Genomic DNA, 142,404 nt, shown 5'->3' on the forward strand with positions numbered 1-142,404 from the left:
GGATGATGGACTACAAATCACAAACCACTGGCTATTTTTGGCCAATTTTTTCCTAAAAAAAAAGGGAACACACCTGAGAAGCAAGGCTTGTAAGGGTTTCACCAAGGCTCCACCCTTACATAAGCTGTGTTGTAATAGAAGCATTATTATCCATGCTTATACATAGTATTCCCGCTTTATATAGTTTTGATCCCATCTCTTCTCTTCTCCCCCAAGCTGGTCTTCCCCTTCTTCCTTCTTTCATCGGCCGATCTCAGAAATTCACATTCTTTTTATAGACTTCAGGCCTTTGGCCCTCCGTCCCTCCGTTCCTTCCAGTGAGGGTTCACAGAACCCTTACAAGGCTATAGCTTTGTCTACTCAGAATTATCTTTGAGAGGTTCTGTTTTTTTTAAATAGAGGTTGAGTTTAAAAAATGTGAAAATCAGGCCAATTTCTCAAAGTGCTCAGGCCGCGCGGCCGACTTTTGGCGTAAGCCTCTCCTACGGAGAGTCCCTTCGGGACCCCCGTTCGGGAGGCTTTGTTAAGCTTGCACTCTCTCACTCACCCCATTCTTTCCTCACCGGGCTCTGATCTTCTCATCGCACCTGACCGCAGAACATCTTTTTAGATTTAAAGCATCACAATTTGAGCCGTGTTATCTCTGACTTAGTTCAAATCAGATCCATTGTCTTTATAAGCTACATGCCATGCAAAAATGCTGAGGAAATTTCAACTGAAGTCCAAAAACATCCCCCTAAACATTTATTTCACAGTCCATAGAGTTAAAAGCAAACAAAATCTAACTTTCTAATAAGTCAGTAAGATTTAACACCTCTGATTTATCTCTATTACTGCATATATATTTTATCCAAATAAAATTCCATACAAACAGACACAAAAAATTGAGAATATAATAGACATCCAAAAAATATTTATATTGCTAACAACTTCTGATTCCATCATTTAAGTCAAAGTCTGTTCATTTCTATTTGGATTATTTTATTTCCTATCTGTGCCAAAAGCATCTGGAAAACCAGACATAAATCAGGATTTTTATTTCATAAAGAAATATCCAAATGGAGGAAATAGCAGGTAAGGGTTTATTGGCTTGTTGTTATGAGGATTGGCTCTGATTCTTTGATTTGTCTCTATGGACCGGCAGGATTCACAAGGTTTGTAGATTCTCATGGGGAGGCAAGTTACCAATGTCATTACTGTCATGGCCGTAGAATGAAATCTGTCACGCAGCACTTGAACTCAGCTGCACACCTGAATGCTGTCAGGCAGAATGTTCTTTTGAGCCAATTACATCTCAGGGAGCTGACAAAAGCAAACACAAGTCCTGTGGCACAGCGGGGGCCTTCAGATATGGATTTGGACCATACCTGGCCAGCTCAATATTCTTTTGATACTGAACTCCACTTCCCCCAGGTGATCCAGCCTGAGTATGTCATCAAAGATGATGATGATGTAGGATTCGGCTCAGATTCATCTGGGGGGCATGAGGCCCCATCAGAGTATTCAGATGAATTTCTCTCTTGGGACATGTTTGGAGAATCAATAATTGAACAACGTGAAGAGGCCATAAATCTTGCAAAAGCACAAGACACACGTCAAGCAGGTGGTGCACCAAAGGTCAATTGGGATCCATTCAACAGTGAGGAAGTAAGACCTACTACTTGAGATTGTGTTTCTATCATTTGACTCATGATATTTCTGCATCTTACTTTCCAGGATTTGATAGCATGCCTCATTATGTGATATTTGCACACTCTTATGTCACGTGTAACATACCTCCAACTTAGGATTATCCTAAAAATGAAGAAATTAGCTCTGCCATATTGGGATGCTGTACGTAATTCAAGAGAAAGAATAAGAAAGCTCCTGAACTTTGTCAATAAGGAATCTATCAGTGTGTGGGATAATAAGATATTCCACATTAGTGTCAAAGGAATCTTGTCTAATGTAGTTAATTCTTTGACTGTAGAAGCAATGAGTATTGAGCTGATTTCATTTTATTCCTTTTCATAGGAATTGCTGAATCCATATGTGAATGGGCATCTTGAATTTTATCCCCATAACCCATGTGGCGATCCAATTGACAGCCTTTGTCAAAGCTTCAAATGGAGAGAAGATCTACCGCGTGACATCTGGGTGCAAATGGTGCACATTGAATCAAAGCATTTTTACATATATGAACCCACACAGCTGAAATCAGGTGAAGTGGTGATTCCCACCTTTTTTTACAAGGCCAAGGGGAAGTTGTATGCAAAATGCTATTCACCAGAATTTATGCCACATGAAACTGGAGATGCATTTGATATCATCATACCAGCGGATATTAAATTCACTGAAACCCACCACCAGCGGGTTGTTGATATCATTAATTTTGACAAGGTTTATTCAGAAATCTCAGAAATTCCCATGGGAGATGGCACATACATTACAATAAAAATTGGTGATAATCTTTATGGTGAGTGCATCATTCATTATATACAACAAGTGTGATTTGGTAATTTGACAAATATTGTGTTCATAGAAGAAGATAACAGTGGAAAAAGAATCCAAATTGAACTCCCCAACCCTTGGCGGAAAAAGGCCGAAAACTGCATCATCCGACATGTACCACTTACACTCTATGCAGACGACACATCTGGTAATTGCTCCAAACAATGGAACAAACATATATCATATTATTTCACTTTGTCAGGACTACATCCACACTGGTCAAATCAGGAGTACAATTGTCAATTCGTGGCAACCTCCAATGTAGCAAGTTGCTTGGAGTTGGCAGATCCAATTATTGAGGAAATTAAGTAATTTTGTGAGCCTGAGTCTCTTATGTGACAACAGGACACAAGAAAAAAGGGGGACACTGATTGAATTTCTTGGGATAAAGAAATACAAGCAGTGGAGAGAAGAGAAATAGAAGAGTGAAACTGAGAAGAGTGAAACTTGATCTGTTTTAATTATGATTTAATATGGGCCAAGCTCTACCTGGAAAAGTAGGCTGCCAACTGTGCTAGAGATGCAACAGTCTCCACTCACACCAAGGAAACGGTGGTGGGATTCAGAAGTAGGATGACTACTCTGCTCTGGTTTTAAAGGTCTTAACAAGAGATAACCTGTGAATCTTTTGATGCAGAAGAGAGAAACAGAAGCAGGGAGAGAGCAGTCAAGAGCAACAGAGCTTCCTCTGAGATAAACAAGGTCAGTAGAAGAGGGTACTTACTGTCAATATCCTGTGGTGATACTGGGAGTGAAGTGGCCTCTGGTTAGTGATCCTGGATGTCTCTGGGGTATGGTTTTGGTGTGCTGAAGTCTGTAGATCCTCCTCAGGCAGTGGGGGATCCTGACTTCGAAAATTTTCAGATTTTGCTTACATAATTACATATGTACAAGTGGTTGGAGCGCCTGGTAGCGCTGCCACGTCACAACTGCGCATGCGCGCCATAACTCAAGAACTCAGGGAAGGAGTAGGGTTACAAAGAAGTGGTAAGTTGTAACTAGGGATGAAATTGCATGGGAAAACAGAATATGAAGTCAAAACAAGGTTATCTCTTAAGATGAAAAAGATATGAAGTAATTCATATGTAAAAAGGTAGAAAAGGCAGCTTTTAGGTCAGCTGTGTTGACTCTAAGGCTGACAAAGTTGTTCATTATTTTTCCATTTAAAAATCATGATCAGCATCATGTTGACACTTGTGGAATTACTTATTATTCCTTCCAGTGATATGAGCATCAATGGCCATTTTGCTTATGATAGCATACTGAATCAGAGGGTACTAATTATGAGTTTTGTACTAGTAGCGCTTGGGAACTCTCCAATGCATGCAGAAATGACCAGTACACCCATGCCTGCAAATGCCAATATTCCTTGCTGTATGTGTCAACTTTTGGTGGTAAGGAAGGAGGATAAGTCACTCGTGGCTTATGTGAAAGATTTTTTCCGATTGACCACAGGGGGACATGTGGTAAGTAGTTCAGTAAATTCATTTTTAGTATGCATGGATGTGACCTGACAATCACCTTCAAGCCCACCCCTCCACGAAAGTGGGAAGAAACCATATCATCCATAAAGAAATGTTGGAAAGAATCCAAAGATGAAGCAAAGACCGCATATGATGACAAAACCAAAGCAAAAGGTCTTAAGGACAACATAAATGTGAAATTTGTTGAGAGGTACCACCAGAGACATAAGCCAGGTCAAAAGGAAGAGATAGAAGCCATAGAGAAAAGTGCCCAGACAGGCTGTATAATCGTTTCTACACTTTGAAGGGTGAGCCTCTCTGATGAAAATTTACATCTGTTTGATACTGATAGCCTACAAATTTGGAACAGGATTTGATGGATGTAAAGATACGCCTGTAGAGATCCTGCATGTATTACAGCTTGGAATCATTCGATACCTTCTGCGTGACTTCATGGAAGGCCTTGGGGAGGCAGACAGACGGAAATTGGAGGGAAAATGGGAGTCTTTCAACAAAGGCGCACTAAATATTCCTTCTTTGAGGGGGGTGTTTATTAGAGATGGCACTTGGGTACCCGTTTGCGGGTACCCGGCACCCGCCAGCAGGTACCCGTAACACCCGCTCAGCACCCGCCGGCGGGTGCGGGTGTTCAGTTTTTGGGCAGGAAAAAAACGGGTACCCATCCGGGTACCCGCCCATCTTGGTGGGCCAGATGGATCGGAGGGATCTCTCCACTTGAAGAGGTGGGAGGTGTACATACCACCTCAAGCGGAGCAATCCCTCCGCCCAGAGGTGTGTACACCTCCTCAACCGGAGCAATCCCTCCGCCCAGAGGTGTGTACACCTCCTCAACCGGAGCAATCCCTCCGCCCAGAGGTGTGTACACCTCCTCAACCGGAGCGATCCCTCCGCCCAGAGGTGTGTACACCTCCTCAACCGGAGGGACTCCTTGACCGGAGGAGTCCCTCCGATCAAAGAGCTTGTGCACCTCTTTGACTGGAGGGATCCCTCTGGTCAAGGAGGTACTATACCCCCGGGACTCCGGGAGGAATCCCCGGGTCAGCGAGTATACTGATGACCAGGAGGATTCATCGATGGCTGGGAGGACTTCCTCCCGGTCATCAATATAATCAATGGCTGGGAGGACTTCCTCCCGGTCATCAATATAATCGATGGCTGGAAGGACTTCCTCCCGGTCATCGATAAATAATCAATGGCTGGGAGGACTCCCTCCCGGTCATCGATATAATTGATGGCGGACTTCCTCCCGGTCATCGATATAATTGATGGCTGGGAGGACTTCCTCCCGGTCATCAATATACTTGCTGCGATGACCGGGAGGAAGTCCTGCCTCCCGGTCATCAATATAATTGATGGCTGGGAGGACTCCCTCCCAGTCATCGACATAATCATTGGCTCGATGGCTGGGAGGACTCCCTCCCAGTCATCGATATAATCAATGGCTCAATGGCTGGGAGGACTCCCTCCCTGCCATCGCGATGAGCTTGCTGACTGTGGTAATCCCTCCCGGTCAGCCAGTGTTTGTATTGCTGACCGGGAGGGATTCCTCACCGGCAGTGAGTATATCAGAGCGGGTACCCGCCCCTGCACCCGGCACCCACCAGCAGGTACCCGGTATACCCGCCAAGCACACGCCGGCGGGTGCCGGGTGCGGGTGCGGGTGTTGAGATTTTGCAAAATTTCAGGCGGGTACCCGCACCCGCGGTGGATACCCAGGTGCAAGAGGCCATCTCTAGTGTTTATGGTCACCCACTACAAGAGTTTCATTGGAAAGCATATGAAGATTGTGATTCAAGCTGCCCCGTTTGTCTTCTTTCCATTTGTGAACAGGCAGCAAAGGGATATATGGATGTCGTTGTGTTACCTGTGTACATATGTATACCAAACAAAAATCAACAACATGGAAACATACATTGAAGATCTGCAACATCATATTGATATATTCCTGTATCATATCATGAGAATGAATGCACAGTGGGTCAATAAAGCTAAATTTCATATGCTCCTCCATCTTCCCAAATCAGTCAGGCGGTTTGGTCCACCTAGCTTGTTTTCATCTGAGAAATTTGAATCATACAATGGAATAATGAGGAATGCTTCAATTCATTCCAACCGTCAAGCCCCAGGGAGGGACATAGCAAACACCTTCTCAAATTATCAAGCAATGAGGCTCATACTGTGAGCCCCCTCCCAAGGTGTCACACACATATCACAAGATACAGATCTGGACCCATATAGTCCTGACTCCTCCTCACCTACCTAGCTCTGCAGAGATACTGATCTCTCATTGCTAGCTCTTCCCTTTTGAAATAAATATCACAGTTGGGCACTAGAAATCCTTGAGACAAGTTTCTCAGCGCCATCTTCCGTCTTTAGTGAAGAGTCCAAACGGGACTCTTACACATACTGTCCGGTGTTTTGCTCTATAATTATGTCAAGAGGTATTATTTCCGACCTTCAAAGGAGATCACTCATATATTCAAATTCAATAAAGAGGTACAAAAACTCATGGGGATTGAACTTTCAGAACCCATAAGGATCCAATATTGTACAATGAAGCAGTGCCTCAAAATGAAGTGGCTATTCCAAGTTTCCTTTATGAGAATTTCCCAGAAATAAAGTGGAAAAGGGTAACAAGTATCAAAACTGGAGAGCATGATATAGTCCAGACAGGCATTTTTGTATTGGTAAGTATGAAATTTGTAGTATGAAGATGACCAACATATACTTATCAATCCAATGGCACATGTAGATACGCAGGCCCAAGAAATATCCAATTGTTGGATCTGTGATTTCAATTTGGCAAGCAGAACATTCATCGAGTACCTTTTTTGTAGAAGTCCACTCTTACAAATCATCTGGAGTCCATGCTTTTTATCAAATGCGGGAATACCAGGCCACAAATACATATCTCTATGTCAGAGCTGTGGTGAGTCAACCGATTTGTGTGGCATTCAAATCACATATATATTCTACAAATCTGACCGAGAATTTGTGTGAAAGGATGTAATTTGTTGTCTCAATTTCCAGCATAACTGCAATGACGCCGGGTGCCAGGTAGTTCATGAGAAAACAGACAGAGTAGGTAGGCAAGAAGGCCAAACCTCCAAGTATAATTTCAAGCATGACCACAGCCAAAATCATAGTTATATACTTAACTAGAGGCCAAGGCGGCTGCGCCGCTGCAGATCCTAGAAGACCAGTGGTAAATGTTCATGTGTTCACTTTAGAATAAAATTAGGGATGCAAATGCAACAACAATAACACAAAGTTCTCATGGTCAACTCAAGTATTTTCTTTAGAAGTTGATGAAGCACATTGAGCTGTAACCTTCACTGTGAAAAAAAACTCAAGAAATTGGTGTCAGTTGACATGCGATAACTTTGATATTACTTTGATTTGAACCTGGGTTCTTCCCTGTTCATTCCATGAGTCTTCCAGACTAGATATTTTCCATGTTCATTCCATCATTAACAGATGTAGTGCATGCACCTATGAATGGGTTATGCTTGCATGAAAGGGGTATTTCCACATGAAAGGAATAACATCAAAATTGTATTCACACATGAAAGGGATATGTACGCATGAAAGGGGAATGTGAAAAGGTGTATTTACACATAAAACGGATATTTTCACATGATGAAAGGGGTATGTGCACATGTAAGGGGTATTCATGAAAGGGATATGTATACATCAACGGGGTATGTGAAAATGAAAGGGTTACGTACACATCATGAAAGGGGTTTGTACACATCAAAGGGGCATGTAAGAATGAAAGAGGTATTTATGCATGATGAAAGGGGTGCATGCACAGGAAAGGGGTGTGCACATGAAAGGGATATATACACATGAAATGGGTATTTGCACACAAAAGGGATAGGTGCACATGAAAGCGGTATGTGATGAAAGGGGTACGTGCACATGTAAGGGGTATTCATGAAAGGGATATGTATACATCAAAGGGTTATGTGAAACAAAGGGTTACATACACATGATAAAAGGAGTTTGTACACATCAAAGGGGCATGTGAAAATGAAAGAGTTATGCATGCATGATGAAAGGGGTGCATGCACAGCAAAGGTGTGAATATGAAAGGGGTGTGCACATGAAAGGGATATATACACATGAAATGGGTATTTGCACACAAAAGGGATATGTGCACATGAAATCAGTATGTGCACTTGAAAGGGGTAGGGGGACATGAAAGGGGGATTGCACAGGTCTCAACTGAGTATCTTGAAACCTGTGCTAAGTTTTTTGTAGTTCAGAACTAGCTTGCATAAATTAGGCAATGTGCAAAGATTGCAGGGTAGAAGAAAATTGGCATTCATGGGTATGATCCTTGTTCTAATTGAGGATTAACTTGAACATGCTGGATGTCAACTGACAGCAGTTTCTTGAGTTTTTTTCATAGTGCTTTGAGGTTATTTGAGCACACTATCCTGTTGGTATTTGGTTAATTTCTAATTTCAAAATATTGAAAAAGAAATTGAAGGCAAAACAACTACCAAATAAGTAGTGCACTCCAACAGAAAACACTCCAATGCCATGGACACTTTTCATTTTCCAGCTTGGGCTGTCTGAGCTTTACCTTTTCCAGTCAATCAGGCTTTGTGTATAAGTGAAATATGAATTTAATTGATGATCAAAGTTATTAACATTTTCTCAAGGAATATCATGCAAATTAGGCTCTATTTCCTCAACTTTATTGATGAAGATTGGGTGAGCAGTATTGGAGCTTATAGTTATAGTTAGTTTGCATTGCAACATGATCCTGAATTTGTTTTTGTTGTGAGTGAAGCAGCTCATGTGAAATTGGGCTAATAGGACACATGTGGTCTTCATTTCTTTATTCATTTGGGTCTCGTATGGCACAAACAAAGATTGTAGTAATATAGCAAACAAATAAATGGATAAAATCCACACATTAATTGTAATACCAAACAGGCAGTTACACAAACAGAGATAAGATATGAGTACCTGGGAAACATGAAAGAAGCTGGTACAACAGGCAGATGGTGAGAACCAGGATCTCACACAAGATTGGGCCACTTTCTCACTGATTGAAATTTGTGAATCAGGATGATCCAGATGACTGGTGCGCTTGGGAAAGTGAGGCATGTTGGGAGGAGCGTTGGTAGACTCATTGTTGTCGGCGCTGGTTCTTTGGCAGGACCGCTTGTTTGTTGAAGAGAACTGAGAAGGCTGAGAGTTGTTGGAGTGATGTGACGCAGGGAAGCAGGAAAGTTGGATTGAGAATGACGACGGGGTTTTGTAGCCTACTGTTGATCCTACATAGGGCTTGAGATGGCTAGGGATAGCCAGCGAGGTGCATGTAATTGGTATTATTTAGATGCGAGTCCCAGACATTCATTTTTTTACCATCCCTTTGCAAAAAGAATTGAACCGGTCAAATTGAGAGCGATGATATGGTGAGAAGGTTGGATATGCTCCCAAAGGATTTGGCAGCGGGAGCTGGGGCGTCACCAGTGTCGGCGGCAGCTATGCGGGGAATAGAGACATGAATTAGTAAGATTGTGGCTGTCTCTCAAGAGCTACTAAAAATCTCTTCCACACTGATCCCAATCAGTTGTGGCCTCAGCAATAGTCCAGTCTCAACCAAGGGTTAGACGCAGCGGCAGCAATACCGGCAACAGCTCCGGAGACTTCCCAGTCCACAGCACGGGCAATGTTAACGTACGAGGTTTCTCGGATGGCTTGGGCATTGATCCGGAATTCAATGTTGAAGATTAAGTGTCCTTGAAGAATTGGGTGATGTAGTTGGTAAAGTTACCAGCTGTAATTTCCAAATACATGGTTTCAACAAGCCGCAGTCTGAGGGAGAGAAGTCCGAAGGATACTGACCAGTGAAACAACCGCAAATCGCCTTGGCATCGATGTTTACAGCTAATTTCAGAACAACCCCCTCATGAGATTGAGCAGACTGGGGCGAGCGACTTAACTGCGCAAGCTGTGGTATTTGCATTGTTGGAGCTGAGATCTGAGTGTGTGTGTAGCTGTCCATACAAAATTTAGTCGAGATGGTGATATTACCCAGCCCGACGGCTGGGTCAAAAGTTGCTACGGCTAGATATTGTAATACATATCATTTGGAACGGATGGCTTGGGTCAGCAGGCTTCGGAGTAGAGGAAGAAATCAATGATTTACTCAGAAAATCAGAGTCTACATGACCTGTAATAGGGGTATCAGTGTCCGTCCGTTCTGGTAAATGCTGACATGAAGCAATTTGACAGTCAGTGTCACTTCGAGTAGACACAATGAGGGTCCTTGCAATGGCTCCTAGGGAAACCTGATTTAGGTGTAAGTGTAAAGCAGAATTGGCTACGCAGGGGTCCGCGTGCGTCGAAGGCAGCGGCTGTTAAGGCGACGGGATGACTCATGGAAAAATAGCATGATAGGGCCGCGGCTTGTGGTGCGTGTAGGTGAGGCCAAGTAGCGTGGAGGCGAGAGTATACAGGTGTCTTGTGTCCAAGTTGTTAATAGCTGGCGCGGTCGCTGTGGAATTGGTTACGGTTACGGTGCCACGCCGTGGGTTTTTCGGGATGGAAATGAAAGTTCTGGCCTGAGGAAGTTGAGGGTTTGAGTCGAGCTGTGGTGTAGCCAAGGCGCAAGAGCTTAAAAGGCGGATAGGCTGCTGATTTATGTTTCCCCAGGCAATTTGAGATGCTGCACTTGCAGCTATCAGTTGTCCTCAACCCCTCCGCTGTTGCACGTGCGCAGTCTGAGGGGCAAAGAGTGGGCCCCCCACGGGTCTGCAGCCTTTGCTGCAGGCTGGGCCCTTCACGTCCATCACTTTCGACCCGTGCGCTTGACGCGGGCTGGGTGTTGCGCCTGGGGGCACGGCTTTGCCGATGTTGGAAGGCTGGTTGAGAATTATTTAGAGTGCTTTGTAATTTTTTTTGATTTGCATTGTTTGAGGAAAAGTTAAAATTTTTATATTGTTTTTTTGTACAACAAAACCCTTGATTTTTTTTCTTATTTTGTGTATTTACAGGGGGAACCCTTGATTTTTTTTTTTGAGGATTCTGCCAAAACTGTGTCTTTAATAAACTTGGATGCATGTTCATTAAGATCAATGATATACCACAGGAATGAATCCAGGTTGTCATTTCCACGAGTTACAGCAGATGAATGGGAAGATGCCACCAGAAGAGGCATGGAAACGTGGAACAATAAACCTTATCAGCCAAACACAAAAACCAAAAACCCAGCCCAAAAAAAGGGGAACCCCTTGTTAAATGGACAGGTCCCTCAGACAACCTCAAAAACACCCTCCCAAAAAGATTTGACGTCTCTCATAAGTCATCAGAATTTTCAACCTCAGATGAACACATCTTATTCAGTAGCAGCCCCTCAAACCAACAATTTGTTCAGAATCCTAGTAAATCACAGATAAAGATTAATGCCAGTATTCAAGGGCTCCAAGCTCCCCCCGCGCCACTCATTCACAGTGGGCATGATTCACATTATCCAGGTAGTCAGATGCAGCACAGCCTACTAGGAAACTACTCTCAAAATGCACCACTCCACACTCAAAAAAGAATGGGTGCAAGCATTCCAAATTCTCCTGGTTTTAATGAATCATATTCTCCCCAAACAATTATGCAGCATTATCAAAATGCACCACTCCACACTCAAAAAAGAATGAGCGTTGAAAATTATCCTGGTTTAAATGGATCATATTCCCCCCAATCAATTATGCATATGCAGTGTATCCCTTCAAACTTAGGCACACAGTACAGCCAATCAGAAACTGCTAAGAGAAGAAAAAGCATCTCTGATTCAGTATCTGTGTTGAATCCAATATCCATCAACCATCATTCTTTGTACAATCCATTACGTGGTCCAATCTCCAAGTCCATTGACCCCAGACTATCAGAGGTATTAACACCCAAAACTTTCTCAAATCAGCTAGTTAAAGGAGAGGAAGCAAACCAAGGAAATAATAAAATATTCAATTCCTCAACATCAACACCCAAGACTTTCTCAAGTCATAGAACACTTTCAGACTCTTTTCATTTAGGACCAAAACTTCATCCACCTGATATGAGAGATGACTACATATGGGAAATTCCAACCCCAATCCAGCCGTGGGTGAAACAAATTTTTAATGTTAAAGGAGATGGGCACTGTGGATTCAGGTCTGTAGCATTCCTTTTGGGAAGAGGAGAAGAAGACTATATGAACATATGGCATGAGCTATCAGAAGAGTTGAAGAACAGGAGAGTCTTTTACCAAAAATCCAACCCTTTCTACACTGTTGAAGAACATTTAAAGATTTTGACTGCGCCGTCTCCTGAACCATGTGGAGTGGAATATTGGATGACAATGCCAGGAATGGGAAAAATTATTTCAAATACATATCAGACCCCAGTTTGTTTCTATTTGCCATATGAAAGTACATCATTTTTCCCGGACTTTGTTATACCAAATGACAATCAGCCAATTACATTTGCTTTGATTCCATCAAAGGCACATTTTGTTGCTATCACATTTGTAGATAAGGATCATTTACTAGTCCCAACACCAGCTGGATATGTGGGAGAGACAATTTCAGAAGCACAATTAGCCTGGCGGCAAAAATATCAACACTGTATGGCTAAGCACACCCTAGTGTGCAAAGATGGGGGAGCTTTTGAAAAGACCAACAACACTGTGAAGAAGGAATATGATAGAGTGGTGGCAAAACGTGAAATTTTACATGGTAGAGTGGTAGAACAACGTGAATATTTGAAACAATTGCAGAAAAAGAAATGAATGCAATGCCTGATACAGTAAGCAATCAAGACTGTGTAGTTGATTTCTTAGTTAGTCTTATTGTTTGATCTATAATTATCAAATAGGAGCAGAGTAGCCTAATAAGATAACCAAACAGTTGACAGGTGATTTTATGAAAAAGTATATGCTTGTTTTGAGAAAATATGATGTGAATCTTATAATAACAATGTTTGGAGTCCATCTGCCACATCAGTTCAGAGTGCCTCCTCCCCAGCTTAGAGTTCCTCCTCCCCAGCTTAGAGTGCCTCCTCCCCAGCTTAGAGTGCCTTTGCCACAGCTTAGAGTGCCTCTGCCACAGCTTAAATTTGACCTCAATTGGACACTCACTAGCAGTTTTAGTTCAATATATATAAATATATATATTACTGAGTAGTTGAAATACACGGCGGGGGTGCTTCCTGGCCCGCGCGTTTGTGGAGACAACGGGATCACCGGCTCTGTGAAATCCACGTGGATTTCACTGCACCCCCCGTCGTCTCCACCCTCCCGTGGAAAATGCGTGGAGACGACGGGCTTTCCCGTTGTCTCCACCCTCCTGGGATTTCCACGTCATTCCGATGGGGAAAATGACGAGGATTCCACGGCTGCCCCTGGGATCCTGGTGGAAACTGTCCCCGTGAGTTCCTCGTCATTCTCAACGACAAGGAACCCACGGATGCCCTTGCATTGCCGGTGTTAGGGTTATTTCAGTGATATTGGCTGGGTTGTGTGCGTCTTGAAGACAATCAACGGCTCCCAAGGGAAGCGACGACTTGGCCCCGCCACCCCGCCCTTCCTCACGGCCCCCGGAGGTGGGCACAGCCGGGTGGCTCGCTTCAATGCATTTCATCCGGCGTTGGCGAGGCGCTCAAGAAGGCGCTGCCCGATAGCGACATGGGCGGCCGGACCCAAGGCTTCGTCGCTAACGTGTGTTTCTCTCTCACTCTCTTTTCTCCTGCGCCCCCAAACCACTGATCCACCATCACCCCACCGCCGTGTAGCGGCGGCTCTTGTTGTCCGCCTCAGACGCCTTCGGACGGGTCATGTACTCGTACAAGGACGTCAGCGAGCTGGCTGGCTACACCGCCCGGGTCTCCGAGCTCTTCGACACCATGAAAAGCATCAAGCGAGGCCAGTACGAGAAACACAAAGTCGGCTCCGCCAACACCGACGACTCCCAGCAAAGTCCGTCTTTCCACGACCCTTTCGGCTGACACACACTGACAACTATCCGGGGGGTTTGTCTTGTAGTGCTTCAGCAGCGCTGACAGGTGGTGGAGTCGGAGGACGAGATCATCTTTGATTGGGTGCCGATCATCTCGCCCAACGGAGACGTGCTAGTGAAAAGTCTGAGTTTCCATGTGAAGCCGGGGGTGAGAGAGTTTGTTTGCGGAAAAGTGAGGGATGGGGTAGAGAGAGAAGCTGACACTTGGAATGCTGCAGCAACACCTGTTGATAGTGGGCCCGAACGGGTGCGGGAAGTCGTCGCTGTTCCGGATCCTGGGCGGATTATGGCCGGTGTATGGGGGCGTGGTGACGAAGCCTGCGGCCTCGGAGTTCACCTACATCCCCCAGCGCCCGTACCTCTCCCTGGGCACCCTGCGCGACCAGCTCATCTATCCCGACTCGCGCGCAGACATGGCCGCCCGCGGCGTCTCCGACGACGACCTCCTCCGCATCCTCGCCATCGTCAACTTGGACACCATCGTCCAGCGCGAGGGCGGCTGGGACGTTGTCCGGGAATGGCGAGATGCACTCAGCGGCGGCGATAAGCAGCGGCTCGCCATCTGCAGACTCTACTACCATTCCCACAAGGTACTCCTTCCCTCTATTCCCGATGGCATGGGTTGCTTACTCTGCCCCACTCACATGTTGTTGTTAGTATGCTGTTCTCGACGAATGCACGTCCGCGGTCACGCTCGATGTGGAGAAGATCATGTATGAACACGCCACCTCGCTCGGGATCACTCTGCTGACGGTGTCGCACCGTCCGTCGCTGTGGAAGTACCACAAGTTGGCCCCCTCTTCCCCCTCCCCTCCACCCGCCTCTCCGCTCATCTGTTTTTGCTTGGTAGGTATATCTTGCAGTACGACGGTGAGGGCGGGTAATGCTTCACCCAGCTGGACGCGGAGAAGCAGCTGGCCCTGCAGGAAGGAAAACAGATTGGTTCTGTCCCTACCCCGATGCCAGTCGATGATGGGGGTGTGTGTGCTGTGGACAGGCGTTGGAGCAGAAGCTGTTGGAGGTGCCCAAGCTGATGGCCCGGCTGGAGCAGCTTGAGGAGACCCGGCTCAAGAACCTCGAGGGCCCATTGAGCATAAGAAAAACACACAACTTCCTGTCGATCAGGAATCAACATTGCTTATTGATCCTTTTTTCCTTCAACGAAACTTTCTTTATTTCTTGCTTCTCTTTGTGATTTGTTTTTTTTTTATATATCAATCCCTTTTTTTATGTTTTTACAATGATATGCAATGCAGCTGTGGTACCCTGGTGGTACCACATTCTGCAATATTATCCGTGTTTTTGATCCGCTCTGCCCCCACGGAAAGCTGAGGTGCGTGGGTATCACGGCGAATTCACGGGGAGTCCACGGTTGAAGGACCCGTGATCCACCCGTGGGCCCGACCTTCACGTCGGGATCACAGGGAATCCACGGGGATTCCACGCGGAGCCAAAAGCTGACGTGGAATCCACGGGTGAACCCGTGATTCCCTGGACCAGGAGCCGCTGGTCCGACCTTGCGCGCGGCTACCACGTGGAGTCCTCGTGGATTCCGCGTGATTTCCCCGTGGATGGACTCCCCGGGTGTAGAGACACAAGTAATCTAAGAGCCAGTGTAGAGTATAGAAAGGATAAAAGTGGAAAATAAAAGCTTTGAAACAATTATTTTGAGCGGCGGGGTTTTGGTGTCGGTGGAGGAGGATAGTTGGGTGTTCGGGCCCGCTGTCTGAGGGCGCTGTTTGAATCCCTGACGGCATCCGCATCATCCTTGACTCGGATTGGCCGTTTTTCTGGACCCTGACGAACAGTTTGTATTCAATACCAATTGATATCTTTCCATTGGTCGATCTGGTCAAAGCGGGGGTGGTGATGGTGGCTGGGTCTGCAGGATGACACACACACAAGTCTCGCCTCTCACGGCTCGAAAGGTTCGACGTGGAACCCACGAACGCCATGGAATTGTTCCCATTGGCTCCACCGGGCATCCAAGCAACGGCCGTGGATTCCCCATCTGTGGGAACCACGAGGATGCGCTGTTTTACACAGTTGTTGGCTCCACCGTGATTCTATCACAAGGAGATCCCAGGAGGGTGCAGTTGTTGGCTCCACCGTGATTCTATCACGAGGAGATCCCAGGAGGGTGGAGCCGACTGGATATCACATCGTCACCACCCATTTTTGACGGGGTGGTGATGGCGACGTGGGGCGCAGTGAATTCCACGCGGTTTTCACGGAACCGGTGTCACGCGTCGTATCCACAATCTCGCTCGCCAGGAAGTACCCCCGGCGTGTAGGGCCCTCCGAAGTGGGGGACTTTTTGTGAGATTAGGAAAAACTGAGAGTATTTTGATTTCTTGTTAGAGCATGGACGTGATTAAGGAGGAAGAAACACAAGGCAATTTGAGTGCTCTTACCTAAGAGCAAGGGTAATGGTGCTAGATGGATGTGAGAGAATTACGAGACACAAGTGAAAGTAGTCGAGGATGTGAGGGCAGTCAATGACTTTTGTTAAAGTGGTGGAAGTAAATTTTAAGAGAGTAATAAGCGGCAAGAGAGATAGCAACAAGTAGCTCAAGAATGAAATCAAGAATTAAGGCACACAAGATTGTGTTGAAGTTTTTATGTAAGGATCAAAGTTTTAAAGGTGATCAAGAGTAGAAAGGACGGTAGGAAGATTGTAAGCGCGAGTCTGTTGATGAAAAAGATAAGCAAGGTGCTTGGAGCGGTGAAGCTTGGAAATGAGAAGGATGGGGATTGAGAGTTAGTTTTCTGCGAAGCAATGACTCTCTTTTATAGGCACGAGTCGCTGTACTGACTAGCTCATAGCCCGACCAATTGGGCATCCCTTCTTGCTGAGGCAATCAGGGTTCAGGAAGATTTTGCGCCTCACCTGACCGGAAATGACCTATGAACACTGCATATAGCCAGTGAATGACTGGACTCGCGCATGCATGCGAGGCCAGTCGTCAAGTGAGCATGCGCGCTAAATTTTTCAAACCCCGCTCATTTCGACCCCGCTCCGACCCCGCTCGACTTACACATGTCTTCAAAAATTACAAGTCGCACCATCTCTTGCCACACCGCCCGTCCACTCCAAACCTGGCTTGACACTCCAAGCCCAGCACCAGTCGCGATCCATCCGGCAGTTCGCGACTGAACTCAGACTTGCCAACCTTGCGATCTTCAACCCTTCAACAGCGTACTGCATCCACCGGCGTTTTGTTACGACTCTCGCCGCTTGTGCCTGCTCGTCAATACCGCCGCCTGGAGAACACGTGTCCACAAACTTGATTCATTCGTGCATTGGTATGTCTTACGTCCCCGCCCTTTCTTTACTGATCTCTCAACTAGGACTCTCATTGCTTGTGTCTGCTCATTAAGACCACCACCATCGCCGTTGCCGAGAGAAGACTTGACCAGAAGTCTGATTTGCTCTACTTCAAACGCACCTTTTTTCATTGGTATGTCTTGCTCTTCTCTGCCTCTCTCACCTGCCCCTTCCCCTTCCCCGCCCGCTCCCCCTTTTTTGGTGTGTAACCCCACCCCTCCCTTATTAACCTTTCAATCAACATACCATCCAACTACAGCTCATCCATACCCAACCCGTTGCAGTCTAAAAAATCAAGTTTCTTTCCGGCCGCGAACCCCTCATACCCGCCAGATTTATCAACTCAAACAGTATGCAATCACAATCAGCTCAGTATTATCAAGGACAGCCTGGCCTGCAGCCGGCTCACCTCTCTGACCAAGGAGCCCAACCCAATCAAATCCCATCAGTAGCATATAACCCGCCAACCAATCACCAGGGGAAATATGTTCCCACTCCCCAGGGAGTGCCACACCGTAACTTTTTTCCATAACTGTGCTGGAGCCCTTTAGCAAGTATAGGTTAAAGAATATTGATATAGTTGTGGAAATCAACCAGAAGTGGTCTGGAACTCATCTGGAAAGTCTTCTCATTACACAGAAAAATTTATTCAGAACTGATGCACAACATACCTTGAAGCCATCCAGAAGAGATCAATAAGTACCTCACAATTGAACTTGAACTAATCTGGTAATCCTTTAAAACTAATGTTGAAAATTCCCCCAGAACTCAAGGGAAGCTCAGTTGTAACTCAACTGGAACATATCAAAGATGTTTCCTAGAAGCAGAATTGAAATCATACGGAATTTTGTTTATTGCACCAGTTTACCATGGCATATATTCACTGAAAAGGATGTATTTTTTTCTTGCATTTCAGCAAGCCAGCCATCAATTTTCTCCTAGAAATAGTGAACCTTAATGCTTTTTGATTAAGAGTGCCAACTAAACAATATAATTTTGCTTAAGTACAAATTCTTCATGAAATGCAAGCCATTGTTCATGGCATTGCCACGTGATCAAGTTTTTGATCATTCCATTTTCTTGTTACATGGCCATTGATGCTCAGATTTCTGCATCAATAAACTCTGGTGAAAAAAGTGCCAAAAAGGCCAGATTGAAATTGATTACAGCTCTGAATGGCTTAAATAACGCCCAATCAAACTCCACGGTTAATATTTTGTCTCCAGGATTATAATGGCAGCATAAAATACAGCCAAGGAAGTGGGGGAGTTGTTTGGATTGTTTGTGAATTGTTATTTCATCCTCAATTGCAAAATGCAGTGAAAAATGCTTGTAATGTCTCAAATTGAACAAGGGAGAGAAAGTCACAAAACTCATACATCAGTGAGCAAATTTCATCTCAACTTGAACCAATCCAAAGCTGCTTTACTGTTACAAAAGCTTAAGCACACTACATGAGCACTTTGACTATTTTCAGTGTGCTATGATTCTGTCAGGAAAGAAACTCAACTGGTTACGCATGGACACTTACAATTCCACATTTATCCCAACTGTTTGTTTGTTGCAAATTGAATTCTTCAATTGTTGAAATGCAGTATAACAAATTGATGTAGATCAATGCAATTTTTGGCCCAATCAAGAGGGATACTTGAATTTATTGAATATAGATCACTTCAAGAAATGGGGATGATGAAAATTTTGAAAATTAACAAACATAAACAACAATGTGGGAAAGCATAACTAATTGTAAAAACATTTGGAAAACAACTAGTTCTTTTGTTTCTTGGGAGGAGCGTTTGCATTATCAATTTGATTCTGCAAACCACCAATGTCTAATTTTTTTTTGTATAGGCCATTGATATAGGCAGTAATCGCATGAGCCATCCTTCTGTTTATCTGACAGGAAAATCCAAGCCTGGTATACATGCCAGAGGGCAAACATCCAGGCAGAGTTTGATGGTGATAGTCTTGGGATCTGAATACACAGAGCGTCACACCAAGAGTTTTGTTCAAGTCTATACAGACTTGAAAATCGCGAAACGAGAACTGACCAACCTCCATATCAAACAAATCATCCGCCGAGACTTGAGGATTATCTGGGTTTCTGGGGTTGAAGATCGGAATCCAACCAACAAGTGTCCAGTCGTTCACATCATTGTCGGTGTGCAGAATATTGTAAAAGTCAAACATCGTGAATGTCAGGAAAGAGGAGAAGTTGGCCGATGTGTAGGGTTCGCCATACTCTGTGTGATTCATAGAGGGGTATTGATTGGTGATCAGGAGTTCTCGATTAGCTTCGTATACACCAGGTGCGAAGCTTCTCAATTTGTCGGAGATCCACTGTCCAGCTTCAAGGAGGCGAGCTTTCTGGTCCTCCGGGTCGAATTTGAGAAGTTTCATTTGCTTGCGCAAAAACTCGACAGAACAGAACCGTCCAAAATGTTCAGTGTTCTTTGAACATTTCCGCCAGCCATCGCCCCATAAAGATCCATGACGTTGGGGCCCGTTGGTGTTGATTTCGGCAACATAGTCAATCCGGCTTAGAAGATGCAGGACGAATTTCTCCCAACCTTTGTATTCGCTGGCCGCCATCGTGTCAAACGGATACCAAGCTGCCATGCAGAAGGGAGGGAGGTTGTTTGGTGCAACAATGCAAACACCATGCGTCAGGGAGACGTATTCTTCCCGGATGGTTTTGTCGGACGTAATCTCTTCTTCAGGGCATGGATCAAATTGACGAGAGGGTGGCACAGTGCGGTGGTGGATATTTGTGTGCTGGCCGGGGGTACAAATCAGCGCTTCTCTTTTTGCCTTGTCTCGAGCAAATCGCTTAGCATCCTTGCCCATTTGCAAACGTTTACCAGGGCTACATGATCAAAATCACCGTTAAAATCAGCAATGAAACCCGGGACAATTCAATGTAGCAGTCAGATCAGCAATGATTCTCGTCTAAATGAGGTTGAGCATCTGCTGTGAGAATCGTATACCTGAGAAGGTGTGGTGTACTTGGGAGTAGCCGTGGCACGGATGATGTGCACGCCGACAGCACTACTCCTTCGTAACACCAACACCTCCCAGGTCCAACCGTTTCCCCAAGAATCAGTGCATTGCAGAATTAGCCGTGGCACGGATGATATGCACGCCTACTGCACTAATTCTGCGCAACACCAATTTTGGGGAAAGCAGAAAGAAGGAGCTGTGATGAAAGGTTAACTTATGGTGGATCGTTCGTGGGGTACAGTTCAAGTGGCAGCACCACGATGGTATCGCGAAGAGCACCAAATACTAGCTGGGAATCTGACGATGTGGACAAACGGGATGTTTGGGAGCAGTCGAGGGTGTGGTATAGCAAAGGAGTAAGGGGCAGGCCAGGAGTCGTTGCGCTGCCACCAAGGACATAGATCGTTTTGTCCCATGCAGCTGTCAGTTGCGCAATCTTCAAAATATCCGCGCTTCCTTCCAAAGCAACCTCGTACCACAAATAACCTACATATGAGAAAAAAATGATATTCAGATGTGGGGCAGGGAAAAGTGGGACCGATAAAGGAGGAGAGCAACTTACTCAGGAGGTCCAAGGCCCAAACGTTGCGGAGGCTAGTGTTTTCGCCATCTACACCGCCGAATACAAACATTCTCTCGCCAAGTCGGAGTGCCGAATGATTTTGGCGTGGAGGGGGAAGAGATCCTGAACAAGAAATAGCCTTCCAGCTCTTGTGAGAAAAATCGTACTTCCATGTGTCATTGAAGACGTTGCGGCCACTGGAACCTCCGAAAACGAGCCACGCGCGATCATACACAATAGCTGAATGTCCTGTCCGCGCTGCTGGGTTACAAGGGGATGAAATCTCCTCCCACAGCACGTTGGAGGTCACTGGAGGGGATCATTTTAGAACAGAGAGATAATTGTCAGCTACAAGTTATCATAGGCCAGAAAGAGAGATGGACTTACGATGGTCTAAGTCTATTCTCCACAGGCTGTCATGAACCAGGCGATTCATGTCCGTGCCAGCGTAGATGTAGAAAAAGCCTTCGAATATTGCTGCTGTCGATCCAAACCTGGCAGCTGGACAGGCTCCTGAGACCCTGTAGCGACTCCAGGAGCTGGTTGATAGTGAGAGGGAATAGAGCTGCGTATCTTGCTCAGCACGATCGGTATTGGTGATGCCAGCCCAGATAAATAGATGACCGTCTGCTGCGGCTAAGAGGGGATCGGATCGAGGAGTGGGGGCAGGACCTCGTGTGGCAACTACTTTAGCAGTCAAGTTTGGCTTTGAGGCGTCTGGATCGAAGCTGAAAGAGTACAGATCGCCTTGAAGGATGCCATCAAACGATCCGCCGAAGGAGAAGAGTATTGGGGGATCGATCAGTGGAAAATAGACCGTTGAGCCGCATCGGGTCCGAGGCAGAGGGGGCTGTAGAGGAAACGATCTCGACATGATCTTTTGCCGGGTGGGATAGGAGTATACAAGGTAATTGTGCGACCAACGATCGGTGAAGCTGAGTGAGAGTGGAGCTGGGGCTTCGAGTCCACTTGGTCTAGATGAGCATGCTGTAATGGGGGAGATCGAGCGATTCGGGGGATCCTGCAGTGCGATCTATCGAGGAAACAATGGTTTGCTTGCAGGTGAGCTTTCCTGTTCAATAGCTGCTTCGTTTCTCTGCATCATGCAAGAGGTGATGGAACAGATGGTTGGATAGGACTTCAGCGCTGTGGGGGTGTGATCTGTGCTGGAGGATAAGATATACATGAGGAAAAGCTTACCATTGCAGCAGAACGATCACCAAGGCAGCTATCTTCTGTTCGCTCCATCAACAGTACGCCTGAGGTAAAGTCTAAGACTAGCTGAGCAATCACTAGCTTCAGTCAATTGAAGAGGCAGCGAAAGAGAAGAGTGAACAGTTTTTAGCGAGATCGATGGGTATGTACGAGGTTGCTTACAAATGGCTACAGGTGATAATGAGCGTTCAAAGAGCGGGCTCGTGAGTCTTTCGGCTGGAGGGATTCTTCAAGAGATCGTTTGATTGTGAGGTTGCTGAGCCGGACACAGGCAGAAGAGGCTTTCGCTATCGGAAGGAGGATCGTGATGAGCAGCCGAGCATTTCAAATGATGGGCGCGCGAGGGGCAAGTTGTGACGTACATAAGCGATCACATTTCGAGGGCACAAATCGCACGAGTGTCTGCAAGAACTCTACATGATGAAAATGGACCAGCACTGATCATGTCAAATCAATAATAATAAACAACGGTCAAGAGGTTTGCAATAACAATACAAGCCCATGTCTGATGTCATTATGTGTAGTCAAATGTCAGTATGGGCCAATTCCACTTGGGAGAAAGAAGAGACGTGCTGCAGTAGGGGGGAAATATTTGAAAGGACATTGAGCGGTACAAATATGAAGCTGTCAAGATGTACATCGATCAATAGATTTCAAATCAATCAATGAGAAGTTGAAAGTTTGTGATGTGAAAGTTCATGACGTGTTCAGGCAGCACTTTTAGTAATGTAGCTGCAGTTTCATATTGAGGTAAAAATGCATGGGAGGAGGGTATATGCTGAAGCTGGACAATCTGGACCTAAACTGATGGCTGCAATGTCATGTGTAAAAGTAAAACCTGTGACCTGATTTTTGGAAATCTCTGTCATGAGAGAAAGACAAATGTTGTGGTTGATGTGACCAATCTTCCTCTATTTATTGGGGAAAATTGGATCCAGAGTTTACTGGCAGCAAAATGAAGCTTGGAGATCTTTCAAGAAGCTGTAAATACGCCTGAAAAGATGTTTCAAATCAGAGATTAATTTGGAATATTTTAAATCACAGTGAGTCGAATGGGAGAATTAATACTCTCTGGATATTTTCCATTTTTTGGGGAAAAGAATTATTGGATCTGTATTCAGAATAGTAAATCAGATTTCCCCTCTCATAACAAAGTGGTAGCATGTGTAGGTATTTATTCCATAAATTAAGTCTGGACATGTCTGCTGCTCGACATAATCAGGGATAGTGAAAACAAAAAACATCCCCCTCATGTACGCGCGTACATGATGGGGACATCGAAAGATGGAACAAGAGGACAGTCTGTAACTTGAGATCAGATCCAACTGTTGATGATCTACAACCATCTTTCTTTGGTCAAATTCAACGGGGAGTAATGGGAGGGGGTGAGTTTTGTGGGATTTAGCTGAGATGATCGGAGTTGTCAAAGTGGACCAACACAATGGTGACTTGTAAATGCATCAGGTGTAATAAAAGCAATGGCCGTTGCCTGCCAGGATCAACTTTACACACGGCCATCCAAGTTGCATCTTGCCGTGCCAGCACAACCATTGATGGAGTTTCTTGCCCACCAGTTCTAATTTGTAGTTTTCATGTATAACAAGATATACACTGCTCAAAACTTTGGTCAATTACTTCTTAGACACAACCATTCTGCATAGAAGTCATGGTAATATGATGAAGTTTAACGGTCTCCTGTGTCATCTACTGAAGTATTTTGAAGGCTAGGATTTATGCACAAAAATTGAGAATTTATAACACGTAAATCTGTGTGAGACACCCAGACTGGAGATCATTCTGCAATTATCCACCACACAAATTCCCTTTCCTGGAACTCTGGTCCTCACAAAAAATCAGGCTTTCCCCACTATAACATCCCAAAACATTAATGGGGTTCCACACACATTCTGGATTGCTATGTATCCACACGGGGTGGACGAGATGGAATGGGGAAAATACATGTAGGGGAAGAGTGGCTATCAATTGTAACCATTTAACACTTGAAAACCAATCAAATCATGGCTTTGTCCTGCTATAAATACTAGCTGAATTGATTTTTGTCATTTCCTTACTATTCAGACCTGTGTAGCAGGAAAAGAATTACTGATGCCGTATCAATTTCCATAGCCAATCAGCCCTCACTAATGTGCTTTGTGGTTGATCTGCAACTGAATGACTGGACCTGGCCATTTTAAATCAAGGAGACCAGTTGCAGTAAAGGGATCAATTGTCCCAGGAGAATGTACCGGCATCTTAACTATCCAGACATATCTCAAATTATGAAGTGATGATCTCCAAAAACAGGTGCCAGTCGGCCCCAGGATACTCACTGGTCTAATATTTCATGAGGTCTGTAATATCAACAAACTACCCAGGAATACAGGACACAACTACAAACTCCCGCAGAGTCCTGATTGGCATGTTAGATTAGACTCACACCCCCACTGCTGATAAGATTCTGATGTTGCTTTGTGATTTGGTGGTCATCCAGATGTAAATGAATAAGTCTTTATGCTCAATTGTCTTGCCTGCGGCAATAATCCCAAGGAACGCCTCCCATAACAATTGTTTGTCAATTGAGGATAGTTGGGGCCTCCAGGCCAGGGAATCACGTCATATGAATGTTGAATGGCTATTTGTAAAGGAAAATCAACAGGACAAGAGAAACAGTTTATTGGCAAAGAAACATAGGATATTGTATTTCTGTAACTCCCTGAGGGCCGAATGAGGGCTTTTTTTGTAGCTGTGTCTTGCATTTAGAGAAATGGTTCTCTGCAAGTTTAGGCATCAGGAAATTTGATTGAGATGGGCTTTTGGTAATGGGTTGCGGAAGTATCAATTTTAGCACATAGTATTGCACTGAAATTTGAAGTCCTTGTCCCAGGATATTTGGGTGATGGAAGGGGGATTTTGGGTGGAGGCGTACCACAATGTACGCGCGTACATGACAGTGCACACTGCACACTGCATGGTACATGTCGATGAAACTGACATGCAGGGTAATCATACAAACATGTGATGTAGCATCCAAATATACCAGTTGAAGTCAAAGTGTAACAAAGGGTATATAACACACAAAGACAAACAAATCCAAACCTAGATGGCCGCAGTTGAGAATAAACGTTGCAGGAATTTTCAAATTGCTGCAACTGATGATGTAGAACAAAGAGACTGGCTGACTTGTACATTTCAAAACTAATACGTAGCATCCTTTATTCCTGGAATGGGATAACGCAGGGAAGTAAAGAGAATAACCCTTTTGCCTTTGTGGGTGGAAATTTGACACCAAATTCTTTTGCTGTCCGTCACCTTTGGAGGCAGGGGATGGCCGAATAAAAGAAAAGCTTCAATGCTGGTTGGGTCTTCCTTGTCCCATCCCACCCTCAAACTCTAGAATTGCCAGTCAGAACTCAACCTACCTTATATCAAAACAACTAAACAATCATAATGATTGAGGTTGCTGCTAATTTATTTCTTGCAAATACATGTAGTATCCAAGTTGTTGGAGAAGAAATACGCCTGAGCTCTCCTATTGCATCATATCAGCTCCCGCCATTGTACACCAGCTATCAACGATATAATGTTGTGCTCAAATCGTCTGATCCTGCTATTCCTGCAAACTTCTACAATAGTCTTGCCCAAATCTTCCTTTGCGGAAAATTAACTTTGTGTCCGATGTCAAACCAACCAACTATTACTGTAGAGAACCATCATTGGTACATTCACCATGGTCAACTTCCCAACCTGTATCAATACGAAAACGCCCAGGTCTTTGGGATGGCTCGAGTTGTAAAGGTCCACTGGCATCCAATTCACGAGAGGGTCTCTCATCTCAAAGTTGTTGATCAAACGATGAAACAGGTATGGGATTTACCTCTGGACCAGAATGTTGATTTAGAAGTTAGATAATGCCCCATGATCTTGGCTTGAGTCTGTTCTGTGAACTTGCTGATCGTCCCTGTCTGCAGTCAAAATCCGGTCGAATCAATTTGTGTTCACTCAATTCGGAGGCGCTCAAAAACTTTCAAGACCTTAAAAACGGAGATTCTATTAGGTTTGGCGGAAGTGCAGCTCAAGTGCCCAGTGTCCGCTATGGATTGCTTTCTGTTGGTGTATGTATCCCGCCATCTAATCAAGACGGTCTTCTTCCACAAGCAGGGGCTGATTGGCTGTCTGGGTATCATTGATTTTAGGCTGAGTGTGTGGTGAAACTTATTTGATCAGAGGTAACTGGATACTGCTTGAGGAGCAATCCAAAAAAGAGATACAAACTGGAAGCCAAAGATTGGAAGGCACCCCGAACCACAAGAAGGAAATCCAACAAGAAAGTTCACCACCGCCGAACCTGAGGATTACCATTTGCTTTCATTTTGCTCACTTATGACTACTCTACCCCATGCTTTAACCAACAGATAAACCAACACAACAATACATTTGAAAGAATTTGCCTCAGACGTATGACAAAAAATTGCCGTAGAGACATTCAAGGAATGCCACTATGCTTACTGAGGCTTGGCTGAGCAATACATGGGGTGTGAAGGGAATTTGCACCGTGTGTGAATGTGTTACACACTCCACTGTTTGAATGCAAACTACAACATCCCTTGTAAGAGATAATCGGGGAAACCCCATGTTGAAAGAAGACATCTTGATGTCAAGATGGAATTTAGAGAGAATCACAATCAGAACAAATACTTTCAAAAGAATCATGTGTGGCTAGGAACAACGGTTGATTACAGCCTCAGTGTCTGGGAAGTTGAATTCTGATATTTGTCAAAAATCAAATCACTGAAGGAATAAATAAAATTGAGAGTATGAGTAAAATACCATCAGACAGAGATAAAATTTACCGTATGTATATGTACAAGCTTCAAGAATTTAACTATCTTCTATTTGACGAGAAGCATGGGGAATAAGGAATGGCGAAGTGGGCTGGCATTCTGCCCAATGGCTGAGAAAATCAAGAGTGATGGCCTCAGCAATCTCATGGCGAGTTGGGGTCTTCTCCATGTGGGAGATTTTGTTGGGCAGGCGGAAGACAGGCGCAAATATTTGAACAATATATGCTGAGAGGTTTTTCCAGATGGGTTCTTCGGGTGTGTGAGATGAGGTTGAGTATTGCTTAACCACTGCCATTGCCTGGGTGAATTCCATGCAATCAGAGACAACAGCATGGCGGTGGTTCTTGGACGCTAGAAAAAGACCGCAAACACCACCAAGGATGAAAAATATCAAAGGCTGGTAGTTTTGTCAACGCTGGTATGACTGGAGTTTGCGAGTCGATTCATCCCGAAGCTTGGCCAATTCTGTTGATTCTGGGTTAATCTGGGTGAGAGCATTGGATGATTTACGAGTAGCAGCGCGGGTCCGTTTATTGGCTTTTTTCTGGACTTCCGTCTGTGGTGGCTCGCTGAGTGCATGCGTTTGGAAGATGACGTATGCTGAGAGAACGTCAAGAATGAGATTTAAGAACTCATGGAGAACATCAGAAGAGTGAGATCTCTGAGGGATTTGAGCATCCAAATTGGGATCTTCTTCGACAGACTCAAAGGTGGAGTTGCGATTTTTGATGGCCTCGATGTATTGAAGTACTTGCACACCTTGTATGATTTGATCGTTACTCTCGTGGGTGGTTGGGACGGGTGGCTTGTACAAATTATCGGCCATGATCTCAACAGATGCTGCAACAAGCTTGGCCCACTCAGCAATCGAGGATTCGGTAGGGTGTGCGAGTCAATAGAGGAAACGAACTAGGGTTGATTCTGAATGTGGTGTCTTGGCAGCGGTAGAGATGAAAGCTTGGGGCGGAAGGGATTTGTCTTTGTTTCCAAATGTGGCTAGCAGGGGGAAGTCAATGATGTCCGGACAGTACCACTGTTCATTGTGTGATGGTGATAAGAAGCTGTTGGCTAAAGAGAGGGCAGTAATAACCTAATTGTTAGTTATTCTGTGTTTGGCAGGAGTGATAAAAATCTAAGAATCAACACTTACCGAGGGAGCTGATTGTTTTAATCCAGGATGCATATGAGCATGCCGTGCGTTGAAAGTGGAATTCAGGTTTTGGAGGAGCCGAAGTTCGCATGGAATGTACGCGAAATTGAACAAGAGAGGTGAGGGAAGCCCAGGTCGTTTGGTACCTCTGCCAAGATGGTTTCGATCCCTCAAAATCTTGGTGAATATGAACAACTTTGATTCACACATCGACAGACTTGAGGATTGTCAGTGGACGAACAGGCACCTGACGAGCCAGATCGGAACGGTTTTCCGTCGATGTTCCACCAGAGGTTGGATTTGGTTGTCCTGAAGAGGTATCTGGACCACTGGCGGGAGGTGGAGCATCTGAATTCTTTGGCAAAGGTTTGGGTGCTCCTGTCGGTTCCTGTCGGGATGGGTCGACAGCAGCTGCTGAATTATTGTTCGAGACGCCTGGTTGTCCATTGATGGTCTCAGTGGCAGCTGATGGGTGGAACTCAGGTGCAATCGGATTTTCTTGATTATCAGTAGCCGAGTGCTGATCCATAGTTGGGACTTGTGATTGGCCGAGTGGAGTGGGCGAAGCCTGTGCAGGATTAGTGGAGGTGTCCTGTGATCTGTGAGGCTCGGAAGTATTGATGGTCGGAACAGGTGCCTTGAGTGAGCCCACTGAGGTCTCAATGGTCGGATTTTTTGTGAGAGCATTTTGCGCAATGGGATTCTGAGGTTGGGCTGATGCAGTCAGCGGATTTGCTGGCTTTGAGGGGTTAGACTCTGTTGTGTTTGTCGCATTCTTGGCCAACAGGTCCACTGGCCGAGACAAGCCAGCTTTCTTTGCTCGTTTCTTGGGAGGCTTGCTAGATCCAGTTGAAATTCGCGGTGAGGTGGAGCTGGGTTTAACTGGTTCAATCTTGATGGCTTCCTCATTGGGAATTTCTCCGGTTTCCTCCCAGGCTTGGAAAAAGATTCAGGTATAAATGCAATGCAGCCTTGGAATGGGATAGAGGAATCTTAAAAACCACTGGACTCACTGCGTTTTGTGCTGGTAATGGTATTAGCAAGGACATCGACTAGATTTTTCCAGCTTCGAGGGAGCTTGAGGTTTCTGAGGCCTTGTGCAGCTTGTTCAGCAACTTGAATCGTCTTTCCGAACTCCTCTGCTGTTATTTGCTGGATTTCATTATCGAGGATGGGTTCAGTCGGATTAAGAGGAAGAGGACCACCGGGATCACTTTTGCTAATAGCAAACTCCTCAAAAGTTGGTGCTGGTAAGGTCTGGGATGGAAAGTTGGCTTCGAGCACCTGACGACCTAGAGGAAGATGTCCAAGGTGAGAAACAGGCTGGAGGTCATCATCAGAATCATTCAATTAACATACTTGGTGGGGGAGTAGAAGGGTCTGATGGGATGGGTGGTTGCACAGATGTTGATTCCTGGGGAGGGCGTGGCGCAATACTAGAATCCATCTCTGCCTTGTTAAGAGTAAGTGATATGGCCGGTAGAATTTCGGGATGTTGTTGAGAATGAAGAGAAATAATTGGTTGGTGAGTGAGGGGTGGGATAAAAGTACGGAGGGAAAGCAGCCTCTTATATATTGACGAGTTTTGTTCCAGAATGATCCCCTTGTGAATTTTTTTTTCGCTCAGCCTTTGTCCACCCACAATCCACCTTTGTCAAGAGATTAGCTGACAGATCTGTTTGGTATAATTGAAATCAAACAAAGCATGATTTTAGCTTTGAAAATAGATTCATCATGCTGTAATCTGTAGAGTTTGTCATCTCCCAATGCACGGTTTGTGTAGCAGCTCATTTGTAGGCTTGAATTATGTCCATGATTTAGGCATCAGCACGCTTTGATCTCAAAATACATTGTTTGAAAATGCTAGTTGGATGATCCACAGATCTCCTCAGATCTGGCATGATGATCATAATCACAGCATGATGAACAAAAAAAAAAGGAATTTGAATGAGGCAGGTCCATCCTTCTGCACAAGTCAACTTGAAAGCTTTCTGAATTATGTGCAAACTGATGTACGCGCGTACATTCCAGTGGACATCAGAGACAGTTCAGGTCAAGTTGCCTGGTCCAATTGAATGAGTATACGGGAAGCCATCTCAGTTGATGACAGCTGTGAGCAGGATCAGAGCCCCCCCATGTACGCGCGTACATTAGAGGGACATCTCAGGATAAAACTCAGTGGTCCATCTCTGATGTGTAATTGACAAACAAGTGAACCCACGGTTAGAGTATACTTTGGTACACGTAAGTCTGGAGAACACAACAGTGGCAGAAACATGAAAAATTTCGAGGCACATCAATAGGCAAATTGATATGAGAACACATGAGACAATGGCATAAAGCTAATCAACATTCATCCTCCCTCCCGCAGCCCCAGTTGAACCTTCTGCAGGAGCACCACTTGCACCAACACCGCTAGATTTGTCTTCTAATCTCCGTTTGTTTTTGTTACGAGGTTGGGGTTCAGTGGCTGAAGATGTACCTGTCGCTGAACATCGTGTTTTCAGATTCTGGCTGATCTCCGGTAGGCCCATTGGTTTGACCTGGGAGACGGTCTCTTGCTCGAAAGGACTGAGGAGTTGCCACCAAGCATTGGCATAGCAATCACGCGGCAAACCTCGTGGGATACCCCTTACCCCCTTGAACGTCTTGATTCTGGTTCCTGAGCGTCCATAGATTTGCTGATTTGTTTCAATGGTCTTGTGGTGATTGGCCTGGGCTTGTACCATGTTGTCAAGGCAGTGAAGTACATAGGTGAGATCGCTGCTACGCCAATTGGGCGAAAGGGATAACGGTAACGTGTTCTGATCGCCATCTTCAATATCGGAGCCACAGTCCTTGTTTTCCACGACATGGGCCAGTAAGATATTCTCTTTCATGACTTTATCGAGCATTTTGCACCTGTTTTCTCTTATCTTTAACATATTTAAATACATGTATACATCCTATCAGAGTGAGTCTTGCAGGGAACGGAGAAGTTGAGAGAATAGACAAACTTTCTTCCTCCATTGTTGGTATTGTGCCTTTGTAGCTTTCTCGTCTTTCAATTTCTTGTAATTGTCCCCGCTTATGTTTTTCGAATCTCTAATCTCCCGGCATTTGGTATTGAACCATCGTTGTATTATTGCTTGCGCCTGAGAAGCTTCTTGATTGGTTAAGGGCATCGATCGGCGGATCCATTCAATGGATTTGGTTGCCAAAGTGTCCACTACAGCTGAGTTCCAGGGCAAATTGGCACCAAGCTGGGTATCCCAGTCAAAAGTGAGTCTTGAGATACCGGCCAATGCAAGAGACCTCTCCACATCCGCCTTGGTTTGAGAGTTGATTGCTTGGCCCTTATGTTGGCCATTCAGGACGGCAGGAGTAAACGGTGGGGACTGGATGTTCTTTCGGATTTCTTTTTCTGCCTGAGAGACAAAGTATTCGATCTCCGCGGGAGTCTTTGCCTTGAGCAGCAGGCGTAATCAATCCAGTTGCTTTTTTATTTCGACTGTTCTTCTTTCCACCCAGTACTGTGCCTTTATTTTGGAAGGGCTCGGAGATGCTGGATAATCGTGAGGCTGAGTCGGATTACCCAGGAAGAACTTGATGAAGCTTTGGATACTCCGAGAGAGTTTATCGCAATGTTCCGCCAGAGCCGTTTTTCCCGCAATTCCCCTCAATCGTTTCTCCGCGCGATGTTGGTCCTCCTCCGCCTCCGCCTCCTCCCTTGCCCGCCTAGCGTTTTCCACCACAAACTTGGGTTCCAGTCGAGATTTTTCCGGCAGTGGCTGGTTTTGTGGGAGTGAAGAGCTTCCCCCTACAGAATTTAAACCTCTCTCAGCACGGGAATTAAAATGGTGAAAAGTATCCACTGACCATCAGGACCGGTTTCCATTGCAGGAGCGTTCCCATCCGCTTGGATTTTTGGAATAAATCCATCTACAACAGCCGAAATCCAACACTCATCTGGACCCAGCGCGTCAGGGGTATCTCCTTGGTTTCCATTCCCAGAAAAGCTTGGTTCATCCGGGGCTGAAGGCATCGGGCCAGATTTCTTAAGAATATCAGAAGAAGTTCACGAATGCAAAGGCAGATAACAGAAGTGTTGCCGTATAGAATGTGAAGTTGTTGTTATTTAGTAATTTGACAAAAGTTGGTGGTTTATGATACGCAAATGGTTCAAGGAACAGGTGAATTCAAGATGGATCGAGGTGTAAGCAGGACAAAGATTTTAGGGAAATCTTGCGCAATTTGGGCAGGCTTCAATTTGTCGCTCACAACAGGGAGAACACATATATAGAGATGTGGTAAATCAAAAACAGTGTGCCTGTCGCTAAGAGATAAACAATGATCCCCTTTGTACTATGCCTAAAAATTGTTGCATATGCCCTCCCATCCCTTCATATGTAAAGAAAACCCAAATAAAACATCAGGAAGACATACACCAGCACGTTTTAATGGTAGTTGTTGAGACTTACAGCTGTCCCCAATCCCACAGCACTTATTGTTTGTATTTCAAAACCAAATGTTGAGATCAGATTTAGAAGAATTGCAACATGTCCAATGACCCTTTCACTGTCAATTACCTCATTCAGGTCATGATCGGATTTCACTAAGCGGCAGTTGAGATCTGGGTAATCCTTGTATGGATCTTCCTCCCGTCCTACTTCCTTGAATGGTTTCACGATCAACCAAGTTTTCCCAGCTGTTTGTTCCGATTGGAACATTTGCTCCACTTCACCAAATCGTTGGTCCTTCCCTAGGTAGAACTCGACCAAGGAATTTGCTGGATGATGATCTTTAGTTGTGAATGTCTTGCCGTTGAGTTTGATGTATTCAACAAGATCAACTGTTGAGTTAAGTGGGGGTACACCTGCATGTTGACCAAGCTTCCCCCTTGAACCTTCCTTGCCAGCCACCGCCCGCTTCCATTTTGACATCAGAGTTCTGTTCAACTGAGTTGATTTCTTCTTATTGTTGTCCTCCAACGCGCGGTTGTGTTTTGAAGTGTGGTCTTTCAGAACTAACTGGAATGTTGAGTTGATATGCCATTCCTTCATCAATGTCTTCGGGATATCATCTAAATACAATACATATGTCACATTCTCAGTAATTAAATCCTCACAATGGCAATAATTACGCACAAATAAGCATGTGACTAACCGATGTGATGGTTTGTTGGCATCCTCTGCAACATTCCATTAACTCATTCCTGTGCCCAAGCCGCTGTCGATTGAGGTGGGCCAAATCGGCGGATAACTTCAGAGTAATGCTGTGTCAGATGTAGATTCGGCTTGCTTGGTGCTTCTGGCCAGCCTTTTTGAAGACACTTTCGATAATCCAAGATTAAACTGTCAAGCTCATCGAGATCTTGAAGTTTGATCTTTGGGAGAGTCAGGAAGTGAGAAATTTTGGATAGCAAGGTAGTTGATTCTAGGAGTGAGAATATCCTTATTTTGCTTTCCTCAGTTGCGCAATCCTTGTATGCTGTGGTCCAAAGAGGAATCAAGGCAATGGGATAGTAAATCTTGTAAAGTATCAGCCATTCTGCTGCTTTCAAAGATCCGTGGGTAGCCAATCCCAAGTTGCGTGGCACCCGATCAATCCAAGAGGGTACAATTGTATGCAAGATAGTCCGCCGTACTATGTCCAGCTCCTCTGGCAAGAGTTTTGGTTGGTTGAAATCCGGAATTGGTGATGCAGCAGCTCTGCGAGCTCTATGTCGAGGACGAGTGGCAGTGTGATCACTTCCACTCTCATCTGCAGAATCGGTGGTTACCTCCTCATTTGCGTCACAGAGCGCCTTCTTCCGCATCCGCAGGCTGTAGGAATGGGCAGATGTCCCGGCAGATGACCCATCTGAGGTTGCACCAGCGCCACTGCATGTTCTGCTTTGACCAAGATCTAGCTTTGTTGTGGCTGGTGTTTGCTTGGCTTTGGCTGCACGGGCTCGCTTGTTTGGTTTTTCCGAGGTCTGATTTGATTCTTCGACATCGTCTAATTTCCGCTTGCCCTTGTTGGTGGAGTTAGGGACACAATCTGTTGCAAACGGAGGATCGGTATATGACTTGTTGTTCTGCCATTCCGCATCCTTCTCTTGAATATCCTTAAGTTTGGATGCGACTGATGGCAAGGACATGAAGCGCATCGTGTGATCTTTCAAGTCACCCAAAATCAAGGCATGCATCAATTCAATCGAGCAGAATTCTATTGGCCTCCAGTATGGTAGCTCATTGAGCACACTCCATCTTGCGCCATGTTCCTTCACAAACTTCTTACGTTCAGTTGCATTTTCTAGTTGAAGCCAAAGTTTTGCATGTTTTTCGTGCTCTTCATTCGTCCGCCGGGTAAACTTTGTGGTGTCCGTTTCCTCAATGTCATGCTTGCTCAACATACAAAAAGAGCAAAACCTAATTGAGGCGTGACTTCCAAATCCAGCAACCTTCCGGAGAGCAGGAAGATCTGCGATCAGCGGAAAGATCACAGCCCGTATAGTTCTTCCTTGAGCATGAGAAGCAGTGGATTCAAAGAAGACTCCATCCCAAAATTCTTTCAATTCATTCACCAACGGTTGTAAGAGATGGTTGACTTTGTCTAGACTGGGTTCGTTGGGCCCAGGGATAATTCCAAAAAGGAATATGTTTTCCTGCTTGTAGCGCTGATTTGGAGGAAGGTTCAAGCAGATCAAGACAATGGCTCCAACAGAGTTATGCTTCCCCAGATTCGAAGTTCCTTTGGCATTGAACCAGTCAAGATATAGGCTGAACACAAGATTTCCAGAATTCTGGGTAAATATCCCAGTTCCATCGTTTGAGTTGGGGAATTCGCGCCAGATTTGACCATGCCACACATCTTCCATGTCGTGGTTTGGTTCCCATCTAGTTTTGGGCAGGCTGGAGTCTAGCAAGGCCTCGAAAGAATTCTGAGAAAGCCGCTGTTTCAACCATGACTTGAGAGTTAAGTATGAGTATGTCCGAATTGGTTTTGATACTTGCTGTTTATCGAGTTTGAAGAGGGCTTGATCACATTTGGGTACGATTTCTTGCAACTTAGCCCACTTACAATACCCCTGATATTGGGAAAAGAAGGACTGGGTGCATGTGATTGGAGGATTTTTGTCTCCTTTTATCAGAGGGTAGAGTGCAAAACATTTTTGGCAACATATTTGCGTTGTCAGATCTGGTACAAGGCCAAGTCGATGAAAAACCACATCTCAAGTTTTGGGAATCTGTTGGATCATTGCTTTAGCATCAATAATTCGTTCTTCAGTGCTCCACAGCTCTGCCAGGAATGAGATGTTCTGCCTTGCCGACTCCAGGAAAGATGCAGACCCATCTTTGCTCAGTTTGTCTTTTAAGACAGATTGGGCCATCTGAATCATGACCTGTGTGCAAAACTGCTCCTCCAAAAGTGGGATCTTCCTCGTGTTGTTTTCGAGAGGATTAGAGGTGGAGGCAGTCAGACCAGTCTGGGTCAAACTTGGATTAGCTCAAGATCTAACTATGATATTATAGCAGATGTTGTTGAAACTGCAACTTCCCAGGTTTCCATTTCTCTCCATGTCACACATCTTTCACTCATTTCTCCTCCCTCCAGATGAATATGCATGTTCACCTTCTGCCCACAACTTGTCCCCCAGTTGTGATAGTTTATAAACTTTGCTTTACAGAAGAAATAAACTCATCAGTCCTCTGCGCACTTTTCCCTGAGACCCAGTGAGTCTCTTGTAGTGAGGAGCTTTTTTCCTCCTCACAGCTAGCAGCTAGGCCCCTTTTCTGGGTCTCTTGTTTTTCCTCCCTCGCCCCAAGCTTTTTTCCTTGGGCCGCATTTCCTCCTCCCTCCGACTCGGAGGCCATAGCTTCAACAGATGTGATTCAACTCACCCGGATGGGATTAGAGCCCATTGGGCCTGCCTCCGGATGATTTGGCCCTTCCTTCTGGAGTTGCATAGTTGCTTTCTTCTGATGCAATTGATAGTCTTTCCGTCCCAATACCCTCCCAGGAACAATTCCACCACCGTCTTCTGCATGCTGCATGGTATTGCACCCATAGAATTCACAATGGCAAACAAGATTGGGTGTTTTAGGCATGTTGCGACTAGAGTTTGTTTCAATTGGAGTAGGTTGAGGATGAGTGATTTCAGAGGTCTTCTAGATATCAGATAGGAAACCACGAAGAAATTTACATTCATACATAAGCTGCGAAAAGCTGGTTGATGCAAGCTTTATATCATTGCTACTCAGATACCAAGATTGACTTTTTTCATGCTCATTTTGAGGAAAGAGTTACGTACATGGCACCCAAGAGTTGCATGTGCATATCTTGACACACCACCTGACCAAAGAATCTGCAAGCCATGAAGTTGATGTGATGTGCTAAGATCATGCATGAGTGCAAGTCATTTAGATAGCAAGATGAGCATATGTACATATCATGTGCTTCAGTAGATGCTCATGAGGAGCTGGCCAAGATCGGGCTTCATCTCACCACGCGCTGCTTCCTCATTGAACTGGATTTACATTTTTCAGTTGGATTGAATCTAAAGTTCCAATGCCCGTTATAACCCCGCAACCATCACGCCTTCAGATTCTGTTTCGGAGGAGACTGCATCAACTGAATCAACATATTTGCGTTGTTTTAGCCTTTTATAAAATTTTACATTATAAAAAGTGTGTGGTATCCATGGGCCACAATTCTTGCAATCACATCCTCCCCCATTACAAAAATTATTAATTGTCAGAGGACCTCTCTTGTCTCAATCAAGCATCTCATCAGCCAATGGAACCTTTTTGTGCTATTCTATCTCCAATACAAATTGTTTGGCTCAAAGACATGCAGACCAAGATTGATGAATCACTCAAGATTTTTGAGCCAGATTCTCATGAAGAACAACAATTGAACATTAGCAACACCAAAGAACGGGAACATGAGGCTTGGCGTTGGTATATTTTGTGTGATGGCAAAGTCAGAGCGGGCGCACAAGATATGCGTATTCCTGAATGGGCAATCCCAAATGTCAAAGCCATATGGGATGCTAAAAGGAACCGTCTTGGAAAAGGTATTTGGCTTGAAGTTTTTCTTCTATTTTTCTGTTGAGCTGATTTATGAATTCACATTCGACAAGGACCATTGATGTTTTCCACCCCAGATACCACGCCAGGGGGCTTGGTGGGCCCGGCAGCAGGCCAGCATCCTTAGGATCATCAATGGTAAAAGATTGAATATAATGTGATCGTGAGTTATTAGAGCAAAAGATAACTGCTAACTTCCTGTAACTAACTGTTTGTTATATCAACAGTTAGCTGCATCATCTCCCTGTGGATCCTAAACTACTGCTCCATTTGTTCCTGACTGTATTCTTTGCTACCTCTGTCTGGATGTATAGTAATTCTTTGGTTTGCTCTGCTCCAGATTCAAGTGAAAGATTCAGGATCCCCATCTATCTCATGTCTGTGGTTGTGCATGGTCATGAGATGGCTTGTGTCCCCAACACGTTAGACAAATCTCTGCTTTACGTGGCTGTGTCTCTGTTTTTGAATCTACTTCAGCTAGCGTTCAATTTTTTATGTATTGAGGTTGTTTGGAGATATTAGATTATGCTTTGCGGTGATCAGATTTTGCCGGCAAAGTTATTTTGCTTTGGCTTAACACTCAGAAAAGGCATTGAATTTGCTGGATGTTGCATGGGATTAAAGAATATGTGGCATTGGCGCTTGCTCCCGAGCAAGAAATATCAATGGTTGGGGCTCATGTACGATCAGACATTTCATGTGTTTGGTGTCACTGTCATGTTCGCGCGTACATGGGCGGGAATCTGCAGCAAGATAAAATGATGATCATACATTTTTTCACGGCCAATCGGCCCAAATATTCAGATTGTAATACCAAGTTTGGAACCAGCAATGCATTTGCCCAAAGTCACCCACATGTACGCGCATACATGAGAGGGAAACTCAATTGACCAAATAAAAACCCCTTTCACGAACTGAGAGCCAAACTACGTTCTGCATGAGCCAAGGTCCTTTGTAAATTACATAAAACCCCAATCGCCTTTCATTCACAATAATAATCTGTCTCTCCCCTAACCATGACACCACATGATTTGTGTAACATATAATCTGGACCTCGTCTGGTGTTCCCCCTCCTGACTCTGCTCTTTTTTCCTGTGGTTCCTTTACTTCAGAATGTCGTTATCCCAGTCTCATTTTTCTGATGGCAAACCACCAGTTGGTGCTGCAAAAGTTAATCTTGCCTACTCAACAATCCTACCCAATTCCAATTCATCATTTGCTCGTTGTATCGCTGCCTTCACACGAGCTCTCCTAGACATAGAATACGACCGCAAGAAAACCCCTTCGGAGTCATGGAGGCTCCCTCCCTCTGCCCACAATTTCCATATTGGCTCTAACCTTCCAGACTCCATTCTCATACAGCCTATTGATCCCATTCCTGTTGGTTCACCATTACCCACCTCACAGAAGATATCCCCAATCTTTCGAATCCTATTTGTCCAAGACCTCTCAAAATCCCATTTTCCTGGTGTTACTTTTTGCTGGTCTCATCCATGGGATTCTCACTGGAACCAACTTTTCGCAAAATTTATCCTAAAACATTGGAGGAATGCCTATGCAGCTGGAAAATTTACTCCGTTTTTCATGGATCCGGTTGAAGCCTCAAACACATCCTTCCAGCTGGGCGTACTCCACCGATGGTTTCTTGGAAGGCAGAAAGGATTACGATTGGGTCAGTTTTCAGAACAGCGCAAATCCAAGAAGAAAAAATCCAAATGTAAATCCAAAGTACGAATGCAGGTATGCCACATTCTTGCTTTTCTCCTGCCTGCCATGTGGGCTAAGCTCTTTAATAACTTCAGATCTCGCAACATCGTCAAGAAACGCTCTCTACACTCCCATTGAGCCCTAACACAAAATCTCTATTTGATAACATCAAGGCTACCTCTGAAACTGAGATCAATCCCCCTCGCGCTCTGTTCAAAATTCCTTTGCTCTGGAGGTCAGAAGAGTTTTCGAAATTTGCGCAAGAATTGGATCAGATTTTTATTCAGAAGAAGACCAGCACAAAAGGACGCCAATTTGTACACAATTTTGTCTTGGAGGCTCGCAGGCAGACTTCAATCACATCTCCTCCAGCTGGCTTCAAGGAAGTTCCTTGTAATCTTCCGTTGAACTGCTACTCATTGGAATACTTGGTGACGCTTTCGGAGTCCCAGAGGAATCTTCTAAATCCACAAGCGCCCATCAACATATCAGGATTGTTAACAGTCGGATAAGGCTCTCCCTCCAGAGTAAGTATTTTCACCAACCTCTTAACCTATCATATTGTTCATGAGTAGCTGAGCACATTCATATTGCTCATTTCCCCCCGATGGTACACTAAGCCTATTATATTTACGACCCATTCTTAATTCAGTAAGTGCAAACATGAAATTATAAAGAAATCACGCACACTGCAAGCTCTCCCTTCCTTTTCTGTACCTGATATATGTTCATTTCCAGACTTCCTTTTAGATAGTATCGATAAACATGAACTGGATGAACCTGTCCCAAACGGTAAAGTTGATCAACAGCTTGGACTTCTGCTGCAGGGTTCCAACCCGGTGTGTGAATCATGTATCATTATTAGGTTTCTCCTCTCCCCCTGTAACAAAATCAAGATGGCTTACCATCATATATACATTCTGAGCGCAACGCAAATCAATGCCCACCCCGGCAGCTTGGATTGAGGCCAAGAGAACATTGCACTGTTTGTCGGTTCGAAACTGTTTGAGGTTTTCATCACGCTTTCTGATGGTCTGGTCCCCAGTGAGCCATGTCAATCTGATACCATTCTCCTGTAGTGCTCGCTCAATACTATCAGGTTGAATCAGAATCAACACATATATCATTTCCATGATCAAAATGACAAATAACTTACATCCCCAGAAAGCCAGTGAAACTGGAAAATACCACTGCCTTTGTCCTCTCAATCCCTTGAACCCCACTCAAGAAGATCTTCAGGTTCTCGACTAGGTGGACAATCTTTCCTGAATCCTGCCATCGCCATTTTGGTTGATGCTGTATCTCTGACCGTGCAAATAATGGATGGTTGCAAAATTGACAAAGCATTGTCAACTGTCTGAAAAACTCTGAAGAATCCCATTGTTCCCCCGCAGTTCGTAGCCTCCCAAAAAGCTCGATAAACGTCTGGTGCAGATATTTTGAAATCTCCTCCCACTCCGAGCTGATTTTGACAAGTATAAATTTCTCCACTTTCTCGGGAAGATTCAACAAGACGTCATTTGTTCTTCTCAAGCAAACAGAATCCATGAGTCGATTTAAGGTCTTGATTGCCTCTTGCGCACCCACGTTCATTCGAGGGACCAGACAGCTCCTCCAGATCCACTCTTGGTCCCATGGATGTATTTTCAACAGGGTAATCAAGCTTTGCAAGTCGGTCAATCGGTTTTGGACAGGTGTTCCTGTCAAGCAAAGAACAAACTGGCACTGAAGATTTTGAATGCTCTGGGTCCGGTTTGTCGCTGCATTCCTTATCAAGCTATCATCATAAAAATGAATCAGCACCATGTATGCCAATTTTCCAGATCATTCAATTCACTTACTGGGCTTCGTCCAATACTATCCTGAACCAGAACAGATCTAGAGCTCCAATGTTGTGCTGGTTGGGGTGTTTCTTGTTACCACTCGTTCCAATCATTTCGTAAGTTGTCAAAATCAGCATTGTCGACTGCAGGTCTTCTCTAGAAAGGCTCTTCCGATTGTCTCCATGGAAAACCTTGTAAGGGATTGCGTGATCTCTGAAATGGAGATCAATTTCGTTTTTCCAATTTGAAAGGGTTGCAAGAGGGCAGATGACTAGTGTAGCTGCAGATCGTTTGTTGGGATCAGCTTGTTGGAAACTTCTTCCGTTGTTACTTGTTGCCAGAATAAATGCAAGGGTTGTCAATGTCTTTCCTAATCCCATATCATCAGCTAGTATTGATCCCTGAGACCTGTTGTCATTCCGTTCCTCCGCGCTAGAATTCGAATCTTCTTCAAAGTAACTGCGAAGCCAGGCATTGTCATGGTGGTACCACAAGGATTCTGGCTTGTTGTTCTGAGCATCTTCATTCTTGAGGAGGAACTTTAGGGCAGATATCTGATGGGGTTTCATGTTTGTCTTGCACTTTTGAAGCGATGTTGAAATCCAAGCAGGTAGTCTGGAGTTGTAGTCTCTAGTGGTTTCAGACGTGAAGTGAGGAATTGAAAAGAAAACATCTGGGCTATAGTTCCAGATTGGGCTGAGTTCCACTTCGGCAGCTGCAAAGGCTAGTTGAATTTGAGATATGTTTTCGGAGCGACCGAAAACACAGCCCCTCAGCTGAGGCTGTATACAATTCTTCGTCACAAGAAAGGCACGCAACTTGACAAGGGCTACATCATTAGGAGAGATCTCTTGTTCATTGGGTGGAGTTGAACAGCTAGAAACTGGCCCTAATAATGGACCGAGATATTCACTCTGCTTTTGACTGAGATCTCCAAAACAATTATGTGGTGCACAGTATATGTGAACTAGGTGTCGGCCTCGTTGAAGAAAAGCTACCTGAGGGACATCACAAGGCAGGGTTACAGTTCTAGTGGAAGTTAAGGAGATGATAAACTGGCCAAGACAGAAGGTTGAAGACATTTTGGCGAAAGGGATGGGTAATTTTCTTTTTTTTCGTGTTGTGAAAATGGGAACTGAGAAAGATAGGGGGACAGTGTGTTCCTTTTGAAACGTTCTAGCAATGATCCACTGGGGTTATTACTGGCCATGATGATATCCAAAAATCTAGCCTGAGTTTGTTTGGCACTAACATTTGGGCTCCTCAGCTCTGAGATTTGGGTTAGGGTGTTGCAAATGGCTACTTGATGACAAGAGCATGCAGGTTGACCTCAACATATCATTGACATGAGATCATCTCCCCTGTGCCCTTCTTGAATATTCAATCTTTATGTAATCTCACAGGCAAGGATATTGGTAATCATTGTTTGTGCCTTTTAAATTCTACAGTGTAACATCCAATATGTGTGATATAGTTGTTTTGGATTCATGTCACATTCGCAACTGCAAAATATAACATTTCCCCAAAAGCATACGTACCTCACATGAATGAAACATGCAGTGAAGTTCATCTTGCATACCCATCTAGCATAACTTTCCAATATAACACAGCCTTGGAAGAAGTCACATTCATCGTGCCTGTCTGTCACAGTGGAATGGGTTTTGAAGTGGAGCACAGCAATCTTTTTCACCAGGGCAGGTCACAATGAAAATCTTTTCTGGAGTTATGATTGAGTTGATCTGGTGTTCCACACAAATTCAACTGGATTTACCGGTGAAATGTAGTTGATTAATGTCTCAATGTATAATCAGTTGACCTCAATTTACCCACAGGAAATCAAAGAGTTCTACATAGAATTGTATTAAATCCCAATAGTTTTATGGCTGACTTGAGACCCAAAACAACCTCATTTTTTAACCTTACTGACGCATCAATTGTGAATCACTTCTGAATGAGGTTCAAATCATATCTGAATCACTTATGACCAAGTTCACAATCACGTAGGGATAAGTTACTATTCCCATCCGGCTGACATCCGACCAAAACTCACATAAAATTCAGCGGTGGCACTCCCTGGGGAGTGGGAACATATCTCCCCTGGTGAATGATTTACAACGTCACACCCTCGACCGCTTCCCATACCATGCTCCCCATCAAAACTTCACCAATATTCCAGGATCTCAGCCTCGAAAATACCAGCCGAACTATCTGCTTGCTCCCAGATCTCAGCCTCAAGAATACGACACTCATGCTGAAACCACACTTAATCGCTACAGCAATTCTCAACTGAATTATAGTTCGAATCATTTGCCAAATCATAGTACAACTACTCCAGCCGCGTTTTATCAAAGCCATCGTCCGACTCCTCAAGGATTTTCAAATTACAACCATTCTAGAACTGCGAATCTTGGTCCAAATCATGGCGCAACCTCTTCGGTACCAATGAATGAAAGCCATCATCCCACTCCTCAAGCGTTTTCAGATCAGAACAATCCCAGAGCTCCCAACCTGAGGCTAGAAACAGCTGACTCGGTATCGGTACCCTTGCCTGATTTGTTTCAATCTTCAGATCTTGGAAGTCGTAACCCGCCCCGCTCTCTGCCTGCTCGTCTTCCGACCCCCAACATTGACCCAGCTCCCGTGATTCCTACCTCCGTGGAACCTGACACAGCCATCAAGAAAGCAAAGTACCCACTGACTCCTCCGGATATGATGGAAATGTTTGCCAAGAAAACATTGAAGGAGCTTCGCGATCTTCAACACACGCATATCGCTTACCGCAGGCTGAATCAAGCCATCAAGCTCGAAGCTCAGAAGCTTTACTTCGACTATCAACACAAGCAGCACTTGCTATCTCTCAAGTATCGTCGCCCGTTCCGATTGCTAACCAAGTACCTTGGTCAGCGCCGAACCCGTCAAAAAAAAACCAACTGGCATAAATTCCAGCAAACCAACCCGTCAGCGCAAGACGCTTTACACAACAGTAAGCCAAATTCTCTTGAGTTTCTCGCTGCTCTCTTTTGAAGTTGGCACCAACAATGTTTTTAATCAATTTTTCAGCCGAGGTAAATATTGGTCAGCGCAACAAGCAAGTGTCCGTAATTTACAAGCAGTCCAATCTCAATGCTTCTTGCGGCGATGTTGTGGAATCCAATGTGAACACTGGTGACGATCCTGTTTCTTCCAAAGACAACATTTTTGACAAGAAACCCAAATCGAGCGCAAAGATTCAAGCCGAGATTAAGGCGTGGGCTGCAGGGGTCCAACTAAAAGTAAGCAGCAGCTGTTTTCAAGAAGTTCTATTGTTAAAAAATGTTTCTTTTGTTGTATAGCTAAAGGAGCTTAGCGACCTCTGTGGAGTCGAAGGCTTCCTTGTACTTGCCGGACAAGATCACCGCAAACCTTTCTTTTTTCAAGGTGGCAGCATGCACGGCGATACATTCTTGCGAGCTCTTATTGATGAAGGCGATCCTATGCGCGAGTTTGCTATTTGGACCGCTGGCACAAAGAAAGTGAACAAGAAGCGAAAGGCTACAGCTAAATCTCCTGCATCTTTCCCAAGTGATGGATGTATTGGTCAACCTGTCTGGAAAAAGCTCAAAGTTTCAGCCTTTGAGAATCAAGATGTCTGTCAGGGTTTGTTTTTTCCTCTACAGAATCAATGAAATTGCACTCGGTTTCCTATTCTGACCCATCTTGGTTTGATTGTGTAGCTGATCTGCGTTCCAACCAGAAATACATAGCCACCGAGTTCGGTAAAATGTATAGTAAGTGTTTTGTTTTTTACATAGCTGGGATATCGCTTCTTGGCTCTGATAGATAACAATACTTCTCCACCTTCTACCTTAGCGGAAATTCAAAAAAATAGCACCAAAAAGGACACACGTGGCTGGCCCGGGACTGATACCGCTTCTCGACTTGCGGTCTTCAATCACAAACTTGTTGTAAAAGAAAACAACATCGGCCTCTCAGCGGAACACATCGAGAATGTCCCAGTCAAGAAAATCAACCTTGAAACATGCTGGTTGATCCTCCGTGGACTCAAGAACAACTGGATCGAGTTGGTCGAACATCATTTTGATGTATGTCGAAAAAAAAGTAGTGCACCTAAACGCAAGGGCACTAAGATTTCTGCCACTCCTCATTCGGATTTTTTTGAAGATGAGTTTGACAATGATCATGACAATCATGGTGAAGATGAAGAACAGGGCACTGATGATGAGGATGGTGCGGATCATGAGGAGGACGAGGAGGACGAGGATGATGAGGATGACAAGGATGACGAGGAAGACGAGGAAGATGAGGATGACGAGGATGATGATGAATAAGCCTGATAACAACTTCATTTGTTTTTCCGCTCTGCTCAAAAAACCTGTTTTTCTCTATCTATCTTCCGCAAAAATATTTTTGTGCATAAATGAAGACAGAAAATAGTCTGGTGAAATTTTGCCTTGTATTTTTTTGCGAAGGAGTGTGTATCTTTGAAGTTTGCTTGCAAACAGACTGGGACTTCAAAGCTCACCATGTCTGTCTGTGTGTGTGGCTTTGAGCTTCACTGTGTGAATTTACGCGCAGACAGAAACAGCACAAAGGAGTGTTGTGTGTGACTTCAAAGTTCACCATTCCACAAAGGAGTCAAACACACTGCAACTTCCAAATTCACCTCATGTGCAAACAGACACGGCAAAATTCAAACACAAACAAACTGTTTCAATCTTTCCTTTTTAATTTGTTTGACTAACATGGAAAAATTCAAAAATGTAAACAAACACTTTCCAAGCTTGCCTTTTCCATTTGCACACAAACAGATCAAGAAGACTTTTTACGCACAAACAGATACAGCAAACGCTGACCACACTTTTTAGGAATGGATACCTTCTAACAGACAATGAACAGGAGTGTGTGCCTTTAAATGTGGCTGTGAATTTTAGTTTGTTCAGGAACCAGATCTATGAATATCAGTAGGAAATCCTTGAGCAAATATGACAGAAGCTACAATGTTAAACCTCTGAAATTTGAAGTCCATAATATGGAAGATGATTTGTTAGGCCACGTTTGTTGGCAGCATCATCATTACGCATGAAATAATTGTGGCATGTCCCTCTGCATCATGTAAAATACTTATTTTTGGCCCAATCTTTTGAAACTAAATTGTCAAGCCTTATGACGGCTTACTTCCAAAATATTATCCTAAAAAGATGTGCTTTACCATATGTAATGTAGTGTGTTTTTAACATTACAATGTGTAATATTATGCTTCCAAACACGGCCCTAGTTTCTGAATTTATATTTTACTCACTCTGATTTTATCTTTATCAATTTATACCTTCTGGAAACATATTTAGAATTATTCATAGTCAGTCCAACCTAGCCCAATTGGAGAAGGCCTGTTAGCTTACACAGTAGCTTTTGTTGTTGAAAGGCATGGAAAGAAGAATTGTGGAAGTGTGCAAAAAATGTTGAATTTGATATTTTTTTATAATTTGAATCCATCTGAAAGCAATTGTTATGATTGCTGGTATTTTTCAAAAACAATGCACATATTCTAGCAGGCACAAGTCAGTTTGAGTATACCCCACACATTCTGATGCTTCCAAATGATCTCAGATTTCCCCAAAAGTGTTATGGAAAAATCTGCCATGCTTTGGAACCAGGGAAAAAGATTGAGTATTACTGAAATTAGAAATGCCTAGTGAGATATGTGTATATTTCAAACACACACATATTCCAGCAGGCACAAGTCAGTTTGAATATAACCCACGCATTTTGATGGCTCCAAATGATCCCAACTTTTTACATAAGTGCTATGAAACAATCTTCCCGGCTTTGGAACCAAGGAAAAAGATTGAGCATTACTGAAATTAGAAATGCCTAGTGAAATATGTACTGTAAACCCATTGCTAGGCACTTCTAGCCATACACAATTCATTTCACTTGCACTGAATATTTTTCCTTTGTTCCAAAGCATGATAGATTTTTTCATAGCACTTATGGAAAAAGTTGAGATCATTTGGAACCATCAAAATGTGTGGGGTATACTCAAAATGACTTGTGCCTGCTGGAATATGTGTGGGTGTTTGAAATATACACATATTTCACTAGGTATGTCTAAATTTGGTATTGCTCAATCATTTTCCTTGGTTCCAAAGCATGGCAGATTTTTCATAAAAAGCAAAGTGTTTCTATCTTTGGTGATTTCAATGTAATTTATTTATTTATCCTTTCTATTTATTCCAGATGATTGATCACCAGAAAGAAAAAAATAATCAATCCAATGGAGGACTTCGTGCCAGTTTAGAAAGCTAGCTATTTTCCATTTATATTTTGTATTTTTTGGCATAGCAACGGCTTCTGCACCACTTTGTAAATAGAAAATAGAAATAGGAAATAGTATTTAGCCAGTCTTTTCAATTGGCACGAAGTCCTCCAATTAATATGTCTGTGCAGCTGTGGGCCTTACGCAGTTGATTAGTTAATATGTTCACGCCTCTTGAATTTTTAATAAACTTCCTCTACCTCAGTGCCTCAAAATCTGACGTTTTCTATTCCTTGATGCCGCCCAGAAAAAAACAAAATAACCTATATCAGTTCTGTGAGAATTCCAGTCTAGGCAAGCGGCGTCGAACTCATAAATTGAGTGAGACGTTGGGAGCTACATCAGCTGCGGAATCTGGTAAGCAAATGTGAACCTTTTCCGCAGTCCAAAGCCTGTGCAGCAGTGTCGTGAAACTGAATTCATCTTGTTGATGTAAGCAGATCCAACACTCGCCAGCAAGATTAGCCACGTGGAAATTCCCGGCCAAAAACCACTGCTCGAAAGAATCTCAGCCAGCGCCGAAGGTAAGCAGCTGAGTTCTGACGAGAAGTTGGTCAGACAGATGCTAACGCTCTGTCTTGTAATGTTCCTAGACGAAATAGTCAAAGACGACCAGACCGTCCGCACCGATACCGCTCTAAGAGCTGGAAGACCTATCGGTAAGTGTGTCGTGTTAGTAGGGCAAGCGCAAACTAAAGGCAACAGCTGATGCAACTGTACCTGGAAACAGATAACGTTGCTAAACTGCTTCGCCGTTTCGCCGACGCCAAGTGAGGATCATCCTAGGTCAAAAGACCGCAGCGAATCCAACTCAGGATTCTTCTTTATTTTCTATACTTCTTCTCAACCTAGTAGAGAGCGGCTCTATTCCTGCTCTTAGGTACATTTCCTCACTCTGAATTGTCTCTTTCTTCTATGGAACTCAGTGTAGATAGTTGCATAGTCTAATCAGAATAAATCTTAGTTCTTTGCATTTTTTCAGATTTACAGTCTCGAGCTTCGAAAGCAACCTCAGAATCCAAAGAACAGGAGCAGGAATACACTATGGCCAATTACGATAGCGACTCCAGTGACTCGTCAATCGGTGGAAAGCCAACGATGAAAGTTCCGAAATTCACAGGAGAGAACTTCGAAATCTGGGAGAAAAAGATCAGAATGGTACTTGCAGAATTTAACTTGGAGAATTTCATCGATAATCCACCGTTGCCGGACATGTCTCGGAGGGCTAAAGCAAAATCACAGAAAGCTGCCAACCTTCTATGCGCTAACCTCACGGACGGCGTGTTCAACACAATCGTCAAGAAGGACAACTCGAAAAATCCCTACGAGTTGTGGCAAATGTTTAAATCCGTTTATGCATCTGACTCAATTTTGGCAAGCTACGAAGTCTGGGCGCGTTGGGAAGACACGCAGTTCAACGACGACATGGCGGCGTACATCAGCGGAATCGAAGAATGCCTAGCCAAATTCGACTCACTCGGCATGGTTGTTCCGAACTTTGTAATATGCTGTAGCATAATCAGCAGGATCACGAAGAAAAGACCATTCTTAATGCAGAGTCTCTTCGGCGATCTGAATTCCCTGGGCAAGCCAAAGCACGTCATCAATTGGCTTCGAGAGGTCGGACGTTTTGAACGAACCAACAAGCGAAAAGCTACGGAAGCACCCTCAACAAGTGCCTCTTCAACGGCTTTAATGGCGGACTCCGGGACAAAGAAGAGGCTAACTTACACGCCGATCACCTGCCCTGGAAAGAAGCATAATCCGGAGGCGAATCATACTGAGGACAACTGCTGGACGCTGCATCCCGAGAAATACCAGCAACATCTTGAAAAACAGAAGGAGCGAAAGGAGCAAGGAAAGAAAAAGGGATCCTCTTACCATACAACGGTGGAGAAGGAAAGTCAATCGATGCCCTCTGAAAATATACGTCCCTCGTTCAGCTACCTTTCCTCTACGAGTGGTTCAGCAGGCCAAACCACCATCCTCGACTCCGGAGCGAGCAACCATATGCTCACCTCTTTGGGTTACTTCAAGCAAACTAGCCGAGTCTCCATCGACATAGTGACTGGCAGTGGATCTGGCGAACTGGTTGCGACTGCTAAAGGTGATGCCACTCTGCCACTAGAAAACGGCGGCTTCTTAACGTTGCGTGATGCACTCTATGTGCCACATCTCACCAGAAATCTAGTATCGCTGGTGCAGCTCATGAAGTCAAAAGCGCTCATACAACTAGGCGCCGAAGGTTTCGCGGTCAAGATCGATGATGGTCAAGCGTTTGGTGTTGACACCTCCAACGATCTACTCGAAATCAAGGGGGTGATGAATCCGTGCAATCTTGCCACAAGTTTAATTACAACAACAGCGCAACCCCCATCGGATTTTGTCAAATGGCACAATCGGTTAGGCCATGCATGCGCGTCAAGAATTGCAGTGGCTGTGCCAAATAATCTCGACCTAACAAAGACGCACGCGTGTGACGCCTGTATGCTGGGGAAAATCTCACGGCAACCCTGTACAAGCCACTTCAAGAACATATCTGGACCTTTGAAAGTCGTCCATGGGGATCCTGTCGGTCCAATCTCGCCTTCGACAAATGGAGGAGCGCGTTACTTTCTCACGCTGGTGGATCAATTCACGGGATATATTCACACCACCATTCTAAAAGAGAAGAGTCAAGCAGCGGAAGCGGTTAACAACTTCAAAACGCTGTTTGAACGACAGACTGGCGTCAAGATGAAGAAACTCATAACGGACGGAGGCGGAGAATTCTGCAATAATCTTTTAGGAGATTTGCTGAGAGAGGCGGGGATCCAGCACAATTTCTTGCCACTGTACACCCCGCAAAACAACGGACTGGCAGAAAGGGCGAACAGGACGATAATCAAGATGACTAGATGTATGATACTTCAATCAAACCTGGCCCCAGAGTGGTGGGCGGAAGCGGTGAAAACAGCAACTGCAACCACCAACTGTCTCCCGTCACTGTCAAAAAGCAAAAAGTCTCCAGTGGAATTACTCTTCAAGATCGCACCGAACATGAGCTTTTTCAGACCGTTTGGGTGCCGTGTGTGGATTGTCAAACCAAAACAACACAGGATGGAGAAGTTCGGGCCGATTTCCTGGGAAGGTGTCTTAATCGGGTACGAAAATGACTACTTGTTGTATAAAGTTTGTCGGCTTGAGGACAAACAGATCTTGACGGTTAAACACGCCCATTTTGATGAGCAAACTTTCCCGGAATGTGCAGCGCTGAGAAGGAGTGTTGTCCACTCGACTGACGATCGACTCCCGGTATTTAACGGAAAAGCAGATATGCCCTATCAAGCAGAAGAAGAGATCAACGAAGTTGAAAGCGTGGATGATCGTGAAGAACAAGAAAGCTCTGAGTTCGAAGACATCCTAACCAATCTGCGGGCAGCAAGTCAAAGGACTGGACTCGATGATGGAGGCAACTCACAAGAAGACTCTGGTGCAAGTATGCCGGCGAAGGCGATTATTGGAGCAATAGATCAACGTAACATTGTTGAAGGAAAACGGGAACGAAAACAAGCGCTCACGGTGTCCATCTCTATTGAACCCAAGAATCACAAACAGGCGATGTCCTGTGCCGAAAATCTAAGCTGGAAGGAAGCCAAGTTGAAGGAAATCGCCAACATGAACAAGCACAAAGTCTGGGTAGTGAGGATGCGAGTTGAGACTGATGATCCGATACCGTCGACTTGGGCGTATTGCAAGAAACTTGGTTCAGAAAACCAAGTCATTGAGTTCAAAGCACGAATTTGTGCGCAGGGCTTCAAGCAAACCCATGGGCTCAACTTCGAAGCCAAATACGCTCCAACGGGCAAACCTGCCTCTCTTCGGTACTTGCTCTCCTTTGCGATAAACAACGGCTTGAAAATCCACCAGCTCGACGTGCGGAGTGCTTTTCTGACATGCCCGCTCGAAGACAAGGTCACATTGCTGCCTCCACCGGGGCTGGACTGCCCAGCCAACTCAGTCTTGGAGTTAAAGAAAGCAATCTACGGACTTAAGCAGGCCCCGCTGGTCTGGTACAAGCGCCTCTCCTCGTACCTATTCACCCTAGGATTCCAGGCGGCGATCTCCGACCCGTGCGTGTTCTGGCGCACAGAAAAATCTGGCAAGCCAGCCACCTGGATTTTTGCACACGTGGACGACCTTGTGATCATCAGCGACAAACCTGAAGTCTTTCGAGAGGAAATGGAAAAGGAATTTGAGATCAAGTATATGGGTCAGGCCGAATTTCTGCTTGGGATGAACATAGACCGGTTCGACAACGGGCTTCAAATAAATCAAACTCAGTACATTGATCGAAAACTGAAGGAGTTTGGCCTGGAAGAGCTGCATCCAGCATCGTGTCCCTTGAATCCTTGGGAATATCTAAAGAAAGCTACTCAAGCCGAAATCAAAGCGTTTCAGGAGACGGGAGTCAATTACCGCGCGCTGGTTGGATCACTCAATTATCTCAGCATCTTAACCCGGCCAGACATTGCGTACGCTGTAAGCACACTGTCGCAATACCTAGAATCACCCGGAATGAAGCACTATCATGCGGCGATGCAAGTTTTTCAATACCTAAAGGGCACCAAAGAAATCGGGCTGACGTATGTGAAGCAAGAAGATGTGGCTGTTCAAGCTTTCGTTGATTCCGATTGGGGAAACTGTCCCGACACAAGAAGATCTACCACTGGCTACGTAGTGCAATCAGGAAGCCATTTGATAAACTGGAAATCTACAAAGCAAACCACAGTTTCCTTGTCGACAACTGAAGCAGAATATAAGGCTTTCTCGGATCTTGGACGGGATTTAGCATGGATAGCAAATTTAGCCGATGAAACTCTGATCTCCCCAGGCCTCAAGAACATCAAAGTCTACATTGATAACAGAGGCGCGCTGGATCTAGCCAAAAGTGAAACATCGCAAAACGGTTTCCGGACGAAACATATGTCAATCAGATTGCATTTCGTAAGGGAGCTGATAGCCGTCAACCTGATCAAATTTCTATACGTGAAGACCACCGAGAACTCAGCGGATTTCTTGACCAAACCTACCGGGAGGACAACCATCAAGAAGTCTCTCCTCAAACTGGCGGTCATTCAGGTCTCCGAGGCTGCTTCGCATCTTGCGACTCGAAGCACGGGAGGCTGTGAGAATTCCAGTCTAGGCAAGCGGCGTCGAACTCATAAATTGAGTGAGATGTCGGGAGCTACATCAGCTGCGGAATCTGGTAAGCAAATGCAAACCTTTTCCGCAGTCCAAAGCCTGTGCAGCAGTGTCGTGAAACTGAATTCATCTTGTTGATGTAAGCAGATCCGACACTCGCCAGCAAGATTAGCCACGTGGAAATTCCCGGCCAAAAACCACTGCTCGAAAGAATCTCAGCCAGCGCCGAAGGTAAGCAGCTGAGTTCTGACGAGAAGTTGGTCAGACAGATGCTAACGCTCTGTCTTGTAATGTTCCTAGACGAAATAGTCAAAGACGACCAGACCGTCCGCACCGATACCGCTCTAAGAGCTGGAAGACCTATCGGTAAGTGTGTCGTGTTAGTAGGGCAAGCGCAAACTAAAGGCAACAGCTGATGCAACTGTACCTGGAAACAGATAACGTTGCTAAACTGCTTCGCCGTTTCGCCGACGCCAAGTGAGGATCATCCTAGGTCAAAAGACCGCAGCGAATCCAACTCAGGATTCTTCTTTATTTTCTATACTTCTTCTCAACCTAGTAGAGAGCGGCTCTATTCCTGCTCTTAGGTACATTTCCTCACTCTGAATTGTCTCTTTCTTCTATGGAACTCAGTGTAGATAGTTGCATAGTCTAATCAGAATAAATCTTAGTTCTTTGCATTTTTTCAAGTTCCATTACCGCTCTCAACTCCCATCAACTGAAACCCGCTCCGAAAGGAAAGCTCGATTGGCATGCCAGGAAAGGACGAGGGCCGAAGTCGGGAAGCACTTGAGGCGCAACCACGAGAGAACACAAAATAACAACAAAATCACTGAAGACCCAACTCCTTTCAATAACGAAACCTATGTACACGATCAACTTGGATTTTCCGAAGAAGCCGTCTGGGAAGATACTGGCGAAATAATGAACAAAGAAGATGCTGATTCGCTTGCTCGCCTACAATCCCTACATGAACAGCTCATTCAGCAGCAAAAACATCGGAATTGGAATGAAGTAATGGGGGCAATGTTCCCAGTATATCTCCACCTGAAAAAAAAAAACGGCCAATTGGACCCTTCCCTGCGTGTTCAATAATTTCTCATCGACTGTTTGCAACTGCACACCTGATAGATACACGAGTCGTGAGGTGGACTTAGTTGACATAATGGGTAGGGACTTATCAACTTGGATTGTTGTCTTGTGATTTGCAAACTTGTAACTGACTATTTGATTTAAACCTAGGCCAAAAGAGAGTCAACTTTATGTTTTGCTCTTGTACACCTGATCCAGTACACTTGCTCGCGAATGGATATTTATCTTCGACTCCCGTTTTTCCTCAAACGGCTTTCTCAGTACGATTACTCAATTTCTACGACCTGCTATGGAACATCTGCAATGCGCATGTGACACCCTTTTGTAAGGTACTACAAAGATGGAACGAATCTATTTCAATGAGGCTATCTCCCAAAAACTCAACCAGGGTAAGCTCAACAATTTTTAAAACCTGTCTTTTCATCTTGTCTTACACATTTTATATATTTTCTAGCCTCGTGACCTTCGGCGCAATTTAGTGGCTTCTATTGATGCTTATTGAACTCTGAAGGGTATGCAACGCACTCTCGTGCAATTGGTGACATCAACAACCAAACAAGAAGTATTGGCCCAGCGATCCTGTCCTGCTTGTTTTGGTGTTGCACTTCCGACAAAAAATCCTACCGAATCATCCAACAGCAACACCAATTTCAACTGCAAGAATAACTCCGATAACAACACCGAGGACAACAAAATCTTTATTTGCCTCAATGGCAATTTCCAGCACCGCCACCATGAACGTGCTTCGAAAAACTATGTGGAAATGAAAAACAAAACTCTATTCATCACAGCCGACGAGATTGAATCGTCCAACGTGGAGATACGTGAAGCCGAACTAGCTAAGAGGGTATCAAAAAAGGCGGTAAGAGATTCGATCCCCACTCTACTTAAAAATGAAAGTCACTGAAAGCAATCTTTTTTCTGTTAATCAGAAAGATCGCTGCACAGAACAGCATAAGGCTGCCGATGATCGCCGAAATGCAAGCTCTTGGAAGGGCTGCGACGACACTGGGCTATTTGGTTGCTGCTGCCGCCACGACTCAACAATTTACTTCTGCAATATTCACAAGACAGGTGAAGGAAGGGCTCTTCCTATGTCAACCATCAAACGATTATTCAACGAAATCAATCCTGACGTCAAGCTAGGGGTCTTATACGATATCGGCTGCACGCTCCCGAAGTTTTTTGACACGCGGGGTCTCTTAAACAATCACCTCACCAGAATGACCTTTGCAACTGCTGTGTTCCACTCGTATGTTCACGATTGGCCCTGTCAGCTGCAGTACAACCCTCGGTACAATAAAGGATGGGGTTTGACTGATGGGGAGGGCATGGAGCGCCGTTGGTCTTCTCTCAGCCCTCTTGTTGGTCCCCTCCGTTACGCAATGAGGAATCATCGCACTGGTTCTATCAACCACCGAAGTATTTTTGAAAACATACTTGGAATAGAAAATCTAGGTACTTATTTGATGTTTTGCTTTATTTTGTACATTATTTCTTTGACACAGAAGGTATTATTCTCAATGTCTTGATTATTTTTGTTCACCAGTTGCAACATTGAAGAGAAAAACAGTTCACGCTATTGCGACCAAGGTGGAATCACAAATCAGTCTCCAAAGCTTGCTGCGGGCTCAAAACTGTCATGAGCCTGGGCAATACTTCACTGTGGACTTCTTTTGGGCACAATGGCAAGAGCAGCGGGACTTCGAAATCAACAGAAATCAAGAAGACCGTCTGAAAAAGGAAGAACAAGCACAGTTTTTTGAAAGGGGAGAAGCCCTGAAAAGTCTGGCGTAAGGGGTGGTTCATATTCTGTGATGTGATTCCGTGAGAGCTGATTTTTCTACTTCATACATAAATCTTATTCTTAGCGAATCCTTTTTTGCTGAGTTGGCAAGTCCTAAAGCCAGATCCAATACAGCACATGTGCTGAGCATGCTGGAGCAGATGAAAAATCTTCGGGTGAAACAAGATGAACAAGCGGAAAAACTTGGGTCATACTTTGCTCCTGGGGCGGAACCTGATTGTGAGTGTTGCTTCTTGCCCGTTGAATGATTGTTCATTTTTTCATCACATTTCTCTTGTAGCCGAACAAGAAAGAAGGCTTGGCTTGCTTTGGAGTGCAAAAAGTGCTCTCTACAAATGCGCCGTACAAATTCAAGGAGAGATGCAACCGCTATACGATTCGAGGTCCCGTAGAGAGCGACTTGGTACGGTGTTAAAAGAAAAGATCTTCGAAGCATTGGCTCGCCAAAAGAAGCCTGTAGCCAACATTTTGAAGACCTTTTGCGATCGCCGCACAGATTACCTGAAGAATCACGCACCCGATCAGCTGAATCTACCCGAAAACAAGGAAATCACCTACCAAGATTTTATCAAGCTGCGACTAGATGATCCGTTTTGGAACGATGCGTACATGTGCTGGTCGAGAGACCCATGGGCTGTGGATCCTACTGTACGATCTGGAATTCATGCTGTTCTCCGATTGGATCGCACCAACGAAGAAATCATACAGCTGACAAACGAGTTGAGACGATGCTTGTCATGGGGAATCCATTTTCGCAATCAGCTCAAACTTCACATTGACCAATGTGTATTTGGTTAGTAATACAATTTATTGTTTTGCATTGATTTTTTGGTTGTTAAACCCAGCTTAGCTAACTCGATACTTGTTTGAAAACTACAACCAAGACACTGCTGATGGGCATCTCAACGCCTCCTTGGAATATTCATTCGGTCAAATCTCGTATCAAACAAGAAAGATTCTAAGTGACGAATTAGAATCAGCCCAGAATGAGCACGAGGATTTGCTTCTAGCCTGGCAGCCGGTCGTTGAAGATATCCTTGCCTTAGGTGTGATGCCTCGTAGTACATTGCCGGCCGAGTGGTTCGCTTTGGTAGAATTCCTGAAGAGGAATAAACCATTCAACACAGGAGCGGGAGTCAATATCGATCTACTCTTGGAAAGGACTGTGCTCGATGGTCAAGACTCAGACGGAGAGTCTCAGAATGACGATGTGGATTTAGGCACTAGCGGTACGGAGCATTGTCCCCCAGAAGAGGATGATGGTTAAATCTCTGGAAGTGGAAAACCGGGTGGAAGTGTTGACAATCAAACTACCAGTCAATAGAATCATTTTCCACACCGTCTCTTTGATTGTTTCATATTTCCCTTTCAACATTATACTGCGTTGTTACTCATTTCTCTTGTGTCATATCTTTAAATGTCACATACATATTTTACTTCAACACATGTGTAAAATTAGTGTCCCTGCAAAACATGATCTTGTTTGTCATGGTTCATACAAAAAAAAACAAATTGAGACATACGGCACAATCCTACAAAATTGACAAGCTGGTAAACGAAGGGCTAGATTAGGAGGGAGGAAGCGTTGAGCGTGTAGATTAAGTTTTCTGAGTGTGTGTAGATTAAGTTTTCTGAGTGTGTAGTGCACCGCTTTGGACTTATCAGTTGAGGAGTCACAATTTCGATGACTTGGGGTGATGAGAGGGCTCTTTACTATGTTCGCGAAGTGAGGGTTGATGAGTAACTCCAGGCTTGGAGTGTCAAGCTAGGTTTGGAGTGGACGGGCGGTGTGGCAAGAGATGGTGCGACTTGTAATTTTCGAAGACATGTGTAAGTCGAGCGGGGTCGGAGCGGGGTCGAAACGAGCGGGGTTTGAAAAATTTAGCGCGCATGCTCACTTGACGACTGGCCTCGCATGCATGCGCGAGTCCAGTCATTCACTGGCTATATGCAGTGTTCATAGGTCCCGGAAATCAGGGTTAGTGGCTGAAACATCGCTCGCCAAAGCTGCGGTAAAGGTTTGTAACGATTTACATGGTTAGTTTTGGGACGAGGCTGGTTTCATATTCTTGCAACAGCACGGGTCCATCCAAAAGAAAACTTACAAGCTAAGAAACGTTCCGCGTTCCGTTTCATAACCTGACACTTTTATGTTAAGTTAAAGACATCTGCACATGGCGCACACCGGCTTCTCCAACTAGCCTGTGGCTTCGGGCCGCCATCTCCCCCGATCGGCCTTATGGTATTGAAAACTTTTCGAATCGGCTTTGAAAAACGGATTTCCATGTCCTGCAAGCTCGGTCGGTGTAGAAGGTACACCACGGGTGCAGGTGGATTTTTTCGTTGTACGTGCATAAACAGTGTTGCTTTTCTGAAATCAACCATCCTCATTTGATTTTGGAACGGGTTGGGAGGGGTTGATGGCCGTACGCGGACATTTGCACACGGCGCACAGTGATCCCTGCTCCGGCCGAGCTGTGGCTTCGGGTCCCGGGCCGATTGAAAATCTGTCCTGAAGTGCTGCACGTGGTGTCCACGGGTCCAGGGGAACTTTCTGCCATGTACACAAATCCATTTTCGAAGCGGATTTGACATATGTATAGGGTGAGGATTTTCGCACCCAAGGCTCGACTGCTTGGAGGAGCTCCCTCTCGAGACTCGTCATGACTGTGTAAGCGACACGAGAAGTCGCGTTAGACGGAGACCCTGTCAGACTGATTTGAAATATTAATATGAGCCTCGTGGTGCTTGTGAAGGGTTGATAAAGGAAGGAAGTTACGAGCGCTCTCATGATCGATCCCAATCTGTTTTAAAAGCAGCCTGGGTTCATACCTTATTCATCATCCGCACTTTTCACAGTGAGAATCACCCACAAGAACCTTTGCGGACTCGCTTCCCCTCACTTTCTTTACAACCACTCGGTAACACTGTTTATCCATCACATTCCTTCTAAAGGCACTTGGTCCGTTTAAACGTTCTCATCCAACGGGCGTAGGATTGTATATTGCAACTTGTAAACAGAAGCTTATAAATCGACAAGATTGAAGATCCTGCTGCCCAATCTTGCCAATATCGTGAGCCAATTCTTATTCTTCATGTTTGTTTCGATCTGGACCCACTTCGACTGAGCTTTCTTCGTGTACCCACAGGAACATGGTCAAATTCTGGGCGATCAGTAACCCACTGGCTATCCTCTACCTCATCTTCGCGCGCCTTCAATTCACCCGAGGGACTGTTCTCGATCAACCACTAACCCAAAAGGCAGCATGTTACGGCTCCTGCCCCGGACGAGGTCAGCCGTATACCAGTCGAGATTGCAAACCCATCTTGGGCTGCCGCGGTTAGCCGGTATCGATCAAGATTTCGACAACTGGATCGGCATTGTGCGATCCCCTCCAAAATACTACGCTGGATAACTTTGGCTTTTCTAGTGCATAATCTTCACCCTACTTGGATCTGCTCATTAATACCACTCTTTCTAATAAACCACATATCTCGCATGATTTCTCTGCGTAGGACTATCTTCTTATCATCTAAGCTATACATAGTATGGAGGCTCCGAGTCACCTCGCTGGGTAAAATTTGTTAATAGTTGTAAACAATCCTTTTCAAAAATACCGCGTCGAATGAATTCACCCTTTTAGTATATAAATCTCAACTTACTTGGATCTGCCCAATAATAACACTCCTTCCTATCAACCACAAATTTTGTATGATTCATCCCCTTATGGCCATGATCTTGCTGTCGTAGCTGTAGCATGGAAGCTCTCTTATTTTGCTCAGAAACACCGTGTCAAATGGTTCCGGCTTTCTTGGCATATAATTTTCAACCTATTTGACTTGATTCAATGATAACACTCGTCCCAATCAGCTTAATTTTTGTATGATCACCATGATCTTATCATGTGAGCTGCACTTGTAGTATGGAGGTTCACAACCACGCAGACCATAGCACGGTGGTATTCGACGCGTTTTTTGGGCCCGTCGAATACTGATTTGTTGAATATCCGAGTATTCGGAGATATTCAACGGAAAAACCTCCAAAATACATTAAAAACACCAAAAAATTAGATTTTTTGTGTTTTTGACTTCTTTTGGCTCATTTATGGCCCATACATTTTTGAGGAGGTCATCCTTCAAATATATCATGGTGCCAAAGACACTTACAATATTGCTGGAGGCATATCTCATAATGGCGGACGCACTTTTCATAGTGGCGGACGCACTTTTCATAGTGGCGGACGCACTTTTCATAGTGGCGGACGCACTTTTCATAGTGGCGGACGCACTTTTCATAGTGGCGGACGCACTTTTCATAGTGGCGGACGCACTTTTCATAGTGGCGGACACACTTTTGATAGTGGCGGACGCGGCTTAGCGCGCACTCTTTTGCGCCCTGCGTGCTTAGCGTTAGCGCAATTGCGCATATCTATGCTAATGCTACGCTAAAAGCTAAAATAGCTTTGCGCCCTGTGCGCGTAGCGTCAGCGCAGATGCGCGCAATTGCGCTAACACCACGCTAAAAAATAGCGCATTTGCGCTGCGCTACGCTACGCTAACAGCTATGGTTAGCGTAGCTGACCCACTGTTGGGCCATTTCAAACTCATCTGGGGCCTTTGGGCCCCAGGAAAGCTTGCATTGGCCCTCTACGCGCCCTTTTGAGCCATTATTCGAATTTATTCGAATATTCGAGCTTAAATTTGCCCAGGCATTATTCAATTCGAATCGAATACGAATACGAATACTCGAATCAATTCGATTCGATGTGCTATGGTCTGCAACCACGTTCCAAAACAACCGGCCATCAACAACTGCGAACTTAACCCAAGTCCCTCGCTGCTGCGGGCGTCTGGTCTTGCGAAGCAAGCCTCCGATAGCCCTCGGCAGGAGGGACTTGCGTGCTATCACCCCCTTTTGCAGAGCCTAGAATCTGAGTTTGGCTGGGTGGTTTCTTCAAACCAACACAGTTTCTTGCACTCACAACATTAAACCTTAACATTTGGCTTGGCACAAAGCCTTGCATCTTGCGCATCATCCCACACAATCTAAGCTAAGTTACACCCCTTCTTCAAGGTTAAAAAAATCAAACCTTGGAGTTTACTGAAGTCGAGTAACAGAAGGTAACAGAGAAGATCCGTGCTCACACGGATATACATACACTTTTTTTTTCGACTTACAGTCAAGCCTCTGAGCCCTCAATCGCCCACCTGACCGGTCCGCATATTCCCCCCTTGAAGGATCGTTCCCGCGCGCGCGGGGGACATCCTTGCAGGGTGTGTTACACCGAACCAGCGGCATGCCAAACTTGCCAAACATGGCAGTTTAGCTGCTATTTACAGTTGATCGACTTCGCACAAGTCGATCGACTTCGTTCCTCTTGTCAACTTTTTTTCATATCCCCCCCAGGACCTAACCCAGGACCTAACCTAAGGGCTGGTTGGGGTGGTTGAGAGGTGGGATGTTGTTGGATTCCGACTTCGTCGAAATCCAAACTTCAAGTCGCGCGAGGTATGGCAGCCAAACTGCCATGTTTGGCAAGTTTGGCATGTCGCTGCTCTCGTGTAAAATACCCTTGAAGGATGTCTCCCGCGCGCGCGGGAACAATCCTTCAAGGAGGGAATATGCCAACTACTCAGGTGCGATCGCCGGCACAGACCCGCCATCAAGACCGCATAGCCCTCTGTGTCAAACTCAGGTCAGAAACAAGTGAACAAAAAAAAAAATATATACGGTTGTAAAATTCTATGTAAATTCTTTTGTTACGCACTACTTTTCACACAGATCTCTTCAAAGAACAAACTACAATTGTACGGATCTTATGATAGGTTACTTTACAGTTGTTGTAACAACATATCAGAACGGTTCACATAAATTCTTTCTTTACAAATATTTACTTTCATTATAAATACAACAAAGAGTTATGATGTTTTTCCTTTTTCTCAAGAGTATGGAGGTACTGGCCCGCCAATTTTGCCAGAAGAATTTAATTTCCGCCCCTGGACTGCCAAGTTGGCCAGTTTTCTGCCAAAGTTTCCAAAGTTGTGGTGCTGAACCGCCATCCATGCCAAGGAACTTCGGAAACAGACCCCTCCCCATGTAGAGCACCGCAGCGGTGCCCGGGCTGTGAGCCCGGACCGGTACATCTGTCTTGACAGGCAACCGGAGGGACATATACCCCTCTCAATGACCGATAGGACATCGGTCAGTGAGGTGTATACCTCAATGGCCGATATAACACCGGCCAGTGAGGTGTACACCTCAAAGACCAATACGACATCAGTCAGTGAGGTGTGTGTGTGTACCTCAAAGACCAATATGATACCGGTCAGCAAGGTACCTCAATGACTGTTGTTGTAGCTGGATGACTGGTGTCATGGCAGTAATCAAGGCATGTATCTTGATGACTGGCATTATATGACCAATATTGATTGGGCTGGTCAGTGAGGTGTATACCTCAGGCTCAATGACCAATACGATATTGGACATTGAGGTGTGTACCTCAATGACTGGGACTGTACCAGTCAAGGAGGTGTGTACCTCACTTTTTATCAAGTATTGATGACCGGAATAATACCGGTCATCAGGAATATATGTCCCTCCGGTTGCCTGTCGAGACAGATGTACCGGTTCGGGCTCACAGCCCGGGGACCGCTGCGGTAATCTACCCGGGGAGGGCTCTGTTTCCGAAGTCCCCTGGCATGGATGGTGCAAGGGTGAAAGCGCTGCGCTTCAAAAAGCGCAGCGCAGCGGTTTTGGTGGCCGCTGCGCTGCGCTGAAAGTAGCGGCCCCGCCCGCTGCGCTACCGCTTTTTGGGTCTGGCAAGAAGCGGGGACCCGCTACTTTCAGCGGTAGCGCAGCGGAACCATCGCTGCGCTACCGCTTTTTGACCTGGCCGCGTAGCGCTCCCCCGCTGCCAGCCAAAAAAGCGCAGCGCAGCTGGTTGGGTAGCCGCTGCGCGGCGCTGAAAGGAGCGGCCCCGTCCGCTGCGCTACCGCTTTTTGGGTCGGGGAAAAAGCGGGCCCCCGCTATTTTTAGCGGTAGCGCAGCGGGACTGGCGCTGCGCTACCGCTTTTTTGGGCTGACCGCGCAGCGGTTCCCCGCTGCGCTGCGCTGAAAGACCACTTTTTTGTAGCGCAGTGCAGCGTTTCAGCCTTGGATGGTGGTTCAGTGCCACAACTTTGGCAAGTTTGGCAGAAAACAGGCCAATTTGGCAGTTCAGGGGCGGAAATTCAACTTTTCTGGCAATATTGGCGGGCCAGTACCTCCATACAAGAGACTTATTTTGTTTTTATTGTTTATCATCTCAAAAACCTTTAAAAGTTATAAAATCAAAGTTTTAGTTTTGTCCAAAAGCCATAAAGTTTGGCGTGTTCTTTACACTCTGGATGACCGGTAAAGACCGGTCATCGAGAGGGATATGTACAACGCCCTGGATGACCGGTACAGACCGGTCAGCATTCTCCGTGCGCCAGAAAGGGGAGGTACGGTATAAGTAGGGCTGTCGGAGGCTCGCTTCGCGAGTCCCAAGCCCGCAGCAGCGAGTGACTTTACATAAGTATATGAGTATGCATATGCAATACATGTGGTGCGCACCGGGGACCACTTGACATGGCTTGGATTCTTGAACTTCCCTCATCTATGGCCAACCTCGGCGACGATGGCCAAGAAGAAATCGAGTCTCAGCCAGGCATTACAGAACGCACAACTCCAACAGCAAAGAGCCCTCAAACTAGCCGCAAAGAAACTAACACAGCAGCAAAAGCAGCCGAAACATCTTAGCTCGCAGAGCAAGATCAAACCGTCCGACCCAAGTCAGCCTGTCAAGCAAAACATAATCCCCAAGACGACACAGTCGAAAGCCCAGAAAACTAAGAATTGTGATAAGGCGAAAAAACTAACCGTTTCCCGTCTCCACGAAACCCAAGACGCGGATTCTCGAACCACACAGTCACAGATCAAAATTGCGGAGATCACCAGGAATGACAGTCAACTCCAGCCTACGCAGCCTTCAGAGGTGTCGCTTTCCTCAAAGAATTCTTTCCAATCAGTAAGCCACGACCTCGAAACGCTCGCTTCCGATTCAACATCGGCCAATGCGGAAGACGAACCACATCCTGTATCGCGGGAAGAACGGTCAAATAAAACTCAGACGAGACCGCATCTCACGATGGTCAATAAAGATGATCAAGTCTTGTTGGTTGGTGAAGGTTTGTTTATTTAAATCGATTTTATGGATCTTGGAAAAAACCGACAGAAAAACTTACATGATATCGAATGAGGCTACAGGAAATTTCTCGTTCACCGTGCTACTTCTAGTCGAATATTCACACCCCGGAAGACTGATTACAGCGTCAACAATAGACAGTAAGGAGACGGTACTGAAAAAATATCCAGACTCGGAAAGCATATTGGAGCTACTAGAACAAAACAAAGTGACGATTCTGTTCGAACTAGATGGATGCAAATTGAATGAAGATAAGAGGATCAAGAGATCGAAAATCAAGTTCGATAAAGTAATTTTCAATTTCCCCCATGTCGGTGGCTCCGAACCAGATCAAGATCGCAACGTCCGAGCCAATCAGATATTGATTTTGAGGTTCTTGAGATCAGTTTCCACCCTGTTGTTTCAGCCTGAGGGCGTGGTATTTGGCCAAGATCAAGATAGGAAGAAGAAACGTTCCAAAACTTCAACTAAGGCCAGCAAGAAACTCAAGTCTCATCAAAAACGACCAAATCATTCGTCCGCCTACGACTCGGATGATTCAGGCCGGATTCACAGTGATCAGGAATCGGGTGCCGAGCCGGATCTCCACGTCCGAAAACCTGGGACAGTTCTGATCACGGCTGGAACTTGCCCCCCTTATTCATTTTGGGATGTACCGTAAGTTACAGCATGAAGTTTAGATAACAGCACAGCATTTACTGCATCAGATGAATATGAGCTGACATTCTTCACACACCCTGGCGCATCCCATTCCATATACTCCCTCGCCAAAATAAAGTGCGCTTGCTAAGAATGGAAACACTTTAGCCCATACAATCCTTTATCCAACCCATCCCAATTTGAAACAGAAAGGAGAACAGCCGGTCTACAAGCTCATCCGCTCATTCAACTTTGAGAAATCGATCGACTCAACTGGATCAACAACTTACCAACATCGTCAGACCAACGGGTTCAAAAACACTCAGAAAGAGACCAGACCTGCCAATGCTAGGACCTGGGAATTCGAACTTCTGAGGGCTTGATTGTTCTCAATGCATACATATGTAGTTGTAAAGACTCTTCTGAAGCTTGATTTTGGAGACGGTTGCCGAGTCACACTATTAGAGCATGCAACACAAAAGCTTCACAGTCGGCTGTAGCTGAAGTGCTGCTTTGCAGTCCTCGCCTGGCATGCCCGTCAGTGTGAGTCCTCTTCGATAAGAAAAACTCGCAGAGGTCGCGTTGGATGAACCAAGTGTCCCAGTTGATTGGAAACGGAGTGCTTTCAGCCACATAATTAGCCTTTCAGCCAAGGCCTCAAAGTTCATCATCCACAGTCAGGCTATCTTTTTTTGGCGGTGTGGTTACATTGCATCCTTATCAATGCATTGCGTGAAGATTGATCGCACTATTCTTTTTTAGATTTGTCTGGGGTCTCGGTTTCTTTGCCCATTGTTCCATTTCATTGCGGCATTGTATTTTCAAGAGGAAAAAGGCTATGGGATGATGTCCTTTTGGCACAGTTCCTTCCCTGCCCGTCTCGCAGACGGAAACACTTGATGAAGCTAGCCGTTTGTCACATGCAAAATGCTGAAATAAATTTACCCAGTTAAGCATCCCTTTCACTCAACAGTTGTTTGGGCTGAGTCAGAGTAGTCTCATCTGAAATCCAAGGGATATATACGACAGTTCTCTTGCTTTAAAGACCTGATGTCTTACGAAAAAGGCGCTGATTGAGCGCCCAATAATTGTTTGCTTTACAATTCCCAAAATGTTCTTGACTACCCTAAAACCTTTTTCGTGAAAGAAAGTAATTGTCCTGAATCAGACCATAGCGATAAGCGCCTACAGATACATGTCATGATTACGTCTCAAGTCCATCTAGTCTCTTCATCGCCCGCTTCCCCTTGAGAGTTTTTGCGCGATGCTAAAAATTTGTTACATCCGATACCTGACACAACGCTCGACTATCTGGTGGAAGCTGCATTTGTGCTAGGACATCCGGTTGCAAAACGACGACTCCGGCAAATCCTGCTCCGAGATGCCAACCCAGATGACAATGGAAGAACCAAACACCTGGGTTATATGCTTGCACTCTCACTGTCCATTAAGCGTCAATCAGTCCAACCAGTTCTTTTTTTAAGCGAGACAATATAAAAAAATCCTGATCACTCACAAACATTGTACGTGTTTCCCGGGAGCACATGTCTATCAAATCCACCAACAAAACATGGACCATCAATATGCTTCCGACCTATATTTCATCCCAATTTTTCCACAACAAGCTTACACGTCTCTGCAAACTGGTGTCTCTGTGTTATACTGTATATTAGACGCATTGAAGTCATTCAAGGCACCTGTACCTCTGGCAACAAGGCAAGTCTGGATATGAATAAAAATGCATCAGATCATCAATCATGTAGGAGGAAAATATATTTGATGCTCTAGGAATCACTGACATCCACTCCATCTGATCCCGGATGGGGGTTCAAAGTGAATTCACACACAAATGTAAGCAAGAATCTTTCCAATTTCAACTCCTTGAATCTCACTCACGAAGATGAAATGGGTGTTCGCGTGTTGGATCCAAATTATTAATCACAATATCCCAAACGCCGGGGGTTGGCAAGGTTTCATGGGCTACTTCCGAGGCATTCAGCCAGCCTTGACCGCCTTGCAACTTGTGGTGAAGGAGAGGTCTTTGGAGTCGTGCTTTGTGCGATAAAACCAAGTGCTGTCAGCGTTAGAGCCCCAAAACAGATAGGCTTTCTGATCGATCATCACTCACCAATGTAAGTTGTGTTGTCTACAAAGAACCGTCCGAGTACTCTTCGCTCTGAAGCTGTGACTTGGTCAGCAACTACAATCGTCCCGAAACTGACATTGAAAAAGACCTTTTCAAATGAAAAAAACACCGTCAAAATGGTGTTCTTCTTTTGATCTTTTCACGCCGAAACGCTATGAAGAGGGCTTGAATCATGATCCGACTTACCCTTCCCACGATGTCTGTCATGGGTGGTGGCTTTACCCTGGGAACCAGTGCTGAGCTGTCGACGTCGTAACATGTCCCCACCGAACTAGAAGGCCAATCTGAACTCCTTGGTAGTGGAAGTGAAGCCCCGGATAGACTCTTTTGATTGGTCACTCGAATAACTGCCATAGCTGTGTTCCCTGATGGGGTATCCAACCCCGGAGCAACTGTTTGTGCCAGAGGGAAAGAAGCATAAATTTAGGCTCACTGCCCTTCATCCAAAAACTGGTTCGAACGACAGGTAGATAGATTGTGGGTGTAGAATCAAACGTATACTCACTCCACGCAACTAGAGATAGGTTAAAATGTACCAATATCGAAGGTAAGATTCCCAATTGATCACAGTTTTTGCGGCAGAACTGCAGAAAAAAACTTACGACAATCGGTATCGATAGCGGCTCTCAAGTAGAAGGCATCGCCCTCTTGGTCGTTCGCGGTGTTGAGGACAAGGCTGTATCTGCGTTCCAACCACGCAAACCTCAGATAATTAACCACCGAGAGAGTTCAAGAATCAAACAACCACTAACCTCTCTCCTCCGTGAATTTGAACACGGTCCATATGAAAGCGGTTTTGGACCGGGGTCGCATCGGCTTCAATGATGTCCAAGGGATGATTATCAACCGATATCCTGAAGAGCGCATGTGAACTTGACTGGATAAACCGGAGTCTCGTCTTGGAATTCGGTTTGACTAGGAGCTCCAATGGCTGAGAACGGGTTTGGCATTGTGCCCCAGGTGCGTATCTTTGGCAATCAAAATATCCAACCCCATTTAAAATCGCTGTATTCCGTAATTGTAGCCATGTTCAATTAACCCCACTGTTGTTTTCACAGGAGAAAATCTTGAAGAAATTTTTTACCTGAATTGGGTGATGGAGCAGCAAAACTTCCATTGTATCCTCTTGTGGACAGTTGCTCACCCAGGATGAATGTGCTCGTACTGATGAGTTTGTTTTTAAAACCATTTCGAGTAGCCGCCTCATCAATCGAAGAGTCTTCCAAGCTTTTGAGATTATTTAAACTTAAGGGCTAAAAATAACTCACTCATGGTACCAATCGCTACAAACAGCGGATCAACATTTATCAGTTTCCCGTTCTTAGAAAGGGACGCGATGGTCAATCTTACCTGACGACGACGATCATCTCTTCATCGAAATCTCTGCCCCGGACCAATGGATCACGGGTGCTGTGCACTATGAGAGGGCCTACAATCCCATCTGCTTTCAGATTGCGTGTGTGAGCCTTTTGAATGGGGAAATTTGGTAGTTTGCATTAGTATACCCCGGCGGTCTGTTTCGACTTTGTGATCAAGCGCCTTACATGATACCCTATTTTTATTAACGAAGAAATCCGGTCAAATTTCCTGTCAAATTTTGCAACTTGGAAATCCGGCTTGTATTGAAAGAGACTTACAAAATGTACCAAATTGCCCATCGATCTTGAACGAATATTGGAACGAGACGCCAGGTGGAATTGGGCATTCTGTCACTCCTGAAACAGAAGAAATCCTTACAACTTACATGAGTACTCCGAGTGCTGACCAACTACTTAATCAGTTGACGGTTTTAGAGATAAGCCTCACCGGAAACACCATCCATCTTGGAATCCCATGGAAACATCGAAAATCAGTCTATTTTTCCGGATTACTTGGCTCTTCAGTAAGAAGAGAGCACAAACCCAAGGAGTTCCCTTTTGATGTATGCCTGCCAAAATCAATACCGCTTCAGTTTTCTATACTGATTCCATTTTTTTGGTAATAAGCAGGAGAGATGGGTCATGCCTCATGTATACTTACCATGCCAATGTATAGACACTGGGTAGTTCATGCGGTTCACCAACAAAACATTGATTGTATCACCCTGGAATAATGCTCATCATATATTTTTGCAATCTTCAAAACAAATTCTTTGGTGAAAGAAAATACGAACCTCGTTTGCCTGGAATGGGATGGAATGTATTAGTTCCGAATGGATAAGGCACAACATAAATTTCCAAGCCCTAGTTGATAAGACCTACCTCGATGAGAGGACCAGGATACTGGCCATTGATTACCAACATGCTCCTGATGGACATTTGAAAACATTCAGTAACTGTCTCAACAATTCGCAATCAGGCAAACAAGATCATGATGCACCTCAAAAATCCATCGGGAGCACCGGTTTGGTTACTGTACCAACAAAAAAGAATTGCAAATCGAGGATGTTGGAATTTATTCCATATCAGCCACAAAAATAACAAGATAATGATTTCTTTCTCCTTACGTTACAACAAATGTGTAATTAAGGATACGTGGTTTGTTGGTGATAACGTGATTTGCACTGAGCACCAACTCAGGCGAGTTGAATCTGATTTGGGTTTTGCTGGAATAGATATCCTCGCCTCCGAATTGATGCTGCGTTCCATCTGGGGTGATCTCTGAGTTTGATTTGTTACTTGCAGCAGAGTAACCTGAAACCGATGTTGTCGATTCAAAGCTGTGCCGGTCTACGCCGCGAGACGCGCCGGATGGAGTACTATTCAGCAATAAAAGAATGTGAAAAATCAGAATCCTAAGCATCATTAATCTGAAAATGTTAACGAAGGGTATTGTTGTCGATAGAAAATGACAGCTTAAAATTTGGCTGGGGGTATGTTGGTGAGCTTAGGAAATTGAAACACAGGGTTGCTAGATAAAATAACCAGTGGGCTGGCAGTGGCCATCGAATCACTTGTGTGCCAAATTCCTTTGATTACGACTTGGTTTCAACGAAGCATAACGTTGATAAGGTATCTTACCCCGGGCTGATCAAGAAACGCATTGCAGTGTGCCGTCGATTACCTTGGCGACCTTCTGCCTGTGTTCTCCCGAGATAAACTTTTTGTTCCATCCTCGGGGAAGCTGTTTGACCCACATTCCTGGTACTATTAAAACTAGGGGCGAGGGGAATTTGTGCGAGCTGTTATCGCTGCTATCAATGCCCATCTAGCATAGCGACACTTAAACTTGAAAATGCGTTTCTTCGCTCAAACTCTTAACGTGTGTAGCAACCGATGAATCAGTCACACCGATGATTGCTTTCATGATTCGGGGCTCACAACGGGTCATCTCACCCGAGACCATGTATGAGAGGATTCTGGACGGTGCAGCAACGAGAGATTCCAGGAGATTTTCACTTGACCGGAATCGATAACACCATCGTGACCGAATGAAGGGAAGATCTAAGGAGATCCCGGCTGCGTGATGAAGAAAACCACAGAACTCTTAAAAGGCAAGCTGAAGAGGAATTTTATCGCACAACAAACCATTCCTTCTAAAAATCAAGAACGACTTTTTCCAGCGCTTCCTACAGTAAATTTTTTAGAAATCGAAATTGTTGCTAGCAATATTTTCGCGGGTCATTGCTTTTTAACTCAAGTATTTTCGAATCATGTATTTCATTGCTTTTGCGGTTTTTATTGCTACCCTTAACGCTTTTAAAGTTGCAGGAGACCCTCTAAAACTCACCAAAAGAGCTGGTTACCCCCGTGGTGCAGTAAGACCAATGCAATGCCCAACAGGTGACACTCAACTTTCATGTGTCATGACTGATCAGTCTTGGCCAACAGCGGATTTCCAATGCGGGGTGAGTCTCATGACCAAAAGGCTACTATTGACGAGGTTAATGAATGTCTCTTTTTGGCGTTTTTCCAATCAGACCGAAGCGATTCGTCAAAATGTAATGAAAACGATGCAGCATGGAATAATGGCCCAAACCACTCCAGATGTGAAAGAGGCTAACCCACCAGGTGATATAAGCCCAACTTGTAAAAACAAAGATGTATTTAAATACAAGCATCGTGCGTCAAGATTCTTTTTTAAAGATTATTACTCGATATTAAACTTAGGCTAACTAAGTCTTTCTTGCCAAACTGGTCCTATTTCCATTCTTCTAGTTGCTATCACTGTTCTTTACCGTTTAGAAACTCAGTGCACATGCCAAAACGGTGCTGATCTCACCTGCAGTAATGGAGTAGGATGCAATTCTTCAAAGTAAGTGGAATTTCTGATCTCTAGATATTATGAAACACCAGCTCAAATTTTATTATCCTTTGAAATCAATCCGCCGCGTATCACACAGGATCATTTTTTGTGGTGTTTCAGCTGGCAGTTCTACCTGCACTGGGCATGCATGAGCATGCAATTGCATGCAATGGTATGACATTTTCCTTGGACAAAGAGCCAGAATTACAGCCCTTTGGCCACCTTGGTTGTTTTTCAATATATGATAGTGATAGATAGTTTTTTTCAATTTTAATTTCACATTTCAAAACAGATTGTATGGGCAGTGAAACTATTGAAGCAGGATAAGCAAATGTTGATTGATTTTTTTTTGGCATTTCACTGTATTTTAACCCAGAAGAGATGCCACCCACTGCTCAGTGCTCACCTGACCTAGAATTAGATATTTTCTGTACTGTGGCTCTTCTACAATAAGAATTATCACAAACTAAAGCACTTTGCACTTCAAAGTTTTTTTTTCTGCATCCACCAACTAGTTTTCTGAAAAATGAAAAACAAATTGAGTATGTATATAGGCTATAGCTGTCTATTTTGGAAATATCATGTTTTTTTTTTGTGAGTATTGGAAAAACGACTCCCAAACATTGGGAAAACAACTCCCATTTCTGGATTTACATCGCCGGGACCGGCTTTGGGAGTTGTTTTTCCCAAATATTCTTTGTGGGAGTCGTCCTTACAATGAAAAGGAAGTTTTTGGCCACCTCTTTAGGAGTCGTCCGCGGGCACTGTAACCTCTGTATAACATTTTTACGCAACATGTAACCCAGGCACCACAACCCCTGTACAACGGTGAAACCACTGCGCTGCAAACAACGCAGCGGTTTTTTGGAGCGCTGCACTGCACTGAAAATCAGCGGGAAAAGCGCTGCGCTAAACGCTGATTATTTTCATCGGAAAAATCTATACATATCAGCGCCGCTAAATCAGCGGAAAACCCGCTGAAAACAGCATCAGCGCAGTGGAAAAACCGTTGAATGACCACTGACCGCTTTTTCAGCGTCAGCGCACTGATTTTGTGGTAACTCATCATGGTCATAAAGACCAGGTGAGGTCCAATGGGGGGAAAACGGGTGGTGGGGAGGTTGATTGGGTGAATGAAACTATGTAGTCAACGCGCTGTCACTGCAGCCATGTTCAGCGCCTAGTGGGGCGCAGCAAAATCCGCACACTGACACAAAAAAGGCGGTCATTCTGCTGCGCTGCGCTGATCTTCAGCTTTAGCACCCTTCAGCGGCGCAACGCTATTGCTGATCAACAGCAGGTGTCCGCGGCAAACCACTAAATTCAGCGTTGGCACAGCGCTCTAACTGCTGCGCTAACACTGATTGGGCTGGAGGATCAGCTGTAGATAGCTGCGCTGCGCTAAAAGTACCGCTGATGTCAGCGCAGCACAGCGGTTTCACCGTTGCCCCGTATCACATTTTTACACGGCATTTGACCCCTATATAACATTTTTACACAGCATGTAACCCCAGTAACATGTTTCTGCAACACACAACCCCCATGTAAGATGTTCCCGCAAAATGTAACCCCCAAGTGACCCGCATGAATGTCCTGCACCATGTAACCCCCATGCAATAGGTTTAGAACCAGTGTAACCGGTGTTTAACATGTAACATGTATGCACCACCTGTGACATTCACAACCACCATTTAACCTGTAAGCAACATGTACACACACCATGTAATGTCAGAATTCTGGCCACCTTGAATGCTCACATCCTTCCCATGTCTAAGCAAGTGGTCAATATCCTGTTCCTGCTCCTGCTCATGTCACTGTCACGGTCCCTGTTCCTGTTCCTGTCCCAGTCCCAGTCCCAGTACATGTTGTGTTCCTTTTTTCTTGTGTCACATGCTTTTAGGCCCCCTCTGGATCTTGTGCAGGGGACTCTCTAGTTGTATGTATGTGTTTGCTCCTTGGATAAGAAATAAAATCATTGAGTCTGAGCCCCAATCAACCTTGTTTGATGCTCCTTGGTCCTATCATTTACCCCAGATAGTCCCTCCCCCTTCGTTGCCTCTTCTTGTTGAGCTGAAATCTTAACACGTAACACATGTACACACATGTCATACCATTCAATATGTATGTAACACAGCATGTAACATGTCCCATGTACCAATTTTTTAGGGTTAGTTAACCTGAGGGTGTGCACACTGCCATTGGAGCAGAAGGATGGATGGAAAACCCAGAGCCATCATCCTCCGGAAGATTGTCTTGGAGTAAACTTCAGCAAAAACTGAGTTCCTATTTGGAACCGGAGCAGCATGTTGCCCCCTCCTACCTTCCATTGTGGTAAACGGAAGTAGCCCTCTGCCCAAGCAGAGGGGCCAACCAAGCACTGCAGGGGACATGAATGCTGCAGCATGATTCAGCCAGAAGTTAATCTAGATTTTAAGAATAAATCCAAAATGAAACCAAAATATTTGTTGTTGGATCTAACCTTTTTGGAAAACATGATTGATCTAAAAAACCTGATTGGGGGGAGAGGGTGAACCAACAGTGTAAGTGCTGTGCTACACTAAAAAAGGACCCTTTTAGTGCAGTGCAGCACAACCCTACTACAAGGCAATATTCCATAGCAGGAGAGGTAGCACATCCTTCCATTGCTTCCACTAAAATTAGTGTAGGCAACCTTCCCCTAGCTATCTACAGCACAGAACCAAGGGCTAAAGGGAAAGAAATGTTCAATTTTTAGCACCAAGCGCTTGTTGCACTGTTTTGTCCCTTGTGAAATAAAAGGAGGGATTTTCCTGCTATTGTGGCACTAATTTGGAGCACAGTGCACTTCCTGTGAGAAATTCTACTGCCACAGCAATCAAAAGAAGCTACTTTAGTGCACTAAAACAGTTTAGTTATTCCAGCCAAGGCCAGATAGTGGCAGCGCTATAGGATGGTGAAGAACAGCATCTCAAGATTCAGCTGCGCTTCCTGTTGTGCAGCGTTTTCACCATTGGTGAACACAATATTGTGCACTAGAACTTCTTCATATAGACCAAAACAACTAAGTTTTGAAATTCTTTTGTTAATTTATTCTTTTTTCATTTTTTCTTTTACTGTCACATTGCTTTACAAGATTTTGGGTCAAATACAATTGTTTGTTGTTCTATTAGGGGGATTCAAGATTTAATTTTAATAAAATTTGGAGCTAAATTCAAGGTCTTTATGAATTTTAAAATTTTGGTAAAATGCACAGCAGAGAGTTATGCTGATCACATTTTTGTGAAATAAATGTTGATAAACACCTTGAAATGTGTGCTAAAGCTTTATTAATTTCAATCATGTGAACCCCCCTATTTTGGAGGTCAATTGAAGGCCTTTATGATTTTTTTTTTTTGAAATTTTGGCAAGCTGTCCGGGATGGGGTGCTACTCATCAATTAAGGGTGTTCAAAGTTGAAATCATAAAATTTTCAATGCATAAAATCATAAAATCATAAAACTTTCAAGTGATGATTTCATATGTACCATTCTAGAAATGTTGCTCTAATTGGAGTGCTTGGGTGCAAAATATTTTTTTCAGCTTAGAATTTTATGATTTTATGGTGTTATGATTTTATGCAAGTCAACTTTTCACACCCTAATTGTTGCCACTTTGCACTTTTTTAAAAAATTGTTCATAAACAGGTTAAAATGGGTCCTGAAGTTTTGTCAATTTCAATTGTGGTGTTCCATTGTGAGAACAGTGGTATAAATATTAAGGGTAAAAAATATGGTGAAGGCAAGTGAAATCCTTGTGCATCCCCTGACAGCTGTGAAATGCCAAGAAGGTGGCAGTGAGCAGTAGGGATGGCATTTGGGACCCGGGTACCCGCGGCAGGTACGGGTACCGGGTCAGTTTTTGACCAAAAGTTGACACCTGGTACCGCACCTGGTACCGCCTGGGCGGGTATGGGCGGGTATGGGCGGTACCTGTGGCGGTGTACCGCCAGTACTTGCTTTCACAAATGGTTTACTTATGTTTACTTTGCAAAGTTAGTGGCCCATCTCAGTCCTCATCTAGCTCAATAACCTTTGCCTTGGCCTTCTGCCTTGCCTTCTCCTTCTTATCTGCCTGGATTCCATGCTTCCACTTCGCCAAGACCCCGTGTTTGATTAGTCCATTCTTTGAATAGAATGCCACCGCCATGTCCCTGCTCAATGACCGAGCCGAGAGCCTGTGTCTCCTGGGTGAAACATAATCGCGGCCAAAGCTAAAAGCACGCTCAACATCAACTGATGTTGCTGTGAAAACATGGTAGATTGTTCAGCGCACGGAACAATGAATGCTGGCAAGGAAACTGAAACTGACCTGGACAGCTCAAGACGTCAAGCGCCATATTGGCAAGGCCCCCGTGAGTGTTTCCTGACTTCTCCTGTGCAATCCACCACTTTAGTGGATTGACCGGATCACCGTTCTCCAGGATGAGCCCCCCTGCAAGCCAGAGATCCAACGGATCGGTTGAGCTTTGGCCGCCGCGAGCTGCAGCAGCGTCACCGAGTCCTGCGAGTATGCTAGTCTTTGGCTGCAGAAGAATAATACATAATTGAATCAGTTAGCCGTTGTTTGATTGATGAACATGGAATATTCACCTTGGAGCTATTAGTCAACGATGACAAGGGGGCTGCAGCTATTGGTGCAGGCTTATAATAATTTACCCACATCTCCCGCGTAAGCCGTACAGCTTCAGATATCCACTCCGGTTCCCAGTTGACTAACTTAAAATACTCGTCCCAAAATGATGGGTGAAGAACTTGAACAAGGAGGATGCCTCAGTTAAAAATTCAACAGGTAAAGCAAATGAAAAAATGTTCTTACCAATAGCAATCCGGTAGAGAGGAGAGGCATCTGTCAGGCTGTAGTATTTGTTGGTTATTTGCAAACCAATTTGACAAGCATTCTTCAATGCAGGTGGATACTTCGAACCGCTGATTGCAGTTGATAAATGCTCAGTAATTTGATTGATAAAGACAACTGTGTTGGCCAAGCGAGCGGAACCTGCTATCGAGATTTGCTGAGTTATATCGTAGAACAAGTTGAGGACTTCCGCAAGATCCCGCGCCAGTTCAAAGTCTGACTGGTCGAGATAGAATTTTTGTTTGATCCCATGTCGTTTGTGACGCTGCCACACAACACTGGGGTTAAAAAAACCAAGACAGTCAGTCAAGCTAGGCTGTGAAGAATATTATGATTGACTTACATCGCTGCCTCACACCTGATAATACTGTTGATCTGGACGAGGGTTGAATTCCATCGTGTTCATACGTCTTGCTCAATGTTGTGAGGGGTTTGACAACCTTGTTCACCACAGATGTCGATGAATTCGGCTCTTGAGTTTGGTGAGTATTTCAATTTCTTAGAAATTGCACGAAACTAGAGGTATGAAATGTGTCAGTTACAGCTGAAGTTTGGAAAAATAACAAGTCTAGCTGCTTACTTTTGCCAAAGTTTCTTCACATTGATCAGTCGTATAGCGGTCACTTTCATCTTCTTCACTAGCATTTTCAATATTGTCCAGACTGAGCTGCTCCTCCGGATCGTTTCTTTCAAGAGGATCAACCTCGCTTCCATCATCATCTTCACTACCAGAGGAGGTGTTGTTCTCTGGGAGGAAGCTAGTGTATGGGAGATAAATGAGAGTCTTGAGGAGATAGATTGGTTGGTGAGGCAAGAGTTGGACTTACAAATTTATGTTTCTCTCGGATTTGCTGTTGTCTTCATCGCCTGAATCAGAATCATCAGAGTTGTCCCCAGTTGTAGCCGATTTATCTTCAGTCGTGCTTTGCTTCACAGTTCCAAAAGGCCGTAGAATTCCTTGAACGATCAAGTTGAGCACGTGCGCAAAGCAGCGTACCCAATGTGGCTCTCCTTTGAAGCGGGCCCACTTCTGCTTCTTCAACTCTTTTACCATTACCTTGTTGTTGGTTGCATTGTTGCTGACAATACCACATATCTGAAAAACAATCTTAGTTGTTCAGCAAGATCCGAAACAATTGATCCAGAAAAACAAGAAAAATAGAGACTAACCTTGTCCCGAATACCAAATTTCTCTACAACAAGGCAGACCGTCTTGGCGAGATACTCACCAGTATGGCTTTGAGAGAGGCTAATGAAGTCTAGAGGCATGGCCTCTAGCTTCGGATCCTCTGATTCATCATCAATTAAGCGGTAGATCACAATCCCAAGGATGTCAAAACCGTTGGGTGACTGCCAGGTGTTGACTCCTAGGTATAATGCGCCATTGCGTGCATAATAAAGCTTTCAATCTTCTGTGGCCATGGGAGGAAAGAAAACAATTGGCACTTACTTCCAAAACAGACTTGTAGTTCTGCTGTATAGCCGAGTAGAGCTGGTGGATATCCTTTGAAACCGTTTGTCTTGCTGGTAGGTTATTTACAACCATTGGATGAAGGATGGCCCAATGGCTTGCATCCACTAAAGCTGAAAAGGGTCTGGCGGCCTCGGCGCACCATACAGCACAAAGTTGTGGAACCTAGACCGATTTTGGATGTTCAGCATGATTAACCTGATGCTAGCTTGTTGACTATTACTCACCTCTTTTGAATCAATGTCGCCGGTGCCCTTGACACCACATGCGGCCAGATTTTGGTTCACTTTTGGTTCAGTTTGTTTTTGGAGACAATTCGCTGCATGCTTAATCAAGTTGCTGCACAAAGAGTCTGATGTCGGACGGTGAATCTTGATTCCACACCTGTAATTAATTAGTGATCAGATTTTCAGTTCACTGATTGATCATGGAAAATGAGGAAGAACAATTGAAGAAACTCACATTTTGCACGGGTATGCAATCATCCGCCTGTTATTCTTGTCAAGCTGCTCAGAGAGCTCGGGTACCAGGTAGGATTTATAGCTGGAACTGAGCGCATTTGCAGCGACCCTCTGTGCCCTTCCTGAACAAACAAAATAATTCGATAGTCAGGAGCATGTTGGTTGAAAAAAAAAAAAAAATTGGAAGGCACTTACTTAACTCCTCAGCATCACTTTCTTGGCGGTTTAATCCTGATGGAGGCTGAGTACTGGTTGGAGTGATGAGGTTGTCTTGGCTAGTTGGTGAATCGTGTTCTTTGTCTTGGATATCATTGGTTTGTCTAGATTTCGATTTGCTTCCCTTGGTAGATGGCGGTGCTGGAGTTGGGTTCTGAGAAGAGGAGGGGGATGATTCGATCACAGATGTGTTTTGTCTTCTTTGCTTGCGGTTGTGGGGCATCATCGGTGGTTTTGCGGAGGAGTTGTCAATTGAGGATGGGGGTGGGTGACCGGCGGCTCATATCTGGTTTGCACCCGACCAAGTCCCCTAACCCCCCGGGCCAATAGAGCGGGTGTAGGCCGGCGGGTACCCGGGTACCCTCTAATTTTTTCACAAAAACCAGGCACCTGGTACCGCACCTGGTACTGCTTGGCGGGTACCCGCCAGGCGGTACCGGGTACCCGAGTGCCATCCCTAGTGAGCAGGGGTCCGAATGATGGGACGGATGATGAGCAAACTAAGAGAGACAAGCACCTGATGATGGTGCGGGCAATGAGACAAGATAAGTGAGTGGCATTGCATGAGAAAGAGGAAACAGCGACCAGAAACAATAAGAAAGGAAGTGATGGCAATACCTGTGAAATGCTAAGAAGGCGGCAGTGAGAAGCAGTCCGAATGATGGGACGGATGATGAGCAAACTAAGATAGACAAGCACCTGATGATGGTGCGGGCCCCGCTCAGGATGTAAACGGGTTGGGTTTGGGTTGAAAAACAGTGCCCGAACCCAACCCAACATTTAGCGCAGGTTGGGTCGGGTCAGGGCAGATTGTAAAATATGCTGCCCGAACCCAACCCAATGTCATACTATTTTGGGTCCGGTTTGGGTCTTGGGTCAACCCAACCTCATAGGCGCCAAAAGCCCCCAATTTGACTGTTGGAGGCATCATAGCTGGGTTGCAGGCTGACCCGATTAGGAAATAGGCTGCCCAAACCCGACCTGACAAGCTTACAAGTCGGGTTGGGTGGGGTCCGGCAGCGCGCCTTGGTTGTCACAGTACAAATGAACATCTGAGAATTCGATGTTTGCCGAGGGTCAAATGTTTTCCAAGAGCTGTTCAGCCCAGCAAAGGTCTTGTCCGGTTTCAGTGCAGGCCCGATACTCTGCCTCGGTGGTTGATAGGGCTGGTCCATCCTTGACCTGCATAGCGCTGTCTTCCTGTTTTGAACAGTGCCAGCCTACAGGACCGTAGAACATGACCAGACTCCCTGAGAAGGATGAGGCATTGACACCGTTGGCGTAGCTGGAATTGGAATATCCTACCAGCCGTTGTTTGCCAGGTACATTGCCGAGATTCAAACGGAGATGATCCGAGTACTTGAGGTAGCAAAGGACGTGTAGGAAGTAGTTTTCATGGGTTTTTGTGGGGGAATTGAGAAACTGTGAGAGAAAACTGCAGGCAAAAGCCAGATCCGGGCGGGTACATTGAACCAGATAGTTGGGTAATCCAACAGCTTGCCGGTAGTTGAATCCAGGAGAGATGGGCAACCCATCAATGGGACAGGTCAAAGCATTGAGTGGGAGAGGAGCAGTGATTGTCCTGCAGTTGGACATCCCAAACTCTTCAAGGACTTCCGAGATGTATTGATCCTGGCATAGCAAGATGGTCTTGTTCTCAAGGTCCCGTTTCACTCGCATCCCTAGGACCCATTTGCAGTTGCCAAGGTCCTCCATTTTGAAGCGGGAGGCAAGGGTGAAACAGCTGCGCTGAAAACAGCGCAAAAAGCGGTCAGCGCAGCGTTTTTTGGGCCCACTGCGCTGAGCTGACAATCAGCGGGTGGGGCACTGCGCTAAGCGCTGATTGGTCTCACCGGAAAAAAAATATATATATTTAGCGCGCTAAATCAGCGGGCAATCAGCGGCAGGACCGCTGCGCTGATGCTGTTTTCAGCAGAAAACCGCTGATATCAGCGGCTGCGCAGCGGTCTAAAACCGCTGATCCAAGTTGGTCAACCGCTGATATCGGTGATTAAAAACCGCTGATCTAGGTACAACATTCTAAAAAAAACCAATGAAAAAAGTGACTTTTTATGGGGTTTTGGAGTTTTTTTTGGGGGGGAGAAGATTGAGGAAAGATAATCAAGAAAAAATCAAAAGTAGACTACTATTTATGGGGTTTTGAGGTTGTTGCGACGGAAGATTCTTGATATTTTTTGAACTTGGGATTTTTCTGAGCAGCGTCAATAAGTTGACAAAAGGAATTGATCAAACAGTGTCAATATCAATATTAGTCAATTAGGAACTAAGGAGGAAAAAGAAAAGGAAGTTTGAGACTGACCTTCCACCAAGCTAAGACACAACCCTTCTTGTCTATGGGAAAATCACCATTGGTGTAGCGCTCAATCTTGGTGTTGAGTTGGACTGCTTGGGAATTTTCCGGATAAAAATTAAACTCGTCCCCATCACTTTTGGACTCCGGATTGGGTGGGCGCTCCAAGCTGGTATGTTTCAAAGGTGGATCGGTTTCAACTTTGAGTGATTTCAGATAAATTTCATGTTCTTCAAAGGTTTCTTGAATAAGCTCAGTGATCATTGATTGCACTGCGGAAAAATGGGCTGCGCCTCACTGACAGCGGTGCTTCCGCTGTGGCAGCCGTCAGCGCTTGCACAGCGGAAACAGCGCGCTGACAGCTGAAATAGCGGTCAGCGGCAATTCAGCGCAATTTCCGCTGCGCTGCGCTTTTTGTCAGCTTTAGCGCTCATTTATCCGCTGCGCTAACGCTGATCACCGGAAATTGTCAGCGGTATAACGCTAAAATCAGCGTCAGAGCAGCGGCCAGACCGCTGCGCTAACGCTGATTGGGCTGGAGAATCAGCGGTGGACCGCTGCGCTGCGCTAAAAGTGCCGCTGATGTCAGCGCAGCGCAGCGGTTTCACCCTTGCGGGAGGTGATCTGATTTTTGAAGAATTGCACGTCCGGGCCAAAAATCACCATATCATTGACATGGACAAAGACAAAGCAAGGTCGCTTGACGTCTTGATGTATGAAAATACAAGGATCAGCGCCAGCCGGCTTGAAATTGACCGACTCAAAGAAGCCTTGCAGTGCTTTGTACCAGCACAAAGGACTTTGTTTGAGACCGTAAAGAGACTTCTGAAGCTTAAGTCCGTAGCCGGGGGGGAGTTTGATGTCAAAACCATCAGGGACCTTGATGAATATGTCCTTGTTGGGGATGCCATTCAGAAAAGCACACTTGAAATCCATTTGCTGGATGTCCCACCCGCAAGCAGCGGCTAGACCAAAGAGGATCCAAAGTGTGCAGACTCGACCAGTTGGGGCAAAAGTGTGATTGTAGTTGAGGCCTTCAATCTGCCAAAAACCCCGCACACACAGTCGGGCCTTATACTTCAGTAACTCGCCATCAGCATTGAACTTTTGTTTAAAAACCCAAATGGTGTCAAGTTCTTTGGTGCCAGGGACAAGTGGAGCAACAACCCAGACTTCGTGTTGCTTGATGTTGTTGATTTCAACCTCAATTGCCACCATTCATTACTTGCCATCAAGCCGGCCAACTGCCTCCGCGTAGGTAATGGGATCCTTCAGAGAAGCTGGCTCGCCAACCAGCAGCATTGCCATGTGACGTTGTCCTCCAGCCACAATATTAGCTGGATTGATGTCGCTGGATATGTTCTTTGGCGCAGTGTCATAGAAAGGGACGTAGACATATCCCTTCTTGCTTGAACCCTGAACACCTACTTCCCCCAATCACAACCCGCTGTTAAGAGAGCGAGATCCCTCCTGGGGAGGATTGGACTCCCCGTCAGCCGGAGGCACCAAATCCTCTCTTGGGACTAGCGGTTCCGGACCAAGTGAGTCGGGTTCAACTGGCAATGGATTGGGTTGAGTGGGGTTGGGTGCGATTTGTTCATTGAGAGTTGGTGGAGGGTCCTATCCATTCACCGATGCGGAAGAAACGAGAGTTTCAGGCATGCCCAGCTCAAAGTCAAAAAGCAAGGATGGTCCAACAGATTCTCTGGTATGGGTGAGGAAAGGAAACTTGTGAGGAAATGGACGTATGTGATGAGTGTGTTGTATGATGTCTTTGGAGGGGACCCACACTTTGTAGGTATGGTGGCCTTCATGGTAGCCAAGGAAAATTGCTTCTATCCCTGAGGGCAAGAACTTGGAGTCCCACCACTTCTTCTCTTCATAGACAACCACTCAACAAACAAACGGAATGAGTCGCAAGAGGTCTGGCAAAGCTTGATGCCATAGTTCAAATGGTGGTGCCCACTTGATGGAGCTGTCAGGGGTACGGTTTTCAAGATAAACGGCAGTGGTGACCGCATCCCCCCACCATGCCAGGGATAGTCCACTGGTCATCAGAAGCGTCTGGGCCTTTTCAACTGTTGTCCTGTTTCCTCTCTCGGCAAACGTGTTTTGCTGTGGTGTATACGGTGTGGTTGTGTGGTGGATGGTACCCTTGCTTGCAAATAGCATCTTGAATGCATGGTTAACAAATTCTCCACCATTGTTGGACACTACAGATTTAAGTCGTTGATTGGTAAAGTTCTCAGCCTGATTTAGGAAAGTGACAAAAGTTTGGAACGTGTCAGACTTACATTGCAAGGGGTATGTGAACCTATCCTTGCTGTATCAATCAATGATCTTGAGAAAGTATTTGTTCCCCCCTCGCGATTTAGGCGTGATTGGTCCACACAGATCCATGTGGATGCACTCGAGTTCTTGCAAGGGTTTGGGGAAACTTCCTGAGAAAGGCTGTCGGTGCATCTTGGCCAAATCGCACATGGAGCAGTCGATTTTGTCAATGGAGACGTTGGGGTAAGCTTTCTTCAGATAATTGATGCTGGGGTGTCCTAATGCACGATGGAGATCAAGGACAGTTGGAGTATTGACAGATAGTGCCTTCAGGGGGTTAAGATCAATGAGGAGGACATTTGAGGTTGTTGATCCAGTGAAAAGAGTTCCTTGGGCGGATCGACATTCAAATCGGGTCCCTCCATGAGTGGGGTTAAGAGAAAAACCTTTTTGCAAGTAAAAGGTGAGCGGGATGAATGAGTTGGACAGTTCAGGGGCATAGAAGGCCTGGCTGATGTTTGGTGGGCCAACCGCAGTATGAACAACAGCTGGTCCTTGACCAATGATTGGGATTGATGAACCGTTGGCTGCATAAACTGCTGACTTGATTGCTTTCAGGTCACTGAAGTATTCCAGGTGCTTCAGGTAGTGGCCAGAAGCACCGCTGTCAAGTACAATAGCGTCTGTGATACCCTGACCAACACTCAGACCAGATTTTGGATTGACACCGGCGACAGCGTTAAGTCGGTTGAGGGCGGCTTGATGGTACACAACTCCTTGACTAGGATTGAGTTGGTAGCAATTCTCAGCTGTATGGTTGGTGTCCGGATTGTGCACCCCGTTCTTACACACATGACGCGACTTCCTGGATTGTCCGAAACGGGAGGCTTGCCCTCGGTTGGATTGGTGACCTTGAAGCTTGAGGTTTGACATGGCTAGGGCATTCAAGTTGGCTGCTGGATTGACTTGCCATTTGATTTCGTGCTCTAGGTCAGCCAGAAAAGTGTTCATGGCCAAAACTGCATCAGTTTTACTGTATTTGGTGAACTTGAGCGTCTTGAAGAGGGCAAACTGAGTGGGAAGAGCTATGTATCCAGACCATAGCACGGTGGTATTCGACGCGTTTTTTGGGCCCGTCGAATACTGATTCGTCGAATATCCGAGTATTCGGAGATATTCAACGGAAAAACCTCCAAAATACATTAAAAACACCAAAAAATTAGATTTTTTGTGTTTTTGACTTCTTTTGGCTCATTTATGGCCCATACATTTTTGAGGAGGTCATCCTTCAAATATATCATGGTGCCAAAGACACTTACAATATTGCTGGAGGCATATCTCATAATGGTGGACACACTATTCAGAGTGCCGGACACCCTTTTGATAGTGGTGGACACTTTTGATAGTGGCGGACGCACTTTTCATAGTGGCGGACGCACTTTTCATAGTGGCGGACGCACTTTTCATAGTGGCGGACGCACTTTTCATAGTGGCGGACACACTTTTGATAGTGGCGGACGCGGCTTAGCGCGCACTCTTTTGCGCCCTGCGTGCTTAGCGTTAGCGCAATTGCGCATATCTATGCTAATGCTACGCTAAAAGCTAAAATAGCTTTGCGCCCTGTGCGCGTAGCGTCAGCGCAGATGCGCGCAATTGCGCTAACGCCACGCTAAAAAATAGCGCATTTGCGCTGCGCTACGCTACGCTAACAGCTATGGTTAGCGTAGCTGACCCACTGTTGGGCCATTTCAAACTCATCTGGGGCCTTTGGGCCCCAGGAAAGCTTGCATTGGCCCTCTACGCGCCCTTTTGAGCCATTATTTGAATTTATTCAAATATTCAAGCTTAAATTTGCCCAGGCATTATTTGATTCGAATCGAATACGAATACGAATACTCGAATCGATTCGATTCGATGTGCTATGGTCTGTATGTATCAAGACTCAATAAACCATGAGGCCTTCAATGGTTTTCTTCTCGAACTTGTGTTTGGTCACTTCAACAAACATCTTAAACAAGCTCCTGAAGTCATTGATGGTGGTGCTTGTTGAGGTAGCAAAATTGTAGGTGACAAGTGTTCTCATGAGAGTCGCCCCATTTTCCATTGACTTGGCGGTGTAGTACCCGCAGATGGTGTCCCAAAGCTCCTTTGGTTTGAAGATTCCAATGTCATTGTCATCAACAAATCTGGTTGAGTTCTCACTATCAAGATGCATTTGAATGATGTTAGTGGCCTGCTTGGCCTTGAGATCACGTTCAGAAGAGGCAATGGTTGACAGGAGTTTGTTGAGGTCTTTGAGAAGATAGTTGTCCAGGTTCAGATAACTCATGGTGGTGTATAGCTCTTGTCTCCATGTTGGAAAGTTTGTACCATTGAGTTTTTCCGTGTAGTATCTGATTGTGTTGAGAGAGTGGGTTTCAGACATGATGTCGAGGATGGGAAGACTGATGGTGTCTTTAGGTGCAGAGGCTGGTTGTAGGATTTTGGCTAGACGAAGGGTATCTCCGGTTGTGTCTGTGTGAAATGAGTCGAGAGAATTCTGATCGTCCTCGCTTTTGGTATCGGGATGGGTTGGAGAAGACACTTGATCAGGAGGAGGTTTTGGCTTCTGATCGACGGAGGTACCTGGTTGGTCTGCCACGATTGTTCGCTTTTAACGGAGAATTGAAGGAAAGGGAACCGTCCTATCAGATCCGTGCTCTTTGGATATTCTGGCTTACAGCGTCAGTGGAGCGCTGGGCTCATAACCTGTGAAATGCCGAGAAGGCGGCAGTGAGCAGCGGTCCGAAGGATGGGACGGATGATGAGCGAACTAAGAGAGACAAGCATCTGATGATGGTGCGGGCGATGAGACAAGATAAGTGAGTGGCATTGCATGGCAAGAAAAGAAAAGAGGAAACAGCGACCAGAAACAATAAGAAAGGAAGTGATGGCAATACCTGTGAAATGCCGAGAAGGCGGCAGTGAGCATCCGAATGATGGGACGGATGATGAGCAAACTAAGAGAGACAAGCACCTGATGATGGTGCGGGCAATGAGACAAGATAAGTGAGTGAAGAGAAAAGAAAAAGAAAAGGAAACACCAAACTATCATCTAATATACAAGCTAGAAAACCTAAATAGATGATGAACCGTATTGCGCCGCAGTTGATTCCTCCTCACTCCGCCCTGTTGCCCGTCGCTCCTGTGACATGGCGCTGTAACTCCACAACAGCTAATAGGAAATTATGTTTGTTTACGCTACGCTGCGCTATCACTATTGATGTGTAGCATAACTGACCCGCCATTGACACCATCATTAATGGGTTGTCTCATTATTACCTGTTTTCAACGCTATTATCTGCTTTTGTCCGTCGCACCATCATCGAAGAATCATTGTCTCATATCTTAACAATTGTGTTTAACACTCTTCTTCCTATAAGAAAAAGTAGGTGAAGAATCTCCGGATAGGTTTTCAATCCCAGTATATCTTGCTAGGTTTCTGATCTGTCAAGATTGCTTCATTTTCCATTTGAGAGCGTCTTGTCGACCCTTCTCTAAATCTACGCACAGGAGTATTATAATACTTGGTAACAAGCAGATCGCAAATAGAAACGGAAATCCTGCGGAAAAACCAAGTTTCAAATTGTAGCTGAGCGAGTTTCTCTTATTTCCAAAATATTTAGCCAAGATACCCAGTTGAATCTTTTCTTACCTGACCAATTTGAACCTGTGCGATCAATGATAACTTGAATTACATTCGGACCAATGATGGATGAAGCTCGGTTGGAAAAACCGAATAGAGCAAAAAACTGATTAAAACATTAATATTAGCCAGCCCGATTTGGTCCCATCGCATGCTTTTTGAGGACTGTAGAACGGGTTTTTTTCTTTTTATTTGCGAATAAAAGAAAAACTCACCATGTTTTCGTGACCAGGGGGGGATAATTCGGCCATAATAGTCCTATTGAACCGTCATGTCCGTTAATTTGGATTCCCAATTCCCTCCTGAAGAGTTAAAACGATTCAACTCAACTGAGAATAGGAGTAGTAAGGCGCTTGGAACATGCCAAATATGATGTTGTAAGCCCAAAATTCCCATCTAAGTAAAAGTTGGAAAGTGCATCGATTTCAGTGTGTACCTGATGATCAGTGCGAGTATCTCTTCCACTTTTTAATTGAACTCTTAGATGAATTTTTACCTATTATGAAATCCAATCACATTGATCCAAATTCCAAGCGTCCCCCATAAAGGTATCAAAACTGTTACAAGGTTAGTAACCACAAACTAAGAGTTAAAAAGAAAAATCAAAAGACTTGTTGAGGAGAGTTCGAACTTGCAGGGATATCTATTGAATAAATAGGGAGAAAAAATTAAATACCATGTGCTTTGTTTTAAGTTTCCAGTGCTTTTGAATGTACCAAAACGCGAGAGTAGAAATGATGGAGGTGACTGCTTGGGCGATTCCCAAGTACTAAGCGATGAGGGTTTCAATTAAAGCAACCTGGTTATGTTACGCTTGCCCATGTTTCGAGGGAAAAGACTGACGGTGTTTTCTAGAAAGCTGAAGTTGACCGTATTCGATTGGATGATCGAAATTAAGGTGCCTGTGGTATTCAACCTTTTTGATGTCCCAATCCGAACGAAATTAAGAGCAGGCGCAAGTGAGTCCCAGTGGATTCAGTTCATCGAACTCACCCATCTGCCAACAAGAAGAAAGCGACCAAGTAGGTAAATGTGTAAGGTAGCTGCGTTGCATTTTTAAACGCGGCGTAGAGTTGATGCCATCCAATTGTAAATGGATTTTGTCCCCGAGGTAAAGGAGGTCCAGGCCGAGGGTTTTGGAATACGAACCACCAAATCCCGACGATAATCCAATATACATTCGTCTATCGGGATGGCCTTGTCTGAATAAACTGCGATATGATAACATGAAACCAGAAGACTGCTGACCAAAACTATTGTGTAGTTGTTCACACGGGAATTGTTGGCCAATGGCAAGAGGACGCTAAGGTTGATGACCGAGACAAATAAATATCCAATATTACTGTGCACCGTGCTGATATTGGAGATCCTACTTCTTTCCAAACTTTGTTCGAGTTCGAATGAAGCTTCGGTTATCTTGTTGGTATGTAGATCGTCTGTCAAGTGTCGGGATTTGGGAGTGTTGGAGGCAATAATAGGAAATTGGGCGGCATAAAACACGAGGGTTGCACCATCTGCACACAATCGCCAATAATTTTCTTTTGTCATGACACCACTCTAACCCCCAAAGAAATCATGAATTCTTTACCCACACGTGACAAATCCCAAGATATACAGCACCATGCCTTCTTTCCACCTGCTGGAATCAGTGAGAGCCATTACGCTAAACTGGGAAGCCCAACACAGCAGGGTCATGATGAAGAGAATCCAGCGTCCATATTGACGGTAGTCAGCGAGAGCACCCAAACTGGTAAACAGAATTGTCATGATCTGAGAGAAGCAAAGCAAAAATAGACAAATGGGGTGAGATTCTTTCCAGCAGCTAAGGGTCGTAGTTATGCTGAATATGTAGGTTACTTACCCCGAAGGAAATCCCATTGGCAATCAAAACCACGCTGCTGACGCTTTTCGTTTGCCCGTTTCCTCCGAAGGGAATGATACACCTGTCCGCAGTGCATGGTGAGCCCGGCCCAAGATCCGGATCGTAACCCGCCGAGGTGGCAAGGGATTGAAACAATGTTAAACTGTATGACATTGGCCCGACTCCGTCTGGAAACCGGCGAACCCGAACCTCGTTCAACTTTAATCGCGACCAGGCACACATTCAAGATTTCCATTCACGCGACTTTTACTTACTGTTTCCATTGTAGTCTTCGCTTGCCAATATCGACCAGGAAGAGTTTAACACATTCATGCATAGATCAGGTATATGCTCTCTAAAGCATTCTGGAGATCAGCTGCATTGATTTTCTTACAGAGATAATAGGACCACAGTTCCACTCGACTGACACTCGGTATCGTCTCAGCGGGAAGCGGGGTATGAGAAATGATAGGCAGGATCTTGTCCTGGGCGGTAAGGCTCAAGCTGTCGTGCTGGTGGATCTGATCAAGCACTTCACAAGTTGAAAAAATTGGATTAAATGAACCCCAAGTTTACTGGATAGCTTCATTGGCAGAATAACTGAGAAGGATGAGAAAGAACAATGAACTTACACAAAGCCATTCCGATCGTGTTACGACGGTGCCTCTCCGCTTCACTTTGGCTTCCGTCTGACTCTGCCATATGAGTCGAGAAGGGATTGTGGAGATAGAGTCGGCAAGAGATATGCAGATCTATTTATTTAAATATGTAATCCCAGAAGCTGACGATTACAATCAAGTTTTATACAGAAGGATGCTTCACTTTCTGCGCATATATAACCTCAGAAGGGGCGCGAGACTAGAGTTTGCATGGTGCATCCTCCGTCAGCTTCATCTGATGATATGGACAGATTCTTCATCAACCAAAAGAAGGTTGGTTGGGGTTGCACTGGAGTTAAGCCCGGCTACTCTAGCGAGAAGATCTATATCTCCATTCGGCCAACTCCTGGCAGAGATGTGTGTAAGTCTCACTTAACATGAACATCCGTGTTCTGCCCACCTCCACGTTCCAACGTGGTGCAATCTGATATCGCGTCAAGGTGCAAGATTATGAATATGTTATGTATGCAGTTGGTCCACCGGCGAGTTGGTCACGGGGCAATCTGATGTCCTTATGATCACATGATGCATCCCAGGGGAAGCAACCATGGAATCAGATGGGCAGCATTGTTCTGGAGTTGTGCCGAATTCCCAATTCCTTTAAATGGCTGGGGTGTCCAGGTGCATAACGGTCGAATTCCCAAAGGAAAGGGGGCTTTCCATGTGCATCATGGTTGTAACGCGTAATGCGACTTTTACAGTCTTTCCAAATTGAAAATGGATCCTTGGAGCGGCTCGTGGAAATGTGGGCCAAAGTAGACTCTTCCTACGGCGTAGAATTGTTTTTTTTTTCGCGCATAAATATGTAAATATGTTAGAAAAACAAACCTTCAACCCCCCAATATCTTCATTTTCAGCCAACTCAAATCCATTTTTGTTTTGTTTTCCTCGCTTGCAACGTGATTTGACTACATACTAAATCATACCAACTCCAATAGCATGACAGTGAAGTTGCTTCCAAATTTCAACTGCTCATGAGTACTGAACTGGTCCCCAGCAGACAAAAATTTAACCCACCAGTCAGGTGTAAGTTTAACCACACTCTGCAAAAAAAGCAACATTAGTTGTGACATGTGCGTAAAAAGAACTGGGCTTATTACCAAAAGTTAAAAAAACATGCAAACTTCAAAGCAATGCTGTCTACGGAGGAACCAAGGTGGGAGGAAGGGTGGGGACAAAAGAGCCTCATGGCGCGGACGCGTAATGGCCGTGCATCGCTGCTCCAGTCCCAGATCGACAGCAGTGCGCAAAGATTTGACCGGGCGCGGGAAAACCGCCTCCGGGCTTGCAAAATCTGCGCCCCCGTGTGCCATCCGTTTTCTCGCATTGCGGGATGTGCCGGAAGATGGTCCGGTGCAGGATATGGACTCCGTCTCCCCTGGGTCCAGTTTGGGGCCAGATCTCCTTGCAGGGAAACGTAGGCCGGGTGGCAGAGGCCGAGATCTGGTCGGGGTCTGTAGTCGCGCGTTAATCAGAAGTGCTCTGCTGGGTTTATTCCTCTTCGATATATACATATTTATGGATGGATGGATGGATAGCTAGATATAACATTGACCCCTTCGTTCTTTTCTGATCACATATATAAAGATTAATACTATTCGTACATAAATTGACCCAAGATAAGACAGGAGAGGATATACACGCGGCGGGATCGAGATGGAGACCCGACCGTCCCGCATCACCCAGACGAACAGAAACTCTTCCCATGGAATGGCCGGTCAAGACCAATGACTGTATATATTTCAAGGCGCTAAGGATAAGAGGGAAAGTTTTGCAAGGATAAAGAGCGTCACGTCTTTTTCAGAAACCTGTCTAGTTTGGTTTGGCCCTTAGTGTCGATTCCTAATCCCCGCCATCCCGCCATTCCAACCACCCAAACAGACAAACAAACCCCCAAAACAACAAGAACATGATGAGTAACCCGAGAAATAGAGGGGGTGTGGAGGACGAGAAAGGGGCAGACCTTTGACGATGAGCACGGACTCGCGATTCAGGAAGTCCAACGCGGTCGCGAGCCTCAGGATGATGTTCTTGAGCTTGATGCGCTCGGCCTGGTTCTGCGGCGAGGCGGCGCTCTCTGTTGCGGAAGGAAAAGGAGCAGAGCAAGTAAGCAGCGGAAGAAAGTGTCCTTCTAGTTGAGAGTGTGTCAAGCGAGAGAAGAGGGAGAGAGACGGACTGATGGAGTTGTCTAGGGATGCTAATGCTTGTTGGACCAGCGTGATCCAGATGTTCCCCGCGAGTTGGGATCCGGCGGGAGGAGAAGCGGGGAGAGCAGTGGAGGAGGAAGGGGCGAGGCGGGCGGGGGCGGCAGATTTAGCGTCGATGAGGATGTCCCAAAGGCCGATAGTAAGGATCTGGAAAAGCAAAATGAGGGCGGAGAATTGGACCTCGTTGAGGGTTTCCTCGGCGTCCAAGTACGCCGCAAAGGCCTTGCGGAACTTTCCTCCCTGGATCAGGCTCTTGCTGCTGTTGCCGATGACCTCCACGCCCAACGCCGGCTCGGAGGGTCCCTCATCCACTTGCATGCTCATGTCGTCCGTCGGAGCTGCCGTCGGGACGGACTCGTAGGGCCGGCGCGAGACTTCTTTGAGCGTGTTGTAGACCTCCCGGAGCGGCGGATCGGTAGTGAATTTATTGGTGATCTGGGGCGACACACATTAATTGTCCGTGCGAGCTAGAAAAAGAAAAACAAAGGGGGGGGGGGGGGGGGGGGGGGGGGGGGGTGGACTGACGTGGGTCAGCCAGCGCGCCATCTTGTGCAAGGCTTCGTCAGTGATCGGCGGGGGACGGTTGAGGTGGCCTGCGGCGAGGTCGATGAGCCCGATGGCGAGCGCCTTGCGGAAGAGCTGGTGGGCGGGAAACAGCCGGAGGAGCTCGAGCTGGTTGGTCCATGTGTGCAGGTCGACGCCCACCTTGAGCGTCTCGGCCAGCAGAGCGATCTTCGTCTCCTTCGTCGTCGTCTGCTCCGCCCCAGATCCGTAGTACACCCGTGACAGAACCTCCTTTATCACCTCGATCACGTCTGCGCGAAGGCCGCTGCTCGTGGGCTCTACTCCTACTCGCAAGGCTATCGTCAACGCCCATATCCGACTGCGCAGAAGAAAAACAAAGACGGTGGATTAGTTGAGAGGCTCGGGAAGAGAGAGAAAAAGACAGAGGAGGAAGTGAAAGTACCCGCGGTCGTTCAGATAGGAGGCGGAGGAGAGAACCACAAAGAGGTTGAGCATGAGCCGGACTCTCTCGGAAGCCTGAGCGGGCGAGAAAGCGAACGAGGGGTTGGATGGGATCTGATGGTCGGCATGGTAGCTACCGAAGAAGACGGTTTGGGGAAGGAGGCCGAGTCGCACGAGCCCGTCCTGGAGGGTGGACAGCCAGAACTCGGTGAGCCGGTTGAGGTAAGGCGTGGCGGCGAGGGTGGCGAGCAGACGCTTGATCAGCACCACCGTCTTCGCCGCTACCATTTCCGGGTACCCCGGGTCGATCAAGGGGCGGAACAGCAGCCCGAAGATCGTCTGGTGGGTCATCATCGTCGACGACTCTGACCCCATCGTCACCCGCTTCAGCGGCCCTGGGATCGCCCGCGTCAGGTCGATCGGCAACGCGTCGGGATCTTTCTTCGAATCTGATAAAAAAAAAAACGCGTTTCAACAGATTGTCTTTTTCTCTGAGAGATGATGGTTGAGACTTACAGTCGAGGTTGTCGACCAACTCCTGCACAAAGTCGACGACGTCGGGATCTTTGGAGACGCCCTGGAGGCTGGCATAGTCGATGTTGGGGAGCGGTGAGGGCGGGGTGGCGGAGGGCTCGGAGGGAGGAGTGAGGAGGTTAGGGTGGAAGAGCTGGCGGAAGTGGAGCCCCCGGTTGAGGCTGGAGAGATGGCCGGAGACGAGGTCGTCACGGAGCAGCTTATGGAGGCGCGGTTTCTGGGCATTGATGGTCTGGAACCGGGCGACCTCGGTCTCGTCCAACAGGCTAGCCTTTGTGGGGCTGAGATCGGCCAGCAGGAGTCCGGCGGGTCTGTCGGCGGGGGAGCCCGGCTCGTCGGACGCCCCACAGAGCGCGTTGAGCCTGTTGGTCTTGGCGTCATTCTGCTTGCCCTTTTTCTGCGGGGTGGACAGCAGGAGCGCGGCGTTGGTGTGCTCGTTAGCGGTGGTCGTGGAGGGCAGATAGTCGGGCATGGGCTGGTCGGCGTCGGCGTCCGCCCCGAGCATCTCGCGTGTCCGCTTGAGCTTGGCCTGCTTCTCCTTCCGGCTGCGCTGCTCCTTGAGGATCTCTTCGAGCGAGAACTTGGCCGGCCCAGCCGGCTTGCTCAGCTTCACGATCGTCTTCGCGCCGCCGCTGCCGCTCGCAGCTGTCGACGCTGACGGGGGCTTGCTGGCCGATCCGAGCAGCCGTGTGCTGCGTCGTCGGGCTTGGTTGAGGGTGGAGGTGGGCGATAGGGAGGGCGATTTGGGGTTGGTTTTGGGGGTCGATTTGGCTGCTTTGGGCTTCGTTTGCAGTCCAAAGTCCGGCAGCTCTTCGTCGTCGTCGTCGTCGTCGTCGTAGTTGACCGGCTCTTGTTTCTTGGCTGGTTGGGATGTTGGTTTGGGGGGTATCGCTGCTACTGTTTTGGGGGGTGGGGATAGGCTTAGTGAGGAGGCGAGTGAGGAGAGTGAGCTGGTGGAGTGGATCGAAGACTGTTTCTTTTTTTCCATTGTTGCTTGTGGTTTCCTTGGTGAAGTTCTTGTTGGTGTCTTTGCCGTTTTCGTTGGTGGTTTGGCTGCTGCTGTTGCTTTTTTCGATGTCTTGGATGGTGCTGTTGTTTTGGCTGTTTCTGCTGTTGTGGCAGTAGTTTTCTTGGATGTCGTTCTTGTTGTTTCTGGCGTGGCTGTTTTTTCTGTGCTCGTTGTCTGGTTTGTGATCGGTTTGAAGTAGTCCTTGATCGATCGTCTGGCCATGTTTTCCTGGAAGAAGTCCACTATGTAGTTTCCGTTGCCAGTCGCTTTCCATATTCTTTGGCTCCCAACCATCCGCCCCGCAGCAGCCAAGCCGCCCGTGCGCACCACCACTGACCCCCCACTCAAAACACACAAGGCAAATCCTCTATGGCCATGTTCCTCTACACACAAACATCCATATCCAGTAAACAACATGGATTGCATCATGTGAATATTACCTCAGCCTACCTCAGCCCACATGATCTTTTAAAAATTCTCCGTGGAACAGTACCTAGCAGTACACTCTTGCACAGGAGACTCTTTTTCGATTTTTTTTATGAGAGCCTTTTGGGTTTTTATTACTATTTTTCTTACGGCGCATTGGGAGGGTTTATTTCTACGTGCATACTTCTCCTGTTGTTTTTTAAGGGTTTAAGTATAACGTATGGGCGAGGGAATCCTGTGACATAGTATACAATTTTCCCAGTTTTCATGAGTGGGACTCCGACTTTGGCGGTGGCAGATGGACATCATTCTGTGACTGCCGGACGTTGGCAACGAGAAGGGCCCTGTATGATTTGTAATCCTCGGTCATCGAAGGAGGAGGGGTCCAGCAGTGGCCGCAGTACCACCTTGGCAGCCGGTATTTTGGCGGAATGTATTGGCAGTTCCTGCATATCCAGACCTGGTACCCCCGCTTGATGGCTTGGTGGCAGGTGCTGCATGTGCGGTCCGTGTAGGCGAGCAGCATATCGGGCCTTGGGCAGCGGGCTTGATGCCCTTTTCTCAAAGTGCATAGCACCGGGACCTGGCGACAATTGGCACTCGGACAGGCGCTCAGCTGGATTGCCTCGCCCTTCCCATCACAGCTGTTGCAAACCAGATTTCCTGAGCCCCGATACGGCAGGTTGCAGCCGGCCTCGAAACATTCCTCTTCGCGGGCTTGCCAGCTGAGGTTGGTGGACACGCAGCCCGGCGCGTGTGTAACATCGTTCGTCGTTGACGCGCCATCCAGCAGCAGCCCCGCTAACACTGTCAGCCCGATCAAACGCGTCAGGTACAGCATTCTGCGAGATCTATTGGTGTGTGCGTGGGTTGGTGGGTTCGAACAAGTGACTTGAGTGGGATTTGTGGGGGTGGATGGACTCGAGGGCTGAAAGTATGGAGTTTAGCCGACTGGAAGAAAGAGGTGTGTGCAATAAACTGACCAAAGACCTATTTAAAGTGTTGGAATCAGCATATTAAAGTGACCAAATTTGCGTTTCATCAAGTATAAGATCAAAAATATCAAAACAGAAATGAAATCCTTGGCTGATTCCAGCTCTTTAAGTGGACAAGAAGCCCCGTGAATTGTGAAAGAGACCCTGGAGTGTCCCTGTGGGTTTTCATGAGGGACTTAGTTCACTAACCCAGACCTGGTAAATTGTGGCTATAGAAAAGTCTATATATTTTCTGATTTTCCTTACCATCAAATTCCGGCCATTTGGGGTGTGGCATTCTTGTATTTTCTCTCTCACTTGCAGAGAGCTTGGGGTTGACAGATGTCAGAGGGAAGAGTGAAGTGGGGATAAAACACTGCAAGAAAAGGTTGCTCAACTACCATCAGTTGACTTTTAATGCACAGTAGCTGTGCATAATTCATGGCAAATATGCAAAAACACCTAGCATGTGCTTGGATGGAGGTCCAACAGCATTTACAGAGGAGTATATATCTCAAATTTCCACTGGTGGGGGATGTGCAATTTTCTTCTTGTAATGCGCAGATTAATTAAACTCATCAATCAAAGGCAATGATGGATGTGTGGACACCAAAGCTTCCACCATCAGGAATTTAACTCATTTCCCCACCAATTGATAAGGACACAAATTTTCATGGGTTTTCAAACTTCAGGTCAGGCATACAATAGCATAAAATTTCTTTTTGTAAGGATATATGTCAACTCAGGAATTCTATGAACTATGAGACTGCAACTTATTTGCGGACATGAAAACAGGTAAGAATTAGAGTGGAAGGAATAAATATAAATCTGCTGTGTTTGTTTTGTTCAGGAAACATTAATTCCCTTATTGTATCTACTGCACTTGCTGTTTAGTATTGTGAAGGAATACTTTCTCCATATTGCAGGAAGGGATAGTGTGGTTGAGTCTACAACAATTAGATGATTCTCTCTTCAATTAATTTTAAGGACTCAAATCAGGCATCATGTGTTTCTTCAAGATGGATTTTTCATCTTTGAGGCTTCAACAAACTTTTCAAATTGTGCTGGATGATAATTGATGTACCACTCAGACAAAATCAATTCTGCCAAATTTTGTGCATCATAAACTTGATTTCTGGAAAAATATTTAATCAATTTCACTTGAGTTGGGCCAAACACAGTATATGTCCAAGGGACTGTTGACTCATTGAGTGGGAAGTTCCCAACCACAGGAAGACTGTCTTTTGGATGGAGCAGGATTTTTCTGAACCATTTTATGAATTTCCCTTTCCAAGTTCAAGTTTGAAAGGGTTGCCTTAGGCCTAAGGTAGCTAAAAATTTTGTATGCAAGAAATCCAGCACTTTTATCAAATCTTGAAACCTTGAGATTGTTTGGTTGCTTTCTATCAAGTATCTGTCTCCTCCTGATTGGGAGAATTGCAATGATTTGTGACCTGGGACTTGATTGGAAAAGCCAATGACAATTGGCAGGCTGGGGTGATGAATTATCTTTTCAGATCTGGAAAGATCTGCTTCTTCACAAAGCTTCCTAAATTCTGCTAACATTTGTGATGCATTCCCTCTTGCAATATGAGAAAACCTTCTTTTCAGCTTCCCTGACCCATCATATAAATCTGCGGCTTTTAACAGGTTACTAAGATGCAGTATCCCTTCCTGAAGAAGTTGATGCTTAGAGATAGATTGAATGGGCTCTTTGGGAACAGAAGTTGCAGTTGAAGCTTTGGCCAATTGTGTGAGGGTATTTCCTGACTCAACTTCTTAGATTTGTGTTCCGGAGTATCAATTCCACGCATGTTGACATGATTTTCATTGACAGAAGTTCAAATCAGTACTCTGCCCAGTATTTCCAAACTTTGTATTCCAAAAAACTGTACCTTTGTGGGATTGATAAGTATCTACCCAGAAGTTGAGAGTGTCGTCCGGCACAGCCACAGAATTTCCGGAGAGCAATTGGCTGCTTAATTTGCCACGAACAGCTTCGATGATGCTATCAGAAAAGTTGCTCTCCGCAACATTCCTAGTGCCAGGAACCTCTTCACCATCAGGCTCACAAAGCTTCTCTTCCAGCCAAGCCAAACTTGATTGGTAATCTGGATTGTGAGACGAAGATTGCATGGAACTGAAATAACTTCCTAGTTTGAGTTCTTTTTGGTTGGAATGGTAACAATTCCATAAATTTTGGATGATGATGATTGTTATTTGAGCAGGCACATGGGATTCCAGCTCAGTGATTTGCCAGTTTTTTCCTCCTGTGTGGTTTCATGAAAGTCACTCACCTTCTTGTCGATAAGTGTCTATTAAGAACTTTAAGGTCTCATTCGGCGGTTCAGACCAAGGGTCTTCGGCAAACAACTTGATTAATTCAGATTGAGTAGCTCCAATTGTGATTCCGTAGAAGCTGTTTGCCGAGACAAACCCGAAAACGGGAACGCCTACATCGGGCCTGTAGAGCTGTTTTTCGAGCCATCTGAACAAGTCCCTATGCAACTCTATCCGTGCGCTTCTCGGAATCCTGAGGTCCTGCAGAACTTCGTCGTGCAACTTATGTAGTGAGACAATTAAAGACCTGTAGATCCTCCTGAGCATTCGTATGTCCTGTAACTCTACAAATTGGCCCACTAGTACCCTCAATACTTTGTCTGTAGCAGGCGCAGGACGTTTGATCATTCCAAACGGTAAGTCTGAATGGCAAATTATCTCCGTGGTTCTAAACCTGTCCGCTTCCAATTTCCCTTGGTTGATTTGATCTTCAAAGTTTGCAGCATACTCATAGAGCAACGGCTCAAATAGCATGACCCCGTGGCGTTGTTTCTGTCTTTTATATTTGGGAACAAGAATGGAACCCGCTTTTCCTTCTTTCAAGTTGGCAGCCAAGGCGTTGTCGATGCTATCCAATGTCTGCATTGGATTCCGAAAGCAACTGGTGGGAAAATGCCCGGCTGGTTACAATCAATCAAGATATTAAGTGTTGCACCCAATTTTGGCCCATCAGTGAATCAAATGTAGAATACTAAACCTTGATTCTGATGCGTAAACTTGGCTGGGCCTGTATCCTTGGACGAAACTGCGTTGACTACTGATAGCTGAGTGCCAACCTGGTCCTGATTGACTTGATCATGAGCTGTGGGGCTCAGTCGGATGCAATTTGGAGCACTCGGTTAACTCGGCACATTAACAAGATAAGGATCCCATATCTGACTACGCACTCGAGCAGAAATATCCCTGGTTATTCAATGGCAAAGTTGACGGAGATGATGATGCAGACGGAGTGCAATCCGTAAGCTTGCGTTTCTTTCCCCTTTGTTCATTCAACGAGAAATCTTGGTAGAAAGAAGGGACAGGATTCGATTTACTGTGACATAAATTCGAAGATCCTGGGGCTGATGCTTGCAAGAAAAATTGCTGCCTCTGCACCAAATTCCAGCTTGGGAGCTCAATCGGGGGAAATGGAATTGAATGTAACTGCGAAGAAAAAAAATCATTGTTCGCAAGGTGCTGCTCTGCGGCAGGCCCCATTTCCCACTTCTCCAAATCGGGATCAATGGCTAGATTAATACCTAAGGCTACTGAGAATGTTGTCAAGGTCCATCGAATAGAAAAATGATGCCTGAGGGATGATAGAGAGGGCATGTGGAACCAGTGGTGTAGATTTTCTTTGGATTTGTTGTCTGTAGATGTAATTACTAATTGTGACCGCACATTAATCTAATTTACTGAATATGCTCCTTCTCCCTAAGGGCAGTGAATGTCCCTCCCTTTTTATAATTTCACCGGGGAACATGTTTCCAGATGAAACAGGTAAGTTGTTATGTAATTTCACAATATCAAAGCACAGATGAAGCTACAGTACCTAACAAAAGTAGTACTTAGTACCTATTGAAAAATTGAAAAGAAAGTTTGTGTATTGTGGGAATCAAGCCCACAACTTCAGGATTTAAGAGTGATTCTCTAACCATTGTGCTAAGTAAGCCGTGCTATTTGTTGAATACCTGGTGATGTATGCTTGTTATGATGGTGAATTGCCTACAATTATGATGTGAAGTCTTACATGGATGTGTGAGAAAATGTGTATCAAGCAGTGCCTAGATTGACACTTCAACATTACCCTGTTCTTCATGTAGGGTTGCTAGCTAACTCCTCTAGTTGCATTGTGCTGACTAGAGGGAGCACTGATAAAATTATCTACACAGACAGATTTGTTGGAGCAGATAATATATGCAGCGCAAGGACTTGTAGGCCACATGGACCCCACAAGATTGGTAGAACATTGGCCCATTTGGTTGACAATTTGATGAAATCAATATCACACACTAGTGTCTGGTCCATTTTCCATTTTTAATTTCTGGGACAGCCCAAGCTGTCCCCATCTTTCTGTTATCTTTTCACATTGTCAACCCCTCTTGTTGACCTGCAATCAGAATAATAAGATTAAGAATTTAAATTCTGTCATCCTGTGTAAGAAAATAATCCATCTGTTTCTGTATACACAAGTACTCCATTGTTTAGAGTTTTGCACTCTGTATACCATTTTTTAAATGAAATCACCTGATTTGTATCCTGTATTTTACATTATACATAGCATGTGGCAGATTGAGATTAAAATCAATATTTCTCAGGAGCTATGAGATTTGAAAATCTGTATGCATTCTCCACATTAGAAGAAATAATATACTAAAGCAATAGCCTGTTTTTCTCTTCATTTATTTATATATTGGAGTTAGATCCAAAATCAAATCTTTCTTTGAGGTGCATTTTTTCATCCTTGAGGCTTCAATGAATTTTTTAAATTCCTCTGGATGATGATTGATATACCATTCTGACAGAATAAACTCTGCCAAATTTTCTGCATCATAAACTTGATTTCCGGAAAAGTACTGAATCAATTTTATTTGAATCAATCCAAACACATCTAGTGTCTCTCCTTCACTTTTACTGTCAATCCAAGGTGCTAGTGGGTTGTTGAGTTCAAAGTGCCCGACCACAGGAAAGCTATCTTTTGGATTGAACATGATTTCTCTGAGCCATTCTATGAATTTGTGTTTCCAAATTCGAGTTTGATGGGATTGCCTTAGACCTAAGGTAGCTAGAAATCTTGTATGCAAGACATCAAGGACTTTTATCAAATCTAAAAACCTTGAAAGAATGACATTTATTTCTATCAATGATCCATCTCCTGATCTTGAGAATTGCAAAGCATGGTAGCCTGGGACTTGGTTAGAAAAACCAATAAATATTGGCAGGTTGGGATGATGAATTATTTTGTCACATCTGGAAAGATCTGCTTCTGCACACAACCTCCCAAATTCTGCTAGAATTTTGGACACATTCCCTCTCTCTAAATGAGAAAGCGCTTTTTTGAGTTTCCCAGATCGATTATATAAATCTGTAGCTTTCACCAGATCACTAAGATATGAGATGCCTTCTTGAAAAACTGAACGGTTGGAGATAGACTGAATGGGCTCTTTGGGGTTAGGATTGGCATTTGAAGCTTCAGTCATTGCTGTGAGGGTATTTTCTGGGTCCAGATCTTATGTTTGGGTTCCGGAGTACGTTTTTGTGCATTTTGACATGATTTTCATTGACAGCAGTCCAAATCAGTACTCTGCTCATATTTTTACATTGGAGGACTTCCTGTCACTTTTGAACAGATCTGGAATTTCCAATTTTGCAGGGAAATCTGAAATCTGGAACTCTGGACCACTTTGGGGATCTTTGGGGACCTAGATTTCCCTGCAAAATCTGAAATCTGGCCAGTCAGATCTGACTTTCCAGATTGACAGGAAGTCCTCCATTGGAGGACTTCCTGTTGCCTAAAAGGCTTGATTTAGAGGAGGCTGCTAAACCTTGTTTGCTGGTGAAAACTTGATATCAATCAAATTTCACCAGCCAGTAAGGTTTAGCCTCTCCCTCTAGATTAAGCAATTTAGCCAAAGGGAAGTCCTCCATTGTGTCCATCTGGAAACTCAGATCTGAGCCGCCAGATATCAGATTTTGCAGGGAAATCTAGGTCCCCAAAGACCCCCAAAGTGATCCAGAGTTCCAGATTCCAGATTTCCCTGCGAAATCTGAAATTCCAGATTTATTCAAAGTTCACGGGAAGTCCTCCAATTTTGTATTTGGCCAAAAGAACGCACCTCTATGAGCTTGATATGTATCTAACCAGAAGTTCAGAGTGTCATCCAGCGGTTTAGACAAAGAATCTCCGGAGAGCCACTTGCTTAATTCGTCATGAGAAGCTTGAACAATGCTATCAGGAAATTCGCCCTCCGCGACATGACCAGAGCTAGGAACCCCTCCACCATCAGGCTCACAAAGCTTCTCTTTCAGCCAGGCCAAACTTGCTTGGTAATCTAAATTGTGAGAGGCAGCTTGGATGGCTTTAGTTTTTGAAACCTCGATCGAATTGAAATCATTTCCTAGTTTGGGTTATTTGCGGTTGGATTAGTATCATTTCCATACATTTCCGTTGAGAGTGGTTATCAACAGGCACGATTCCAACTCAGTGTTCTTTCATTTTATCCTCCTGCATGGTTTCACGAAAGCCACGCACCTTTATGTTGAGAATGAGATCAATAAGTTTCTATCAAGAATTTTACGCCCTCATGTAGTGGCTCAGACCAAGGGTCTCCGGAGAACAACTTGATTAATGCAGATTGAGTAGCTCCAATTTTGATTCCGGAGAAGTTGTTTGCCGAGACAAACCCAAAAACTGGAATCCCTACATCGGGCCCGTAAAGCTGTTTTTCGAGCCATCTAAACAAGTCCCTATGCAACTCTATCCGTGCGCTTCTCGGAACCATGAGGTCCCGCAGAACTTCTTCATGCAACTCATGCAATGAGATCATTAAAGATCTGTAGATCCTCTTGAGCATGGGTATGTCCTGTAACTCTTCAGATTGATCCACTAGAACCCTCAATACTTTATCTTCAGCGGGCATAGGACGATCGACCATCGCAAAAGGTAAATCTGAATGGATACTCATTGTCTTGGTTTTAGACCTGCTCGCTGCTAATTTCCCTCGTTTGATTTGATCACCGAAGTTTGCATCATACTCCCCGAGGAATGGCTCGAAAAGCATGACACCAGGCCGGTGTTTTTTGTGTTTTTTCTGTTTGGGAACAAGAATAGTACCCGCCGTGTTTTTTTCCAAGCTGGTGACCAAGGCGTGGTCGATGCTACTCGATGGCTGCATTAAATTCGAACCGCAGCCAGCGGGATACTGAGCGGCTGATTACAATCAATGAAGATGTTAAATGCTGCACCCAATTTTGGCCCGTTAGTGAATCAAACTTGAAGTACTACACCTTGATTCTGACCAGCCAATTTGGCTGGGCCTGTATCCTTGGCCAAATGTTCTTCGACTGCTGATAAATGAGTGCCAACTTGATCATGAGTTACTTGACTTTGAGCTGTGGGGCCTAGTCGGATGGAATTCAGAGCGCTCGATTAGCTCCTCATATTGATCAGATAAAAATACCACATCTGATCACACACTCCAAAAGGAAGATCCATGTTGATTCATCAAAGTTGACGGAGATGATGATGCAGATGGATTGCAATCCATAAGCTTGCGTTTCTTTTCCTTTTGTGAATTCAACGGGGAACCTTGGTAGAAAGGCGGGACAGGATTTGATTCATTGTAACACAACTCTGAAGATCCTGGGGCTGATGCTTCCAAGGGCTGTCCCTGCACCGAATTCAGGCTGGAGGGCCCAATTAGGGAAACTGGAAATGGATGCAAATCTGAAGAAAAAATACCATTGTTTGCAAGATGCTGCCCCTCAGCAGGCCTCATTTCCCACCTCTCCGAGTCCGGATCGATGGCTAGAGTGATAGCTAATACTACTGAGCATGTTATTAGGGCCCATCGGACAGAGATTTGATGCCTAAGGGATGATACAGAGCGCATGTAGAGCTGGTGATGTTGATATAATGTGGATTTGTTGCCTGCTAATATAATGGTCACTACACATCGAGCATTATCTTCAATTTTCCAAGAGCAGTGAGAGTACTCCCCCTTTGTACATATAATTTCACTGGGGGAAATGTTTCCAGATGAAGCACGTAAATTTTTACGTACATTCCACATCGAAGCACCGTGTAGCTATACAGTACCTTTGTTGCCTACATTGCTTAACACAAGTTTCTTTAGGCCCTGTTTGCCAGCTATATATGGCAAGTGTTGTGATGCAAATTTTTGTGACACCTGGACAAGTTTTGAAAGGTTTGATCAGTTGACACACAGGATGTGAATTGATGCAAAAGTTACATTGTTGATATGCTTGATACATTGCCAAAGGAGACAGACTGCATAGAAAAACAAAAGCAACCCATTCTTCACAGAAATCAAGAAGGTTTTAATTGATTTGCAAGCAGGAGTCTCCTTTGGTAATTGATGAGACATTAGTTCAACCCACTGGTACCAACTAGCTCCAGCCAGGCAGCCTTGTTTGGGGCCAATGAATTTTGGTGGTATACATATATAAAATCATAAAATTCTAAGCTGAAAAAATATGTTGCACCCAAGCACTCAAATTAGAGCAACATTTCTAGAATGGTACATATGAAATCATCACTTGAAAGTTTTATGATTTTATGATTTTATGCATTGAAAATTTTATGATTTCAACTTTGAACACCCTTAATTATGCAGTTGAATGAAATCAAATAAAGCATAAGTTGAATAAAAGTAAGAGAATGGAGAATGAAGAGTTTCAATACAGAGACTGATTTGTTTAAAAATAGCTACACAAGTACAGCAGCCTGCAGAAAATCTAGGTTTACAAGTGTATACCAATCCAGCAAAAATGGACTAATTTTCTAGACACAACCTAGTTCAATAGGGGGGTTCATAATTTAAACTTATAAAACGTTAGGACACATTTTAAGGTGTTTATGAGCATATGTATTGATAATTTGGACTGGTCACTGATTGATCAGGATCACTTGCTGCTGTGCATTTTACCAAAATTTCAAAATTTTGTTCATAATTAAGGCCTTAAAGTTAACTCCAAAGCAACTGATTCTGCCAACAATTGGCATGTGTTATAATCCAGCATTAACTTTGTTATATTCATTGCTCTGCATGGTAACATGATCCCTTTTGTTCATAGTCACTGTGCAATTAATCTTAGTCAAAAAATCCTTTGGGCAAAGGTTTGACTCTGAGTAACAAAACAAGCTTCCTGAGTCAAAGTGGTGCAAGTTGACCAAGTCTTTTTCACGGTTAACTGAAATGAATTTGAAGCAGCTCAGTGTGCAAGGTCATTTAAATTAGGTTATTTTTATTTTAACTTGGGCTTTAAAATTACGTTGTCCAATTGCTGTAAGAGCTGGGCATTTGTGATTGTGAGTACATGATGACAGTGTCTTAACTGCCTGCTCTATTCTCCTTTGTTTTACGGATGTACTTTGTGCACTGCAAAAAACTCTTCGCGCACTGCAGGGGGCGTCCACTTGACGTCCCGGTCAGTGCGCGGTAGCTCAAAATGCTTTGCACACACCAAATAAACCATGGAAATTCCTATTTTCTTTTGGGATTTTTCTTGCCCCTACTCCAATTTCTTGGAGTATCTGGACAACTCAGCTTGACACAAAAAATAATGAAAAAGAAATACATACAAAAAATAGCCTCAGCACAGGCTCCCGCTCCCCCTGTCCCCCGCAAAATTGAGATTCTGGCGAGATTCAGAATCTCCCAAAATGAGATTTTTGCAAGATTCCAAAAAAGCGTTTGGCTGCCCAAAAATGTGGCAAAAATCTCCGATCAGGGATCTCACCAGCCACCAAAGGCAGATTGAACTGAGATACAGCTATCTCAGTGCAACTATGAATATAACAAAGTTGATGCTGGATTATACCCCATGCAATTGTGGGCAGAATCAGTTGAGAAAATTCCTCATAGTGTTTGATTGTTATGCTTCTGTCTGGAATTTAATATTTATTATCTTTTTTCAGTATTTATTCCACTTCTTCCATACATGTTTACTGAGAAAACTTGCTCGCAAGGGCAAAAAATGGAGAGCCTTATATGCACAACGCATGGCCTGAGGGCATTTTGCCCAAAATCAGTGCGCTCGCTGCTGAGCTGCACGCACTCCAGCCCTGGTGGGCTGCGGACGCTCTGGATTTGGAGCGGTCAAGAGACAAAGGATGCCGATCGAGGCAAGCACGGTCAAGAGGATATTCCAACTGGAACCAACCAGACCAGCGAAGAACCGACCAACGGAAGGAAACCAACGAACATATCGAAGATGTGGAGGCCAGGGAAGTGGGTCTACATCGATGACGAACCAAACGACTCCAGCTCAGCCGAAAACAACCCCCCCAACCACGAAAACTCAAACGAAGCAGTCGACCCACCGTCACCACCTTGGAAACTCGGCCAGGTGCCAGTCGAGACGGCGATTTTCAAAGACGGCAGACGGATGAGCCGACGGTTCAACCACAAGAATAACACTACCCCTCCGCCTCAATCCAACATGTCCAAGAAAGCCCGACGAAAGAGTACCGGCCAAGTCACCAGTAACAACGCTTCAAGTACAGCCACACAACCATCTGCCGATAATAATAACAGTAAGAGCTCTAGAAACAGAAGGAAATCTCACGCCCAGATAAAGGAATCCGCAAGCAACACTCTTCTCGCACGACCGGATGATAGTCAACCTCAGGCTTCTGGTCCCACTACTCAAGATTCAACTGAACGAGAACCAAGCAATCGGGAGCCCAATCAGACCTCCACCGGACCCGTTTCACCGAATACAACGAGCCCACCGAACCCGCTATCGGATCAAGACCCACCTCTGACTCTTCAAGCCCACCTCTCAGATCTCAAGCACCCATCGAAGTCAAGAGGCAGTTTCACTACGACCGATGATCTGCCTCATTCCATCCCCGATTTCAACTCAGTCACCGAAGCTCAGTCAGCCGGCCCCCGCACTCCCCCCGCAATCGAATTCTCAAGTGCATCGGTTTCCGACCGGCGCGCATCTGCTCCTCCGTCCGGAGATCTACTGCTCCCACCACCACTGAAGAAATTCAAGCCATGGGAGGCACTCAAGAGTTTTCAAACCGATGGCTCTGATGTCGGTCAGTAGCTCCCCCCTCCCGGGAGATGTATGATGATATTGTGTTGACGTGTGATTTTTTTCAGCTGGCGATATGAAACTGATTCAGGAAGGACATCAAAAAATGCTCGAGACTGATGCTCAACGTCGACATTCCCGTCAACAGCGTAAACGCGCATCAGCTCCACCGAACGCGATTGGTTCAGCCCCAACAACAGATAAAGGCAAAGAGCGAAATGAAAGCAGTCGAAAGAAGAAAGAAGAGCCCGGCTCGGGCGTCGACACTATGGATTCCCAGCAAGACCTCGATCTATCCTCGTCCTCCGACCTTACCGAACTATCGTCCACTCTATCTGATCTTTCCGAGGAAGAGTTCTCAGACAACCAGCAGCACTCAAGCTCCTCGTCAGTGGTCTATTCGGAGATTGAGCTCGAGGACGATTGTTTGCCGGACGTGCTGGTGCGCAAGGTTCGTCGACCCTCCCGGCCCGGCACATCTGCCTCCCCACAGAAGACTATGACCGAATTGATCAAGTGGAAGAAACGCAAAGCTGCTGTCTGTCATCTCCGTGAGCGGAAAGCGGCTCTCAGATCCTTGAAACCGCACTCCAACTCCTCCGTCGACCCTAACCTTGATGCTGAGAACTGGGAACCACCCCCCTACATCAAGATCAAGTCCAACATCTACCCGTTCCGTAAACCGGAGATGAGCGAATATCCGCCGGCTATTTGTAACTGTACCGACGGCGGATGCGGGGAGAAATGTCTTAACAGGTCTGTTGCTTCTGTTGAGCTTTTCTGCGAGTTTCCGAGCTGACACAGATATAATTGTATTGGACATGGACGATGAACAACAGGGCGATGTTTTATCTGTGTGATCCGAAGCTTTGTCAACTCGGCCAGGCCTGCAAAAACCTACCGTTCAACCAACGCAAGGATGCGATCGAGGAGTCGTCGACCAAGCTCGGCAAAGGTCTTAAGGTCTTCTATACCGGACCCATCAAAGGCTGGGGCCTTAAAACCGAAATCAAGCTCAAGAAAGACCGCTTCCTCATCGACTATCGGGGCGAAATCATCTCGAGGGATGTCTGTTACAAACGCGTGCTCAATGAGTATAACGGATTTAAACACTTTTACTTGATGGATTGTATGTCCTCTTCTCTCCCTTTTCCCCCATGAGGGCTCAAACTATGCTGATCGCTCCTTGCTTTTTTTGCGAATGATGGGGCGTTGGTAGATGATGGCTCGGACGTAATCGACGCGGGTCTCAAGGGAAATTGCGCCCGCTTCATCAATCATTCGTGTACGCCTAATTTGAGGGTGGAAAGGTTCAAGTTATCGGGGTTAGAGGAGTACCAATTTGGGATCTTCACCCTGCGCGACATCGAGATTGGGGAGGAGCTATCGTACGACTACGGCTGGAGAGTGAGTCACCCACCGTCCCGTACCCTTTTTTGATCGTCATCACCATCGCGATGCACAACCAACTGACCATCGCGGGGCTGTGAGCAGAACTTTAGCGACATTGCACCCACGTCGGATATCCGCACCTCGATCCGCTCGTCGCCGGAGAACAAGGGCGAGCCCGAAGCCTCCTCCACGCGTCGCTCAACCCTCCGCCTCACCACAACCACCCAGAGCCCGCTCGTCTCCGCCACCGCGCCTACCGTCCAACGCTGCTACTGCGGCACTAAAGGCTGCAAAGGCTTCTTGGGTGCCAAGAAACTCCCTGCCGTCGCCCGCCCCGCTCATGCCACTGCCCCTGCTTCTGCTTCCACTTCTGCTCCGGCTGCCTCTCGTCCGGCCGCTTCTGTCTCTTCTTCGCTTAAACGCAAGAAAAAAGCATCCTGATCTGGCGCCCCTTTTTATCCCTTCTTCCTCTTCTGGAATATATCCCTTCCTCTTCTTTTATTCTGCTGACACTCCTTTATCTTCTCTATCATTCTTTCCAGATCGTTAACCCCCCCTTTTTCTTCTTATTCGTCCGCTTGTATATCCCCGTTTATTTATTTATTTATCAATCTACATACCCTTTCCATTATTGACGTTTTATGTATCATTGGAGTATAGATCAGGACTCGTTTTTTACAATCTTTCCAGCTTTCTATAGGGTTCGTTGGGTTTCTTCTCTCTTTTTATTTTTCTTGAATTATTGGTGTACACATGAGAGAGAGAGGGCGTACCCTTTGATGTAACAGTGACACCCATGTGTTTCTTTTTTCCTATATTATCTACGTGGATAGACCACAAAACACGTTTCTTTTTATGGGTAGTTTAGTTTATTTGTTTAATGTGTATAGATACCTTTAATGGACAAGTAAACTTTTTTGTTTCAGTGATTTCCTCTGAGGACATATATGACTCGTTTTCCAAGGACCATCTGCTGGTATATATGAATGCTATGGGGAGTCATGAAAATGAGGTACAATTATATCTGGGTGGAGTTCTTTTGTCCAAAAGGCAAACAAAAACAAGCTAGATATGTAGATTTATCATTAGGGTACACTCGAAGTGCCTATTTTACTTTAATGGGGCATATGTCCTCCTCAATCCATCAAGATTATTCCATGGTGGATGCTATGAAAAGGCAAGAAGCCCTATTGCAGTTTTTTTTTTTTTTTTTTTGCAATTTTTGGCTTGTTGCTTGCCAGTGGACAAACAGAACAAGCCCTGGGCGGCCAGCCCATTGGAGAGAGCGATCCCAAATTTTGATCAATCCAAAAAACTTACCCAACTCAAAAAACCTGACACGCCTCACAGCGCCAGTGTTGCATCTCCCTCATTCGGGGGCGAGCTTTGCGCCTCCACCTGCCTTGACGTGGCTACACTTTCATTTTTGCTCAGACGTTTGTCCAAATTAAACCCTACTCAAGTCTTTCTTGCTTGCCATCTTTCAAGCCCTGAATTTTTTCTTGGCCACCAGTGGAAGCTCCGCCCGATGAGCCAAGAAGATATCATTAAAAACACTTGATTGATGTTTGTCATTGTGTCATACAAAATTCAAATGATGACTACCTGCCAAGATCTGCGGGCCTCCCAGAAGTGATCTAGAGCCCAAAAAGCTAAGATGTAGATTTCCCTGCAAAAATCTAGACTTTTTGGATCTAAACCAACATCTGCGGGGGTCGCAGATTGCACAGGAAGTTCCTCAACTACTTTCAAATTGGCCCTAACTTATATAAATAAATAAGTCCCTCTGTAACAGAAGGGGGGACGCCGTCCCGCAGGGACCCCGAGGACTCAGGAGAGGGATTTAGTTAGCACTTGGCCCGCGTTGTAAAGAACTTGCCACCACTTGTATGGCTTTTTTGGATGAAACTAAATAATATTTGATTTTACAAGATTTTTGTGAAGATAATGTAAAAATAACAAAATAAGTCTCTTAAGGAAAAGATAAAAACAAGGTTGATTTGCCGCTAATTATATGAATGTGAAAATTTTTAATGAATGAAGATTCTACTAATCGTAACTTTGCATAGATAAGACTACCCTTTATTTACACATCAAGATGCGTTATGAGTTACATAGATTGTATCAAAGGAAGACTTCTGTAGTTTTTACACATAATCGTTTATTTTATATATGTTTTTTTTTTTTTTTTTTTTGCTGTTTCTGACCTGAGTTTGATAAAATGACCTGCCATATACCTCATATTTTAATTAAGATTTTTTTGTTTGAGGGAAGCCTGATGGGGAGAATGCCAAATTTGTTGTGAAACCCTTTGAGGTATGGGAGCATGGTTTCCGAGAAATGTCCTGCACGTATCCAACAATTGTCCGCTGTTGATCCATCCCGCCATGTTACTAAATATTCATGAGTCTGGGGATCCGGGCGCCAGTATCCTATTATGGATTCTACTTCATTCTCATCGTCATATTGCTCGGGAGCCACATTATGCAGTCGAGGGGCCGTCGAACTCGTTTGTTGAAATATTCTTTCTGTACATTCTTTGCTTGCTTCATGAATTCTTGCAACAAAAGATTGTTGAAACTTGAGCTGCTTGTCACCGCGCAGAGAACAGAAGAAAAGAGATTGAGCTCAATGGCTCAAGAATGATGGGCAGTGAGGATGGTTTTCTCACTGGATGCGGCTCAGTTGCGTGCGCGGAAAAAAGAGGGAAGAGAACTGATGGTTTGATTGACATGACACTGCTATGTTATAAATAGACTATGTACATGTGTCAGAGTTGTGGTTTTGAGATATAATGAAAAAAGAACAAATTGAATATGAATACTATCACAAGTCTACAAATGAAGTCAGACTGACTGACACAATCTCTACTACTCAAGGTTCAAAAACTACAGGGTGTGAGAAGGTTGTACTATTTGACTTACTATTGATGCTAGTGATTGATTCTAGACAAGACGGAATTCATTCTGAAAAACATGATTTTTGGGATAAGTAAGAGAGAACATCAGAAATTCAACAAAGATGTATGTCAGATAATTTCTCCACTAAATCCTCCGCTGCCGGAACTACAGACCCGCTCGTTAGTGAGTTAATCCAAGGATGAAAGGCAAACTGCGCAAAGAAAGGCGAGTATCCTGTTGAAGCTGATACTGAGGTGTTAAATACTAATTCCGCCATTGGTAATAGTTGTACCCAATTATCCTGCCTATCCAACACAAAATGGCGAATATATGTCTCCATGGTTTGATTTGTTTGTTCCGTTTGCCCATCCGTTCTCGGATGCCAAGCTGTGGATGGAGCTGGTCAAATTTTTAGGAGTCGTTGAACCTCCTTCCAAAACCATGACACAAATATTGCGCCTCTATCGGACACAATCTTGTCTGGTAGTCCATGATACCTAACAAAGCAATCTAAAAACATATACGCAAATTCTTCAGCCGTCCATGTTTCGCGAGCCGGAATAAAATGTGCTCCCTTTGTGAAATGATCCACTATAACCAGAATTGAATCAAAGTTCATAGAACTCGGCAGCTTTACCACAAAGTTGATGCCAATAACACTCCATGGACGCTGTGGGACCTTCAAAGAGACCATCAATCCCGGGGTTCGCTGGGTTGAATGCTTTGCTTTTTGACAAGATAAGCAAGACCTTGTATACTGAATGACGTCCGCCCGTAAACCTGGCCAATTGAAAGTCCTGGTGATTTGCTGCAACGTCTTTAAAGACCCTAGATGTCCTGCAGAAATGTCATCATGAAATTCCTTTAGTATGGTTGGTCTGAGGGATAAAGGGACAAAAATCCTATCTTTCAACCACCAAAGTTCATTTTTGAATTTCATCAGCGACTCTTCATCCTCGCCATCTATCTCGGGAGGGTCCTTTTGATAAACCTCCTGCAAAAGATCGAAAGCCCTTTTTGTTGGCTGGCAAAACATGTGATCCACAAGAATCCGCTCGTCAACCGGAACCTCGTCGTCTGTCTTGTCCGCGGGTGAATGCAAGATGGATGAGATCTCTTGATCTGCTGCTGTCTCCGAATCAGTCAGTGTTAGGCATTCCTTTGTTTCCGAAAAAATGGTACATGATAACTCCTCTTTTTCGTCCTCATTGACAAAATCTGGTCGTCTTGTAGCTGGGTCAGCGGGATTTTGCTTTCCTGGCACATGTTTAATGACGAAGTGGTATGATGAAAGCGTTGAGGCCCACCGCGCCTGTTGGTCTGATAGATTTTGGTTAGTCAAAAAATAACACAGGTTTGCGTGATCTGACATTACCACCACTGGTTCACTAGTGTCAATTAGCCAGGCGCGCCATTCCACCAAAGCCAACACCACCGCATACAGTTCCTGATCATGGACCTGCCACAGGGCTTCTCGCGGAGTTAACTTTCTTGAAAGAAAGGATACCTGATGAAGGTGTCCTTCCTTATTGGGTTGACATAACACTCCTGAGATTGCGTACTTCGAGCTATCCACAAAAAGAACTCGTTGTTTTGCGAAATCAAAGTGCATCAATAATGGTGCCTTTGTAAAACATGACTTAAGGTGTGAAAAGGAACGACGACACTCTTCTTTTTCCAATTGTCTCACTACTTCTACCCCAGTTTTTGTCAATGCCGTAAGAGGAGCCGTTACCTCCGAAAAATGATGAATAAACCTGCGATAAAAGTTTGTGAAGCCTAAGAATTTCCGTAAATGACATATGGATTCTGGGTACGGCCATTGCACAACCGTATCCAACTTTGCCGGATCCATCTTGATTCCCACCGGTGATATATCAAAACCTAAGAAAGAAACCTTGTCAACGTAGAAAGAGCACTTTTCGGGAGAAGCAAAAAGTTGGTTGTCTTGAAGACAAGACAAGACCTGCTGCACATGTGTCATATGTTTGGACCTGGTCTTGGAAAAAATCAAGATGTCATCAATATAAATGAAACAAGTCACGTGAATAAATTCTCGAAGAAAATGCTGAATGAAACGTTGAAAACAGGCGGGAGTGTTTGCCAATCCAAAAGGCATAACAAGATACTCATACAAACCCCATGGCGTCTGAAATGCCGTCTTCCATTCATTGCCTTCCTTTACCCGCAATAAATTAAAAGCTGCCTTCAGGTCAATCTTCGAGAAAAACTTACAACCCTGCAATTGATTTAACAGTTGCCCCAATATTGGGATGGTATAGCTATCTCTCACAGTCATGAAATTCAGGCCTGTGTAATCCACACAGGGCCAAGGCTTCTTACCGGGAACTCTCACAAAGAAAATTGGCGCAGCTGCGCTGGAAGACGAGACTCAAATGAAACCTTTATTTAAATTTTCAGTAACATACTCCTTTAGCTGCAACAACTCACCACAGATGTTTTCTCAGGACTTGCGTGCAAGTGCCTTCACCCCTCTCTTTAGGAACCCTTTAAGATCTCTTTAAGGACTTGGCTCCAAGTGATGTGTAATTTTGTGCTGAATTTTTGCTGAAGTTATGCTGAATGTTTGTTGGAAAGGGTCTGATATCATATTGATACCAACTGCAACTTGACAGTATAAATTACTTTAACTCTTTAAAAACATATGTACAACCACACTGCAAGGAATTGTCAACTGCTCGGCAGAAACAATAGTTTCTCATATTACTACTATCACCAGGAAAAAAAAATAGTCACTTGATGGCAAGTGACATGATGCAGCTTTGGTTTCTGCTCCAGAGCTACTCCAGCGCTGCTCCAAGTCTGCTCCGCCAGCACTTGTAGACCTTGCAGGACTGCACCAGAGCACTCAATGTGGCACAGTCAGCTGATCCTAATTTTTTCCCAGGAACAGCTGATGCTCATCATAGGCTGAGCAGTAGGCATTGACTGAGCCTGGGCCAAAGCTGAGCATTGGCTGAGCCTGGGCCACAGCTGAGCATTGGATATTCCAAGCCTGAAACAAATCCAAGTGTCAGCTGGACCAAGAATATTCCAAATCTGAGCATCAGCTTAGCCAACAATGGTCCAAAGCTGAGCATCATCTTGGAAAAGGCTTGTGCAGAGCTTAGGATCAGCTGGGACAATACTGTTCCAAAGATTAACACCAGCCGGGCCAAAAAATTTCAAAAGCTGAGAATTGGCTGAGCCAATGCTGGTACAAAGCTGAGCATTGGCTGAGCCAAGGCTGTTCCAAAGCTGAGTATCAGATTTTTTGAGACTATTCAAAAGATTAATTTCACCTGAGCCAAGGCTGTTCCACAGCTGAGCATCAGCTGAGCCAAGGCTGGTCCACAGCTGAGCATCAGCTGAGGCAAGGCTGGTCCACAGCTGAGCATCAGCTGAGGCAAGGCTGGTCCACAGCTGAGCATCAGCTGAGCCAAGGCTGGTCCACATCTGAGCATTGTCTTAGCCAAGGTTGGTCCACAGCTGAGCATCAGCTGAGCCAAGGCTGGTCCACAGATGAGCATAAGCTGTTACAGGAGTGTTCAGACTCAGAATCTGAGCATTGGCTGGGCCGAGATTTATCCAAAGCTGAAAATCAGCTGATCCAATACTGGTCCAAAGCTGAGCATTGGCTGGGCCAATGATAGTCCTAATCTGAGTCTAAGCTGAGCAATGACTGGAATAAAGCTGAAAATAAGCTGGGCCAGGACTGGTTCTGATCTGGGCAACAAAGCTGAGCATGAGCTGGGCACCAAAGCTGAGCATAAGCTGGGAGCTAAAGCTGAGTATCAGCTGACCAGAAATGGGGATCAGTGGTGCCCAGCAAAAACTGAGGATCTCCTGTGGAAATTCTTAAAGTGGTTAGATGGTGGGTAGATGATGGGTAGATGGTGGGTAGATGGTGGGTAGCCCGCTGGAGCTGGCATGATGTCACTTGTCATCAAGTGACTATTTTTTTTCCTGGTGTATATAATATATTTTGATTAATCATGGGGTTATACCAGGGGAGCTTGCTCAGCACTTGCATGCAATTCCAATCATTCAATAATTTTTTCAACCTTTTAAACTTACTTCTGGAACTCTATTAGCAAGTTACACTCAATTTCCACTTAATTAACTTGTGGTAAATCCATGCTGAATTAATGTTGAATCAATGCTGAATTTAGCTCAAGGCAAGTTTGAGATGGGTTCAATCTGGCTTGAGACTGAATTCTAAGGCTCTTGTGAGGATAAAAAAAACTTTTCCATGAGAAGATCTTGTCAACTTGAATTCTGAAATATCCAGGAGATATTCCTCAACTTCTTATGAAAGAGTGAAATTCACCCTTCTGAGTGTTAGAAGATGCTCAAGATAAATCCTTGAAGCGTACAGAGAGTCATTTCATAAGAAATAAAGCTGTAGATAAACTTGATATGTGAGCATGGAAAAGAGAAACTCTTTGGCAAAATTCCTGATTCATCTATTGTTTAAAATGAATTTCAATCTGAACACAAATATTTGGTAGTAAATTTGAAAACGTTTTGATGTATTAAATATTTAACGGTGAATTTTTGGTGTGTTTTCTCTAAAATTGAATTCCTCTCTTACAGTTCTTTTAGATTGAATCTTCATTACTCTCTGTGCCAGTTTTCCAGTACGCATGCATTTCCCAGGTTGGGTCTGCTTGACATGATGAGTGGACAATCTTGGGTATCAATTTCAATCTCAACATGTTATTCTTACTCAAATTTCTGTGGCTCTCTTGGCTAATTTTATATTGAATCATCATATCCTAGATTGGCTCCCTTTGATTGTTTCAGGAATGATGTGGGGAGTAGTGTTTTGAAATATTTGCTATTAATTGAATGTGCATCATTTTCCATGCCAGTTGTCCCATCTGCAAATGCTATATTGGTTCTGCTTGACATGTTGTGTCAATGGCCCGCAAGCAATCAGCTCTGCTAGAATTCCAAGAGCCTTCTTTGGCCGAAATCCAAACCTTGAGAAATTCAACATGTGAAGGAGCCTACCCAAAACAAGAGAAAACATTACAAGGTTTCTCAGGAGCTTGGTAGCAAGAACAATTGTATAAGATACAAGCGGAAATATTACCATCAGGTTTCAACTAGGAGACATTCTTTATTCCTCAAAGGAATTCAAGAAGAATAAAAGATCAGCTTGGTTAACAGGGTATCCCCATGAATTTTTTTTGGTTGCAAGTTGGTTATCTGATTCTTCAAGGTTAGATGTTACATGAAAAAATTGTAGCAAAAAATCACAAGGCTTAGATACAATTAGGCACCACTTATCAAGGATGAAAATACGGTTACTGAAAATGTGACACAAAAATGCATGGAAACAAACAACCTGTGATTCATAGTCAAAAGCAACATCCCAGAAGTGATCTAGTTCACCATTTCTGAGATTTCCAACGGTTGAACCAACATATAGCAAGATGTGTCTCTGGAAAACTATAAGAAGAAGAATCATATTTACGCCTCAAGTCATTATGTTCACTTAGATTTAAGGAAAGAATTTGTACAAGACTCAAAAATCTGGTTGTGATTGATTGATATGTTGGGTAGAAGAGGGAGTTGAAATGCAAGTTGATTTCAAATTCCAATTTTTACTTCAAGTTTGTTGGGCGGAATGGGTTATTTGAATTGTGCTGATGTTTGAAGAGAGTCTTTTTTTCTATCTGGCTGGTAGTGGCTGAGCCTGTGTTTAAATTGAAGCAGACCGTTTGAAAATTTCATAGTTAAGTTCCATTTGAGAATGATGAATGCATGTATTGGCAATCCCCAATTCAGTCCATTTAAAATGATCAGGGATGTAAGATCTCTCTTCTAATTTATTGGCAGAAATGAGCTTTGGGTATGAGGTGGAGTGGCTCTACCATTTGCTGGTTGATTCTTGAAATGGCAACATATAACATTTACACCCTTGGAAGTGGGTGGTGTGGCCACCTTGGAATAAAGTTGCAAACTCTTTTTGTGTGCCATAACTGGCTCCCTGAAGCAAATTTTCCAAATTTTCTTTTTTTGGTGGGGATTTAAGGGCAAGCCATGCACAAGTGAATTGGGACATATTGAATCACCCTGAATTCCAACTTCCACTGCACATGGATCTTTCAGAAAAAAAATATGGATTGATTCAATTCAGAATGAGGATTAACAATTTTCAAGATACTCAAGGTGTGAATTCTGAATCCGTGAGTTGTTTTGTAGTGAATTAGATGCCAAGTTTATAAAAAAACTGTCTTTCCAGAAGGATCACATTTTTTCACATTTTTTCTGGTTTACTGCACCATTTTCTTCTCCCTGATTCAAGAAATATTTTTAAATAAAGAAAAAAATAACATATCTGACTTACAATTGACATTGCCCCAAAATTTGAGCCAGAACTACTGTTGATTAGTCTGGAATTTATGAATTTCTGTCTTCCCAAGTTGGGTTACTATTGTTTTCCTCTTCAGACTTCTTTCTATTGTAAAAATAGAGTGATTTAATTCCTTGTTGAATTGAATTTTGGCTTGTTTTGGTTTTGAAGCTGTTGACTTGAATTGGTGGGTGTCACACCAACGTACGGCCGTACGTTTGTGTGACAAGGGGGATCAACTCAGGGCATAGCACATCGAATTGAATCAATTCGAGTATTTGTATTTGAATTTGATTCAAGTCAAATAATGCCTGGGCAAATTTAAGCTTGAATATTTGAAAAAATTCGAATAATGGCTCAAAGGGGCGCGTAGAGGGCCAATGCAAGCTTCTCTGGGGCCCAAAGGCCCCAGATGAGTTTGCACAGGCCCTATACCAGCCCCTTTGTTGCAACACAAAAAAAATCTGCCTCTGGCACTTTGAAAAGTGCGTCCGCCACTACAATAGGTGCGTCTGCCACTATGCAAAGTGCGTCTGCCATGTTGAAAAGTGCGTCCACCACTTTGAAAAGTGCGTCCGCCACTTTGAAAAGTGCGTCTGCCACTTTGAAAAGTGCGTCCGCCACTTTGAAAAGTGCGTCCACCACTTTGAAAAGTGCATCTGCCACTATGAAAAGTGAGTCCGCCACTATCCAAAGTGTGTCCAGCACTCTGAATAGTGAGTCCGCCACTATCAAAATTGCGTCCGTCACTGGGAAAAGTGCGTCTGCCACTGTGAAGAGTGCGTCCGGCACTATCAAAAGTGCATCCGGCAGTGAGTCCGCCACTATCAACAGTGTGTCTGCCACTATGAAAAGTGCGTCTGACACTATGAAGAGTGCGTCCAGCACTATCAAAAGTGCGTCTGGCACTATCAAAAGTGCGTCTGGCACTATCAAAAGTGCATCCGGCACTATCAAAAGTGCATCCAGCACTATCAAAAGTGCGTCCGGCACTATCAAGAGTGTGTCCAGCACTCTGAATAGTGAGTCCACCACTATCAAAAGTGCGTCCGCCACTATGAAAAGTGCGTCCGGCACTATCAAAAGTGCATCCGGCACTCTGAATAGTGCGTCCGCCATTATGAGATATGCCTCTGGCAATATTATAAGCGCCTTTGGCACCATTATATGTTTGAAGGATGACCCCCTCAAAATTATATGGCCCAGAAATGGGCCAAAATAAGTCAAAAACACAAAAAGTGTAATTTTTTGGTGTTTTTAATGTATTTTGGAAGTTTTTCTGTCAAATATCTCCGAATACTCGAATATTCGACGAATCAGTATTCGAGGGGCCCAAAAACGCGTCAAATACCACCGTGCTATGCCCTGGGATCAACAGGGGGCATTACACTTCGCGCCTCCTTGGAGCGGCTTACATAAGCTCCTCAATCAAATATCTCTTCAACCCACCATTCAATGGCCAACCACCGGGTGGAGTATATAACCACACTCCGCTCGATGAACAGCAATTGAGCGTAGTATGCATCCAACCAGATGGCCGGCCATCAACTGGGGTGTGTACTCCACTAGTGATGACCGGCCATTGGGTCCTGTGCACGCCACTTGATGACCGGCCATCGAGCGTCGGACTGGGTTTTAATGCCGCTCGATGGCCATTGAGTGGAGTACAGAGACCCTTATACTCAATGACCAAGGAGTGCTCCACCCTCAATGACCTGTCTGTACCGGTCATTGAGAGGACATGAGACTCCCCTCGATGACTGGCACAGACCGGTCATCAAGAGGAGATGTTACTCCCCTCAATGGCTGGTACGGACCGGTCATCAAGAGGAATTATTCCCCTCAATGACCTGTATTGACCGGTCATTGAGAGGTGTAAGTCCCCTCGCTGACCGGCACAGAGTGATGATCATCGAGGGGAAGTGTTACTCCTCTTGATGACCTGTATAGACCGGTCATTGAGAGGTGGAAGTGCCCTCGATGACCGGCACAGACTAGTCATTGAGGGGAGGTGTTACTCCTCTCGATGACCTGGACGGACATCAAGGGGAGAGAGGAGTAATATGTCCTGTTGATGACCGGTCTGTACCGTTCATCAAGAGGTGTGAGTCCCCTCGATGACCGGCACAATCCGGTCATCAAGAGGTTTGAATCCCCTCGATGACCGGCACAGACCATTCATTGAGAGGAGGTGTGAATCTCCTTGATGCCGGTCTGTACCGGTCATCGGGGGGAATCACACCTCTCGATGACCTGTACACACCTGTCATTGAGTTGTGACTCCCCTTGATGACCAGCACAGGCCAGTCATCAAGAGGAGGTGTGAACCTCCTCAATCCCGGTCTGTACTGGTAATTGGGGGGAATCACTCCTCTCGATGACCTGTACACAACGGTCATCAAGAGGTGTGAGTCCCCTCAATGACCGGTATGGACCAGTCATCAAGAGGAGATTCCACTCCAATCAAGATTATTTTCTTTTGCCCCCGTGGTGTACCGGTGATCAAGAGATGTCAGCGGGCATCCAGGTGGGCCAGAAAGGGTGTGTACATAGTATACCCTGCGTGACTGGGGTTCAACTTGAACCCCATATGCACTCCAGCTCTGCACTCCCCTTTCAGGGAGGAGAAATATCATGAATGGAGTGCTGGGGATATGCACTCTAATTTTATGGAGTGGGACTCACCGGCACTTGATACATTTGCTGGCCACTGCAGTTCTTTGTGGTGCACTCCAAAGACTCTTGAGTCCCTGGTTCTGCACTCCAGCCAACTTGGAGTATTCTACTCTGTACTCCAACAATCATTGGAGCGCGCGTTCCATACACTCACTTGTGGAGTGCTTTTGGGATTTTTTTGGAGTGTACTTAGGCTGACCCAAAAAAATACAAAAACATGCATCAGAGCAATCTACAGGGTATGGGTATACACAGAGGTAAAAAATCAGGTCAAAACATTCATATATTTGGACAATATTGTGGATCAAGTCCACCTGATCACGGTTGGGCTTAGTTTCAGCATAGGTATGGTGTATGTTCTACATGTAACTTCCACAATACATCCCATACAATTCCAGTTAGGATCTGGTTAGATTGCGCCTGAAATCAACCATTCTTTGAACAAAGATCAGACCAACATCAAACCAACTTTGAACCAGTACCTTACAAGGATCAGACCAAACCTCAGCATGTATTGTGCAAAGGCACTTGTAAACAGGTGCTGAGCAAACCTCCGTGGTGACTCTACAACAGATAAATTGTACAATTCTTCAAAAGGGGGGGCCTCTCCTTCACGCAACGTAATAGAAATGTCCATATCACGATGCAGGGGAAGAGTACAATTATCCTGTGGACAAAACACATTAGTAAACTGCTGAAATTTGGGAGGGAGTATAAATGGGGAATCAGAGATAGAGGTGATACTGCTGAGGAAGTCTACATTACCTTCAAGTCCATCCCCAAGATCCGAAGAATCAATGACAAAGACCTGAGTCAACCCTAGCGTGAAGCGGTGCCTGTTTTTGACACTTCCAGAGGCGCTCCACGTTTGCCGGTCCAACCATGGTAAACCAAAAATTGCATCAACCAATCCAAGTCAAGTGATACCAAAAGTGCTATTGAATTGCACCGGCTGATTGTTGATTGCGGAAAGTGTGATTTTCCCTGCCCAGTCGTGGGTCACCGTACCCCCCACACCCGGTTGTCCATCGAAACCCACACACTGAATGGCGGTCTTGCGCTTTCAAGAGGGAAGTCAATGCTCCTGAATAAACCAATCACTGATGAAATTTGCCATTGATCCCGTATCTACCAATACTGAGGTGATGACCGAATTTGTTGCTGAAGTCCAAAAGGAGACCAGGACCAAAATCCTGCCAGCTTTTGAGAGATCCAATCAAACCTGCACCGTTGCTACCGGAATAACCTCACTTTCCTCCTTGGGTTCATTGTAACCAACCGGATCAGCCGAGTTCGCCAGCGCTGACGGAGTGATTGGGGATGAGAATACCGGGGTGGTATTTGCTGGAGCCGGAATGACCGTCTCGGACCAGTGCCAACTGGGATGCTGAGGAATTTGCGGTGGGCTTGGCGGACCTTCAGGATAAAGAGGGAGACGTCAAACACTGCTCTCCCCTGGCGGCCGTATACCAAACAAGATTTCCGCAACTTGTCGAGGAACCGCGTTTTGATATTGCTCCACAAACTTCTTCCGTGCAGCTCCCGTGACCCCCATATTAGGACAGTTGTACGCGTTGATGTGGTCCGGTGGGCTGGTCCTTTGTAGGCATCAAAAGCAAACCTGCTGAGCCATGCAAACCGTCCAAAATAATGCCTCGAACTTTTGCTCCGGAGTTCTGGCGGCTTGAAAGGTGGAAGCCGCGTCAATGTCCATGGTGTCTGGGGATTTGACTGGAACTGAGGTGTTTGGGTGCTGATAAAAAAGAGTGGGCGGATGATGAATTGGATACAAGGAGGACTGGGAGTGTTTTCCTTTCTTCTACTCCTGCTTACGCCGTAACAGACTTTCCAGCTGTACCGCCGCACTGAGCGCCAAGCTCATCTTTGTGGCTAGATTTGGCGTGGTCAACCAAGCCTCCGACATTGCCTGATCTACGATATCGCCGTTCAACCCCTCCACATATTAATCGATCATTGCCCGTTCTGAATCGACCACCAGATGACATAGGGACTGATAGTGCGTGTTGTATTCCGCAATGGTCCGTCCTCCTTGAACACATTCCTCCAAAGCCCTCTTTGCCGTCTCCGCCGCAAATTTGTCCCCAAAGGACGCCACCAAGCCTTTCTCGAAATCCTTGACCGTCTTCAACATCGGGTGGAGGAAGGGGAGTTGATCCAAATTGGCGTAGGGATCTAGAACATTCTGTGCCCTAGCATTGGTGGAAATGAGCAAATTGTACGAGTTCTTGGCGGGGCTGGGGTTCCGAGAAGGATCCCTTGGTCTATAACCAAAATGCCGGGAGATCCAAAAAATCATCCAAGCCTGAGAGGAGAAGAAAGCCTCCCAAGGGTAAAGAAAATCACGGATCAGCTGGAGAAACCGGCCCAAATGTTTAGGATCACCTGAAAACCACAGATCCGCGATCTTTGGGGGTTCCAGATATACTTGTTGGTGCCCCTGACCATCCGTTTCTTCAATTGGGTGATTGTTCAAAGGGAAAGGCAGTGGTCAACCTTGCTGGGGATTTCCTCCGGCTGATTGGAAGGTCTCACCCGGTTGCAGTTGGGAAACTGGAGCCTCCAAGTTTGGAACAAAGGCAAAGCGCGCGAAGTTTGGAGTGTCCGTAAACGCTGTGGAAACTGGCTTGAACTGAAGCGGTTGTGGGGGGGGGATGCTGTTGAAGATTGGTGTCTTGCATGATTGAGATCAGTTGCTACAGACCCGCCGCCACTCTGCCGACTTGTTGATCCAGGTTATCCAAACGCTGAGTCTGAGCTGCCAACAAAGAGGAATCGGTCGTAGCGGCAGGATCCTGAGCCTCTTGAGTTTGATCATTTGAATCCATTTGCCCTGTTGATGACTGCGGTGAAGGGGTAGAGATGGAAGGGGTGCGAGAAGAAACAGAATTAATATAAGAATTCAGCCGAACACCAAAATCCTCGGTATCTGCAGAGAGCTGTTGGGCTTGAAGTCAAATCTGCGAATGAAGGAGACGGGAACGTGTAAGCGACCGGTTGTTAGGCCGATATCCCGTGGGTCTTGCGAGGGCAGATGCGACACGCATCGGAGAGAGACCTGTCAAAGATAGAGGAAAATGAGGAGGAGGTTGTCGAATGAATGTTGACGGGTGAGAACTCGAGGTATGATGGTCCCATGGGAGAGTTTGAGTTTGAAGGAGCGGGGAGGGGATCGTAGGTTGATTATGATGGATGGGGGAAGAGATTGGGGAGAACCAAGGCTGAGAACTGTTTGTTGAGCGTGGAGTAGAGGATCCGGACTGATTGGACTCCTCCTCCAGAAGGTTTGCGAGGGAGTATGACAGAATGTTGAAACTATTGTATCTTTGTTTATAAGGATTTTCACAAAATTCCGATTTAAGGTTATACTTATGCTGACTTATTCAAGAAACTTTGCACTGATGATACTAAATGATTTGTACTGATTTTACTAAATGACTTATGTTTATACTCTGCTACTTTGGAGTGAATTTTGAGAGACTTATAATCTAAGGAACTCGCCACCACTTGTATGGCTTTTTCGGATGAAACTAAATAATATTTGATTTTACAAGATTTTTGTGAAGATAACATAAAAATAACAAAATAAGTCTCTTAAGGAAAAGATAAAAACAAGGTTGATTTGCCGCTATTTATATGAATGTGAACATATTTAATGAATGAAGATTCTACTAATTGTAACTTTGCATAGATAAGACTACCCTTTATTTACACATCAAGATCCGTTATGAGTTACATAGATTGTATCCAAGGAAGACTTCTGTAGTTTTTACACATAATGGTTTATTTTATATATGTATATTTTTTTGGGGGTTGAGAAATTGACTCCCATAAATTAAAAAATTGACTCCCAAATGGGGTTTACGTTGCGCAGACCGCTTCGCGACGTCTCCCCCGGGTCCTCATGACCAAATTTTGACCCGGGGGGGTTTTGGGAGTCGGGATTTTAATTTTACAATAAATCCCAGAAAATAGGGAAATATTTATATCTCCTCACTGGAGCACCCAAACACTCCCAAAATTTTACAGAAATCTAGATAAACTGTCTAGAAAATATATTTAGATTTACAGCAGTATAAACAATAAGGAAGGCCTTGCGGAACAGGGGGGTTAATTTGGCGGATTTCCTACTAAGGAAATCCTGCAAAACCTTATCTAAGGTGCTCCAAATGGCCCCAAATTTTTTCTGCCATAAGAATACACTCTTTAAAACTTATGTTGAGCTTCACGGCATTAGCACACCTTAGGGACACCTTGTGTAGCCGGGGGCTGATTTGGCGGATTTCCTACTAAGGAAATCCCCCAAAACCTTATCTAAGGTGCTCCAAACACCCCCAGATTTTTTCTACCATATGAATACCCTCTCTAGAAAATATGTTGAACACCAAGGAGGTTTTAAGCATCAGGAACACCTTCTATAAAGCCCTGTGGATAAGGATTTGGCGCAGTTCCTGGAAATCAAATTAGCCCCCTGCTTACAGAAGGCGTTCCTGATGGGTAATACCTCCTTGGGGCTCAAAATATTTTCTGGTCCCATTTGGGATCACGGAATTACAATTCCAACTCCCAAAACCCCCCCGGGTCAAAATGTGGTCATGAGGACCCGGGGGAGACGTCGCGAAGCGATCCGCGCGACGTAAACCCCATTTGGGAGTCGATTTTTTAATTTATGGGAGTCGATTTCTCAACCCCCTTTTTTTTTGTTTTTTTGCTGTTTCTGACCTGAGTTTGACACGCGTGACAACTGGCGGAGTGCAAATTGATTCTAGCAGCTTCACGATTTTTGCAAGCGTGGATCAAGCATGGCGATGGCCGACGACTGTTGCCCGATGCCCTATTCGTTTAGTCATCAAGCATGGGTATGTAGAAATTATGGGTCTTCGTGTGGCATCTCGTGGCTCGCCCAACTGAAATCGGCTTGCTGCTTGAATGTGGGAGGTGCCCGGTGGGAAGCCCAGTGTCAAGTTGCGGGAGAGTTCTAGCCTGTTCTAGCCTGCAAGTTGAGGCTCCAACTGTGTTCGTCAATTGAACCACAGGGGAGTCACTGTCTTCACCAGACAAAGGTCACGTCTTGAATAGAGCTCGGAAAATCCGGAGATCAGCTCCAGCAACGTTCTACGTATTTAAGATCATCTACCTTACAGTGCCCTTTCTCAGTGTATCTTCTACATCTTTTTATGTATCCAGCTGAAGTATCCGGCTGGCAGTTCGCTTTCCCTGAAACGTTGTCCAGGACTGAAATAGTTATTAAGGCGGAGCCGGCAGCTGCCGTCTCGCTCATGAAGCCCCGCCAACGAAAAGGCCAATTCCTCCACATTTACGCACCAAAACCAACATCTACCGCCGGTTTTGCATCCGCCACCGGGATCTGCCAGCGATACCGAAAAGAATCAAGGGCTTGATTCTGCCTGCCGGATTCGACTATCTTGAAACTTGTCTCAATGTCCATCACCCCTCGACGCTCATCGCTGGGAGCTTGTCAGCTCAGCTTATCCACCCCACACCGTCTGGGAACAGAAGGGGCGGCTCCCTTGAGCCCGATGCCTGCGTTGCCACCTGACCGGCCCCTTCCCCAGCTGTTCACACGGACAGTCCCTTCGTGCGTCATGTCCCCATACTTGATTACATAGATGAAAAAGAAAGAAGCTCCGTGCCAAATGTATCTCAATTAAAATGATACGAAGTTATATTGACGCTTGGAATTACCTTTTCACACTTTACCCAAATTCGAAACTTCTGCAGTCATTCCTCAGCTCGACCTTCCAAGTATCCCTCTCCGCTAGGTCCCTCTGTTCCCACCCCCAATACGGGCGGCCTGTCTCGATCAGTAACAACAACTAAGAAGATTCCAAGACGAGCAACAACAGAGCAGATGTCGGAACATTCTCAACTCGGAAATAACTGCTGCATTCCACGCAAAACCACGGCTGTTGAGCGCTCAAAAAGTGCCCAAGGCCTTCCGGAGCTTCAGTCCCCCTGCAGGGCTGCTTCTTTCCCCCCCACCCCTATCCAACGACCAATCAACAATACCGCCAGCAGCAGCAGCACCAGCCGCTCGATGGCGTCCATTTACCAGCTTGTTTCTGCGCGGGCTAAGGGACATGTCCCTTCGGCGTCCAGAGACAGCTTCAGTGGCAGTAGGACATCCCATTCGCTCCACCACGCCCTTTCTTTCACCGGCTCGGACACAACCTCTCGAAGCAACTACAGTGGACAGTCCAACTTATCAGTCCCCTCCCTCTCTAACTCTGTATCGAGCCAGAGTACCGGTCTTTCATCCTTGGCTTCAAATGAATCTTCTCTCAGTCATGCTTTCACTCCCATCAATCCGACTCCCCCATCGGCTTCCTCTAAGCTTTCCTTCCGGAGCACCTCCGGGGCTTCCATTAACAAGTCCATCCATAGCCTCCTTCGCAGGCGAAAACAAAAAACGGTCGACTTGAGTCTAAGCCCATCCCTCAATGCCCGCGACATCACTGCGAACGAGTTAAACACCCGCATCGCCTCGCAGGCAATGCCCAAATCAGCCATGGTCCCCCCGGTCCCCATGGGTCTCAAAGGCATGCAGTCTTGCAAATCAGCACTGCCCTTCGGTTCTTTCCCCCAGCAGAGGGCCGCAGAAGTAAACGTATGTGCAGCTCAAACAATATCCCTTTGGAATTAAGAGAGCTCGATGAAAGCTAGCTTGAAACTGATCAGCTCTGTCGATGGATCCCAGGACTTTGAGAACTGTCGATCAGGAACTCCGACCGAAGAAATTGTCCATGAGGCTCCTGAGTATTCTCAGACGACGATCTTCAGCGGTTCGTTAATAGTCGCGAAAGATTTACCACTAGCCGGCACTCATCCCCGTCCACCAGTGGCCAAATCGGCTCCACGACGTGCGGGGAGCGGCTCGAGTGGCGAGGATTCGGAGATGGAAGACATGATCAAGAATTTGCGGACCATAGCTCAGACACACAAGCCCGTTGGACCTGTGACCAGCGAGCAGGACCTCGCCCCTGCCATCCAAGACAATGACGAAGACAGCGAGGAGGATGAGGACTTGGAGATGGACGAGATGATGAAGAACTTACGGGGTCTAGCCGCGACACGCAAGGACGAGCAAGCGCTTCCTTCCGTGCTGGCCGAAACCCGCCCGGTACTCGAGGACATCGACTACAGCGACTCCGAGTCCGAGTCTTCCTTCGAGGCCGACGTGCTCGACGACGACGACCTTCCCGACCATTTCCCGCTGCCTAGCTGGCCCAAACTCGACTCCACCTCTCAGTCCCCATTCAATCAACAATCTCTTCGCACACCAACTTACCGCCCCGCCGAATGCTCCGTCTCCCTCTCAATTGACAGACACCCATAGACCCCTCCCCTCGTACCTCAGAATTCTTTAAAATCTATTTATATCCCTCCTGCTCGAGAGGTGCTATACTCCCCCCGGCCTTGCCCGGTTTCTTGCTCATCTAGGCGCACTCATGTCCAAATATCATCGCATATTCTCCCTGATCCACTATCCTTCCGCAGATACATTACTATGTATATCATATCATTTTTTTTAACTTTTGATTTACAAAATCTTTCTATTCCCTCCTTGACCTACTTACAAATCTCTCTGGGCCAACCCCCATACCCTGTCAATACACACAAACAGAGACAATCTTTTTTTCTTTCTTTTTTATAAGGGTACGCAGGATCCCATCGTGTTTTCATAACCTAGCTGAATATTGACAGAAGACTGCTTCTTGTTCTTGTCCCTGTACATACAACAACTGACTTTCTGTAAATTACCCTCTCATTTAATCAGTGATACATATATCTTAACCTCTCTGCATCTGGCGCATTGACACACTTTTGTACAATTGTATATATGACTGCATACAATTGTGTGTTCGTATCTATATATCACTGATTATTGACAGTACATCCTATCTTGCATAAAATCTAACAAACAACTACATATCTTGACTTGCCTTGTTTCTATATTTCTGTTTCCTAGAAAAGTGGAGATAGGTGGGGGCAAGGCAGAAAGGAAAGAGTTTGCATGGGCAAATGGTGATGCATTTGTTGAGTTTTGTCAAAGGATGACTGAAGCCCCCATGGGCCACATCATCAAGCCCTGAGCTGAACTAAGGGGGAGATGAATCTAGCCTAAGCAATTCTGCTTTGGTAGAATCACCATGGTTATGTACACACAAAAAATAGGTTGAGTATGTATGCTGACCATCGCAGGTGCCCACCCTCCCACCCAGCTGCTGGCAGATCTCATCCAGTATGACTGATGTGGTGATTTATATAGGCAAGCGCAGTAGAATGTCCACGCGGGGATAGCGCGGGCGGGAATGCACAAAGCCGCTCAGGCAGAATGCATTCCGGTGACATAAGCACTGAGGATGATGTCAGGAAAGCACACCAAGAAAGCTTACGAAAAGTCATGCGCGGACTGGAATGCACGGATTGCGGATCATAGATTGCGGACTGCGGATTTTGGATTGGGTATTTGGATTGGAGTGGAAAAGACAGGGCTGGACTGCGGTGGGGCTACACACGTGGACTGGTAGCAGCGGCGTGTCAGCGGGTGAGTCACGACAGCCAAAGCGGGTTCCACCAGCAGGTGGAACCGGGGTGGAGGCGGTGGCAAGAGACCGACTGACGGGGGCTAGACAGAGGACGGTGGGAGGTCAAGCGTTGGAGAGGAGCGGAGTCTGGGAAAGTGACGAGAGGGATAGCGGGCGGAGCTGGAGGACTAGTGTGGGAAAGTGTCAGACGTGCGGGATTGGGTGGGAACGGCAATGTACATGGAGGGAAGGATGGGAAAAAGGGGGATTCTATATCCTATTATCCTACTATCTTCTACAGGGAATTACTCAATCATTGTACTTACAACTACGGACGTACTAGAGTTATTAGAGGAATATCTGAGACCTTATCTTTACTTTGAGAGTTACTTGCGGATTTTGTGCTTACAAAGAGCGGAGCTTTATTCACTTGCGGATTATTACGCTATAGATCAGGCTCAGTAGAGGAGCGCTGAAGGCTAGCGGAAAGTAGCAGTGCGGAGCCAAGTTACCAACAATCACATAGCCCGGACACTAATATTCTTGAAGGAGGCGGTCAGCGGACATTTTCCACCGACTAACCAGCATTCATTCTCACACCAATACCAATTGCCAGCGCAGGTATTGGTTATACTGGAACGGAACAAAATGTCCATTGAGGGGAGTAGTTTGATCCCTTCTTGATGACTGGTTGGGGTCAGCCATCAAAGGCTTGGTGAGTTGTTCTTGAAGGCCAGATGGCAGGTTGCAAAGGAGGTGTGTACCTGAAAATGATCAAGACAAGATTCACACTCCCCTCAATGACCGGAATAGACAGGCCATCAATGGGAGTGTGTACCCCCTCTTGATGGCCGGCTATCAAGTAGTGTGTTGCTCTTGATGACCTGTACAATTGCCGGCCATTGAGAGGACATTTTGCACTCCTTTCAATGGCCGGATGTACGAGAAAGTAGAATATACACACCCGGCATCAAGAGTTCAGCCTTGATGACTGGTACAGACCAGCTACCAGGCCATCAAGCATGATCACCAATACATGCTGACACATATGTAGATGAGCACCAAGCGGTACACCCGGCCACAGGGAGGGGTAACACACAAGTCACCTTGATGGCCAAGTTGTTCCGGTCATTGAGCCTTGATGACTGGTCTGTTCCAGCAGTTAAAGCACCCGCTTCCCGGGGAGGCTACTTGGCATGTTGGTCGCTTTTTTTGTTGCACTTTTTTTTGCTGTTGTTGCAAATCCACAACCAAATTAAATTGGTGATCTTTGTTTAGGCTACATTCAGGTTTGCCAAAAACTGAGCCTGGCCAAAATGTAGGCTTGAGCCCAAATGTGAAGAATTTCAACAGTTGAACCCTCTGCTAGTTTTCAATTTTCGTGTAGAGGGCAAAAAAAGTTGAAATGTTTCAAAATTGAGGCCCATGGTACAGGCCCTAAGCCTCTCCTTTGGAGATGCTTTGGGCCTCTCCTTCAGAGATGCTTTGCGCCTCTCCTTCAGAGATGCTTTGTGCCTCTCCTTCAGAGATGCTTTGCACCTCTCCTTCAGAGATTTTTTGCGCCTCTCCTTCAGAGATGCTTTGCTCCTCTCCTTCTTGATGACCGTTGGTGAATGCCATTGATTGAAGGGATTCTCCACTCAATGACTGGTGTGTACCGGACATTGAGTGGAGGTGTTCTCCACTAGGTGATTGGTGTCTACCAGCCATTGAGTGGAGACACCCTCCAATTGATGAAAGGTCACTTGGCTGGGAATAACCCGCCTCAATGACCAGCACTACATGGGATTCATTGTGCCTTTGTTTGACAGAGGGGTACATACTGTACGTTGCACTGGGAGAGGCCCGGCTCAATGAGCAGTACATACCGTCCATCCAGCTGCACTTTTCCGAGCTAGGTGGCCAGTATATATGCCTACCATGCTCGGAAAGATTGGCTTGATGACCAGAATGTGCTGGTCATTGGGCTAGGGATTCCCTGGCTTGATGACCAGGTGCTGGCCATTGTCTTTGAGTTTGGAGACGCCACAGATTGATGACTGGGGCATTATAGGCTATAGCCATCAAGCGCGGCCTCTCCCCACCCAGTGACCAGTTTGTGCTGGCCATCAAGTTTCAGGAGGCCTAGATCAATGACCAGAACATACTAGTCATTGATCTTGGGTTTTCCGAGCTCTGCAGGCAGCACATACTGGTCATTGGGGCTGGGAAAGCCAGGCTTAATGACCAGTATGTGTTTTACTGTTGAGGGTGGGGGCTTTCCCAGCTCAACGATAGCAAGCAGGGCTTGGCGAGTCTGGGTACATTGGCACCTTGCAAATGTCCTCCCTGATGTTCGGCCAAACATGACGGTGGACATTGCAAAAAAAAGGCAACACTCCCCGGGAGCACACAGGGATGCAGACCCGATCTCTGTTGTCCCTCTGCAGCTACTGTTGACCTCTGCCCCTTGAAACTCCCTGTTTTTTTTTTGTGCTTTTTACCACATGTACATGGGTGCAAATGCTCCTCCTCCAATGTGAATCATGTTGATTGGTCTGGATAAAGCAGGTACTACTAAAAAGTGCATCAGTGTTATCTAATAACTTGGCAACTATGTACCATTTCATAATAGCAATCAACACCATGTTGTTGCACAATGCACATCAACATGATGGTACCTGTGATGAAAGCATGCTACTGAACTTCTTGGAGTCTGTCGGGGTACATGTACATACAAGTCACAACCATTTGGACCAAGGTCCTTGGGAGATGGGCCGGGCCATGGCAATAGAAGCACAAGGTGCCAATAGGCGCATATGTAAGTACATACATACTTGCATCATGTGCAAAAATGTTTAGGGTTTTTTCTTCAAGTATGTGATATGAAATTCAATCCAGAGGTCAGTATTTGATAAAGAAGCCACATTGGGTTTTGCAGTTTGCATATTTGGATACAAATTGTGAAACCTGATGTCCAAAACAAAAGAGAAAGTACAAAACTAGTGGCACAATTCATGGCCTCCCAGGGCTTCCGTAAACATCCTACATGATTCCTTTGACCTTCAAAACAGATTCCTTCCATCAGTTTTTGAGTGTTTCACTCAAAATGATGGGTGAGGGTGCGCATCAGTACTGCCCTTAAATCTGTCTATCCAGTTTCCTTTGTACATATTTGGTTCATTTTTGAATAATTTTCTAGTGATTTTAGGACTGAATATCCTTCCTTTCCCTGCCAGCCTGCAGACATTATCCATAAGCCTCTCCTGTGGAGAGCCCTCCAAGCGGGGTCCCCCGGACCCTCCGTTTGAGAGGCTTAGTTAAGCTAGACTCATTCCTTAAGTCCCTCCTTTGGAGGCGGGCCCTTCGCGCCCAGGAGGGATTAGCTAAGTTTGAGCACCGTGGGACGCTGTCTCAGGAATTGGTAGGAAGTATCTCACAAGGGTTGGGACGACAACAGCCTGCCCCTGCTGCAAACTTAACACAAGTCCCTCCCTCACGCCTACGCTTGGGCCTGCCTCCCAAAGGGAGGGACTTGCACCTAAAGTCGGCTAGGACCATTCCCAATAGCTACAAGAATTTCAAACTCTGCCTGCAAACTGACCCTTCCGCTCTCCATGCAGGGAGTCCACCCAGTTTTCCATGTATTGGTACTCCGCAAACACAAACCAGACAAAATTGCCCACCAACAGTGGCAGTGTTATGGTTCGGCTCGGGGAGGGGGACAGATCTCGGGTCTTCTAGCTCTTGTAGGTTGATTGCTAGGTGGGGAAGAAGTGAGGATCTTCCCCCGGCTCCCATCTAAGGCAGAGAGCCGTGACATGTATGTACAGGTGTGACATGTCCCTGGCGTAGGCCATGGCGCGCACTGGAGCGGCTCATAACACTACTCCCCCCTTAACGCCCAAGCCCCCGGCTCTGCGCTCTCTCCCCGGGCGGCAATAAAAAACCCTGTGGGTAAAAAAGCCTACCCCCTCTATTCACCAAAACCTCTTCGTCCTCTTGTGCCTTGACGCCGCGTTAGGGAATTTTTTGTTGAACTCGGCGCGTAGATCTTCGCAATTTTTCAGGTTGTTGAGTGGTTCCCACGAGTTGTGTTCCGGCCCGTAACCCTTCCACTCGATGAGGTACTCCACGTGCTTCCCTTGCCTCCTGCAATCCAGAATTTCTCCCACTTCCCACTTGTCGGATCCCTCAACCTCCACCGGTCCCGGTTGCCCCACCGCGCGACCCGCGATAGTGTCCGTTGTATGTTTCCTGAGTACAGACACGTGAAAAACAGGGTGCACCCCTTTCATCGAAAGAGGTAACGTCAGCTTGTATACCGAATCAGAAATCTTAGATAAGATTGGGAATGGCCCGAGCCATTGGTGGCTTAGTTTGGGACATGGCCGGGTTGAGGAGATGTTCTTGCTGTTGAGCCATACCGCATCGCCAACATCCCAATTTGGGGTCTCCCTCACCCCCCGGTCAAACTGAGTCTTCATAGTTGATTGGGCTAGCTCCAGCCCTGCCGCCAGCTCCTGCTGCACCTCCGCTATCTGCCGGATCTGCGCCTCCACCGCTGGGATGCACTGCCCGCTTGACGGGATCCCCCCATACGTCGGATTGAAGCCGTAATTGGCCTTGAACGGCAACATCCCGGTTGACTCGTGGTGGTTGTTGTTGTGGGCAAATTCGGCCATGGCGAGTAATGGTTCCCAGTCGTCCTGATGATATCCCACAAAATGTCAGAGATATTGCTCGACGGCTTTATTAGCGGTCTCCAACTGCCCGTCTGTCCTAGGGTGATAGGCGGTTGACGGCTGTAGGCGGATACCCAGTCGTTGGCTAAGCTCCTTCGTGATCTGCAAGACAAAAATACTTCCACGATCCGACACGATTGTCTTTGGGGTCCCGTGGAGTCGCCACACGTGTCTCAGCATCAACTCTGCTAATCCCTCTGCGTCCGTGGTCTTCTTACAAGGGATGAAATGGGCCATCTTGGTGAGACGGTCCACCACCGTCAGAATGCTGTCGCTGCTGTTGGACTCCGTCAAATCTGTGATCAGATCATATGATATGTCCGTCCACGGGCCGGCTGGGACCGGCAATGGCTCTAGCGTGCCAAACAGTTTCTGAGTTACCGCTTTGGTTCGCTGGCAGGAGTCACAGCCGTCGACGTAGCGGTTCACAAATTGCTTTTGCGAGGGCCAGTTGAAGCATCGTCGTACTAGCGCTAACATCTTTGCCCTACCCGGGTGTCCGGCCAATTTGCAGTTGTGCCTGCTGCGAAGAATGGCCGCTTTGATTGTGTTGTTGTTAGGCACCTTGATTACTCCTTGTTTGTACACCACTCCATTGTGCACCGTGTACACTGACGGCTCGCCACTCCGCGCTGAGCCCCCGTCACCCCGGCTGTCAGCTAAAATTTCCAGCAGATGACTGTCAGATTGCGTAGCAATTCGAATACGACTTATCAATTCCGCATCCGACGGGTTCTCGTCGTCCTGCGTGTCTTCCGGGGTTTGTCCCTCTTTATCGTCCATTCCCAGCACATCTACTTCGAACCAGTGTGCCGCGTCGTCCAGGTCGACTGACTCGTCCAAAAACCAGCTATCGACCTCCTCCAGCGCCGATATCTCCGCGAATGTACGCGCTGTGATGTTAGATGGCCAAAGTATTTGACCAAACGTCAGTTTGGTCTTGGTCGTGGGGGCTAAGTCTGGTCGTCGCAATAGCGCGTTGGGTTTGGCGGCCTGGCGGCTGGGTTGGAAGATAATTTCAAAGTCAAAACATCCAAGGGTCTCCGCCCAACGGGCCTGTCTGCGGGTGAGAGACTTTGTAGTCATGAAACTCTCTAGGTTGCGGTGGTCAGTGTACACTATCGCTGTGAGCCTGTTGGGGTTTCCTTCCAAATAGTGCCGCCATTCTTTGAACGCCGCTACAATAGCCAAAAGTTCTTTATCGAAGATTTCATAATTACGTTTGGCTTGGATGAGTGACCGGGAGAGATACGCTACCGGGTGTAGCTCCCCGTCCTTAGCGCATATCTGAGACAGGACCGCTCCTAACGCAAAGTCCAAACAGTCACATTCAAGTATGAATGCCCTGTACGGATGCTCTATCTTGAGGACTGGCGCGGTAGTGAACGCTGTCTTGAGTGACTCAAACGCGGCCTGACATCGATCGTCCCAGGCAAACCTAGTATGACCTTTAGTAAGGTCATGCAGTGGTTGTGTCGTGCGGGAGAACTGGTGGATGAACCTCCGGTAGAAATTTGCAAAGCCAATAAACCTTTGCAGCTCCGTCAGATTTTGCGGAGCCGACCAGTCAGTGACGGCCGTTACCTTGGCGGGGTCCATTCGCACTTGATTACAAGAGATAAGCAGGCCCAGGTTTTTGACTTCTGACCGGGAGAATTCACACTTTTCCGGTTTGAGCCATAACTGGTGTTTGCTGAGCGTTTCCAGGATGCTGCTGACGGCCTCTTCGTGGTTGGATCCTTCTTGAGTGTAAACCATAATGTCGTCAAGGTAAGCGGCGGCGTCCTTCCCTATCCTCCCTAGAAGTATATCCTGCATGAAATACTGGAAGAAGCCGGGCGCCCCCGTTGGTCCGAACGGCATCGTCAACGGCGCAAATTGGCCTGCCTTGCAAACAAAGGCTAGTTTCTCCTCATCGCCCTCGGCTACCCGCAGATTCCCATAAGCGTTCCGGAGGTCGACTTTTGTGAAGAGATTGGCGTCCAGTAAGCTGTCTACCAGATCCATGGTAAGTGGCAGCGGGTATTTATTTTTTACCGTGACGGCGTTCAGCTTGCGGTAGTCAAAACACGGGCATAACTTTCCGTCCTTTTTCCCTGTGAATAGGACCGGCGCAGCCCATGGCGACGTTGTCCGTCTGAGGGTACCGTGCTCCAGGCCCTCCTTAATCAGCGTCTCCAGGGCTTCATTCTCAGCTGGCAACAGCGGGATGATCCTACTCGTCTGTGGCGTCGCACCTGGCACCAGGTCCACCCGAAAATCGTACCGCCTACAAGGTGGCAACTTCTGTGCCCCGTTCTTCCGAAACATATCAATGAACCTGTGGTATCGAGCCGGTACCAGCTCCTCTGGAGTCTTCGTGGGTCCCGCTCCTTGAGCTGCCCGTGCCGCTAGTAGGGCCGACGTGCTCCACGAGGCCTTCGCGGCCTCCACCATCACGGGCTGTCCAAGCGGCTCGATCTGCTCCGGCTGTTCTGCAATAGATGCCCGCTTGCCAGTGGTTCTTAACTCATTTATGGTGGATGGGAGGGTTGGGGACTCACATCGCGGGTGTGTTCTCGCACTAAAAGTGCGCACCCCCTCGTCATCTTGCCTCGCTGGCATCACGGGCTCCTCCCCGTCTGTCGAGGCTGGTTGCGGCTTGGACAACGCCGCTGTAGCGGCTGCGATGGAATCCCGCGGAAGCCGTCCTTGGGTCGCCCCGGTGGATTGGGGTTCGAGTTCTGCAATAGGTGTCCGATTGCCAGATGCTCCTATCTCGAGGTACTGGAGTGGAAGAGATGGGGACTCACATCGCGGGGGTGTTCTCGCACAGAATGTGCGCACCCCCTCGTCAATTTGCCTCGCTGGCCTCACGGGCTCCTCCCCGTCTGTCGAGGCTGTTTGCGGCAAAGACGAAACCGCCGTGGCGGTTGCGATGGGTACCCGTGATGTCGTCCTGGGTGTCGGGGTGGGTGCCTCAGGAACCTGTTCTAAGTAGGGTGTCCGATTGCCAGATGTCCTTAAATCCATAAGCTTCAAATAGGGGTTGGTGGACTCACATCGCGGGGGTGTTCTCACATCAATGATGTGCACCCCCTCGTCAATTTGCCTCGCGGACCTCGCGGAGGCCTCCCCTCCTACCGAGGTTTGTTTCGGCATAGACGACGCCGCCGAGGCGGCTGCGATGGGTCCCTCATGGCCCTGGCGGTAGGCGTCGGTGGGTTTAAGGTGACGATTGATCCAATCGATCCGATGCCCGAACCGCCGGATCCACGGCATCCCCAGGATGCCGTCGTAAGAGTCTTTGAGTCGAGTGATGATGAAGGTGGTCGGTAGGGTGTTGCCCTTGAGGCGTAGCTCAATTTCGCGGGATGTACAGCTCTTCGAGCCGTCGAATCCCGAAATGGTTCTATCAGACGAGCTGGGCGTGCTCTGTAAGCCCGCTCGGTCAATAAAGGTGTCACTCATGACATCGTGGGTCGCCCCTGAGTCGATGAGGAAGGTCGCTAGGGTGGGTGTGGCTATGCAGGGATATGTAGGCTGGATTTCAATATTAAGGAAAACACGGGGGTTGGTATTACTAGGGAATTTAATACTACTGGCCCTGATCTCAGCTACTACAACCCTGCTTCTGCTCAGGTGCGGCACAACCGTCACTCCTGAGCAGCGCCATTTTTTGACTGGTCGGCTCGTCCGGATCCTCCCGCTACCCCCGCCTCCATCGTAAGCCGTTTGACTTGCTCTTCGAGTTCCGAAATTCGGATTGACGCCTTCCCCTTTCCCTTCGTCGGTTTGGTTGGGCATTCCCGGGAAATATGTCCCTGTTCGCCGCATCGGAAACACAAGCCCGCCTTCATCATCCTCGTCTTCTCCACGCTCGAGAGCTGGCCACGTAGCGCCGACAAATCCATCGCGTTGGGGTCAGCCGGGGCGGTGGCTGACGCAGATCCTCCATCAAATCCGTTGATCTCGTTGTCGATCCTCAACGCCATGTTTGATACCTCAGCCAACGTCAAAAACGGCGTCCTCGCGAGTACTAAGGCTAAGCGCACCTCCTTCTTCAGGCCCTGTCAATACTGACTGACCAACGTGGTCGCCTCCCAGCCCGCGTCGTGAGCGTAGATGGTGAACTGGTGGGTGTAGTCGGCGACGGAGCGGGTTTGCTTCAGGAGACGGAGGGCTCTCTCCGCGTTGGCCTGTTTCTCGGTGTCGTAGAACATTGCCTCGAACGCCTGAGTGAGCTCGTGGTAGGTGATAGGCTGGTTGTGGCACACTTTGATGAGCATGGGCTGGGCCCAACTGCTGGCTTTTCCGGAGAGGTACGACAGGGCGAACACGACCTTTGACTTGTCGTCTGGGAAAGCCGTTGGGTTGGCAACGATATACAGGCTGACCTGATTCGCGTAGACTTCGGCCTTCGACCCTCGGGCCCCGTCGTACTTGTCCGGCACCCCAATCTTGGGGCCTCTACCGGGGGGTGGGGCTGCGGGTTGGGCTTGAGGGGTGTTCGGGTCATTCGGTTGAGCTGCTGCTTGTTGGAGTGCGGCCTCTGCTTGCTGTTGACCGTCCTCGGCCGCCAGGCGTGCCGCCTCCGCCTGTCTTTGTAATTCGCGCTCCTCGTTCACGACCGCCATGAGGTCGGCCAGTTGCTGTTGGAGGGCCGCGGCGTCCATCGTGGTTGTCTATCTATTGATTTGGTTTCTCAGTTCCCAAAGGTGCTTTTCCGGGTTGGTGTTCTGTTTTGTTCTGGTGGTTCTGTTTTCTTCTTTTGTTCGTTCTAGTGGTTTGGCTGTCCTTGTCCCCGTATATGGACCTAGCAATATGTTATGGTTCGGCTCGGGGAGGGGGACGGATCTCGGGTCTTCTAGCTCTTGTAGGTTGATTGCTAGGTGGGGAAGAAGTGAGGATCTTCCCCCGGCTCCCATCCAAGGCAGAGAGTTGTGACATGTATGTACAGGTGTGACATGTCCCTGGCGTAGGCCATGGCGCGCACTGGAGCGGCTCATAACAGGCAGACCCTGGAACTGGTGACAGTCAACAGAGGAGACAAATGGGAGGTCAACGGCATACTGGACAGTTGGCAGAGAGGGCAGACAACTCAATACCTTGTCAGCTGGCACGGATTTGGACTGACAGAGAATTCATGGGAACCGGAGGCAAACCTGAAGAACAGCGGAGACCTATTGGCGGAGTTCAACTCAAAGTTTCCAGAGGCAGCGGCCAGGCATTGGAGGACGCGGAGAAGAAAGTGAGAGGGCAAGCTTTTTCCCACTGGCAAAAGAGGAGGATTTTTTTTATATTGCTCATTGATTAACACAAAAAGGGGGTGGCTTGGGCATTAAAGGGGGGATAATGTTATGAGCCGTAGCACGGGCTCCGCAGCGCAGACTCACATGTACATAGATTACACGTACATGTCATGGACCATGCTCAAGGTTTGAGAGCCTGGAGATCCAAGCCTCTTCCCCATCCTGCAATCTACCATCTTGGATCCAGAACCCCTAGAACCCCAGACCCCAAACTCCATCTTCCTCTCCACAGAACCAACCATAACACCCTGCAAAATCTGGGAAAACCTGGGTTTCCAGATTTGTGGGAATTCCTCCATCATATGTGCTGTTTGATGTTTTGGTAGAGATCTGAATTTAGGAGTTAGTTGGGCATCTAGAGCTCTCTAAATGCCAATGGGAAGTCATCCACTATTTACCATTCCTCAACCTCTGTACTTTTTTGAGACAAAAATTTCAGTTTTTTTTTTCTTATTTAATTTTTGAAAATTACATCTTTTAGTTTTGTTTTTATTTTTGCATACGCATGCTTTGAAGTATATTTTGAACCATCTAACCAAAACCAATGACGTGAAGTTTGTTGGTTGAGCTTCTATGGTCCGAAAATCAGATTTCATATTTCGCAGAGGTCCCCGCGAAGCCCCCCGAAGTGATCCAGAGTTCCAAATCTCAAATGTCCTAGATTTTCACTATAAATCAGGGACTTGCTCGGACATGGAGGTGGGGGAAGCCTCAACGCAGTCCATCGACAACCCTAAGCAACCCAGGAAAAGCACTCGACCGGCTGTTCGCCTGCTACGAAATTACTACCCTGCTGTCAAACCACTTGTTGACTACCTGGAGCTTCCCGAGCGAAGAGGGGAAGATGCGATTTGGAAGGAAGTCCTCGTTGGACTTGGCAGCGACGCGAAACCGACCAAGGGCAATCAAGTTCAAGTGGACCCAAAACCTCCCTCTGAGCGCTCCGCAAGAACACTGTTGGAAAGACGGGAGGATGGTGTGACGATGTCCCAGGTTCGTCTAAATTTCGCGTCCCTTGCGGAAGGTTACAGCAAAATCTAACCCCGAAAAACCATATATTTTTTAGCTCGTGGAAGCCGCACAATCCATCCTGCTATGGCGCGCCAGCCAAACCAACCGCAAGTCAAACCCTTGCAAGTCGAATGTTCTCACCTTAGGTTGCCGCTTGGTAAGTCACCAAACAGTAATTGACCTTTAACTTGCTTATCTGACTTTCCTCTTACGTCTCCCCAGAGTAACGATGCATACCCTGAAATGGCGATTCCTATCAACAACGGGCCATACGCGAACAATCTGGTCTCCAAATATGTCGCCTGCGACATGACTACTAACAAATTTATCACCCAATCGTATTTATTTGCTGACATACTGGAAAGGTTCGATAGAGGTTTCATTTCTTCATCCGCCACTGCACCGCCATCTGACCAAAAGTTCTTGTGTGTTAATCAGGATTGGCCCGAAACGTATGATGAGCCTTTTGACGGAAACTTCAATGTACTATCCAACCGGTAACGGCTGCTACTTTCAAATCACCGGGAAATCTGTTTTTGAGCTCCCGATCCTAGAGGAAAGCCAACTATCACCGAAGGGAAGCGCGTTGGTCGATGTTGTACTTGTCAAGAAGGACTTGATGTACACTAGAGTACGTCGAAGTGCAGCAGGAAGAAACCAAATGGGTTTTCCATCAGACTGTGAGTAACAGCTTAGAAAGGTGTTTTGCACGCAAATGGCTGGATCATTTTTGCTCATGCCTAGATCTGTAACCGACCGCCATATTTTTGCATACATCACACTCAAAGTCGCATTATGCCAAATACACGACCCTGCAACCCCGCTATCGAACGAGTATTTTAAAGCGGTATATTTGTCAAAACATATTTTCCCCGCCCAGTATTCTCTTGCCTCATTCAACGGGGAGACTCATTCTGAAGCCGTCCACAAAATGCGCAAGTTCAAAACTCCTCGACGCTTAAAACCCTTGGTCCAGCCGAACGGCTTTCTACACAAAGTCGTGGTAAAGTCTAAGGGCATGCAAGTTATTCACGTCCTCAACAGATGCTGTCCGAGTAAAGTGCGTTTTGCATTTCAAGTGCTCATACTCCCAAGCTGATTCTAAAAGATATTGTTCTCTTTGGACCAGTTTCTCAACTGCAATGTAAGTCCAGAGGAAAGATTGAGCCTAATAGAATTGGCAGAACCAATTCAGGAAAACTCTTTGGAATCCACCAACTGTTCCACGGCCGCGGGTTCAAGTCGTACACAGCCTTTATGTTTTGAAGGACCATCTGAGAGCAACAAGCCTCCTACTCCGAAATTTAGTCGGTTTGTTTGCTCGCCTCATGAAGTGGAGACATTCCTCTGGGCCATGATCCATGCCTGTGGCCTCTCCCACTGGTGGGGTCGAGATTCCAAACACAACGAGCAAGTCGTTCGCAACAGTCTGAGTCCTCTTTCCCTCATGATTAATCTGATACAAGGAAGGTCCTGATCGCAGTACTCTTAACATTTACAGATATTCGTCAAATTGTCAACCTGCGAATGTTCGAAAAGATCTCGTTACACCAACTGGCCCAGGACCTCAAATTCAAAGCGTGCGATGAATGGATCTCTCGAAATTCCCAGGATCATCATTCTGAGGAAATGCTCCACGATTTTCTGTGGTGGTTCTATTTCTCATTCATTGGTGGATTAATCAAGGTAAGTGGCTACATTGGCAAAGTTTTCTGACTTCTGACTTATTTTCACTCGTTTCATTTCCAGAATACTTTCTTTGTCACCGAATCGGCGAGTTTTAGAAATCGAACCTTGTATTTTCGCCTGGATGATTGGGAGCAAATCTGCCGCCCTCTACTCCAGTGTTTAAAAACGACTTTATTTACCAAGGTAGATGAAAAAATTTTAGTAAGTCACTCGACTACTCCAATCTTGAGTGTCTTGAATGAGTTCTCACAATGTCCCACCTCTCTTTGCTCTAGAAAAACGGCAAGTCACAACTTGGACATTCGTTTCTTCGTCTGCTGCCGAAGAATAGCGGTGTTAGACCTATTGTAAATCTCAAGCGCAAAAGCTCCTCGCCAACAGGCCTGTCCAACAACTCGATTTTGCAGAATTTATTTTCAGTGTTATCGTATGAGAAAGTATGCATCATGCTGTTGTTAGATGTATTTGTGCATATCACCGGGCTGACCTCTTTTCCGTTGGATGCAGAACGTGTCACCTGATAGAATGGAGTACTCAGTGCTTGGCTTGGATCACGTTTATACTCGCTTCAAAGAGTTTCGATCTCGTTTCGGAAGTTCTCTTCCAGATTTTCATTTTGTTAAGGTTGACATCCGAGCATGTTTCGACTCTATTCAACAAGAGAAAATACTGGAAGTCATCAATGGACTTTTTTCCGAGGCAAGGGCTGCAGCTTTTTATCTCAATTCGTTTGGTCTGACGACAAACAAACAAATCACCAGTAGGATCAATATGTGATTCAAAAATATGTCAAAACGACGTCACTGGGAGCTGGACCCCAAAAGACATTCAAGCATTTCAAGCGTCAAGCTTACCCAAGTGGTGAGCTTACTTTCCGTGCCATTTACCCTCGAGGCTACTGCGTGATGTTGATAGTGTTGCTACAAAAACAGATGAAGTGCCCGACTTTGATAAGTTTGCGGTTGACCTCTCCAGAACACTGAAAAACGTACTATTCAGTGACCAAGTTCAATACGCCCATGTGGACAAGCAGGATCTGATGGATCTTTTGAAAGAGCACATTACACAAAACTTTGTCAAAGTTTGTCACCCATTCATGTCCTTGCAACTGAAGCTGTGCAATTGACGACCAATCCTCTTGGAAAGATCGGAGCGGGCAGATATCAACAGAAAAACGGTATTCCACAGGGTTCAATTATATCGCCCCTATTATGCAGGTCAGTATTTTACATGAGCAGAAGATCATATACTCTTCCCCACCATGCTTGGTTTATAATTGATCTTGACCCAATTTTCGTGACCTCAGTTTATTTTACGCAGATATGGATAGAGAAAGGCTGGGCTTCACAAAAACTGCCAATTCGGTTCGCAAACTCAATTTTATGAGTCGTGTTGATTCCTTTAGATACAGCCCTGACTTATTCAAAGTCTTCAATCTTCCGTAGATCTTGGTCCGACTGATAGATGATTTTATCTACATCACAACTTCACAAAGCGATGCAGAGCGATTCTTAAAAGTGATGGCTGAGGGAAGCAAGGAATACGGATGCTTTATTTCCATGGAAAAGACACTAATCAACTTCAAATATGGAGGAGTAAAACAAGTCGTTGACCATGGTAAGTTCGAGTTTATCTTTCCAACCCATCAAGGAGCAAATCTGAAACGTTTGGATCTTTAAATTGATGAAATCATCCAAGATTTTCCATGGTGTGGTCACCTGATCAATACCAAAACTCTGGAGTTCAAAGCTGAAATGGCCAGATTTAATGGGATTCGTAAGTTTCCCCCAAACAGTCAAATTCACCGTATGAATCCACAAACTGATTCTTTTTTTTACAACGAAATATTGTTCCAGACCTCTCTGATACCTTGACTGTCGATAGAACCAAAACGCCCGGCCAGCTTTTCTGCCAAAAGATGTATCAGTAAGTCAGCTATAGCCCTTGTGCCAGTGCTCCGAAATACTGAGGCGCCTGCTCCCGCTTGACAGATCAGTTCGGGTCCGAATCCATGTTATATATCTTGATTCAAAACTAAACTCCATGTCAACTGTATTGCTTAATGTTTATCAAGCCCTCAGACTAGTCGCTGCCAAGTATGTTGCACATGTGACTGCCTGGGGTGCTGACACGATCAAAGGCTGGAAGTTCTTTCACGGTTAGTCACAATTTGCTTGGGCTCATTTGTTCCAGATCAAGGTTTATTAATTCTTCACTCTAAAACCTCTCTGGTCCACAGGGGTGATCGAAAATATTTTCATTTTTTTCTTTGCTTGTACTCAGAAACAAGTCAAACAAGAGTATGTTAAGAAGGCGGGTGGATGTTGCGACATTAAACTAAGAGACGTCATCTGGTAAATATAATTTATTTGCTAAAGGATGTGTATATCAACATCATTATGAAAACCTGTTCACTGAAAACCAAAAACCAAAAATAAACTAGGTTGGGCCGCCAAGCATTTAAAATCACT

At 45.7% G+C, this 142,404-nt stretch overlaps 15 protein-coding genes across 15 annotated transcripts in view; 8 read left to right on the forward strand and 7 right to left on the reverse strand.

Moving 5' to 3' along the window:
* Positions 1-13,647: 13,647 nt before the first annotated feature.
* PtA15_12A83 (uncharacterized protein) lies at positions 13,648-17,358 on the forward strand (the record flags this gene model as incomplete). The annotated part of the gene is made up of 5 exons (XM_053162245.1): positions 13,648-13,680; positions 13,755-13,904; positions 14,025-14,126; positions 14,197-14,568; positions 17,101-17,358. The coding sequence occupies 5 exons, from the start codon at positions 13,648-13,650 to the stop codon at positions 17,356-17,358; spliced, it is 915 nt and encodes a 304-aa protein (XP_053025653.1).
* Positions 17,359-55,221: 37,863 nt separating this feature from the next.
* On the forward strand, positions 55,222-56,323 carry PtA15_12A84 (uncharacterized protein; the record flags this gene model as incomplete). Its single annotated transcript, XM_053162246.1, has 2 exons — positions 55,222-55,275; positions 55,907-56,323. The coding sequence occupies 2 exons, from the start codon at positions 55,222-55,224 to the stop codon at positions 56,321-56,323; spliced, it is 471 nt and encodes a 156-aa protein (XP_053025654.1).
* Positions 56,324-62,714: 6,391 nt separating this feature from the next.
* Positions 62,715-64,303, forward strand: PtA15_12A85 (uncharacterized protein; the record flags this gene model as incomplete). The annotated part of the gene is made up of 3 exons (XM_053162247.1): positions 62,715-63,264; positions 63,344-63,938; positions 64,060-64,303. The coding sequence occupies 3 exons, from the start codon at positions 62,715-62,717 to the stop codon at positions 64,301-64,303; spliced, it is 1,389 nt and encodes a 462-aa protein (XP_053025655.1).
* A 781-nt stretch (positions 64,304-65,084) lies between these two features.
* Positions 65,085-69,088, reverse strand: PtA15_12A86 (uncharacterized protein; the record flags this gene model as incomplete). Its single annotated transcript, XM_053162248.1, has 22 exons — positions 65,085-65,105; positions 65,212-65,360; positions 65,437-65,468; positions 65,551-65,572; positions 65,817-65,972; positions 66,049-66,154; positions 66,253-66,458; positions 66,572-66,580; positions 66,669-66,748; positions 66,819-67,071; positions 67,151-67,230; positions 67,335-67,349; positions 67,417-67,532; positions 67,611-67,618; positions 67,704-67,798; positions 67,873-67,993; positions 68,086-68,149; positions 68,219-68,227; positions 68,307-68,352; positions 68,425-68,457; positions 68,552-68,803; positions 69,066-69,088. 22 exons carry the CDS (start codon positions 69,086-69,088, stop codon positions 65,085-65,087), a joined length of 1,896 nt encoding a protein of 631 aa, XP_053025656.1.
* A 609-nt stretch (positions 69,089-69,697) lies between these two features.
* Positions 69,698-70,442, forward strand: PtA15_12A87 (uncharacterized protein; the record flags this gene model as incomplete). Its single annotated transcript, XM_053162249.1, has 4 exons — positions 69,698-69,892; positions 69,965-70,106; positions 70,203-70,299; positions 70,388-70,442. The coding sequence occupies 4 exons, from the start codon at positions 69,698-69,700 to the stop codon at positions 70,440-70,442; spliced, it is 489 nt and encodes a 162-aa protein (XP_053025657.1).
* Positions 70,443-79,583: 9,141 nt separating this feature from the next.
* On the reverse strand, positions 79,584-79,885 carry PtA15_12A88 (uncharacterized protein; the record flags this gene model as incomplete). Its single annotated transcript, XM_053162250.1, has 2 exons — positions 79,584-79,594; positions 79,678-79,885. 2 exons carry the CDS (start codon positions 79,883-79,885, stop codon positions 79,584-79,586), a joined length of 219 nt encoding a protein of 72 aa, XP_053025658.1.
* A 5,496-nt stretch (positions 79,886-85,381) lies between these two features.
* On the reverse strand, positions 85,382-88,140 carry PtA15_12A89 (uncharacterized protein; the record flags this gene model as incomplete). The annotated part of the gene is made up of 13 exons (XM_053162251.1): positions 85,382-85,494; positions 85,587-85,683; positions 85,793-85,835; positions 85,908-85,973; positions 86,074-86,159; positions 86,254-86,346; positions 86,421-86,493; positions 86,571-86,761; positions 86,826-87,091; positions 87,170-87,347; positions 87,439-87,626; positions 87,833-87,970; positions 88,071-88,140. The coding sequence occupies 13 exons, from the start codon at positions 88,138-88,140 to the stop codon at positions 85,382-85,384; spliced, it is 1,602 nt and encodes a 533-aa protein (XP_053025659.1).
* A 1,746-nt stretch (positions 88,141-89,886) lies between these two features.
* PtA15_12A90 (uncharacterized protein) lies at positions 89,887-93,107 on the reverse strand (the record flags this gene model as incomplete). Its single annotated transcript, XM_053162253.1, has 6 exons — positions 89,887-89,939; positions 90,061-90,174; positions 90,274-90,739; positions 90,830-91,187; positions 91,272-91,719; positions 91,787-93,107. 6 exons carry the CDS (start codon positions 93,105-93,107, stop codon positions 89,887-89,889), a joined length of 2,760 nt encoding a protein of 919 aa, XP_053025660.1.
* Positions 93,108-93,504: 397 nt separating this feature from the next.
* Positions 93,505-94,080, reverse strand: PtA15_12A91 (uncharacterized protein; the record flags this gene model as incomplete). Its single annotated transcript, XM_053162254.1, has 1 exon — positions 93,505-94,080. The coding sequence occupies one exon, from the start codon at positions 94,078-94,080 to the stop codon at positions 93,505-93,507; it is 576 nt and encodes a 191-aa protein (XP_053025661.1).
* Positions 94,081-96,502: 2,422 nt separating this feature from the next.
* Positions 96,503-97,138, reverse strand: PtA15_12A92 (uncharacterized protein; the record flags this gene model as incomplete). The annotated part of the gene is made up of 1 exon (XM_053162255.1): positions 96,503-97,138. One exon carries the CDS (start codon positions 97,136-97,138, stop codon positions 96,503-96,505), a length of 636 nt encoding a protein of 211 aa, XP_053025662.1.
* A 3,665-nt stretch (positions 97,139-100,803) lies between these two features.
* Positions 100,804-101,427, reverse strand: PtA15_12A93 (uncharacterized protein; the record flags this gene model as incomplete). The annotated part of the gene is made up of 1 exon (XM_053162256.1): positions 100,804-101,427. The coding sequence occupies one exon, from the start codon at positions 101,425-101,427 to the stop codon at positions 100,804-100,806; it is 624 nt and encodes a 207-aa protein (XP_053025663.1).
* Positions 101,428-104,251: 2,824 nt separating this feature from the next.
* Positions 104,252-107,261, forward strand: PtA15_12A94 (uncharacterized protein; the record flags this gene model as incomplete). Its single annotated transcript, XM_053162257.1, has 6 exons — positions 104,252-105,323; positions 105,388-106,075; positions 106,159-106,448; positions 106,539-106,726; positions 106,814-107,015; positions 107,254-107,261. 6 exons carry the CDS (start codon positions 104,252-104,254, stop codon positions 107,259-107,261), a joined length of 2,448 nt encoding a protein of 815 aa, XP_053025664.1.
* A 16,210-nt stretch (positions 107,262-123,471) lies between these two features.
* Positions 123,472-124,071, forward strand: PtA15_12A95 (uncharacterized protein; the record flags this gene model as incomplete). The annotated part of the gene is made up of 2 exons (XM_053162258.1): positions 123,472-123,528; positions 123,877-124,071. The coding sequence occupies 2 exons, from the start codon at positions 123,472-123,474 to the stop codon at positions 124,069-124,071; spliced, it is 252 nt and encodes an 83-aa protein (XP_053025665.1).
* Positions 124,072-124,727: 656 nt separating this feature from the next.
* PtA15_12A96 (uncharacterized protein) lies at positions 124,728-126,026 on the forward strand (the record flags this gene model as incomplete). Its single annotated transcript, XM_053162259.1, has 2 exons — positions 124,728-125,297; positions 125,388-126,026. 2 exons carry the CDS (start codon positions 124,728-124,730, stop codon positions 126,024-126,026), a joined length of 1,209 nt encoding a protein of 402 aa, XP_053025666.1.
* An 11,900-nt stretch (positions 126,027-137,926) lies between these two features.
* The window catches only part of PtA15_12A97 (uncharacterized protein), a gene marked incomplete at both ends in the record, with an annotated part of 4,637 nt that continues 159 nt past the window's right edge, over positions 137,927-142,404 (forward strand). The window contains 20 exons of the mRNA XM_053162260.1: positions 137,927-138,226; positions 138,300-138,401; positions 138,467-138,609; positions 138,683-138,924; positions 139,033-139,304; positions 139,374-139,671; positions 139,746-139,930; positions 139,994-140,134; positions 140,209-140,370; positions 140,441-140,632; positions 140,698-140,794; positions 140,866-141,014; positions 141,080-141,150; positions 141,240-141,297; positions 141,379-141,550; positions 141,632-141,709; positions 141,790-141,859; positions 141,925-142,091; positions 142,173-142,287; positions 142,377-142,404. The exon at positions 142,377-142,404 is cut by the window's right edge and continues 159 nt beyond it. Coding sequence (XP_053025667.1) covers positions 137,927-138,226; positions 138,300-138,401; positions 138,467-138,609; positions 138,683-138,924; positions 139,033-139,304; positions 139,374-139,671; positions 139,746-139,930; positions 139,994-140,134; positions 140,209-140,370; positions 140,441-140,632; positions 140,698-140,794; positions 140,866-141,014; positions 141,080-141,150; positions 141,240-141,297; positions 141,379-141,550; positions 141,632-141,709; positions 141,790-141,859; positions 141,925-142,091; positions 142,173-142,287; positions 142,377-142,404 — 3,042 coding nt within the window. The remainder of the gene's footprint in view (positions 138,227-138,299; positions 138,402-138,466; positions 138,610-138,682; positions 138,925-139,032; positions 139,305-139,373; positions 139,672-139,745; positions 139,931-139,993; positions 140,135-140,208; positions 140,371-140,440; positions 140,633-140,697; positions 140,795-140,865; positions 141,015-141,079; positions 141,151-141,239; positions 141,298-141,378; positions 141,551-141,631; positions 141,710-141,789; positions 141,860-141,924; positions 142,092-142,172; positions 142,288-142,376) is intronic.

Source organism: Puccinia triticina, chromosome 12A (genome assembly GCF_026914185.1).
Source record: "Puccinia triticina chromosome 12A, complete sequence".
Lineage (NCBI taxonomy): Eukaryota > Fungi > Basidiomycota > Pucciniomycetes > Pucciniales > Pucciniaceae > Puccinia > Puccinia triticina.